The 143,384-nt window shown below is 43.0% G+C and overlaps 4 protein-coding genes and 1 long non-coding RNA gene across 13 annotated transcripts in view; 1 reads left to right on the forward strand and 4 right to left on the reverse strand.

The window, feature by feature from the left end:
- Positions 1 to 6,788: 6,788 nt before the first annotated feature.
- On the reverse strand, positions 6,789 to 11,086 carry LOC148042525 (uncharacterized). Its single transcript, XR_015695135.1, has 2 exons — positions 10,440 to 11,086; positions 6,789 to 8,082 (listed from the first exon to the last, which is right to left on the reverse strand). It is a non-coding gene; the product is annotated as an uncharacterized LOC148042525 (long non-coding RNA).
- A 10,846-nt stretch (positions 11,087 to 21,932) lies between these two features.
- On the reverse strand, positions 21,933 to 56,489 carry LOC106546023 (dual specificity protein phosphatase 13B). 6 transcript variants are annotated; one of them, XM_087702160.1, is made up of 6 exons: positions 56,184 to 56,471; positions 45,782 to 45,941; positions 44,221 to 44,323; positions 35,519 to 35,720; positions 31,253 to 31,518; positions 21,933 to 22,297 (listed from the first exon to the last, which is right to left on the reverse strand). In XM_087702160.1, the coding sequence occupies exons 4-6, from the start codon at positions 35,707 to 35,709 to the stop codon at positions 22,083 to 22,085; spliced, it is 672 nt and encodes a 223-aa protein (XP_087558286.1). In that variant the 5' UTR covers positions 35,710 to 35,720; positions 44,221 to 44,323; positions 45,782 to 45,941; positions 56,184 to 56,471; the 3' UTR covers positions 21,933 to 22,082. The 6 variants fall into 6 exon arrangements, with proteins under 6 accessions (XP_087558286.1, XP_087558285.1, XP_087558289.1 ...); XM_087702164.1 differs by lacking the exon at positions 45,782 to 45,941 and adding an exon at positions 29,995 to 30,083 and having other exon boundaries at positions 22,160 to 22,297; positions 56,184 to 56,489; XM_087702159.1 differs by lacking the exon at positions 45,782 to 45,941.
- Positions 56,490 to 61,131: 4,642 nt separating this feature from the next.
- LOC106546017 (dual specificity protein phosphatase 13B) lies at positions 61,132 to 82,991 on the reverse strand. 2 transcript variants are annotated; one of them, XM_087702165.1, is made up of 5 exons: positions 82,746 to 82,991; positions 79,349 to 79,555; positions 74,104 to 74,324; positions 65,163 to 65,704; positions 61,132 to 62,208 (listed from the first exon to the last, which is right to left on the reverse strand). In XM_087702165.1, exons 2-4 carry the CDS (start codon positions 79,507 to 79,509, stop codon positions 65,481 to 65,483), a joined length of 606 nt encoding a protein of 201 aa, XP_087558291.1. In that variant the 5' UTR covers positions 79,510 to 79,555; positions 82,746 to 82,991; the 3' UTR covers positions 61,132 to 62,208; positions 65,163 to 65,480. The 2 variants fall into 2 exon arrangements, with proteins under 2 accessions (XP_087558291.1, XP_087558292.1); XM_087702166.1 differs by lacking the exon at positions 82,746 to 82,991 and adding an exon at positions 81,613 to 81,749.
- A 9,693-nt stretch (positions 82,992 to 92,684) lies between these two features.
- Positions 92,685 to 102,907, reverse strand: DUSP13A (dual specificity phosphatase 13A). 3 transcript variants are annotated; one of them, XM_087702316.1, is made up of 3 exons: positions 102,465 to 102,907; positions 96,520 to 96,737; positions 92,685 to 93,573 (listed from the first exon to the last, which is right to left on the reverse strand). In XM_087702316.1, exons 1-3 carry the CDS (start codon positions 102,623 to 102,625, stop codon positions 93,362 to 93,364), a joined length of 591 nt encoding a protein of 196 aa, XP_087558442.1. In that variant the 5' UTR covers positions 102,626 to 102,907; the 3' UTR covers positions 92,685 to 93,361. The 3 variants fall into 3 exon arrangements, with proteins under 3 accessions (XP_087558442.1, XP_087558443.1, XP_013918251.2); XM_087702317.1 differs by lacking the exon at positions 102,465 to 102,907 and adding an exon at positions 98,617 to 99,023; XM_014062776.2 differs by lacking the exons at positions 92,685 to 93,573; positions 96,520 to 96,737 and adding exons at positions 99,144 to 99,361; positions 101,084 to 101,301 and having other exon boundaries at positions 102,465 to 102,688.
- Positions 102,908 to 107,717: 4,810 nt separating this feature from the next.
- The window catches only part of SAMD8 (sterile alpha motif domain containing 8), a 38,927-nt gene continuing 3,260 nt past the window's right edge, over positions 107,718 to 143,384 (forward strand). The window contains exons 1-6 of the mRNA XM_087702315.1: positions 107,718 to 107,854; positions 119,914 to 120,506; positions 133,771 to 133,866; positions 136,799 to 136,916; positions 138,587 to 138,737; positions 141,626 to 143,384. The exon at positions 141,626 to 143,384 is cut by the window's right edge and continues 3,260 nt beyond it. Of these exons, the coding sequence (XP_087558441.1) occupies positions 119,923 to 120,506; positions 133,771 to 133,866; positions 136,799 to 136,916; positions 138,587 to 138,737; positions 141,626 to 141,930 (1,254 nt within the window). The 5' untranslated portion in view covers positions 107,718 to 107,854; positions 119,914 to 119,922 and the 3' untranslated portion in view covers positions 141,931 to 143,384. The remainder of the gene's footprint in view (positions 107,855 to 119,913; positions 120,507 to 133,770; positions 133,867 to 136,798; positions 136,917 to 138,586; positions 138,738 to 141,625) is intronic.

Below are 143,384 nucleotides of genomic sequence, written 5' to 3' on the forward strand. Positions count from 1 at the left end.
AGGGAAGGGAGTGCGAGACAAGACTTAAAAAGAAAAGAATCGTGATTAAAAGAAAATTAATCGTAAAAACACAACATTCACTCAACATTCGGGCGGGGTTAGTGTAATCCTATCCCCAGGCCTGACGGGATAGCCAGTTCTTGAGGGCTGTGCGGAAGGCCTGGACTGTGGTGAGGGTACGGATCTCCACGGGGAGGTTGTTCCATAATGTCGGAGCTGCAACTGAGAAGGCTCTCCTCCACGTAGTCGCCAGTCGGCACTGGCTGGCGGATGGAATTCGGAGGAGGCCTACTCTGTGCGATCTGATGGGACGCAGGGAGGTAATTGGCAGGAGGCGGTCTCTCAAATAGTCAGATCCACTACCATGGAGTGCTTTATAGGTGGTAAGTAAGACCTTGAAGTGCACCCGACGATCAACAGGTAGCCAGCGCAGCTCACGGAGGATTGGTGTTATATGGGCGAACCGTGGTGCGCCCATGATCACTCGCGCGGCCGCGTTCTGGACTAGCTGAAGTCGCCGGATGCTCTTCAAGGGCAGCCCCATGTAGAGCACATTGCAGTATTCCAGCCTAGAGATCACAAGGGCTCGAGTGACTGTTGTGAGAGCCTCCCGGTTCAGGTAGGGCCGCAACTGGCGCACCAGGCGAACCTGGGCAAATGCCCCCCTGGTCACGGCCGACAAGTGGTGGTCAAAACTCAGCTGTGGATCCAGGAGGACTCCCAAGTTGCGGACCCTATCTGAGGGGGATAAATTTTGCCCCCCCAGCCTGATTGATGGAACGTTAGCCAAATTTTTGGGAGGAAAACACAACAGCCATTCGGTCTTTTCCGGGTTGAGTACCAGTTTGTTAGCTCTCATCCAGTCTTTAACAGCCTCAAGGCCCCGGTTCATCACGTCCACCGCTTCATTGAGTTGGCACGGGGCGGACAGATACAACTGCGTATCGTCCGCATATTGATGGTACTTAATCCCGTGCCTCCGAATGATCTCGCCCAGCGGTTTCATGTATATGTTAAATAGCAGGGGGGAAAGAACCGAGCCCTGCGGCACCCCATAGGTTAGGGGCCTCGGGGACGATCTCTCCCTCCCCACCAACACCGACTGCGACCTGTCCGAGAGGTAGGAGGAGAACCACTGTAAAACAGTGCCGCCCACCCCCACCTCCCGCAGTCGTCGCAGAAGGATACCATGGTCGATGGTATCGAAAGCCGCTGAGAGGTCGAGGAGAACCAGGATGGACGCATAGCCTCCATCTCTGGCTCTCCAGAGATCATCGGTCAATGCGACCAAAGCGGTTTCAGTGCTGTAACCGGGCCTGAAGCCAGACTGGAAGGGGTCAAGGTAGTTAGCTTCCTCCAAGGTACGCTGAAGCTGTAAGGCCACCACCTTCTCAACAACCTTCCCCAGAAAGGGGAGGTTGGAGACTGGACGATAGTTGTTAAGAACTGCTGGATCCAAGGACGGTTTCTTCAGGAGGGGCCTCACCGCCGCCGCCTTAATAATCCAGAATCTTTCATATTGCAGTTCAAATCAATATAAAAGTTTATTGGAAGCTTAAGCTTTCTACAGGAATCTGAATTACTAACCATCTAAGCAAATTGGCAACAGATAAGAGTAGAAGGAATTCATGGTGGGCTTGACTGAGATCTCTTGTGGGTACAAAGGGACTCAAGACTAATGATGCATTTAACTCCCCCTCCCTCAGGCTCAGCCTGGTCATCTCCTACAAATATCTCTGTCAGGTGGTCTAGATTAAATGTGAGTGTATTAATCCTTAACCAGTTTTGCCTCCAAATAGTGATCCCCAACAGATGCTGGAGCACAAAGCAGAAAAAATGCAAAAAGGGAATACTGAAAAAAGATAAAAACTCCCTGCTCTCTATTTCAGTGAGACATTCTCTCAGCACCATGGCAAGGCTGCCTTCACATTTAACACACCGATGGTTTTTAAAATTGTATTTATAACAGTGTTATTTGTATGCATATCCAACTAAAAGAATGCTGGTTTGTTGGTAAACTGTCAGCTAGGCTGGAAGGGTGGGGGTCAAGTGAGGACTCAACTTGGAATTGTTACACAACTGCAAAGAACATAACCTGATCTCCCTAAGATCCATCAAGCCTTATCAGGTCATCCCAGGGGGTGACAAATAGTCTGAGGAGATTCTTGTAACTCAGGTAGTAAACAAAAACAGTTACTTACTGAGGGGCTATGGAGATTCTCAGCCATTCAGGTCATGGTTGTTCCAAAGGTGCTTTTTCAAGAGGCAACTGGACTTTCTGGTTTTCTTTGATGATGTTTTGCTTCTCATACAAGAAACTTCTTCACCTCTGACTGGATGGTGGGCAACGGAAGGATTTATACCCCTTGCAGACAGCTGGTTATTTGCATCCTTTTAGAGAATTGTTGAGGCCACCTTGGAGTGGTGCAAATGGGTGTGGAGCCTTCTTGGAACTGCTGAAAGGACTGTTGTAGGCTGGAGATAGATGATGTTGAATTCCCTCTCCCTCTCTGTTGAAAGAGGGCTGTTCAGTTTTGACATAGATGGCCTCTTTGACCCCTGTTCTAAACCAGCGGTCGTCTGTCCAAAATGTGGACTTTGCTGTTTTCAAAAGAGTGGCCTTTGTCTTTTCACACAGTCTTTTCAGCAGTTCCAAAAAGGTCCACACTCATTTGCACTACTTAGGTGACCTTGAAATCACAAATAAACCTCCAGGTGGCCTCAAGGACTCTCTAAAAGAATGCAAATGACCAGCTCTCTGCAAGGAGTATAAATCCTTCCATTTCCCACCATCAAATCAGAGCTGAAAAAGAGGAGATTCCTCCAAAGTACCTGCAGGCAGGACAAGAAGCAATGGATGGAGGACCAACCAAGAACTAAGAAGAAATGTCCTGACAGTTAGAACATCTAATCATTGGAATGGTGTGTCTCTGGAATAGTGGGTGCTCCATCCCTGGAAGTTTTCAAGAAGAGATTGGACAGCTATTTGTCTGGAATGGTATATGGTCTCCTGCTTGAGCAAGGGGTTGGACTAGAGGACTTCAAAGGTCCCTTCCAACTCTGTTATTCTTGTCATTTTCTGGCAGAACATGTGAGCAGGTTAATTAAGGTTACAGAGCTGAGCTTATGAACTTGCCCTTAGCAGTTTGTAGGGACCCACTCAGCTCGGGAAGAGGTAGTCTATTTAAGCATTCTCTCTGCCTTATGAGAGGGAAGAAAGTGTGTGCAAAGGGAGATGGGTCAGGAACAGGACAGGCATACTGAATGTAATGGTGAACAGATGTGTGTGTGCGAGAGAGAGAGAGAGAGAGAGAGAGACAGACAGACAGACACACACACACACACACAGACACAGAGAGAGAGACAGAGAGAGACAGAGAAACCGACAGATACACACAGAGAGACAGAAAGACACACACACACAGAGAGAGAGAGAGACAGAAAGACAGATAGAGAGAGACAGACAGAGACAGAGAGAGAGAGAGACAGACAGAGAGAGAGAGACAGACAGATATATATATAGAGAAAGATGGAGAGACAGAGAGAGTGAGAGAGAGGCAGAGAGAGAGAGAGAGAGAGAGATGGAGCGAGACAGAGAGAGAGTCAGAGACAGAGAGAGAGAGAGAGAGAGAGAGAGAGAGAGATGCAAAGACAGAGTGACCCATGAAATCATAAATTTGGTTGCAAAATTATTTTAGCACCGTTGTAAATGCAAACAGCTGCTGCTTCAGGCAGTCAGTAAACAGGGACTACCAAAAGTACAAAGCAACATCGCAACAATCATACATAATTGAGGGAGGGAGGGAAATAAGTACAAATTGAGAAAATAGTATTATGTACATTGATACATAAAAGAATATTATAATTATACCGAGCATATTAAGGTTGGAAGTTGGGAGATAAAAAACACTATCTGTACGTAATTGCATTATTATTGTTGTTAGCACTGTGTAAAAAATGTATTGACCCAGTCATTACACTGTCCACAAAATATGTTGGTTGTTAAAGGAAAACTACAAATAAAACATACTAAAAAAGGGGGGGTGACATTTGATCAAAGAAATGAGTCCATTATTAAGAAAAAAACTTAGCAATTGGACTGAATATTTGTCCTTGCAAAATACAGAACAAACTGTGACTATTGTTTAAAAACAAAAGAAAGAAGAAACATTTTCCCTGGGCTTGAATTCATGCTAGCCAAGCACAAGGACTTATTTTTTCAGATGTTTGTGATCCCATGCCAAGCAAAACAAAGAAGGAGGAGAACTATTTTGTAATGTTCGTAGATTCAAAGCATCTCTCTCTTAAGCAGTAGGACTGAAGTGTTTTGAGAAATTCAACTGAAACACTGAACAATGAAAGAGTGAAGAATGAAACTTTAATATATATAGACATGCAGAGTTATAGTAAATAAGGGAAATATGAATAATAAAGCAGATGAAAGATGGAAGACAGAAAAGAAATGTCTTTGAATACAATTGTGACATGAATAAAAGTTAGAATAGAATTACATACATACATACATACATACATACATACATACATACATGCATACATAAATACATACATACATACAAACCTTGGTGGGGGGTGTAGAGTGCTGGCCCCATTTCATCAAGTGGATTGATTGGATCTGTGGCTGCATCATGATTGGTAGATTGGTGCTGATTGGTGCTGGCTGTGTGTCCGTTGTTGTTTTGTGTTGTAATGGCCTGAGTGGTAGGTGAGGCTCGTTTGTTGACTAGGCCTGGTTTCCAGATGTCTGGTAGGCAGGAGGTATCATCACGTTTATTCATGTTGTGTGATGTTTCTCTATTTTGACAGCTTCCATAATTATTCTCTTGTTGAAGTGCTCAGTTTTGGAGATTAACCTGGTTTCTTCAAAATTAATTTCATATCCTGTAGCTTTAAGGTACTGGAAAAGGGAGGAAGTTTTTTCTTTTTTTCTTACTGCGTTCTTGTGTTCTGCGATGCGTGCATTTATTCTCCTGTTTGTTTGTCCTATGTATGTTGCAAGGCAGATTTTGCATGGTATTTCGTAAACTCTTGGTTTTCTAGCTGGATTTTGTCTTTGGGGTTTCTTAAGATGTTGGTTATTTTTTGGACAGTGCTGAAGGCTCTCTTGATATTGTCTTTGTGGAGAATTTTGCTGATTTTATCTGTGGTGATATGTATGTATGTATGTATGTATGTATGTATGTATGTATGTTGTATTTCTGCTGATAAATAAATAAAGGGAGACTAGTATAGATCTATTTCAAGCTATTTAGCTCTCATCAGCTAGCCATACCATTACTGGGATTCGAACCTGGGCTGTATTACATATTAGGCAGATGTATTAATCACTTAGCCACAGGCTGTCCTCCGTTATCAGCTGAGCCAGGGAGAAAGGTATATATTTAAAGTCACAACCCCTGGTATGCCCAAATATGGGAGGAAGTTCACTACTTCCATTCTCTGTCCATCGGCTCGTCATAAGAGTCCATCCAGACAGAAACGCAATATTTTTACTGTTGCTTTTGTTATATTTGTGTTGTATTTGTGCTGATAAATAAATAAAGGGAGACTAGTATAGATCTATTTCAAGCTATTTAGCTCTCATCAGCTAGCCATACCCTTACTGGGATTCGAACCTGGGCTGTATTACATATTAGGCAGATGTATTAACCACTTAGCCACAGGCTGTCCTCCGTTATCAGCTGAGCCAGGGAGAAAGGTATATATTTGACAGCCCAGGTTCGAATCCCAGTAAAGGTATGGCTCTTATGACGAGCCGATGGACGGAGAATGGAAGTAGTGAACTTCCTCCCATATTTGGGTATACCAGGGGTTGTGACTTTAAATATATATATATGTGTGTGTGTGTGTGTGTGTGTGTGTGTGTGTGTGTGTGTAGATATAGACATATAGATAGATAGATATAGATATAGATATAGATATAGATATAGATATAGATATAGATATAGATATAGATATAGATATAGATATAGATATAGATATAGATATAGATATAGATATAGATATAGATATAGATATAGATATAGATATAGATATAGATATAGACATAGACATAGACATAGACATAGATATAGATATATAGATACACACACACACACACACACACACACTAAATATAAATATATAAATACACTAAATACATACCTATTTCCCTGGCTCAGCTGATAAAGGAGGAGAACCTTGTGGCTTAGTGGTTAACACAACTGCATAATATGTAATACAGCCCAGGTTCGAATCCCAGTAAGGGTATGGCTAGCTGATGAGAGCTAAATAGCTTGAAATAGATCTATACTAGTCTCCCTTTATTTATTTATCAGCACAAATACAACACACACACACACACACAAACACACACACACATATATATATATACACACACAAGCACATTCCCCTCTTATTTCTAACTTTATAAGAGGGAGGTTTAGAAATTAAATGGTGGTAGTATTACGGTAGGTATATTTAAACAATATGAAATGAAATGTAATAACTATGAGTAATAATATTATGTTTATATGTACTAAAATATATGATACCCAGGTATCACGCTGTTCACGCATTGATATGTATAAGCAATATAAAATAAAAAACTTGACAAAAAAGAAAAGAAATTCAGATAGAAAGCAAATTCAATAACAACCAAAACACATCAATGAATAAGCAAGAAGCTTAAGGTCTGATAACAAAGACGAAACAGGAATTTGAACAATATTTGAATCATACACATAAAACATGAAAAAAGAAGAATAATATCTGCCCTGAACAAAACGTGATAACAGAGAAGAAGTGAAGTTTATTAAGCACCAGAAGAGGTCTTCTTCTGCATGCAAGCTTTCTGAATGATTTCCAGAGAGAAGCACTTTAACACAGTTGCTTAACTGCAAAACCATTTAGCAATAAAAATGTACATTAAAAACCCCAGTTGAGTGATGTTGTGGGAGAAAACCCACATTGTCAAAAGGAAAGGTTCTTGGATGCAGAGTTGATACATATCTGTCATAAAGAAAAAGAAAATAAATTAAACCTAAACCCAGTTAGAATGAATGCTGGGCTATCAAATAGGGACAAAAAGGCTACAGGGTTTTGGACTTCAACAAGAAATTAATTGCCCGTTTTAATGAAAAATGAAGGATTGTTGTTGTTGTTAGTTGCAAAGTTGTGTTTGACACATCGCAACAGCATGGACAACATTCTTCTAGGACTTCCTGTCCTCTACCATCCTCTGGAGTCCATTTAAGCTCATGCCGACTGCTTCAGTGACTCCATCCAGCCACCTCATTCTCTGCCGTTCCCTTCTTCTTTTGCCCTCCATCTTTCCCAGCATGAGGCTCTTCTCCGGCGAGTCCTTCTTTCTCATTAGGTGGCCAAGTATTTGAATTTCCTCTTCAGGATCTGACCTTCTAAAGAACAGTCAGGGTTGATCTCCTCTAGGACTGACCAGTTGGATTGCCTTGCAGTCCAAGGGATTCACAGGAGTCTTCTCCAGCACCAGATCTATACTAGTTTCCCTTTATTTCTTTGTTGGCAAAATATAAATTCAGCACAAAAATAGTTTGTTGGAAAGCGACTGCCTGCGAAGGTTCCTGGATTGGGGCTGAAAGGCGAAAGCGGAAGCAGTAAGCGCTGTCCCATATTTGAATAGACCAGGTTGCCCCAATAGACTGGTCTCACTGGAATAAACACTTTGCTTCCTATAAAAACAGGAGGGGGGGGAAGAGACTCCACAATTATTTACTTATGATTTACATAGTTGGAAACATCTGCAAGAAAACAACAATGCTCAGAGAGTACCAAGGAGCCCACAGTTCCACTTTGAACTACAATTAGTCTCTTCTATTGGTGCTTAAAGCACAGTTTGAAACTTCCATAAGTTCTGAAAACAGTAGCAATACAGCACAGAGACAGCTGTGTGTAAATAATGGTTCTGGTTTTTTTTAATATTTTTTTTATTTTTTTTGAAAAACAGAAATAGGATTCTTATGCATGGTTCTTTCTTTTTGATAGGCTGGCATCTGTGAGACTATGTAGTTGATGTTCTGAGGTGGCCCAAGAAATGATAATAGGAATCTAAAAATAAATAGGACACGCAACGATTAAATGATGGCCAGAACGTTGGCTGCAATAATAACATTACAATTATAAAATAACTGACAATGGAGGAGGGAGAAGATGCAATGAAAAGACATTCTGTTATTCCTGAATGAAGCAGATGTTTGATGAACATGTATTAGAATTAGCAAAACACAGCCAGCTGCTTGGGCAAGTCTTTTCTAGCTAGCGGGGATAGAAAAACATTAAATCAAAGAAAAATATTTGAAAAAAAAAGCACTTAAAGAAATACTGTGCATCATATGTCTATGGAGATCAATCATCCATGTCACGGTTGTCCCAAATATGCTTCTTTTCAAAAGGCAACTGGACTTTCTGGTTTTTTCTCTGAAGATATTTCGCTTCTCATCCAAGAAGCTTCTTCAGCTCTGCTTGGACGGTGGGGAATGAAAGGATTTATATTCCTTGCAGACAGCTGGTCATTTGCATCCTTTTAGAGGGTCCTTGAAACACTTGGAGGTTTACTTTTATGCTCAGGGTCACTTGAGTTGTGCAAATTGTTCCTGTAATCTGCAATTTTTTCCTTTGGAAAAAATATAAGTCTTATTGCTATACAAATAAGTCAGTGTAATCTAGTGGTTAAGGCATCAGACTAGAAAGTGGGAGACCATGAGTTCAAGTCCCACCTTGAGCATGAAAGTCAGCTGGGTGAGTTTGGGCCAGTTCCTCTCTGTCAGCTCACCTCACCTCACAGAGTTGTTGTTGTGGGGAAAATAGATGGAGGAAGGTGTGTTGGATATGTTCGCCATCTTGAGTTATTTGTACAAATAATAAAGGCAGAATACAAATAAATAAAAATAAATAGAGAAATGATCCGATTTTTTCCAGCTTTGGACATTTTTTTTCTTTTTCACTTTTGTACCACACGGTGTGATTAAAAAACAAATAAATTAAAATGATGACCACGATGGGGGTGATCAAAGGTCCTATGTCCAGTTCTGTTTTGCAATGCACATAAAACTGGTAGAGCTATGAACAGAGCATCATGGTAGCTATTCTGAATTTTTTGACCATATCCCATGGATAGCCATGTTGTTAGCCCTTCGTCCTATCCTTTGAGTTTCAGTCTTGTTCACTGTGGAAATGGGAGAGGTTGAATTTCTTGGGGCTAGGTGTCAGTCAGGGGTGGGTTGCCAATATTTTTATTACCAGTTTGGACAGACTCCCATGTGTGCAACACTTCAGCACATGTGCAGAAGCGTCCAGGTGGCTGGGCGGAGCCTCCTGCCACTGCTACTATCGCTTCGCCCAATCCAGCCCAAACCTGGAGCCACTGTCAGTGTGTCCCCAGAGAGGGTCAAAAATCAAGATGGTGGCTAAAACTACATAACCAAAGCCTGCACCCTTTTTAATGAGTTGCTTGCCTTTTTTTGTCCTTTCCCCAACAGATCTTCCTGGGCATGTCTCTTTTGATTACATTACTTGATGTTATCCTAGAGTCCAGATCTCCAAACCTGGCAACTTTAAGACTTGTGGACTTCAACTCCCAGAATTCTTCAGCCAGCCAGGTCGACAACTCTGAAAGTTGCCAAATTTGGAGACCCCTCTCCTAGACTGAGGAAATGATTGGGGGAAAAATGTGAGACAGGAAAGCTAAACAAATGTAGGGATCTCAGACCCATAGAAAGTTAAAGATTTTTCGGTTCTCCAAATCTATATATAAAATGTGTGTGTTTGTGTGTGTTTGTGTGTGTGTGTGTGTGTGTGTGTTCCAGCATAACTCTGGAACCCCTCAAGCAATTTCCACCAAACTTGGTACACAGATGACCAGAGAAAAATACTTGGGGGGGGGGGTAAGACTTGGGGGAGGTGTGTTCTGTTAAGATACGGCCTGTTGTGCCTTCAAAGGGCTTCTACTGTGTAGCGCATGGTAACAGCTTCACAGTAATCCACAAGGGGCTCCTTCTGGTAAGGGGGAGAATCCAACATTAGAAATTACATTTGATCCGGACATTTCCCCCCTATAAATAAATACCCAGGCAATGCCGGGTTATGGCTAGTAAGAAAAAAACAACATGATTACAGTTGCTTAAGTGAGATGCTTTTAAATTTTGAAAGGGATGTTTTTATTGAAGGTGTTGAGATTCAGAGGGCCAGGAGAGGCATAGTCTTACTCATGCAAATAAAAATAAAAAAACACCATGATTCTTTTTATTCTGTTGCTTGCTAGGCAGCCCTTGAAAACACACTCATGTTCTACACCACCAAGAAGTAGTTTACCAGGACCTTGGAAAGAACAAACCTTTCGCTACTTTGCTAAACTGCATAACTTGATGGCCTAAAATGGTGAAACTGCAAGCAAGAAGTGTTTGTACCATATAATCGCTTCTGAATGCAGTTGGAAGGCTTGTAAACCATATGTCTGCCTCTGACAGCCTGCGCTGATGAATTTATAGGATTTGACAGCTTCGCAGAGAATGAGTGAGCAAATGCCTTGGCATCTGGACAAGCTTTCCTTGTTCAGATGCAGAATCCCAGATGGCGATGGTCATCCCAACACACACCCTGCTCGAGAATCCAATCTGGCCTCTTTGCATTCTTCTCTTCAGAATCTTGGTAGAACAGCGCAACTGCAAAATTTCAAAATTTCAGTTTTTTAAAACTTATATCTTGAAAGAATATTTTTTTTAAAAAAAATGTGTTTAGGTGCAAGTGACAAACAACACAAAGGCCACCAAAATCCAAAATTTGGGGGAGTTTCCCAGGGCCCAATACTCCAGCTATAAGTTTGAACCAGCTTCAGTTGTAATTGTTCTACCATCCTCTGGTATCCTCATATCAAAACAACTTATTTTATGTGCAGCCAGAACCTGAAAATAACATTTAACACAGCACAGCACTTAAACAAAATGGTTCGGTTGAGATCTGCATACATGGGACTGATTGGGGTAGATTGTAAGGGTGACACTGAAATCTAATTTTATGTCATTTTATTCTATTTTACATAGCAATAGCAATAGCAATAGCAGTTAGACTTATATACCGCTTCATAGGGCTTCATAGGAGCAGCCCCATTTTTAAACTGTTTCCTCTCTTTCTAAATATTTACTTTCAATTACGCATCACCACAGTTCCTAGGTGGTCTATGAATGCCAAAAAGCAAATAATAATAGAAAAGAAAAGACTGAAAGGGTTAGAAAAATCGAAACACCCATGTAGGCTAAGAAAGATATGTTTTAAAACCTTCTTAAAAGTCGTGGTCTACCATTATCAACTTTTCTGCCGTTTCTGTTGTTTATCCCTGGCCTTGGAAAAGCTGTTGAATGAAATTCTTCAGGCAGCAGAACCTGAGGAAGCAAAAATAGATCATCAGTATATCTCAGGCAGGAGCCAGGAAGGGTAATGGTTAAAGCACCAGGGTGGAAACCAGGAAACTATAAGATAAAATACTACATGAAGAATAAGGGGCGGGGGGCGTGACAATCTATTGTCCAAAACACCTGAAGGCAGGAGAAGTTGTGAATGCTCCAACACTGGAGGTTTTTAAGAAGATGTTGGATAACCATATGTCTGAAGTGATGTAGGGTTTCCTGCCTAAGCAGGGGGTTGAACTAGAAGACCTCCAAGGTCCCTTCCAACTCTGTTATTGTATTCTATTCTAAAATATTCTATTCTAGGAAGCAATGGATGGAAACTAATCAAGGAGAGAAGTAACGTAGAACTAAGGAGAACTTTCCTGACAATGAAAACAATCAACCAGTGGAACAGAAGTTGCCTTCAGAAGTTGTGGGTGCTCCAACACTGGAAGTTTTTAAGAAGCAATTGGACAACTATTCATCTGAAATGTATAGGGTTCTCTGTTTGAGCAGGGGGTTGGACTAGAAGACCTCCAAGATCCCTTCCAACTTATTCTGTCATGAGGCACAAATCCAGCTGGATGACCTTGGGCCAATCGTTTTCTCTCAGCCTTAGAAGGCCAAGGGCAACCCACTTGTGTGGGGGGTGGGGGGTGGGGGGAGGGAACACAACCTTGCCAAGAAGACTGCAAAGGTCTTGCCTAGGAAGTCACAGGAATCAACACTGACTCAAATGTACACACAAACACACCCACACACCTATACAAAAACCTCAGGTAATTTGGATTAAGAAGGCTTTTCTGGAGGGATGATTGTCCCTTCAGAATTAGTAAACTCTTAAGCAGCTCTCCAGAGCATTCCGAGCACTTCCCTGACAGAATCTCAGTAATCCATGCGTAATCCATGTAAGACGCCCAGGAATCTCAATGAGCGTTGAGGAAGATGCTTGACCTGCTGGTGTGTTGAGTGTCAATCAGACTTTACAGCTGGCATTTCTGAAGTCCATCAAAAGATTCCTCGGCCTCTGCTTCTCACTGTGACACAAAGATGCCTATTTTAAAGTACCATATTTGTCCGTATATAGGATGCACTCCCCCCCTCTGGAAACGTGGGTGGAAATGTCTGTGCGGCTTATAGAGTGAATGTTGTTGAAGCCCCATTACCTGCCAGTTCCCATCCACCAGCCTCTGCCTCCCAGCAATTTGCCTCTTTGAAGCAAACAGCAAACAGTTTGGTCAGTTTCAGCACAGCCTGATTTAGCATGAGCAGCTGATTGGCAGTTGGCTTGGCCTCCCGGAATACCGCCGATCAGCTGCTCCAGGCTGAGGGGATTGTCACTGCCCATTGCCACCACCACCTATCGCCGCCTCCGCGTGCTCCATTTTCAGCCTCTGCGCATCCCGTTTCTAGCATGTTCCAGGTAGGGAGAGATGGCTGCCTGAAACAGGCTGAAAATGGAATGCGTAGAGGCCAAAAATGGGACATGTGAGGGCAAAAATGGGGTGTGTGGAGGCAGCAATAGGTGGTGGTGGAGATGGGCGGCAACGGTGGTGATGGATGGTGGCAATCTCCGCAGCCTGGAACAGCTGATAGGTGGAGGCCAATCCAACTGCCAATCAGATGCTTGTGCTAAATCAGGCTGTGCTGAAGCTGATCAGGCTGTTTGCTGCAAAGAGGGAGCAATTGTTGGGAGGCATATTCCCCCCCCCCCGCCCTTGTTTTTCTTCCCAAAAGCTAGGTACGTCTTATAGTTCGGAAAGTTTTATAGTCTGAAAAATACGGTACGTTGCTGTTGCCTCATCTCTGACCCATTAAAAAAACATTTTAAAGTTGTGAATAGTTTAGTTGGGTTCAGTTGTTTAAATGCTTCTGGGACAATACAATCTGCCCAGCTTAGTTACAGAATAGAGTTGAAAGGGACCTTGGAGGTTCATCTAGTCCAACCCCCAACTCAAGCCATCGCAGACCATTTCCAACTGCTGCAGGCACCTTCTAATTGCTGTCTCGGACCTCGGTGGCCCTTTTGATTTGAGCCACAGGAGAGAAGAATGGACACCTGGCCTTGGAAGAGGTAGCGATGCTGGCTTTATGTGAGCTACTTCTGTGCACAGGTTTAATAGCACTAGCACTTACACTTATATACCACTTCACAGTGCTTTACAGCCCTCCCTAAGCTATTTACAGAGTCAGCCTCTTGCCCCCAACAATCTGGCTCCTCATTTTACCAAACTCGGAAGGATGGAAGGCTGGGTCAACCTTAATGCTACTTTTAGACCTGCAATCAAAATACACACTGCTGTACTCTGGTTGGGTCACTATTAGTTCGCTGGTGCATGGTGGCCAGTTTAAATTAAATTAGAAAAGAAAGTTGGCTTCTCCAATCCACTTCTGTCTGCTCTCTCGCTCTTGGCTAATGAGAGAACTGCAGGTTTTCTGCTGCTTTGCCAAGAAGGGGCTTCATATACCATATTTTTTGGGAGGGAAAGATGCTCTGGACTATAAGACACACCTACATTTTTGGGGGAGGAAAACAAGAAAAAAAATCTGCCTTTGTCTCCCAGCATCCACCCAGTATTTATTTGACCACTGCAGCCCATTCAGTGCTGCCACTGTCCATTTGCCACCATCAACATTTGCCATGGCCTGTTTGTTGTTGCTGCCAGCTGTTTGCTGCTGCCGAGGCCCATTTGCCACAGCCCATTTGCCACAGCCTGTTCTCTGCCACCTGGAACCGACCGAAAATGTGGCACATGGAGGCCAAAAATGGTCGAAGGGTGTGGGACGGCGGGTGGCCAGTGCTTTGGCAACATTCAGTGTATAAGACGCACCACAATTTTCACCCACTTTTAGGGGTGGGAAAAGTGCATCTTATACTATGAAAAGTACAGTAATCCTTACCAGTCCTATTCTCTTTAATCCTGGAAGGGCAGCACCATTTTGTAAGTAATATTTCCAGGTGCTACCATTTGTGGCCAGTCCTTGACCATGGCTTATTTGAATTGGGATAGATACATTGCACCATTCTCCAGCGGTCTAGGACCTTGAGGTTCCCATGTGGGGTGGAGGCCTATTTGCCAAGGAGAATGACTGGGGGAGGGCCAGTGGAGGAGGAAAGCTGGAGGGAAATGGGTGGAGGTGGGAGCCTGGAGGAGAAGGAGATGTGGCCAAGAGTGGGAGCCTGAAAGTCCCATTCCATTCTGCAGTGTTATTGTCTGCTTGCAACTGAAATCTCAGACACGTCCTTCGGCCCACCTTTCCACATTATATTCTTTGCAGATCAGGGCACATAGGAGCAGGATGGGATTCAGCCAGTTTGGCTTGGTTTGGGCAAACCTGTAGTTTTGGCCTGGTTTGGGCGGTTCTGGTCAACCGGTCAGTTGACCCCACCCACCCGTTCCTGCCCTAATCTGTCCTATATTTCTGTGTTTTGCAGCTCAGCCACTGCATAGGAACCTGGCTGAAGGATAGTGAGCTGAAACTAACAAGTGTTTCTCTAATCCTAATGTCTTGGAAGAGCTCCTTCCAGCTTCACCTTGTACACCTCCTTTCCCCATCAGCTCAACATTTTGGCACATGGTGGCTTTGGAAAGTTTGCTTCAAAAGAGCTGGATTGACAGGCTACCAGCCTATCATACAGACAATGGGGGAAGGAGGCTAAACCCTTCTCTTAAGCACCTATCAACACTCATTCCACCCACTTTGCTACACACTACAGAGATAAGAATATAGAATAACAGAGTTGGAAGGAAACTTGGAGGTTTTCTAGTACAACCTCCATTGCTCAAGCAAGCAACCCTATGCCATTTTCAGACAAATGGTTATCCAAAAAAGCTGCACTGCTTTTTTTCACAAGATTGCATGCAATGCACATAGAAAAGGATCAGTTAAGCCATTGCAGCCACCAATTTGACTTTTTTATTCCTGTATCCTATAGATTCACATTAGCCGTGGACAAGCTTTGATCTGCTCTGCAGTTTTAAAGGGCTCCTCAGATATTCAGGGTGTGTCACTGGAAGCAGCCCACTGGCAGGTAAGGGCAGTGCTTCTTCAAGTGGACTTTAACTCCCAACATCTTAAAGTTGCTGAGGGTGAGAACCATTGAACTAAGGAATAACACAGTTTCCCATTGTTAGAAATTCTGTTTATATAAAGCACCACATAGAGCAAACAAAGAGTACAGTCACCATGTGCTTTACAGCTCAACTGTATAACTGTAACAGGAAACTCTACTCTGAACAAAAGAGCATTGAGTATATACCATAGATCCAAACTTATAAATACTGCCTTCTACTAGCTGAATACTGCTGTAGTTGTTGCACAGAAACACATTCCAACAATAAATTCCAGCACCCATTCAGCCGGACTTCCCAAGGCGTGCCGTTTCATTCCATACAAAGTTGTTTCACAAACCAGGTTTAACATTCTTGGTCTGTCTGTAACAGCACACAAGCCAGCTTTCCTAACAGCTGGAAAGTTGTGCCATTGCAATTAGTAGGCAACGAGCAACACTGTGCTGGATAAAATTGCCAGCCAATTTGCAATGACGCACTCATTACCCGATGATTATTGGAGTGATTTCACACAGCTGGTTTTCTCCAGGCCTGGCAGGGCAGTAGGAGAAGACTATTTAAATCAGCTCCAGTTGCAAAAACCATCCGAGCCTCACAGAAGAGTTATTGCAAAAGTCTAGGCAGCCAGTGGGACATTAGTGGGGTGCAAAGTCACACTGACCTTATCCAGAAGTGTGTAAGTTTTAAGAGAAATGTTGGTAGGCCCAGTATGTGGGTTATCTGTGCTATTTTATGGCAGTTTTTTCTTGACTGCAAACACAATTTCTTAATAAGTACAAAGTTAATTCGGACTTGTTGCCAAACCAGGCGGGAGCTGCCTGCCACTTGTGTGATTTCTGAGGTCTGCAGTATAAATTTTGCTTATTGCAGCCCACTGCTGGTTGTGGTGTGAATATTAAGTGATGCCCTCCAGTATTGGCTGTGATTATAACACAATCAAGGTCTGTGCACCAATTACTAGCTTAATCACTGGGAGACAAATGGAGTTTGAAAGATCACACGTGTCCTGTCATTTTGGCTTACAGCTGGGTTGCGTTCTCCAACTTTGGAAACACTGAAATGACAGCTCTGCAGTCATTTCACATCGCACATCTCCAATTAAGTTGTGGCTTGTTTTTTTGTGGCTTGATTCTTTGTCACGCCTTCTCTAACACAGGGCCTGCCCTCCAGCACAGCTTCTGTTGTGGCCCAGCAATGGAGCTGGCAGCAGAGTGAGGAGTTCAGGGAGGAAGATGGGACAGTCCTGGAGTCTGGGGAAGGCTCTGATGAGGGCTGTGCATTGGAGGCAGAGATGGGGCCATAACCGTATGCCAGTTATCAGCTGCCTTCGGAGTCAGACATCAGTGAGGCAGACAAACAGCTGGAGCCTGATCCCAATGTGCGCATGTGCAGAGCTGCCAGATGAAGAGAACAGCTAAAGGACAGGGGATGACTTGAGAGTAAGGTGACAGGTGGACAATGAATGGCCCCTCCCAGAGGAAACAAAAGAGGAGCGAAAAGGGAGGGGAGTTTTCAGGAGACAATTAGTTCCCTTTAATTGGTTTGTGACCCTCCGAGACTCCTTGCCAACTTTTGCAGATAACGGCCTGGCAACTCTCCAAGCCAGATATGGTCTATGACTGTAAATCCTCCCTTGAAAGACTTTGCTGGCTGTGAATGAGCAGAATTCACAGCAAATTAATAAAAGGGTTTTTTGTCGGGATCAGGAGTTTGCTTCATGCTCTTGGGAAGCCTCGGTCAGAACAGCTTCCATCCAAAGATTGGAATGGCTGCTACCCTGATGCCTTAAGAAACCTGCCCGTGTGTGTTGTGTCTGTGTTTTTCCTGGAAGTAGCCAATCTTTTTCGTATCGAATGCAGGTTATCTTCAACTTATGACCACAATTGATCCAAAAACTTCCATTGCTAAGCAAGACAGTTGTTAAATTAGTCTTGCTCCATTTTACGACCTTTTTTGCCATACATGTTAAGTGAATTATTGCGGTTGTTAAGTGAAACTGACTTCCTCCATTCTTAAATACATTCCAGTTGCCAAGCAGAAGAATGTTCATCATAAGACTGTAGGGATGTAGTCAAGGACTACATGTATGCTAAAAAAAAATATAATGGACAAATTGACCAGACTAAACTGTAAGGTAGTTTAATTTACTCTGATGTCCAGTTCAAGGGCTTTTTTACTTTTCTTTCCTTCCTTCCTTCTTTCTTTCTTTCTTTCTTTCTTTCTTTCTTTCTTTCTTTCTTTCTTTCTTTCTTTCTTTCTTTCTTTCTTCTTTCTTTCTTTTTCCTTCCTTCCTTCCCTCCTTTCTTTCTCTTTCTTTCCTTCCTTCCTTCCTTCCTTTCTTCTTTCTTTCTTTCTTTCTTTGTTTTTCTTCTTCCTTTTCCCCTCCCTCCCTCCCCTTTCTTTCTTTCTTTTTCTTTCTTTCTTTTTCCTCCCTCCCTCCCTTTTGTTTCTTTCTTTCTCTCTCTCTCTTTTTCCTTCCTTCCTTCCTTCCTTCCTTCCTTCCTTCCTTCCCCCCCAATATCCACAAATAGATGATAATTCCTGTTGATGTACAGATTGCCCTTTCTCTAAAATTTTAGGACAGTTTTTTCATGCTCATCAAGTAAGCCCAACAAGATTAGAAATTCATGGCTAGAGGCTGAACAGTTAAAAATTTAAAACTAACTAGCATAGGGGTAACTTTTGTTATGGATATCTAGAGATCAAAACTAAAAAAAAAAACCTTCATAAGCCTGTGAGGAGGAAATGTTGCCTTTGCTGCCTCTCTGTTTTTGTGTTTAGTGTTGTGATGGGAGCCACGTGGTCTTAAGAGGATGAAAAATTCCTGCCTCCCTTCCTTCTGTGCTAGAGATAATCGAGCACATCTGGACCTGAGAAGGTTAGGGAAGCTTGATCCAGGGTGCATTTGTCGTGTTGAATTATTTATGTTTTTGGCTTGGCTCAGGAGGTTTTGTCTGCAGAAGGAAAGTGGGGCCATAAATCAGTCAAACAAAGAGCCAAGTAAGGGGACAGCAGTGCACAAGTTGTTATTTACTGTAAGTTGCAGAACCCAGATGGGAAAGAAAGAGCTCAGCCAGACAGGGAAGATGGAATACGAAGACACCGACAGCCACAGGTCTGAAATTGGGATTCAAATAATTTAACAACCAGTTCTTTGCCCTTGTGACTGGCTGGCTGGGCGTGGCCATGGTGGGTGTGGCCAAGGGGTGTGACAGGCAGCACTCAGCCTCCTGTACCGCCCTGGGAGCAAACATATTGGGGGGGGGGGCTGCATCCCTGCATCACTTGTTTTGGGCCTAGTAGGCCTCCCTGCAGCCTCCTGGGAGCAAAAACAGGCCACAGGGCAGAGGCACCATACCCCCCATGCCCCATTTTGGGCCTAGTAGGCCTCCCTGCACTTACCTGGGAGCCAAAACAGGACATGTGGGACTCCTGGAAGGAGTGGGGCAGGAAGGGGCAGGGCCAGCCAGCAATTTAACAACCGGTTCGCCTGGACTGACCCAAACTGTCTGAATCCCACCACTGGCTGGGCCATTCTGGTTCTGGAGCAACAGAGGAAAGCATGGGGTCTCCAAACATTGAATGGATGGAGCTCACACTAAAACCCCAATTCAGTCAGTGGTGGAAGGCATTACAGTGGTGGAAGGAGCCATGGTGGTGCAGTGGCGCAGTGGTTAGAATGCAGTACTGCAGGCTACTTCTGCTGACTGCCGGCTGCCTGTAATTTGCCAGTTCAAATCTCACGAGGCTCAAGGTTGACTCAGCCTTCCAGCTTTCCAAGATCGGTAAAATGAGGACTCAGATTGTTGGGGGCAAGAGGCTGACTCTGTAAACTGTTTAAAGAGAGCTGTAAAAGCACTATAAAGTGGTATATAAGTCTAAGTGCTAGGGGTATTGCTATCTCTTCCCTTGTCCCAATTTCGACAGGCTCAGATATGCAGAGTAATAGGATAACAAAACCCCAGAAAGGAGTTTGGGGGTGCATTTTCCATCAGCGCAGAAGCTTTCAGAAGCTGCAATTTGCTTCATCATCTGTAGTTGCATCACTTTATGAGATGTGCCATGAGGCGTGGTTCCTCTCAGTAATTTTGAATTATTTTGATGCAATTTTGACCCTGAAATGGTATCTTGGAAACAGGAGCCAATTAATACTCAGTACTTAATTCTCCTTTGTTGGTGACCCAATTCTAGTAAAATTTTATTTCTGAGGCTTTCTCCTTATAGGCCAATGTAATTGCGGTGCTCCAGTGATTATCCCCCATTCTGATTGGTCATGGTGTTCATGGCATGTCCCTAGATATTAGACACGCTTGCTGGTGAATTCTGGGAGTTGAAGTCCACACATCTTAAAGTCCTCAAAATTGAAGAACAATGCCCGAGACTCATCTGCTTTACAAATACAGTATGAAGATAACAAAGCAGGGAAATTATGATACCTTTCCCTTCTTGGAAGAAGAGTAAAAATAATGATCAACAAGTTCTCTATGTTTGTTGTGGCCTGCTAGCAGCCAGTGGATCTGGCAGCAGATTCAGACAGTGAGGAGGTTGGGGAAGAACATGGGACAGTCCTGGAGTCTGGGGAAGGCTCTGATGAGGGCTCTGAGTCCGAGGCAGAGATGGGGCCAGGGCTGTCTTGACAGTTATCAGCTGCCTTCTGAGTTGGACATCAGTGGGGCAGAAGAACAGCTGGAGCCTGTTCCCAGTGTGCGCATGCGCAGAACTGCTAGGAGAAGGGAACAGCTAAGGAACAAGGGTCAACTCATGAGTAAAGCCACAGGAGGATGAATGGCCCCTCCCATAGGGAATAAAGAGGAGTGAGAGCGGAGTTTGCAGGAGACAATTACTGTATTTTTCGGAGTATAAGACTCACCAAGATTTTGAGGCAAATTTTTAAAAAAGTTTAAAAACAGGCCTGTTTTTTTTCTCAACAAAGGGCATGCATAGCCTTTAGGAGGCTTATAGAGTGCTCCTGGGGTCGGGGGGTGGGATGAGCAAAAACCAACCCAGTTTTTGCTCATTTTAGCCCTTCCCAGCCCCCAGGAGCAGTCTGGAAGCCTCCTAAAGGCTACGCACAGCCATTTTTGCAAAGGGGGTGGGGTTTCTGGAGGCCAAAAATGCTTTATTTAGTGTATAAGACACACCCAGATTTTCACCCTCTTTTTTGAGGGAAAAAGGTGCATCTTATACTCTGAAAAATATGGTAATTCAATTCATTAGGGTGAAGATCTGTTCCTGACTTCTTGCCAATTATTGTCTATTACAGAGTGGTGTTTGGAAGATATCGGCCTGGCAGCTCTCCAAGCCTGATAAAAGTCTGTAGTTGTGATATCTCTTGAAAGACTGTTTGCCAGGACTTTGCTGGAGAGAAATTCACTTTAAACTAAATAAAAGGGGTTTTATCGGGTGGAGGAGTCAGCTTTGTGCTTTTGGGAAGCCTCGGTCAGAACAACACTGATGATAGATTTGTGGGAGAAAAGAAAGGTGAACAGATGCGGCATCACTTCTAAATATGGTTTTGCTGGCAGTTCATTGGATTAAGAAATCATTACTCATTCCTGTGGCTGGATCCACCCCCATGAAGACCAAACCAAACAAATCCATTTCTTCCAGCAGCTTTGCACAGGAATTCTTGTCCAAACTCTTTTATATATCAAGTTTCTTTTAAAAAAAAACCAACTTACCAGAGTCTTTAGGGAATTGTCACCAGGTTTGGGACAAGCCAATCCAGTGTTATCTTGCTTTCTGCATCTCAGGTCAAATTCTTTCTAGGGTTTCACCTGGGAATCACTTGATTAAGGGTGGGATTCAAAAAAATTTACTACTGTTTCTGTGGCCGTGGCTTTGTGGACATGGTGTCGCTTTGTGGGCGTGGCAAGGGAAGGATACTGTAAAATCCCCATTCCCTCTCCACCCTACTAACCTGCTTTCCAGCTCCATTCTCCTGTTCAGGGCAACAAAAGAAGATCAGCTGGGAGGCTGGGAGGCAGCGGCGGGCGGGGCCAGCCTATTGGCCGATTCTCCGAAGTACTCAAAATTTCCGCTACCGGTTCTCCAGAACCTGTGAGAACTGGATGAATACCACTTCTGCACTGGATCCTTCCCTGAACAATTCAAGCAGAGGCTGAACAGGGTATGAATTCCTTTAGAGAGCGGGAAGTTAGATTCAGTGCTTCCAAGGACTCCTTCCAGCAATACATTCCTGGGAATCCATTATCAAACATGGAACAGATCAGGGGTAGGTTCCGGCTACTGCTACTGCCGGTTCACTTCAGGGATGTGGGCATTCGCAGTAGTAAAAAAAATGTTTCTGCTCATGCACAGGAACAAAAAACAAGATGGTGGCACCTACTGCACCGTGGAGAGAACCAGTTTGGGGGCATGGCAGGCTGAGTTAATACCTACTCAGCTGAACCGGTCCGAACCAGTAGGAACAGATACCAAGTTTCCTGCACACCTTTAATCTTGAACAAGATGCCAACAAGATAGTTTTCATGACATTGCCTGTAAACATCACAGGTATGTAAGTATTTCTGAGGTGATACAATTGTTCTTCTTGGACTTCCCAACGTCCAAGTATTTTATATCTAAAGTTTCAAGGGATTCCCATTGCTTTCCCTTTTTCACTCATCAACCGGAGGTCGAGCTCTCGAAGTTGGCTGAGGAAACCCGTGTTTGGGCAGACCCCTCTATGTTCTCGCACCGTCTTTAAGGCCTCCACGAGGTTCTTGTTTTCGTAGATCATCAAGAAAGCCAGCACCAGAGTGGCTGAGCGGCTTATCCCCATGGCACAGTGGACCAAAACTTTCCCTGCAAATAAGAAAGTTGTAATATTATGATTGTCAAGGCCTGCAGTCATTTTTTTCTTGTGGATATGAAGTGGTGTGAACTGGCTGAATCCCACCACTGTATTTAGTCCTAGAAATGTTTACAACTAGGGGAAACTGCATGTCAGGCCTGCAGCCATCTTTTATTTTGGGTCTTTGGCCTGCCACACTTTCTATTATTCTACTAGGCATTTTCTATTGTGGGAAAATGAGAGGGGGGATTGTATGGAGTTAAATGCTATGTAGCCATAACAAAATTCTTTCTAGAAAGCCAAAGTCATCCTTTGTCTTGCACCTGACCGGAACTGGATGGGTGGAACTGCCGGCATGGCAGTGGGAGATTGGACCATGTAATGGACTTGTGGGTGTGAGGGCAAGATTTTGAACTTTCAACTGGGTGGGGAAAATTGGGAAGCTTTCAGATTTGTTTTCCTAGATGTGCCAAAATGGCTCTCTTAATAAATTGGAACTTTGTGAGCAATACTTTGTCTTGGACCCTGATTTACTTTTGGATGTTATTTGGAACCCTGAAAATGATATATATTCATACAAAGAGGCAACACAAGGTCTTCCTAGAATTGTGGAAAATGTTACACCATCTGCGTCACAATCCTTTTATTGGTTTTTTAACATGTCACCTCTGACAAAGCACATATATGCTAGTCATTCCTGACTCTAGGGGGCGATGCTCATCTCTGTTTCAAAGCCAAAGAGCCAGCGCTGTCCAAAGATGTCTCTGTGGTCATGTGGCCGGCATGACTAAACGCCAAAGACTCATGGAATGCTTTTACCTTCCCACTAAAGTGGTCCCTATTTTTTCTACCTGCATTTTTACATGCTTTCGAACTTCTAGGCTGGCAGCTGAGACAAGTAACAGGAGTTCACTCTGTTGCGCGGTGCTAGGGATTTGAATCGCTGAACTGCCGAACTTTCTGATCGACAAGCTCAGTGTCTTAGCCACTGAGCCAACATGCCCCTTCGTATAAGATATACATTGGAATAATTATCTTCTGTCCAACTTTTTATAGAGAAATACAGGCCTTGGAGCTCTGTAGACTCACTTTATAGCCTACCATACAAGGCAAGGTCCAGTGCAACAAGACTTTAAATGATTTAAAAGTGGTTCTCAACATTACTGACATTTATTGGTTAACAGGTTCTATTTTGCAGATGTAGAACAGAGGAGAACCCGATGCAAGGTAGAAATTGGAACTTACTAAATATAGAGGAAACAAAAAATGAATACTGAAATAATGTAATAAAAACACAAACAATATTAGTGGAACAATTTTCCTCCAGCAGAATGACTTCCCTCCAGAAGTTGTGGATGCTCCAACACTGGAAGTTTTTAAGAAGAGATTGGACAACCATTTGTCTGAAATGATAGAGGGCTTCCTACTTGAGCATAGGGTTGGATTAGAAGACCTCCAAGGTCCCTCCCAACTCTGTTTGTTATTCTGTTTGTTCTGGACCATGCTGATAAGCAAAAGCATCACACAGTCAATTTCTACAAACAATTGAGGGCGGGGGGAAGAGGATAAAGATAAGGCCTGACAATAGCTTACTATTGGAACATTAAACATAAAAAAAAAAGTCAAGGGTTGATTTTGGCCGCACAAGAACAAACTATTTGAACTAATGCAATCAAGGCCACGAAGACTATCAAACAGTTCAAAGTAAAGATTGTGCAAAGAAGCAGAAGAAATAGTAGATCACAGACTCAACTCCTGCAATAACATCAAACAAATGCAGAATCTGATTGTAAACACCAGTATAAACAAAGTCACCAAACGATTCACTGGAACATCAGTAAAAATGATTATGGACCAGTAATGAAAAATTGGTGGGAGCATGTAGTTGGAACAAGTAGTCAAAAATGAGCAGGCTAAAATATTATGGGATTTTCAAATATAGACTGGATAAAGTCTTGGCCACGTTTAACTATGGTTGAAAAGAAGAAAGGGCGGCTAATTTATGTGGCAATACCAGAAGATTGTAGAACAGAAGAAGAAAAGTTGCAGAACTATACAACACATCAAAATCTGAAAATTGAAATTGAAAGACTATGGCAGAAACCAGCCTTTGTGGTCCCAGTGACTATAGGCACTTAGAAAATCTGCACCTTGACAAATGTCTACCTGTTAATTGCAAAAGTCCCATATCTACTGTATATTATGCCAATACTTGCAACATCCTTGGTTCTTGGGAATAATTCAAAGGATGTGTGTTGTAGCCCGCCAGAGGCCAGCGGAGCTGGCAGCAGATTCGGACAGTGAAGGGAGGAACATGGACCAGTCCTGGAGTCTGGGGAAGGCTCTGATGAGGGTTCTGCATTGGAGGCAGAGATGGGGCCAGGACTGTCTGACAGTTATCAGCTACCTTCGGAGCCAGACAGCAGTAGGACAGAAGAATAGCTGGAGCCTGTTCCCAGTGTTCCTGGAAAAATTGGCTTTGAGGTCAGATGCCTGCCTAGGCCTGGGGAAGGAGTCAGAGTGAAGGCAATGAACAACACAGCAAAGAAACCCCTTTACAAGAGTAAACAAGGCCAGTATAAACTGAATTATTCAGGTCAAGTTCCTGGGAAACGAATTGCTGTCTTCAGAGTCTGTCCTGGAGACAGAAATGATTGATAGACAAGAAATTTATGTTTTTAAAAGCTACGTTGAACATGCAGGAATAATGATAGAAGCTCGTGCACAAGCAGATAATTAATTTTTAATATTTGAGCTTCTTTCTGTGCAAATATGCAAGCTTCCAGGCAATAAATTAAAGCAAGCAAACAACCATAGCAGAAATTGGACCTGCGACTTCAAGGCTATTAATTGTAAAACTGCACGTCTTTTTTAACTCTTCTGGGTCCTTTGGGTACTTCTGGTGTTGCGGTAAGTATTAGTGTATATTGTAAACCCAGTGGGGTTGTGTGTTGTATTCATTGCACCACAATCACAGCGTTGTGGTCCCATTGGTGCCCAGTTTGGAGGAGGAGGAACCAGGACCATCTAATAGGGATGGCACACCTCCCTTGGCATGTTTGGGGAGGCCAGGGTCTGAGGACAGTGCTGTCCCAGACCCCTCAGGCATTGGGGGAGGAGGTCAATTGGATGGAGAGCTGCCTGTCTGCACAGACACAGGGGAGGATCGGCTGCTGACATATGTAGATGTTCTTTATGTATATGTGTCTATTTGTCTATGTGTTGTGGATCTAGTGTAGCAATGATCATGGGAACAGCTAAGATACCAGTGGTAAAAAAAAACACCTTACAGTACCTCAATTGATTGAGATAACTCTGATAAATAGTATTTGGCAATAACATTTAGATTTATGTATCACCCCACAGTGCTTTAGAAAATTCTCTGGGATGTTTAGAATGTCACCATATTTCCCCCAACAATCTAGGTCCTCATTTTACCAACCTCGGAAGGATAGAAAGTTGAGTCGACCTTGAGCCCCATCAGGATTGAACTCCAGGCTAACCTGCAGTACTGCATTCTAACCACTGTGCTACCGGGACTCCTGATAGAAGTGATATAGGTGATAAGGATGATAAAGGTAATATGGGTGATAATAGTAATGATGGTAAAGGTGAAGAAATCCAGCATCGTCTCGAAATTGTTTCTGTACAAATTAAACAGCGGCGCCATGCCAAAGCTACTAATATTGTGTTTGTAATAAGTGGGGTCCTTGGTGCTTAGTTGTTTTCTTGCAAACATTTCATTGCCCAACTTGGTAACACCATCAGAGCTAGCAGAGGTGGGGTTTGCATCCTTTTTGCTCCCTGCAAACACTATACAAGGGGCTGGTCCTGTTAGTGTTATATTTGTTATACTGTATGTATTTAGACGTTGCACTACAGATTTGGACTGGGGATTATCCTGAACTGTAAAGACGTGAGATAGGATATCTGTGCATGTTTTAGAATTTCTGTATTTAAAAACGTTTGTGGGCTCTCTCTTTCTTAGCCCTTTTTGGGGGATTTATCTTCAGGAGCTGGAGGCATAGGTAAAGGTTGCCTGCCTATGCGTGCTAGTCATTCCTGACTCTAGGTGGCGGTGCTCATCGCCGTTTCAAAGCCAATGAGCCCGCACTCTCTGAAGATGTCTCCGTGGTCATGTGGCCGGCATGGCTAAATGCTAAAGAGACACGGAACACTGTTACTTTCTCACCAAAATGGTCCCTATTTTTCCACTTGCATTTTTTATGTGCTTTCAAACTGCTAGGTTGGCAGAAGCTGAGGCAAAGAACGGGAGCTCACTCCATTATGCGGCACTAGGGATTCAAACCACTGAACTGCCAACCTTCTGATCGACAAGCTCAGCATCTTAGCCACTGAGCCACCGTGTCCCTTTTTAGCTGGAGGCATATTTAAGTGCGAACAATCAACAAGAACAAGATGCTCACTTGGGCTTACGCGAGGCAGTGGAAGAATGTAAGGGAAGCATGGAGAGGGTTCTTCTGTAACTCCTCAGGGTAAAATCTGTGACCCCAGGAACTGAGACTGTAGGTTCAGTGTCATCCTTGGCGATCCCAGCAAAGCGTGAATTATTCCTTGATGCCTGGTTTCCAGTCCTATCTCATTTTCCTTGCAAGGCAAATTTTATTTCCCAAAAAGATGAGGAGGAGCACGGACACCTGAACTCCTCCCCATCTCTTGGGCATTCCTGTTTTGTTGGATCAACAGAGAATAAATTTCTCTGGAGTGTCTGTACCACCCTCAGCAGCAGGAGAAGAAACTTGAGTCCTATCTATCTAAATATAGCCAGAACCAGCAGCAAAGGAAGAGATTTAGCAAGGGACAATCCCTAACTGGGGGTGGTGGTGTAGGAAGACTTTTCAACTTAGTGTAAGTTTTGGGTTTGATCATCCTGAATTAGATTGTTCCCATGTACTGAATCTAGCATTTTGGTTTTTAAATAGGATCTGTGCACTTTTATGTCCTTCTTAAACTATGAAGGTTGACACTCAGAATGTGTTGTGGCTCACCAGCTGCCAGCGGAGCTGGTGGCAGACTCGGACGATGAAGAGGTTGGGAAGAACCTGGGCCCATTCTGGAGTCTGGGGAGGGCTCTGAGGTATGCTCTGCGTCAGACCCAGAGATAGATCCAGGGCCGTCCGACATTTCCCAGCCACCGGAGAGGCAGCTGCCTTTGGAGGAAAAGATGAGTGGGGAAGAAGAACAGCTGGGACCTATTGCAGATGCACATATGTGCAGAGCAGTTAGGAGAGGTGAACAACGGAGGACAAGGAGTTGATTTGGGAAGCAAATCAAATGTGGATGCTGAAGGGCCCATCCCTGGCTGTGGAATAAATAGAAGGAAAGAGGAGTGTTGGTTGTAGGAGACAACAGTTCATATTTCTGAAGATTTTGTTCATTGTGTTTTGTGTCACAAAGACTGCTTGCCAAAACTTAATTTGCAGCCTTTAGGCTGGGAGCTCATGGCATTGCAATTATGGTAATGAACTGATAAGGTCTGTTGCTGAAGTTAACTCCTTGCAGGACTCTTGCCTGGACTTTCTCTGGGTAAATGTCATTAATTCACAAGAGGTAAATAAAGAGGGGCTTTTCTTTGGGAGGAGTCTGTTTCTTGCTTCTGCGAAGGTTGGGTCAGAACAGAATATTGGCATTGTAAATCTATGTGTTACTCAATGGCAGTGAGACTCAGACTCCAAAAAATATTACAATCCAACTTGGAAAGTCTTAACTTTGATGCTCTAATATAAAAGAGGAACCCTCCAGCTTTGACCAAAATGCTCAGTCCCACTTCTCTACCCTAAAGGAGTAGTCCTTTAGGACTAGTCCCCTAGTCCTTAGTTGAGCCTCTCTTCACCCTCCCTGCATTTTTTCATCTCTTAAATTTCCACTGGTTCCTCCTGTCCCCCCAGAAAAACATAGGTTGTAGGTGAGCATTCAACTGAAAAAGAAAAGTTTGTCTGTCCTGGAAGTCCCAAAAGTGTTTTTTCAGGGTGTCAGAATATTCATGAACTGGAATAGGACATAGCAACAGGTCAGCTATTGGGGACTGGCTGGAATAGGACATGATAACAAGGTCAGCCAATGTATAGGCATGACAAGTAGGTCAGCCAATGGGAACTATTTGGTGACTGAGAACCATGCCAGATGGCTTGGAGCCTGGGCGTGGCTTACCTATGTAGCTCTGAGTCTGTGCAAGAGAACTAATTTAGCCTGCCTGTGTTTGAACCTGCTTACAATCTCTCCTCTCTACCACATTGGAAGAATCTGCTGTAGGTATTGTACATTTATTCATGTGTTGTTATGTATATAAAGAAGTTAATGAATCCTGCTGGATCAGTTTCTGGATGTGATTTCTGCAACAGACTCTGACACAGGAGGCACCTGGACTTTCTTGTTTTTTTTTCTTTGAAGATGTTTTGCTTCTCATCCAAGAAGCTTCTTCAGCTCTGACTTAATGGTGGTTCCATTCCCCGCCATCCTCTCAGAGCTGAAAAAGCTTCTTGGTTGGGAAGCGAAATGCCTTCAAAGAAAAAAAAAACAAGAAAGTCCAATTGCCTCCTGAAAAAGGACCATTGGGAGAACCATGATCTGGATGACTGAGAATCTTTACAGACTTCTATCCTGGAAGATTTCTTTGGGAGGAAATAGAATCATCAATATCATAATTTCTGGGAGCTGAAATCCACTTCTCTTAAAGGTTGAGACATCCTAAAGATAAAGGTAAAGATTCCCCTCGCACATACATGCTAGTCTTTCCCAACTCTAGGGGGCGGTACTCATTTCTGTTTCAAAGCAGAAGAGCCAGCACTATCTGAAGATGTCTCTGTGGTCATGTGGCCAGTATGGCTAAATGCTGAAGATGCATGGAATGCTGTTAACTTCCCGCCAAAGGTGGTCCTATTTTTCTACTTGCATTTTTACATGCTTTCGAACTGCTAGGTTAGCAGAAACTGGGACAAGTAACAGGAGCTCACTCCATTATGCGGCGCTAGGGATACGAACCGCCAAACTGCCAATCTTTTGATCAACAAGCTCAGCATCTTAGCCACTGAGCCATTGCATCCCTTAGACATCCTACTCTAGCTAATTAAAAAGGAATCAGCTAATGGCTGTCCTCATCCTCCTGTTCCACCACAGCAGTTGGTCTGGAAAAAAAAATTCCATTGGTGTCAAGTGAAAAGATCTTCCAAACTTATCTGTAATATACATGGACATGTCAAGGAGCCTTATTGTAATCCTAATGATTGCACTAATTACTGGCAATTCTTGACTTTCGTACAGGTAATCAACCCTGACTGATCTTTGGAAGGACAGATCCTGAAGCTGAAGCTCAAAATACTTTGGCCACCAAAGAAAAAGAAGATGACTCCTTGGAAAAGACCCTGATGTTGGGAATGATGGAAGGCAAAAGGAGAAGAGGATGCAGGCAATGGGTAGAGAGTGTCATTTACTCAATGAACATGAATTTGGGTAAATTCCAGGAAGATGGTTAGATAGTGTCATCAACACAATGAACATGAATTCAGGCAAACACCAGGAGACAGTGGGAGACAGGGGCAGCCTAGGGTGCTGTGGTCCATGGGATCGCAAAGAGTCAGACACAATTTAGTGACTGAACAACAAAAGTTTTGACTGACGGCCACAATTGGAACCAGAATGTCTGTTAAGCAAGGTGGTGGTTAAATGAACCATGCCCAATTTTACATACCTGAATGTTGATCATGTGACTCTGTTGATGCTGCAATGGTTGTAAGTGGAAGGACCAGTTGTAGGTCATTTTTTTCAGTCCTGCTATAACTTTCAATGGTTATAAATGAATGAATGGTTGTAAGTGCAGGACTACCTGTATTTGAGCACACCTTACTGCAGTCCTCATCCTCCTGCTCCCCTCAACTCGACTATTTTACCCCACCCTTGAAACAGAAATAAGGAAAGGATAAAAACACCAACTCCTCCACCAATAGGAATGAAACAACTCGCCACAGCCAACTAGCTGTGGCCAAATCACAGCCAACTTGCTGCAAGACAACTCATCATGGCCAACTTGCTGCAGGACAACTCTCCATGGCTCACTGGCCACGGGACAAAGTTGCGGGACAATTTAACAATTCTATTTAACTATTTAAATAAATTAAACATTATTTTAACTTTTGCTATTCACATTGCATTCTGTCCCTCCTTTTGCATCCTTTATTTAATGATTCTCTTCCACCATTTCTTTGATATTAGTGTAATGTTTCCTGCAACAAATTGTCCTGCAGTGAGTTGGCCATGGTAAATTTCTGTGGCAAGTTGGCCATGGCAAGTAAGCCATAGTTGGCCATCACAAATTGGCTGTGGCAAATTTCAATAGACCTACCACCAGGAACCATTTTTAATCCTCATTTTACCATCCCACTAAGGCTTGGAGAAGCATTCTGCTTGTAACAAGAACATCTAGACATCTGTCGAGGAAATATGCCAGGAATATGCACATACTAAGAAAAGCCAATATATAAGAATGGGTGGCTACACAGATGAAAGGTTAACAAGAGAACGTGTATATAGGCTGTGTGCATTTGGATGGATGGATGTAGGCTTGTGTGAGGTGTAAGGTCCATCCACCAACATGATAAGGCAATACTAGCTAGATGTTGGATGGAAAATGGTTACCAATGGTGGGATTCAGCCAGTTCGGGTTGGTTCAGGTGAACAGGCTGTTAAATTGCTGACTGGCCATGCCCATTCCTGCCCCGCCCATTCCAGGGATCATTACACGCCCTGTTTTGGCTCCCAGGTAAGTGTAGGGAGGCCTACTAGACCCAAAATGGGGCACGGAGGATGTGGTGTGCCCCCCCAGCCTGTTTTTGTTCCCGGGTATGTGTGCAGGAGGCCGAGTGCTGCCTATTACACCCCCTGGCCATGCCCATGCCCACCCAGCTGATCACTAGGACAGAGAACTGGTTATTAAAGTATTTGAATCCCACCTCTGGTACCAGGACAACTGAGGAGATGCAGTCCACTCTGTTTACCTCTGGGTGAGTTCAACGCTGCCCTAATGTATTTAGCAGTTGGGTAGAAGTAAATGCTGAGATCAAACTTTGGATCATCATCTGCTTCCACCCCATAGTAGTCAACCGGCAGGTCTCGGTAGAACTTGGCTCCCGTATCAATGTGGAATCTTCCTGCGGCAGCATTCACAATGTGAGTGATGCCCATCCGGCGCAGCTGGTCTATGTTCCGGGCTATGTAGCTGCGAACAAGGATGCCTGGGTTAATTTTATAACTTTTATATATATAAAAGGGAACACTAAGGAATATATATATATAGTCCTTTACCCAACTAGGTAACATCCTACCCATCTAGCACTGATGATGATACTGAGCTGGATAATGAAATGTCTGCAATAAAATAATTGAGCTCAGAGGCCACCAAGGATGCCACGGTTAAATCCTGAGCCACAAATATTCTCTTCTAGTGGAACACACATTCACATACACATACATAAGGTAAAGGTAAAGATTCCCCTGGCACATATGTACTAGTTGTTCCCAACTCTAGGGGGCGGTGCTCATCTCTGTTTCAAAGCCAAAGAGCAAGCGCTGTCAGAAGATGTCTCTGTGGTCATGTGGCTGGCATGACTAAACGCCAAAAGCGCACAGAACACTGTGACCTTCCCACCAAAGGTGGTTCCTATTTTTCTACTTGCATTTTTTACATGCTTTCGAACTGCTAGGTTGGCAGAAGCTGGGACAAGTCAAAGGATCTCACTCTGTTATGCGGCACTAGGGGTTTAAACCACCAAACTGCCGACCTTTCTGATTGACAAGTTCAGCATCTTAGCCACTGAGCCACTGTGGCCCTATACACATAGATGGTAGCACGTAAAAACTGACCCTTTGATCGTACAATTGCAGTTCACCTCTTTACTTTTTTAAATCCCTCTGTTAAGCCCCTTGTTTCTAAGTAGTGCAATTAAAACCTGCCAAGTCTGTTTTACAAGAGAAAATGATAATGTAAAAGAATTATATATGCAAATAAAACACTTTTTAAAAGACAAAAGCATTATTCCAAGTATTATATAGAAATGTATCTGACAAAACCTTTCTTTCTTTCTTTCTTTCTTTCTCTCTCTCTCTCTCTCTCTCTCTCTCTCCTTTCTTCCTTCCTTCTGTCCCCCTCCTCTTTCTCCTTTCCTCTCCTCTCCTCTTCCACCATCAAGCAGGATTTAGGAATAGTGTTCGATGATGTGAGATTTTATCTGATTTCATTGTTCCATTTTCAAGAGCTAAATAGGTTGTGCTTTAAGCACCAGGCTTTTAAACAACCACTCAGCATGGTGCCAGAAAGTCTCTGGTGTTTGTATTGCTTTATTTATTGATCCATTTGCTTAAAAGCTATAATCTGGTTTTCAGCTGAATGGAGTACAATAAAATCACAATAGGATCATGGGCACAATGCATAAAAGTACTAATCAAGACCTGCCTAAAAGCAATCAAAGGGTTCCTTCCCTTTTATCTGTCTGGGCTGCAATAATCCAGATGGGGGAAGGAAAGAGTTAAGCCTTTTCTGCATCTCCTTTGTTGCTAATTAATGATTGTTTGAAGTAGAGGTGATATTCAGCAGGTTCTGACCAGTTCTGGAGATCTGGTAGCGGAAATTTTGAGTAGTTCGGGAATGGCAAATACCACCTCTGGCTGGCCCTGCCGCCATCTATTCTCTGCCTCCCGAGTCCCAGATGATCGGGAGGAAATGAGGATTCCCCATTAATATAAGACCTGGTCTTATTTTTGGGGAAACATGAGTATCACTAAAAATAAACAATTACTAGTGCAATATAATTTGTATCTCTGCTGGCAACCAAAGTTTTGGTGCTAGATGTCAGCCAGTACGAAATTACAGAGGAGATAAATAAGAAAGAAGGTTTTGGGTTGCAGAAACAGCTTTTTCATGCTTATTCAAACCTTATTGTTGGGTATATGGATCATGGAAATGTAAGAAGTTGAGGAGGATGAAGCTTTCTCCCTAGAGCCCGGATCGCCAACTTTGGCAACTTTAAGACTTGTAGACTTCAACTCCCAGAATTCCTCAGGCATGCTGGGTGAGGAATTCTGGGAGTTGAAGTCCACAAGTCTTAAAGATGCGAAGGTTGGAGATCCCTGCCCTAGAGAATCATTGATGCAGGTTCAACCTGTGGGGCAGGGGACCACGCTGAGACAAGTCTTCAGCTGTTGACCTGAAAAAAAGTCTCAAGATGATCCTCTATGATTCCAATTACATCCTTGAATACTTCTCTCTCTATTGCCCAAATTTTACTCTTTGCTTTGGTAGAAGGAACTCTTAGCTTTTGTTCTGTGGTCCGTGGCATCTAATTTGACCTTCTAAATGAGCTCCAAACTCTGGCACAGCCCATTTCTCTTTCCTCCAGGAACTCTCATTCTCCACGTGTTTCCTAATTTTTATCATCTGTGGTGCTAAACTGGACCAGAAGAAAGGAGGACCTGAAGATGTGAGATGGACCTCACTTCCTTGCTGTCTTTAAAAACCTGGACCAAACATACAAGTAGCCTCTGTGATCATCGTTACTTATTTAATGAACAGGGCAATAGAACACTAATTTTGATATCTTTGTGTTTAGGTGAACACATACTCTGAGCCAGGGATAATTTCGACAACAAATATTATTGTAGTAATGAATTTATAATGGAGACTTTAAAAAGAAACGTGTTACAAAGCAAAGGTTGTGTTATTTTTCCAGCTTTTGGACAAGAATTTGGGAACTTGTTCCCACTGGTCTCGTTCAGTTTAACCCATCTTTTACAAGCAGTCCTGCTTACAAAAATAACGGGGAGCAAAATTTTAGTTGCGAAAAGTGTGTTAAGTGTGTTGCACCCAGTTTCATGACCTTTTTTTTGCAACCATTGTAAATATACATGCATACTGGTTGCCAAGAGTCCAAATTTTGGATCGTGTTACTGCGGGGATACTGCGATGGTCATAAGTATGACATTTTTTTCAGCACCGTTGTAAGTTTGAACGGCTGTTAAATGAACCGCCGTAAGTCACAGATTACCTGTATAATGATTGGCCAATTAAGATCCAATAATAGTTATATGATACAGTACAGGTAGTCCTTGACCTACAAGAGTTCATTTAGTGACCGTTCAATATTATAGAGCAGTGATGGCTAACCTTTTTGTCGTCATGTGCGGAAAGTGCATACAATGTGCACACAACACCCCCCGGTGTGCCCTGCCCCCTGCACATGCATGCACAAACCCCCTGCACTCCTCAGCTCCTGTGCATGCACACGTGACCCCCCGAGGTGGGTGCAGGCCACTTCAGCTGACTGTTATCTGCAGTTCAGCGGTTCTAATCTCACCGGCTCAAGGTTGACTCAGCCTTCCATCCTTCCGAGGTGGGTGAAATGAGGACCCAGACTGTGGGGGCGATATGCTGACTCTGTAAATCGCTTAGAGAGGGCTGAAAGCCCTATGAAGCGGTATATAAGTCTAACTGCTATTGCTATTGCTCTCCACCCGCCCTCCTGCACATGCGTGCGTGACCCCCTCATGCCCCGTTTTGGGCCTAATATGCCTCCCTGCAGCCTCCTGGGAGCAAAAATAGGCCGTAAGGGTCCTTCCCCACCCCCACGCATGCCCCCACCCCCACGCATGGAGAGACCCAAAAATCAGCTTGCTGGTGGGAGGCACGTGTGTATGTGTGGTGGAGCTGAACTGGAGCGGTGGCTCACATGCCTGCACAGAGGGACTGGAAAAAGTGATCTAGGGGCATTTTTCACAGTTACAACCTTTGAAGCATCCCCACGGTTACATGATCAAAATTCAGATGCATGTCAACTGGTTCACAGTTATGACCGTTGCTGTCTCCCAAGGTCACATGATCCCCTTTTGCGACCTTCTGACCAGCAAAGTCAATGCGGAAGCCAGATTCCCTTAATAACCAGTTTACTACCTATCGACAACTTTTATTCACTTAACAGCTGTGACAAGAAAAGTGGTGAAATGGGGCAAAACTCACTTAACAAATGTTTCACTTAGCAACAGAAATTTGGGGCCCCTTTGTTTAAGTCAAGGACTATCTGTAAAATAGTAGTCAAAAGTAAACCTGATTAAGGAGGATAGGGCTTAATTCCAAGTAGGAATGCTTTTCCATCTTCCCTTTTCTTCCCTTCTCTAATAGGAGAAATTCAATACTTTTCAAGATAAGGCATAAAAACTCATTTGCTTACAGATCTCCAATATAAAGGTTAGGCCAGACTTCGTTGACATTTCCCCGGCAAGGAACTGGGGTCCATAACATGCGTTGCAACTCCCCCAATTCTGGAGTTTGATAGCTGTGCTGACTGCTTAAGGAGCGACTGGATGTTCTTTGCAGCCTGGGGCGTCTCAAGTCATCTGTGTTTAGTGAATACCAGGACATTCTGAAAGAGACTGGAAAGAATAATTCTGACATGGATTTATGGAGATCAAGGTGGAACAAAGTGAGTTAATGCGAGACATAAAAGGTAGGAGACAAGAGAGGGAATTGGCTTTGGAGACAGATGTACACACTTTCTTGGTTGCAAGACTTCAGCAGAAGACCCAGAAGTCCTGATTCTTCAGGATTTTGTAAACTACCACCCACGAAGGACACAAGGGACACGATGTTAGGGACATATTCTATATCCCTTCTTTGCAGCTCTATGCTCTTTTGCTCTAAGTAGAGTTTCCTGTTACAGTTATATTGTTGAGCAGTAAAGCACATGGTGACTGTGCTCTTTGTTTGCTCTGTGGTGCTTTACATGAAACAGAATATCAAACATGAGGAAATTTCTCCTTAGTTCTAACCTTCCACCTGTTACTCCTTGTCTCGATCCAGACCTTCCGCGCAGCCCTCAAGATCTGGCTCTCCCAGCAGGCCTGGGGATAGGCTTCTAATTACCCGCCCGAGTGTTTGATTGCTGAATGAAAGTTGTGTTTTATTATTTTTCTTTTGTTCACAAAGTGTTTGTTTTGACCTTGCACTTCCCCTCCCCTGTGGTTGTAAGCCGCCCTGAGTCCCCTCAGGGAAAAGGGCGGCATATAAATCCCAATAAACCATTTAAACCATCTCACCCTCAAACAGCTGAAAAAAAGCCCCTTTGCCTCCCAAAAGTTTTTTATAAAAGCTGGAAAAGCTTCAGAAGATGATAACCATCAGGGACTAGATAGCGATTCGTGTGGAGAAATCTTAAAGGAGCTGGGGACATTCGCCTGGAGAAGACTGAGGCGGGCTCTTCAAAAGTGCTAGAAGAAATTCTCACGAAAGAGACTTCAGTCCTGTCTTCTCTCCTTCCAGAAGATAGGACAGGAAACAATGGATTTAAGTAACAGGACGGCAGATTTTGATTGAATGTTAGATAAAACTTCCTTACAGGAAGAATAGTTTCAGTGTGGAATCAGCAATGCAGAGAGACAGGAGAAGTCGTGGATTCAGGAGGAGGCTATCAGGCTTGAAATACATGCCTACATGAGGTGGGACTCCATAGACCTGAAGAGCTCCTTCCAATTCTATATTACATTATTATTTTGCATAATATACATAGTACATGTGATAATAAAGCCTTATCATTCCATCCTGGCCAAGAGACACTCATTAAAAGCTATTGGAAAAAAGAGGAGAAAAGGAGTTTAACTTTGATCAAATAAGTCAACTTCATAAACTTGTTTATTCTTTTTATGTAATGTCCCAAAAGCTGATTTTTTGGGGTCTCTTTTTAGAACACATCTGCTTTGTCAATCCAAAAATAAGGAAATTGTCTGTCACTTTTGTGAGTTAAAGTCCACACATCCAAGACACCCTTCTAATTTATTGGTTGTGTGTTGCTTTCAGTTATTAAAACCTCAATCAGTTTCATTTCTAGGTCCTACATAACATCTTTGTCAATATGATTCTTGTATTCTGTCAATATTAAATCCATATCTAAAATAGCCTGATTTTCAGCTATATTCTTTATATTGTTTCCTTTAAGTCCTTATTTATTTATCAGCTAGTCTAGAGAGTATGTTCTAGGTACATTGTTATCAAAGATCTTTAAATGCTTTCAGAGTTTAAATATTTTACTCCAGATGTGGTATTCAGTAGATTCTGACCAGTTCTGGAAAACCAATAGTGGAAATTTTGAGTAGTTCATAGAACCAGTAAATACCACCTCTTACTGGCCTCACCCCCATCTATTCTCTACCTCCCGAGTCACAGTTGATCAGGAAAAAATGGAGATTTTTGCAGTAACCTTCTACTGGAGTGGAGAGGGAATGAAGATTTTACAGTATCCTTCCCCTGGCACGCCCACCAAGCCATGCCCACCAAGCCATGCCATGCCCACCAAGCCATGCCTACTGAATCAGTAGTAAAAAAAATTGAATCCCACCACTGTTTTACTTTATTCCATTGTGCGTTACTAGGAATTCTCTTTTAATTATAATCTTTAATTCTATCTGGCTGCCTCTAGTAACCAGCCTTCAAGGTTTCCCCTTATCATGTTTTTCTGTCATCTAGAACATTTTCCCAAGAAGATACTGGATTGTTGTTTTTTTACATTTAAACTCAAGTCTTTATAGATTTCAATAAGATTTTAAACCACAGGGAATATTCTTATAACTTGCCAAATTTTTGTTTCCAGTTCATCTGGCTTCTTACACCATTTAAAACTTTCCAAAATCAACATTCTAATCACCCTTTTCCTGTTTAATTGCAAATAAAAAAGTTTTAAACTTACATAACTCTGCTTTGGAGGAAAATCAGTCACTGTAATAAAACTTACTTTTCTGACCCTCTTCAAACTAAATGTGTAGTATGAGCCCTTTAAATGACCATTATATTAATCAAAGCTTTACTATAATGTGTGGAAGGGATGTAATTAAATTAGTACATGTTACAAACCTCAGTTGAAATTTCCTCAGTAAATTAGAAAAATTGCATAATTACGGTATCTCCGGACAATTGATAAAAATGGTGCAGCATCAAAAATTAATTCCACTTTTTTTACTTTGTTAGTGTTAGGGTTACTATAGCAAAATGCTGGAAATATATTTCTTTAGGATAATTAACTAACTAATTAACAAATAATCTTGAGTAATCCTTTGAAGTGGATGAAATTAAATGCATTTCCAAACTGTGCATTTTTAATGCCTGCTCCCTGTGTTTTTATTGTTTTATTTTCAATGTTTTGTTCAGTGGTGGGATTCAAATTTTTTACTACTGGTTCTGTGGGCGTGTCTTGTTGGGTGTGATGTGGCTTAGTGGGTGTGGCAGGGGAAGGATATTGTAAAATCGTCATTCCCTCCAGATCAACTGGGACTCGGGAGGCAGAGAATAGATGGGGGCATTGTTAGTCAGAGGTGGTATTTACCAGTTCTCCAGAACTACTTAAAATTTCCGCTGTTGGTTCTCCAGAACTGGTCAGAACCTACTAAATACCACTCTGTTTTTTTGTTGATGCACTATGTTAAACCAACATTATTAATAATAATAAATTATACCTTTTTAATAGACTGTTTCTCTTTGCTGTTTGATTCACCTGCCGTGAAACTAAATTTCAGTTTAAAACTCTCAAAATTCTTAACTGAATACTCTTTGGAAATTCTTTAAAACCTTTTTGGAGGCATGAAGGTTAAGAGAGCTCATACAATAGTCTATTTCAGGGGTGTCAAACTCAAGGCCCAGGGGCCGGATCTGGCCTGCAGGGAGCTTAAATTAGGTCCATGGGGCCGCCCTGAAAACAGCAAAGGAGCAGCCCGCAGTGCCCCTGGCAGTGAAAATGGAACTCTTGAGCTCCATTTTCACTGGCGGAGGGTTGAAGGAGGCCATCGCAGCCAAAAATGGAGTTCAGGAGCCTGTTTTCACTGGCAGAGCATTCAGACTCCCACAGGTGCCCCTGACATGAGTGATATCAAGCTGGCCATGCCTGACCTGGCCACACCCACCCTGGATCCCTGAGGTCAAACACAACCTTGATGTGGCCCTCAATGAAATCAAGTTTGACATCCCTGATCTATTGTGTGCACAAAAGTGGAAAGGCACTTCAATTCCTACCATGGACGAAAGGTAGCAGAAGTTGACAGAGTTGGCTAAAATGGCAAAATTGACAATTTTGATTAAAGAAAAGAACGTAAGTACTTTTGTTTCCACATGGGAACTGCTTCTGAAGTTTGTGCTTGAAGTGGAAAAGAGTGAAACTTTGATTTTGGGTTTTACAGATTAGACCGACAACCTGATCCTTATCGAAATGGCTATTGTATACTAGTATGAAAAAACAAAAAGTTATCATTTGGTGTTAATGCCTTATTTTACTGCAACAGAGAGAGTCGGAAGTCAAATGCTTCTTTTACTTTTTTCCCCTACCCTTCCTCACTTCTCTTCCCTCTCTTCACCCCTCTATTTCCCTATTTACTTTTGTATTTTGTGTCTTGTTTTATCTTACCGTGTTTCCCCAAAAATAAGACATGGTCTTATTTTCTTTTGACCCCTGAAATAAGTGCTTGCCCTTATTTTGGGGGAGGTCTTATTATTTTTGAGGTCCAAGAGGCCTCTTAACCTCGGCCTGTGGTTCAGCTGATCCAGAGAGGGCCAGAAGTTCTGTCTCTGTTTTAGCAAACTCCTGCCAGCCCTAGTGTTGCTGGACCTTTGTGACCGCCACTAAGAGTAGGGGTGCGGTAGCCAGGGTTTGCGGGAGCGGCCTACATGAGGCCATTCCACATGAATGGCAGGTGCATGTGGGGTGCACGGAGCATGTCTCCCCCCAGGAAATGGGGTTGACTGGCTGTGCATGTGCTTAAATATTTTAGGGGCGGGCTTATTTTGAGGGGAGGGTTTATTTTAGCACATGTGCTCAAAAGCCCGATTGGGCTTATTATCTGGGGAGGTCTTATTTTCCAGGAAACAGGGTATAACTCAATAAAAATGTTAAATTAAGAACTGGCCAGTTTTCCTTCTGATCAGATTATAATTGTTATTAATACTAGGAATAGGACATTTCGATCTGAGGAGGAAGAAAGTCCGGACGCCCCTCCCTCCCCCCAGCCTTGTCCCATTTACCACCGCAGCTGCCTTAATATTAGTCCTTTGTTACTGTTGATTAGGAATATTGGGAACAACAGATGATGGCAGCAGTAGGGACAAGGTTTGGGTATCAAGAAAACCATCGCTTTCCCCCCCTTTGCCTTTGCCTTGAGCAGCTGGGGCCAGCTTTAGATCTTGGCCCACCAGACTATGGACATTATATAACCCTAGGGAAGAGACTTTCTCCTATGTGGTCCGCTGATTCTCTCTGGGACTTTAAGGGGAATAAGACTGAACAATTCTTGCTTATAAACATCAGGCATTTTTGCCTCCCCTTTATTACACACGACTGCCTTGTATACTATCGAACTTTGACCTTCCGGTTGTGGACTTTTCTTTGGGGCATAGCAGAAGGAGAAGAGTGGAGCCCCCCATTAGGGTGTGACCCCCCCCCTCAGGAGAGGGTGGATTATTACGTTGGACTATTACGAACTTAATACTATCTTGAACCTGCGCAACCCTATCATTTTCTAATTTTAACTGGTATGTTGAGTGCATGGGATTGTCTGGTTGTATGAATGATCTCACTTTTATTTTTATTTAGCTGTATTTGTGTTTTAATTCTATCAGTGAGGACTGCTTGTGTGAGAGTTTGAGTATGAATGATTCGGAGGACCTGGCGGGGCAAGCGGGGGCCATTGGGGTGGTTGGGGGAATTATGCCCACGGGAGAGAGTCGGAGCATTGCGGTCATAACAGGGAGAGGCAGATATGGCGGGGACTTTAGGGCTGGCCATTATAGGGGAAGGAGGGTTCGCTATATTGCAGAGATCCCTCCTTCCGGCCCTATGAGTCCCACTCCAAGGTCAGATGGCGTGAGCGATCAGGACCCTGGTCTCAGGCTGCTGTCGCTAAATGCCAGGTCTGTTATCCATAAGGCTCCCCTCGTCCGGGACTTGATTGTAGACGAGGGGGCAGACCTGGCATGTATTACTGAAACATGGCTGGGCACGGAGGGAGGAGTCCCCCTCGTAGAGCTGTGCCCAGACGGGTTTCAGGTGCTTCATCAGCCGAGAGCCCAGGGAAGGGGTGGCGGTGTGGCTATTGTAGTCCGGGAGTCTTTAGTTCCTCGTAGGATCCCTGCTCCGGAGCTTGTCGGGTGTGAGTCCCTGCTAGTGAAGTTGGACCTCAAGGGTCAAGCGGGTTTGCTGCTAATGTACCTGCCTCCCAACTGCGTTGCAGCGGCCCTCCCTGCGCTCCTCGAGTCAATAGCCGAGCTAGCAATTGAGTTCCCTAGACTAATGGTTCTGGGGGACTTCAATTTGCCTTCGCTCGGTGAACACTCTGATGGAGCGCAGGAGTTCATGGCCTCCATGACAGCCATGGGCCTGACCCAGGTAATTCGAGGCCCTACCCACTTGGCAGGACATACACTCGACCTCGTATTCCTCTCGGAGCAGTGGAGTTATGATCTTGGTCTGAGGGGAAATGAGATCATTCCCCTGTCGTGGTCAGACCACTACCTACTGAGGCTAGACTTCCGGAGGCCAAACCCCCACCGTAGGGAGGAGGAACCGACCAGGTGGTTCCGCCCCAGGCGACTGATGGACCCTGTTAGGTTCCAGACGGAGCTTGGGGTCATTCCAGATGCTCTCGCCCACAGTTCGGCGGAGACTATTGCTGCGGCCTGGCACTCGGCGGCATCTGAGTCTCTAGACCGAATTGCGCCACTACGGCCCCTCCGGGTCAGCGGCTCGCGGAGACCCCCTTGGTTCACCGAGGAGCTCCGCGAGATAAAGCGCCGGAGGAGACGCCTAGAGCACCGGTGGAGATCCGACAGGTCCGTATCGAACCGAGCATTGTTGACAGCTTGCACCAAGGAGTATATTTGGGCATTGAGAACCGCCAAAAGATCACACATTGCCTCCTTGGTAGCGTCCGCCGAGTCTCGCCCAGCCGCCCTGTTCAGGATAACCCGCTCCCTCCTAAATAGGAGGGAGACGGGGAACCCCCTGCAGGGTAAGGCTGAGGAATATAGTCAGTTCTTGGCGGACAAAATTGCTCGGTTTCGATCGGAACTGGACTCCACCCCTGCAGATCCAGCCGGGACACAGGGGAATAACTTGGTAGACCATCTCTGGGTTGAGTTTCAGGATGTTGCCTCCGGGGATGTGGACAAGGCTATGCGAGCTGTGAGTTCCTCCACCTGCATACTGGACCCGTGTCCCTCTTGGCTGACTGCCAACAGCAGAGAGGTGACACGAGGCTGGATCCAGGCGGTTGTTACCGCCTCTCTTCGGGAGGGACACCTCCCCACCGCGCTTAAGGCGGCGGTGGTGAGGCCCCTCCTGAAGAAACCGTCCTTGGATCCAGCAGTTCTTAACAACTATCGTCCAGTCTCCAACCTCCCCTTTCTGGGGAAGGTTGTTGAGAAGGTGGTGGCCTTACAGCTTCAGCGTACCTTGGAGGAAGCTAACTACCTTGACCCCTTCCAGTCTGGCTTCAGGCCCGGTTACAGCACTGAAACCGCTTTGGTCGCATTGACCGATGATCTCTGGAGAGCCAGAGACGGAGGCTATGCGTCCATCCTGGTTCTCCTCGACCTCTCAGCGGCTTTCGATACCATCGACCATGGTATCCTTCTGCGACGACTGCGGGAGGTGGGGGTGGGCGGCACTGTTTTACAGTGGTTCTCCTCCTACCTCTCGGACAGGTCGCAGTCGGTGTTGGTGGGGAGGGAGAGATCGTCCCCGAGGCCCCTAACCTATGGGGTGCCGCAGGGTTCGGCTCTGTCCCCCCTGCTATTTAACATATACATGAAACCGCTGGGCGAGATCATTCGAAGGCACGGGATAAAATACCACCAGTATGCGGACGATACTCAGTTGTATCTGTCCGCCCCGTGCCAACTCAATGAAGCGGTGGACGTGATGAACCGGGGCCTTGAGGCTGTTAAAGACTGGATGAGAGCTAACAAACTGGTACTCAACCCGGAAAAGACCGAGTGGCTGTTGTGTTTTCCTCCCAAAAATTTGGCTAACGTTCCACCAATCAGGCTGGGGGGGCAAAATTTATTCCCCTCAGATAGGGTCCGCAACTTGGGAGTCCTCCTGGATCCACAGCTGAGTTTTGACCACCACTTGTCGGCTGTGACCAGGGGGGCATTTGCCCAGGTTCGCCTGGTGCGCCAGTTGCGGCCCTACCTGAACCGGGAGGCTCTCACAACAGTCACTCGAGCCCTTGTGATCTCTAGGCTGGAATACTGCAATGTGCTCTACATGGGGCTGCCCTTGAAGAGCATCCGGCGACTTCAGCTAGTCCAGAACGCGGCCGCGCGAGTGATCATGGGCGCACCACGGTTCGCCCATATAACACCAATCCTCCGTGAGCTGCGCTGGCTACCTGTTGATCGTCGGGTGCACTTCAAGGTCTTACTTACCACCTATAAAGCGCTCCATGGTAGTGGATCTGACTATTTGAGAGACCGCCTCCTGCCAATCACCTCCCTGCGTCCCATCAGATCGCACAGAGTAGGCCTCCTCCGAATTCCATCCGCCAGTCAGTGCCGACTGGTGACTACGCGGAGGAGAGCCTTCTCAGTTGCTGCTCCGACATTATGGAACAACCTCCCCGTGGAGATCCGTACCCTCACCACAGTCCAGGCCTTCCGCACAGCCCTTAAGAACTGGCTATCCCGTCAGGCCTGGGGATAGGATTACTCTCACCCCGCCCGAATGTTGAGTGAATGTTGTGTTTTTATGATCAATTTTCTTTTAATCACGATTCTTTTCTTTTTAAGTCTTGTCTTGCACTCCCTTCCCTTCACTGTTGTAAGCCGCCCTGAGTCCCCTCAGGGAAAAGGGCGGCATATAAATTTCCAATAAAATCAAATCAAATCAAAATTAATACTTACGTAAAATGAAGTAGGCTATGGATAATCCAAACACACAGTAAATAATTCCAGTTTAATATTCTATGGAAGCCGCACTCAGCTGCGAACAACATCAAGGAGAGCCCTGGGAAATTGGAACAGATGTTTCAGAAAGGTATTTCAACTAGCTTTGATCAACTCCATTAACATATTCCTGGCTTTTCTTTTCTTTTTCTTTTTAGTGAAGAGAGAAATGTTGGGGTGACTTGAAGGGCAGCTTACTTTTTAAAAAAATCATTTTTATGCAACGCTTATAGGAACATGCTGGGGCCAATTGTAACACAAATGTTGGAGAAATTATAAACTGAATTATTAGCTTGGGAAAAATCTCTTATCTCTGAAATAGAATTTTCCCCCAATCCTGCCATAACCCGTCCTATCAAATATCCAGTGAGGTTTGATAACCATCATGTTTCCTGTAGAAATGTTGAATGTGTTTGTCAAATAGATCACTCAGATTGATTTTTGTTACGAGTCTCTGAAGTGGTTTCACTTATCATAAAACAGATGAGGGAGCCTTAGCCTTTTTATGGCTGGAGGCTACATATAACATTGAAAGAGAGAGCTGGTAGCTGAAGTAACTAAGATTCTGGGATAGCTTTTGAACTTTAAAAAATACATTAAGCCTGTTCTATCATTTATTTATCCATGAAAAAGAAAGATATATGTCCCACTTATTAGCAAATATGGCCAAAGTGACTTTTAAAAAGAGGGGAAAAGGTACAAACCATCCATTCTTATTATAGATGCAATCTTTCATTTTCTGGCATATATTCATAGACTTGTTTAATGCTTTAGTCCAGAATATATCTAAAGATGGCTCTTGAACTGAGCTATCCTGATGATTAATTAATATGTTGCTCATACATTAAGAGGCAGTTTAGTGTAATGGTTGAAGGCAGCAGGCTAGAAATTGGGAGACTGGGAATTCTAGTCCTATATAAAAAATGGTTGCAGGAACTGGGAATGTGTAGTCTCATGCAGAGAAAATGTAGGGAGTAACATGATAGCAGTCTTCCAATATTTAAGGGCAGTGATGGGATTCAAATTTGTTTACACTTGTTCTATGGGCATGGCTTGGTGGGCATGGTGTGGATTGGTGGGTGTGGATTGGTGAGTGTGGCAGGGGAAGGATACTGCAAAATCAATGTTCCCTCCCCACTCTTTGGCAAGGTTACTGCAAAATCCTCATTCCCTCCTTACCCCACCAACCTGCTTTCCATTTTCCTGTGCAGGGTAACAAAAGAAGACCCAACTGATCAGGTGGGACTTTGGAGACAGTGAATCAATGGAGGCGGGGCCAGCCAGAGGTGGTATTTGCTGGTTCTCCGAACTACTCAAAATTTTCACTGTTGAGGACTCGGAAAGTCCTCGACTTACGACCTAGTGGCTAGCAACCAGCCAAGCCGTGCCCTAATTGGCTAAGGCGTGGCTTGGCTGAGCGTGGGCCGCTAGGAGCGCGCTCATTGGCTTTTCCTGCTTGACAGCTCTGTATAAATAGCTATCAAGCAGGGAAGGCACTGAATCGCCTGTAAATAGTTACCTGAATAAAGTGTTCCTGTTCTGGCACTTCTGGCTCCAGTCTCGTCCTCCCGCCAATCCACTAAATTCGCTACTGGTTCTCTAGAACCAGTCAGAATCTGCTGAATACCACCTCTGTTTAAGGGGTGTTCACAAAGAAGTGAGGTTATTCTCCAAAGCACCTGAGACAGGACAAGAAGTAAGGGATGGAACTTATCAGAGAGAGGGATCCAATCAAGAATTAGGGAAAAAAATTCAGACAGTGAGAACAATAAACCAGTCAAATGACTTGCCTCCAGAAGTTGTGGGTGCTCCATCACTGGAGGCTTTTAAAAGGAGGTTGAACAGCCATTTGTCAGAAATGGAATAGGGTCTCCTCCTTGAGCAGGGAGTTGGATTATAAAACCTCCTAAGTCCCTTCCAACTCTGTAGTTCTGGGCAGTCACTTTCTCTCAGCAATGGGAAGGAGGCAGGGGTGGGGTGGGCTCAGTGGTGGGATTCAAATAATTTAACAACCGGTTCTCTGCCCTAATGACCATCTGGGTAGGTGCGGCTCAGTGGTCATGTGACTGGGTGGGCATGGCCAACTCAAGGTCACTCGGGTCGATGGGCGCTTCGCCTTAGCTGTTACAATGTAATAAGGGTTAACCGGAGAGGCAGTTTCTGTAAGCAGGTCAATAAAGATTAGGCTAGAAACACCAGAATAGTTTCCCTCCTGCCTTCCTTACAGGATTAGCCCTGTAAAGTGGAAAAAAACAAAAGGAGATTTCTTCCAACAATCAGTTCTCTGAACTACTTAGAAAGTTACCAACCAGTTCTCCCGAATAGGTACGAACTGGCTGAATCCCACCACTGGGTGGGCTGCTACATGTTTGCCCAGGTTCAGGAGAACCCATAGTTAATTATAGCCAGTTCGGAGAACCTCCAAATCCTACTCTTGTCTGGCCCCACCCACCCACCCTGACCCTCCCAAAAGTCTCCTCGTGGCTTGTTTTGGATGCTAGGTAAGTGCAGGACCCATATGGAGGCTCGGTGAGGGAGAAAAACAGGCCTCCTGGAAGTTCCGGAAAGCGGGAAATGGGCCTGTTTCCGGCCTCTGGAGGGGCTCCGGAGCCTGGGGGAGGAAGTTTTCACCCTCCCAGAGTCTCAAAGAAAGCCTCCAGAGCCTGGAGAAGGTGAAAACGCTCCCCCCCCACCGCTGTAGTGCAGGAGGCTGACTAGGCCACATCCACCCAGCAGAGAACCCATTGCTGAATTTTTTGAAGCCCATCATTGGAAGGAGGCAATGGCAAACTACCTCTGAAAAACTTGCCCCAGAAACCTCAGGGGCTTCTCCAGGCAGTCTCCAAGAATCAAACATAATTGAATGGAATTTTTTAAAAAAAATCTGTGCATAGGTTCCCCCCCCCCCCCAAAAAAAACAGGAACATAAGTGGAACATATTTTTAAGGCATATATTTTTCTCCTCTGGCATTCTAGTCAGCTCCATGGATCCTGGAGAAATATTTTTGGGCGATGAGATACCTGCAGCTTGTCTTCAGAACTAGTTTCTGTTCTCTTGCTCTGTTTATCTCCATCTCAGCACCCTTGGGCAGTGGGGAATGGGAACCATCTTTTCAAGTTCTTTTTATTTTATTTTAATGAATACCGTATTTTTCAGAGTATAAGATGCACCAAGAATTTGAAGAGGCAAATTAAAAAAAAAAGTTTTTGCACTCTGCAGACCTCCCCAAAATGGCCTGTTTTTCGCAAACGTGGGGCTGTTTTTTGTTCAAAAAAGGGCATGCATGCCCTTTAGGAGGCTTGTAGAGTGCTCCTGGAGGCTGGGGCGGGGGGGGCAAAAATGAGCAAAAAATGGCCCATTTTCACCCATTTTTGCCCTCCCCTGCCCCCAGGAACACTCTGGAAGCCTCCTAAATGCAATGCACGGCCATTTTTGCAAAGGGGCGGACTTTCAGGAGGCCAAAAATGCTGTATTCAGTTTATAAGACACACCCAGATTTTCAGTGTTTTTTTTTTTGAGGGGAAAAGATCTGTCTTATACTCCAAAAAATACGGTATATCAAATCAATACGTGAACAGTGTGGCACCTGGATGTCATACATTCTAATACAAATAAAACTAATCATAATTATTACATTCATTCAACTTATGTATTTCGGGCTTCCTGGGGGCGTGGCCTGTTGCCGAGGAGGGCTCCACCGAGCTCCTCAGAGATCTGGTCTGTATATCTAAATAAGATCATAGATAGCACCCCTTTTTGGCTAAGAAAGGGGCAGGGAGGATAGCTCCGTAGACTAGGGTCTATTCGTAAGCCACAGCCTTTTTCTTTTTTTGGCTGTGGAAGAGATTAGATCCAGCCGAAGCGGAGCTTTTATCTCCGGCCAGTTCTTCTCAGCTGCCTTTTTTTTTTTGGCAGCCCCAGACAGGCTAGCCCCCCCAGGACAAAACAAAGTTTTTTCAAGCTAGATTTGATACGGGAGGGTACCACCCCTGTGAGATTTATGCTTTTATTACTATCTTAAATACCAGCACCATTCGTCTTAAAGACTTCTTTGTTTAAATAGACTTCAAAATGGCGATTTCTCTCCGTGGATGATTACTGGATGTACTTAGCCGGGTTTATCTTCCTGCAGACCGCTCCTTAACAAAATAAACTTTTTTTTCCTTTGGAAATAGAGGGGAGCGAAGCGCTGCTTACTTGTTTATTTATTATGGCACCCAGATCAAAGAAGCGTCTTGCTACAAATGTGTCTAAAGAATTTAAAGAATCTTTTTTGGAAACACAGCCTTTGTCTCCTACGCCCTCTACTGGAGAAGTTTTAACACAGGAATATCTCTTTAAAATATTTAATGCCTTTAAGCAAGAAATTGAGGAATTTGTATTGCAACTTTATGATGACCTAAAATCTAAAGTTAATCAAATGAAGGTGAATACGTTTGCAGCCGTGTCTGCCCTGTCAGATTACTCTGCTGAAATAGAGAACAAATTGGAAAGTCTGGAGAAGGCTAATTTTAATTTGACTACCAATATTCAAATTTTACAAGAAAAAATTAGAAATAACGAAGAACAGCTTATGATGCTAAATTTTGATAGGAAGGCATTTTCAATAAGAGTCAGAGGATTCCGTGAAAAGGAGCAAGAGAATTTGAAACAGACCTTTGCTGAAGCCTTCAGCCATGCGCTGGGAAGCCCGGGACTTAACTTTGATTGGCAGATTCGGAAAATCTATCGCCAGAACTCATTGATAGCGGAACAGCGACAGCTTCCGAGGGACATAATTATACATTTCTCTACAAAAGAATCTAGAAATGCGATTGTGCAAAAGTTTCATAATAACAGTCTCCGAGTTGATGACCAGGACGTGATTGTCTTCAAAGATATACCTTTCCAGATGTTGAGAGAAAGAAGGGACTACACTTTTTTAACCAAAGAGCTTAGGAGTCAACAGATTCGATACAGATGGGAGGCCCCTGCCGGCATCACGGTTACATTTGAGAATCAAAGATTTCGTCTTAACTCTGTTTCGGAGGCTCAAGATTTCTATTGTAGGATTCTGAAGGCGGGACCTCCTGACGCGCTTGGAAGAGAGGAGAGACAAGCGGAAGGAGAAAGCAAACGGCTGGCCATGCGGCTGCAAGATGGAGGGGGCAGCCCCTCCTCCCTCGGAGAAGCAGAAGAACGCAGATCGAGAATTTAGATACTTCAAAAGACTTCCTAAAGTTGAGGACTGAATGGGGGTTTGAGACCTCTCTCCGGTAGAAAAAGTGGACTAATTTTTATCAGAAGGGAAAGCTGGGTGAAACTACTTTGAGCTAGATTCTAAAGTAACGTTAGCATAAATTTGATAGTGGTTAAAAGAATGCGGAATGATTTATGTTGTTTAAACTTTGCTAGATGGGACTATTTTAAAACAGAAGGTCAACTGACTCTTGCTGAAAGTATTATTTGAATATGATCCATGCTATTTAACTTTTATTTGAAGGGAAAGTTGGTTGTAATAGTTCTGAGTTACTTTTCAAATAAACGCTAGTATAAATTTGATAGTGGTAAATATTAGACAAGCAAGAGATGAGGGTAAAATGCATGTGGAATGAACTACGTTATTTGTGGTAAATATCAGACAAGCAAGGGAAGAGGGCAAAATTTACGTTGTTTAAAGCTTATTAGAACAGGAAGCCGCTTGGGATTATCTTAAGATAACTGTAAAAAGAATGCGGAATGATTTATGTTGTTTAAACTTTGTTAGAAGCAACTACCTTAAAATAGAAGGTTAACTGACTCTTGCTGAAAGTATTATTGGAATATGTGGAATGATTCATGCTACAAATCGCTCTGAGTTATATTTTAAACAAATGGTAGTATAAATTTGATAGTGGTAAATATTAGACAAGTGGGGGATGAGGGTAAAATACATGTGGTATGAACTAAGTTATTTAAATCCTATTAGAAGGGGAAGTCGGTTGGAATTATCTTAAGATAGAAATTGATTCCTGTGTAAAGTAATATCTGATCTACGCTGCTTAACTTTACTAAGAAGGGGAAAACTGGTTAGATTATTTTGAATTACTGTTTGAAAAAGGGGTAAAGAAAGATCATTTACGTTGTTTAAATTTTACTAGAAGGGAAAGTTTGATTACTTGTCTGTAAAGTTATATTTGAATATATGGCATGAACCACGCTGCTTAAATCTTATTGGAAGGGATTATGAGGTTTAGGAAGGGAACGGGAGAGCCTACAGAAGGTCGGGGTAAATAGCAAAGAAGTAAGAGATGAGAATAAAACATAGATAGAATGATTTATACTATTTAAGCATAGATAAAGATGGGGGGCTGAGATCAACACAAAGAGTGGTTTCTTTTTTTCTTTTCTCTCTTTTCTCTTTTCTTTTTTTCCTTTTTTTTTCTTTCTCTGCTTTTCTTTTTTTTAATATATATTACTTTTATTTTTTAATCCATATGTATACAAGATATTTTAGATAGAAGGTAGTGCCAGGTGTGGGCCCTGGGAAGTCGGGAGGATTAGGGATGGGGATTGTGGGGGGTGGGGTGGGGGGGTGTTAACATAGTCTTAATAAGAACAAGAATGTATTTATATACGGTGGTTCTTTTTTTTTATTATTATTATTATTATTTTTTCCCTTGGTTCACTTTACTTTTATCAGATCAAACAACACTCGAATAAAGGCATACACCAAGGAGGGAGGTAGAGGGAAGGAAGAGGGAGGAGTAAGGAAGGAGTAAGGGGAATGTAAGGAGTAAGGGGAATGTAAGGAGGGTGTCTGGGGAGTAAGGTTTGAGGGGAAAGGGAAGTAGGAGGGGAGTGTTAGAGGGAGAAAGGAAAGTTGGAGGGGGTAGATGGGGTGTATGGAGGATGCAAGGGTTAGGTGGGGTTGTGAATGATGAGTTGTGTTTTCTTTTTACTTGTTCGTTTTATTCCCTTTTTCTTTTCTTTCTTTTTTTTTCTTTTTTTATAGTAAATACCCTGTATATAAATGATTGCAAATGGAATGTGAAAAAAAAATTGAATAAAATATTTTATAAAAAAAAAACAAAACTTATGTATTTCTAATAATAATACACATTTATAATAGGTTGCAATCTATCATTGTTCAATTATTCCATGTTTTCTCGTCATTTTATTATATAAAAGTATATGCACCAGTATTCCCCCTTCTCTTATTTCCATCACTTATTCTAGCTTTTAATCATGTCACCCTTTATTAAAAGACTTTATTCTTTCTATCTTATCTAACTTCTAATCATGTCATCTATCTGAGAGAGAGAGATGGGGGGGGGGGAGAGAGAGAGAGAGGGATAAGCAAAAGCAAACCAGAACAACAAAAGAGATAATCTATCCATTGTCTCTTGCCTGCTTCAATACTTTAATTGCTGTGCTTTTTGTCCCCCGAGATGGAATGGGAACCATCTTGAAGGGAGACTTTCGGTTCAGGAACCGCTACAGACACCTGTCCGATTATGAGTTGAGCACTGAAGCTGATTAGAATTTGACACTCCTACTACTTTGCTGCATGAAGAGGGAATGAGTGGACGCTTCTCAAATAGCAGTGACCTAATCTACAGGCTAACCTCCTAAGATCCCAGGTGTCTTCTATAAATCATCGCCATGCAGCCTCGCAGCAGACAAGGAGGTAGAGGGTAACGTAATAAAGCAAAACTAATAAATCAAATTAGCACAAAGGACATCACACCAGAGACTGGAGGGTTGAGGGTCAGCCTGGCAATGCAAAATAAATATGGCGGGAAAGGGATGGAATCCCAGCCTGCTTCTTCTCCTGGTCCTACATGAACCTGAAGTGTGAGAGAAGAAATGTGGCTACAGAATCATAGATTCACAGGGCTGGAAGGGACTTTAGAGGTCTTCTAGTCCAACTCTCTCTCCAACGCAGGAGGACTTATATCACTCTGGATAAATGGCTATCCAATTCTTTTTTCTTGAAGCCTTCCCACAACTTCTGGAGGCCAGCTGTTACATTGATTAATCATTTTACCAGTGAGGAAACTTCTTTTGATTTCCAGATTTGATTTCCCTCCAAGGAGCTTCCATCCATGGCTTCTTATCCTGCCCTCAGGTGCTTTGGAGGATAAGTGAATTCATCTTGTTCCTTAGATTTATCTGGCATTGTTCACAATGTATGGGATGGGAGTTTACTTTTACCCACCAAAAGAAGCATTCTAGAAACATTCTAAGGTAAAGATTCCCCTTGCACATATGTGCTAGTTGTTCCTGACTCTAGGGGGCGGTGCTCATCTCCGTTTCAAAGCCGAAGAGCCAGCACTGCCTGAAGATGTCTCCGTGGTCATGTAGCTGGCATGACTAAACACTGAAGGCGCACGGAACACTATTACCTTCCCACCAAAGGTGGTCCCTATTTTTCTACTTGCATTTTTACATGCTTTTGAACTACTAGGTTGGCAGAATCTGGGACAAGTCACAGGAGCTCACTCCATTACGCAGCACAAGGGATTCGAATTGCTGAACTGCGACCATTCTGATCGATAAGCTCAGCGTCTTAGCCACTGAGCCACCGTGTCCCAGTCAGAAACATTCTAGGTAGATGCATTCTTGGTAGAAGCATTTTTGGACAACTTTTTGCCATAGGGGAGAAACCCATCCCCACTCTTCCCACCCTAGCATTCAGGCCCAACCTTTTGCTCCTGGGTCCAGAAGATAGTGGTACTCTGGAAATAGTAGGAGAAATCACTCCAGTAGAAGGACAGGACAGCTTCAAAGGAAGCGTGAAGTGAATTGCATAGATGGAGGAGGGGAAGACTATCTTGTTAAGCAACAGCGAGAGACACAAGAGGAGGGTGGGGCGTACAGTCTGTCCCAAAGGAAAGAGTCAGACAGAGCATCAAAACAAGTTGTTCCATCCCCTTGCACCTCTTTTGTTTCCTCCCAAGAGAACCTGTGGGGTTACTCGGGAAGACCTCAACACGTCCACCATATGACGACTGTCCCCAGCAACTGGTGCATTGGAAGTCTTGCAATGCAAATTGGTGGATTCTACAGCCTTCAGGAACTCGAGGAACAACTGCCCCTAAATTATAAAGTGCTAGCTTGAAAGACTATATGTAATTTAGCGGTGAATTCCATGAATCAAGCAGCCAAATGTCAAACTCTTGGCCTTCTGCTATCTGGACCAGGAACATGGATAGGAACCATAGCCAGAAACTATCCCATTTCCCAGATCCTTCTAACTGTGCCCATTCAGCCATTCTCAGTTACTTTTTACAGTGTCTATAAGAGGTATCTTGGAGTCTTAGTGGACAACCAGCTAAATATGAGCTAGCAGCATGCAGCGGCAGGCAAAAAATCCAATGCAATCCTAAATTGCATTAACAGAGGGACACAATCAAGATCAAGTGAGGTCCTAATACCACTCCATGAAGCCCTAGTAAGATCACACCTAGAGTACTGCATCCAGTTTTGGTTCCCACACTATAAAAAAGATGTTGAGAAAGAATGCAGAGAAGAGCAACCAGGATGTTTAGGGGACTGGAGACTAATATATATGAAGAACGGTTACAGGAACTGGGCATGGCTAGTCTAGTGAAGAGAAAGACGAGGGGAGACATGATAGCAGTGTCCCAATATTAGAGGGGCTGTCACAGAGAGGAGGGGATCTAGCTGTTTTCCAAAGCACCTGAAGGCCAGACAAAGAATAACAGATGGAAACTGACCAAGGAGAGATTCAACCTGGAAATAAGAAGGAACCTTCTGACAGTGAGAACAATCAACGCATGGAATAGAAGTTGCCTTCAGAAGTTGTGGGAGCTTCATCACTTGAGACATTCAAGAAGAGATTGACTGCCATTTGTCAGAAATGGTGTAGGGTCTCCTGCTTCAAGGGGGGCAGGGGGTTGGACTAGATGACCTATAACCGGGATGGTGAACCTATGGCACGCATGCCACAAGTGGCATGTGGAGCCATTTGTCAGGGCACGCGAGGCGTTGCCCTGTCATTTTTCATCCTCCGGAGCCTTCAGGGAAGCCTCTGGAAGGCCCCTGAAGGCTCCAGACGGCTTAAACCAGCCCTACGAGCAAACTGGAAGTCTGTTCCCGAACTTCTGGTTTGCCCATAGGGCCGTTTTTTCTGCTCTCAGGAGGCTTCAGGGAAGCTCCTGAAGCCTCCAGAGGGCCTCTGAAAGGGCAGGGGAGGCTGTTTTCGCCCTTCCCAGTCTCCTATAAAGTCTTTGGAGCCTTGGGAGGGCAAAAAAAGCATACAAAAAATGGAGGGGAGTGCCTGTCATGCACACGTGCAAGCGGGGGGGGGGTGTTTCGTGCATTGCAGCACACATGCGCATGACCCCCCTGCGCTTTCCCCACTCATGGCATGCGAGCCAAAAAAGGTTCACCAACACTGACCTATAAAGTCCCTTCCAACTCTGTTAATCTGTAAGAACTGTAGTCCCAGTACCACCACTCCTTCAGCTCTTTATTCTTAAAAATTATCAAAACGTATGGCCTTTCTCCTTAATATGGAGATTGCACAATATGAATAAATGTTCTTGTCATTTGTTAGCTTATATACCATGCTACGCCAGCCCTAGAAGTCTGCCTGTGTAAGACAAAGATGGAGGGTTCTTCTCTCAGCTTCCCTTGTCCTTCAAAGCATATTGAAGATGACTCACAATCACCTTCAAGCCTGATCATCTTGAATTGCAAGAACAAGAAACAAGAGAACCTTGTTTAAGCAATGGAGTCATTTAACCCTTGGCCCATCGTGAGCTGCCAAAGATCCCAGAGTAACAAAAGTCCCTTCATTCTGTACTCCATGCAAGTAGAGGGAAATAGTGTAAACTGCTTGCATAGGCAGCTCTCCCATATGTAGACTGATTTCATATTCTACACATTTGTCTGGTTGTGTATAAAATCCAGGCAATCCCAATAATGTGGGGGGAGATTAAAAACACCCTCATGCCACCTTTCTCCTTAAAAGACCTGCCTACGTAGCCTCTCCCCCCAGGCTCTTCCCAGGTAGCCAGCAAATGGTCAGCATGCTCCACTGGTTTTTCAGAGAAAACACTCATGTACCACTAGTCTCAAATACATCACTGCTGAGCCCGGAAAATATCGACCCAGCTGTCGAACGCTGACAATGTCATAAGAGAGTCAGGAACTGATTATGGCAAGGTATGAAGACCTCCCGTGGATGGCCCTAATATGATACTCCCCTCTCCTGTTCCTGTAAAGGTTGTGATCCCACAACATTAATGATGGGAATACTTCTGCCTGGACTGCCAGAGCTATCAGACTAGTTTAGAGAAGGAAAGACATTCAACTTTTTTTCCCTAGATGGACTTGGAGATACAAAATTATCATTCCGTTCCTGGCACTGTATAAGGTGATCCATCCTTAAATATGTATCCTCTTGATCTTCCTCCATACTTAGGTGGCACTTTTCAGACATTCTGCCTGGATCCTCTCCCCCACCTACTCAGAGGGACCTACAGTATATCAGCCCCATCACTAAGGACAGCATGAAATGGGTTGCTACTAGTTTGCACCGGTTCAGGCAAACTGGTAGTAGTATTTTGGCCTTGGTCGCAGAACCGGCAGTGATCCAGGCTGGCCACACCCCTGAACTAGTTCCTTGGTTAGGGAATGCCGGCATGTTTTGGGGTAATTTTTTCATGTTCTACGCATGCGCAGAACAATTGACAGTCAACTGTGCACGCATGCACAGCGTGCGTCTGGCGCACGCAAAGCGAACCAGCAGCAACCCACCCCTGGTGAGAAGGAACCGAGCCAGCTCTTTCGGCGTGCCCCTAATAAGCAGAAAAACACAGCATGCAATTGCAGTTGTCGTTCAGCTGTTGGGGAAAAGATACCGCTCTACCCCATTCATGCACCCACCTTAGGCAAATATCAGTTTGTCAACAAGCTCGAAAGTACTTGCCTTTTGAGGGTCCAGCTTCTCCGGCTGCTTGGGACCGTTTTAGATCACGACATTCTTCTGCTGTTTCCTTCTGGGTTGCTAGTTACACAACAGCTTCCTTGCCCTGTTAGCTGCCTGTGGTTGAGTCAATGGCTATTTTTAATGGCAATTATAAACCATGGTGTGTGTGTCCCGTCCCACCCTGATAACAAACTTCCAAATATTTCAGGGCGAGAGGCAGCTGGGTCCGGCTTGGAAAGGAGCCCATCATCTGAAATAGTCTCAGCTCTGAATGACCTTCCAGAGAGCTTTGGGTCTCACGTTCCCACGTGAGGGTGTGGAAGGGACCGTTCCAGGAACTGCGAGTTCTCCCAGCAGGGAGAATGCAAAACAGGAGTCTGTCATGCGTTCCCTGCTGAACAAAGGCGAGAGTGTTTGAAAAGAAGGTGGTTTTGTCTCGCTGCAAGACTTTGGATTCCTTTGTCTGCCACATGTTAGCCTAAGCCTGTAATCATATTTATTAATCAAATTTACATTGAGCATCCACCCATCTGCCACCTCCCCATGGGGCTCTGGGCTGTATGGCACACAACAATCCAATTTTACAAATGGGCAAAGCCTTAGTAAGCCTTAGTAAGACCACATGTAGAATACTGCATCCAATTTTGGTCACCACACTATAAAAAAGTTGTTGAGACACTAGAAAAGTTGCAGAGAAGAGCAACCAAGATGATTAGGGGACGGGAAGATAAAAACATAGAATGAATGGTTGCAGGAGCTGGACATGGCTAGTCTAGTGAAGAGAAGGACCAAGAGAGACATGATAGCAATAGCAATAGCACTTAGACTTATATACCACTTAATAATGCTTTTACAACCTCTTTAAGTGGTTTACAGAGTCCGCCTATTGCCCCCAACAATCTGGGTCTTCATTTTACCCACCTCGGAAGGATGGAAGGCTGAGTCAACCTTGAGCTTGGTGGGATTTGAACTGCTGAACTGCAGCTAGCAGTCAGCTCAAATAGCCTGCAGTACTGCACTCTAACACTGCCGCCTTAGCTCTTATTAGCAGTGTTGTAGCAGTCTTCCAATATTTGAGGGGCTGCCACAGAGAGGAGGTGGTCAAGCTGTTTTCCAAAGCACCTTTGAAGGCCAGACAAGGAACAATGGATGGAAACTGACAAGGAGAGATTCAACCTAGAAATAAGGAGGAACTTTCTGATAGTGAGAACAATCAACCCATGGAACAGAAGTTGCCTTCAGAAGTTGTGGGAGCTTCATCACTTGAGACTTTCAAGAAGAGACTGGACTGCCATTTGTCAGAAAGGTTGTAGGGTCTCCTGCTTGGGCAGAAGAGTTGGACTAGATGATCTACAAAGCCCTTTCTGACTCTGTTAATCTGTTAATTGTAGAAGTCCAATGCAGGTGATTGATTAGGGTCTCAAGCTGAAAATAGTATGGGTTGAAATATTAATTTCCACAGGAATAGCCATAACTTGCAGCAATTCCCATATAATTACTGTAATAAGCTCCTTCACAAAGTCTGGGTTGGTCCAGTCCATAAAAATGTTGGAAGAAATGTCCATCTGGTTACAGTTCCAAGTGGGGAGAAAGACACTGGAAACATGGTGGCTGATTAGAAAGATGGTTTTAACGTTGGGCAGGATCACATGGTTTGAGGTCCTGGGCAAAAAGGAAAGAGATGCCGACAGTGCCTTGGTTTTATGCCCTCTCTGGGCTTTTGAATTTGAGCTTGCATTCTATTTGGTTTTCAGACTCCCATGGGGCAATGCAGGGGCAACTTTGTAGGCTGTCTGTGTCCCAGGCTTGGTTGAGCCTTGCTGGGTAATGATGTAATAAAGGGGCTTTGGGCAATTCCTCCTATGGCTCTGCCTGAAGGAGGTAGATCTTTCTTATGTAGATGTCAGGCCTGCAGCCACCTTTTCTTTTGGATCTTTGGCCTGCCACACTTTTTTTATTCTACTATGCATTTTCTATTGTGGGAAAATGGGAGGGGGGAATTGTATGGAGTTAGATGCTTTGTAACCATAACTAAATTCTTTCTAGAAAGCAAAGGTCATCCTTTGTCTTTGCACCTCTGCACCTGACTGGAATTGGATGGGTGGAACTGCCAGCATGGCAGTAAAAGATTGGACCATGTGATGGACTTGTGGGTATGGGGGGAAGATCTTGAACTTTCAACTGGATGGGGAAAACCGGGAAGCTTTCAGATTCAGGTTTTCCCAGATGTGCCAACATGGCTCTCTTAATGAATTGGAACTTTGAGCAATACTTTGCCTTGAACTCTGATTTAATTTTGGATGCTATTTGAAACCCTGACAGTAGAATAGACTGGCCTTAATGGCCTATTGACAAAGGTGGGTGGGGGGAATGAGTTTCTGCCTCCCTTTTAGGGGAAATATTCTGTCCTTTTAATATTTCCTAAAATATTTCAATTTTGTAGGAGACGAGTGGGTGCTAACTTCCCACAAGAACAACATGGACATGTAAGGATAACATTAAATATGCATCAAACTGCAGGGATAATTTGAGAAGTTCAGAACTATTTATTAAGGAAGTGTCCCAAATAACAGCTGGGTTGGGCAGGGTAGAGACAGAGATAATATCTTCCTCGAGTGGGACTCTTGGTGATTCTGCTATGGAGTTTTCTTGACCACCATTGACAAATATTTGGCCCTGCCATTTTCTGAGATGTTTTTCAGTTCCCTACCAGAGGTGGGTTCCTACCTGTTCGGACTGGTTCAGACAAATAGGTAGTAACTTGGCCGGACACATGACCGTACCAGTTCTATCCTGGGCACCACCATCTTTATTTTGTGTTCTGCACATGCGCAGAACAATCTTCATTGAAAACATGTAATTTCCCCCCATTTTTAATAGTGTGCACATGCCAGTCCCAGAGAGGTCCCTGAGATTGGCCATTTTCCGCAAAAACAGAGGCGTTTTTGCCTTCCTCCAGCCTCCAGAAGCACTCTGCAGGCTTCAGCAGGGCTGGGAGAAGGGGAAAATGCCTCAGTTTTTGCAAAAAAGGGCCCGTTTCCTGCCAATTTGTCACAAAAACTGGGATGTTTTTGCCTTCCCCCAGCCCTGCTGAAGCCTGCAGAGTGCTTCTGGGGGCCAGGGAGGACAAAAACTTTTTTTCTTACTGGGTAGTTTGCAGGTGCTCCCTTAGCTCCGGCGAGGCTGGGGGGCCCCCACCCCACCCGTCAAAACTTTTCGCCATGGTTTTGGTGGGCATGGCTTGGTGAGGGGGTCATGTGACTGAGTGTGCATGAATGACGTCAAGTTGGCCACACCCACTCTGTCACATGCCCCCGCCCATCTAGCCATGCCCACTGAGTCGGTAATAACAATTTTTGAAACCTACCTCTGTTCCTCACGTTGTGTCTGTCACAGCCTTGGAAGTTTCTGGGATTCTCCATCAAAGCATCAATCAGGCCTGTTCCTACTTCACTTTTTGCGGGGTTTGGGGCTGCGAGTGAGACCTCGCCGAAACATTGCCAAGACAATCTCAATCTTACATGGGAAAAGACCTGAATACAACAAGACCAGCATATATTATGTATGTATTTATGTGTATATTTATTTATTTGCTACAGTCTATTTCGTATTTCTATCTTTTAACCATTTTCCGGTTTTGTGGCTGTTTTTTAATTTGTTGATCTTTCTTCCATTCTTTTTTGCTTTCCTACTTCCCCCCCTTTCCTCTAGCAACCCTACTTCATTTTTTTGTAAGCAGCATTCTTGATGAAAATGAAAGAGGGGATGAAAAAGAAGAGATGAGTTACTAACACCTCCAATGCCAATTTGTTGGGTGGAACTCAAGAAGACCAGTAAGTTTATGCACTGCATTCCACTTAATTGCAGGCACATTTCAGGATATATACTTAGTACTGTTCAGGGGGAAAAAACCTCACAGGAATTAATTGCCCAGTTTTTATAAACACCTTTTTAAAAAAAATAATAATCCAATTTTTACTTAATATTTCAACCTCAAGCAAAGATACAGACATAGTTTCATAAACTGGATTTATACTTCCATCTGCTGGTGAAGGGAATCATTACACCTCCTCTTTTTTGCCAACAAAATATATTCCTTGGTAGATTTTTTTAAAAATAATTTTGTTTACAATTGATAAATCAAGTACATTTTCTCAAAATAATACATAAGCAGAGGCCGATGTCAGTACACTTTTAAATCCATCTTATTTGTTGTTAGAATGAAATTCACACCAAATTCTCAGCTGAAGTTATGGGTTAAGATTTTTTTTCTTACTTTTTTCTGTCTATTGCTGTTTTATTCTCTACAGGTCCATGTTTGCCTATATTGTCACTTCTATGGGAACATTTAAATTTTCAAGACATGCTGATAAATTTTATTTGCATTATCTGTTAACCAAAATAAATTTATTTCTCTAAAAGTAACAAATTATGTTACATTACGTGTATGTGTAAGTTTCATCCACAAATAGTTGCCTATAGTTATTCGTGTTAGAGCTTAAGTTTGTTTTATTTGTTCTTTTGAATGGATTTTTATTGGTCAACCAATATGACCAATAAACCAATGGCTGAAATAAAGTTTCTTTCTGTCTAAACAGTTGAATATAGAGTTTTGGATTTTCATTTTCTTTTACTGTATAATTTTTTATAAAGTAGGTTAGGTTTTAGTTGATAGATGATAGATAGATAGATAGATAGATAGATAGATAGATAGATAGATAGATAGATAGATAGATAGATAGATAGATAGATAGATAGATAGATAAATAGATAAATAGATAAATAGATAAATAGATAGATAGTAATAGATAGATAGATAGATAGATAGATAGATAGATAGATAGATAGATAGTAATAGATAGATAGATAGATAGATAGATAGATAGATAGATGGATGGATGGATGGATGGATGGATGGATGGATGATAGGTAGGTAGGTAGGTAGGTAGGTAGGTAGGTAGGTAGGCAGGCAGATGATAGATAGATAGATAGATAGATAGATAGATAGATAGATAGATAGATACGTACGTACGTACGTACGTACGTGGGTGGGTTGATGGATGGATGGATGGATGGATGGATGGATGGATGGATGGATAGATAGATAGATGATAGATAGATAGATAGATAGATAGATAGATAGATAGATAGATAGATAGATAGATAGATACTGTGTTTCCCCGAAATTACGATATGTCCTGATAATAAGGCCATGCCACATTTTTCTGGTAGGCAAAAATATAAGCCCTCCCCCGCAAATAAGCCTACAGAACAACAACCCCCTACCTCCGGCCAGGCAGTATTTCTTTTAGACTCAGAGTGGAAACGTCTAATTAAAACAGCGTTGGAAAACAAGTAACACATGAACAAATACAGGACAGAATTGGCTGTTTTTTTCCCCTATTTCTTTTTTTGTATGTACCATACAAAATTGATACAATTGATACAATTAGTAATAAATGACCAGGATGGAAATGAGCTAGACCCTCTGGGGTTTTTATGAGGACGGGTCAAAAAGATCAAGATAGCATCCATAGCCATATAATCGAGGTGCCACTCTCTTTTTTACATGCATTACAGAGACAACACATGCAATCTGTGGGCCTTCAATCACAGAGCTGTAGCTGTCGTCTTTCCAGCCCCCTGTTTCTGTGTGGGCACCATCCACAGGGCTGGGCCGAACCAGCAGTGGAACCAGGCCAAACCGGCCTGGGCGCAGAACCAGTAGTGACCCAGGCCTGCTGTGACCCCGAATTGTTCCCTCGCTGCCGCTTGGTTGCTGCCATTTTGGATTTTAGTTACTGCGCACGCGCAGTTCACTGTAAATTGTTCTGCGCATGCATGCAGAACAATTTACATGGAAGAGCACATGTGCACACAGCGTGCATCTGGCACGCACACACATTCTGCTTGTGCAGAAGCGTCCTGGCAAGTGGGCGGGGCCTCCTGTTGCCGCTACCACTGATTTGGCTGAATCAGGCCGAACCGGGAGCAATCCACCACTGCCGCTGGGGGCAAGGAGCTGCTCTTTATCTTTTTTTTTTTTTTCTTAAAGTACATTTTATTTATTTCATTTTCATTTTCATTTTATACAATCACTTATATACTGTGCGTAACAAAAAACAAAGAGAAAAAAATCCACCATGAAAAAAAAAAAACCCAACATGACACTTCAATCCTTCATACACCCTCTCTTCTCCCCCTCCAACTTTCATTTCTCCCCTCCAGCATTCCCCTCTTCTACTTCCCTTCCCCCTCAGACATCTCCCCCTCCCTCCATCTCACCCTCCTTACATTCCCTCTCGCTCCCTCTTTACTTCTCCCTCCTCTTTCCCTCTTCTCCTCACTTTGGTGTATCCCTACAATTAATCTATTCAGTTTGTTTTTTTAAAAAATAAAAGAGAAAAAGAAAAAAAAAAGGGAAAACGAGCCGCAGTATACAAGTGAATTCTTATTGTTCTAAGAATTGAAACTGTAATTCCACCCTCCACCCTCCCCCCTATAATCCCCCCTCCCTAACCCCCTTACGGCTTCGCAGGTCCCATACCCGGCATAATTCTTTAACAAGCACTTGAGTATAATAAAGCCAGCTAACTTTAAAGTTAAAAAATAAATAAAAGAAAAGCCAAAAAAAAGAGAATAGTAAAAAAATAGAAAAGAAAAAAAAACACACACACACACAAAAAGAAAAGAAAAACAAGAAGGGTCAATAAACCCACTACGTTAACACAGCTTCCCATCATCTGTAAATCTTAAACAATGTAGCTCATTCCAAATTTCGGTTATTTTACTACTTGCAGGGTTTCAAACTGTATTAGAGCCAGGTAAGTTAATCAATTAGGGTTCCCCAACTAAAAGTCTCATTGCTTTGTCTATCTATTCAGACCTTTAATTTATCTCTTTTTTATCCGAATATCCAAACCTTTCTATAAAACCATTAAACTCAAGTACTTCTTTCATTTTTCATTTCCAACATCTCCCTTTCTATCCTTACCCACCTCCACATGTAAATTTTTTACCTTCCACCCTGCCTTTATCCATATCCACATATATATTTTATCCGCGTCCATTGCTCCTCACATATTTACTCCACCTTCCTGGAGACTCTCCGACCAATCTTTCTTGACCTTATATTGAAATAGCAACTCAAACAAACATCAGCTTGCATTCTAGCCCCAAGTAGTCTAATTAAGCTTTCGCTACCCTTCCCTCTCCCACGCGCCTCCCAACTCCGTTCGTCCCTGACCACAACTCAAAAAGATCGCAATCTCCGCTCTCCTCGCCTAGGAAAATAATTCATGCGCAGTTTGAGTTAGAGTTCAAACAAATCTTATATACAATATGTGTCCACAATCAGCAACGCTTCTTTCAGTCTCCATGTCTCATCATCGATATACAACTTTTCCATTTTATCCCAGACAGAAATCATAAAGTTTTAAGAACATCGCTAAGTCTTTATTCTTTAGTCTTCTGCCCTTCCGGAAGAGGAAAGCAACACCCTCCGCCTTGTAGCCACGTGTCTCGCTGCTTGTCTTCTCCTTCTCCTTGTCTCTCTCCAGGTCCGGATGAGTCAGGAAGTCCCGCCTTCAGGGTCTCATAGTAAAATTCTCGGGCTTCACAGACAGAATTAATGCGGTGTTTTTGGTTGCCAAATGTAACTGTAATGCCAGCTGGGACTTCCCATTTGTATGGAATCTGAGAATTTCTAAGTTCTTCGGTTAAGAAAGTGTACTCTCTCCTTGTTCTTAATATTTGAGATGGTATCTCTTTAAAAACAATCAAGTCCTGTCCATCAATTCTCAACCTCTTGCTGTAAAGCCTCTGTATTATCTCATTTCTGGATTCCCTTGTGGTAAAGTATATAATTATGTCCCTCGGAAGCTGTCGCTGTTTTGCTACCCACGAATTCTGGCGGTAAATTCTTTGAATCTGCCAATCAAAGTTAAGTCCCGGACTTCCCACCAAGCGGCTAAGAGCCTCAAAGAAAATCTGTTTCAAATTCTCCTGTTGGTTTTCACGCAGTCCTCTAACTCTTATTGCGAAGGCAGTCTTATTATAATTTATCATGACAAGTTGTTTTTGAGCATTTTCAATTTCCTGTTGTAACGTTTGAATTTTGGATATCAAATTAAGGTTAGTTTCTTCCAAAAGTTCCAATTTGTCCTCCGTTTCAGCAATATAATCTGTCATGACTGTCATTACTCCGATCATATCCTCCTTTGCCTGAGCAATTTTAGCATCAAATTGATCATATAAATCCAATATCAGTTGATTAATTTCCTGTCTGAAATCATTAAGCGTTTTGAGAAGAAATTCTTGTGTTAACAAATCTCCCGTGGAGGGTGTAGGAGGCAAGGGTAGCGGTTTCATAGCAGTTTTTTGAGATATGTTATTAAGGAAGCGCTTCTGTTTAGATTTGGGAGCCATTCCAGAGTAAAAATAAAAGACAAGCAATCAAGCGAGCCAAGAATCAAAGTCTCTGCTCCCCTCAGTTAATCTTTTAGCAATTAGTACGGAGAAGCCTTCAGGAGGGTAGGGCTGACTAAGTACGTCACATCAAACACAAAAGCTACAAGATCGCCATCTTGTGACGCAGCTAAAAAAAAAAGGGAGCCTTTTGCGAAGTTGAAGCTGGTATTTTAGATAGTAATGGAAGAAATTCCTCAGGAATGGTCCCCGCCCGGATTGATTTTTAAATAGCTTAGCTTTGTCCTGGGGGGGGGGGGCAATCTGCCTAGGGCTGCAAAAAAGGCAGCGCGGAAAACTGGCCGGAGTAAAAGCTCAGCTAATGTTGAACCTCTTCTCCATTCACAGCAAAAAAAAGCTATGAATTACAAAGAGATCCTAACGACTGACCTTCTCCCTGCCCCTTTCTGCCAGAAAGGGGAGATATCTATAGATCTTATAAGATATACGAACCAGAATCCTGACAGGAGCTTCGTTGAGCTCCGGACGGCGGCAGGCTCCTCCCCCCGAAGCCTCTTTATCTTTAAAAACATGTTTCTCCTTTTCTCATCCATGACAATATAATATTCTGCCTTTTTAATATTTCCTAGGATATTTCATTCTTCCAAGAAAGGGGTGGGTGCTAACTTTCTACATTAGCCATCCCTTCAGTATCCTGTTAATTCTAAGTTTTATATTTAATATTATTCCCATTTTTCACTCTGCTCAATGAGTTTTATGTCATAAAAGGAAGCATTTCTTTCCTCCCAGTCTCAGAAAAAAGGTTTTGCTGAGTGAATCATTCCAAATGAAAGCATCAATGCTGCAGAATTCCTGTATTTGCAGAGTTATTCAGTCCCCTTTAGCCATAGTGTTAGCTCTCTTCTTTTCATTGTTTAATTTGATGTCGAAGGCTCGGAGCTGGCTGAGGAATCCAGTGTTTGGACAGATACCTCTGTGAGAGTCCACTGATTTTAAGGCTTCCACAAGTGTCAAGTTTTCGTGGATCATCAAGTACGCCAACACTAAAGTGGCTGAACGGCTTAGTCCCATAGCACAGTGGACAAAGACCTTGCCTGGGAAGACATAACAAAAGCAACTTTGAATGCACATAGTTCATGTACCACTCATAGTCCACCAGGGGTGTCCACAAGGAATGGTCAAAAGAGTCAAGATGAAGGTTGTGATGGTGCCGTCAAAGTTTGCTTTATTTTTATGCGCTGTGACACACATGCAGAGTTTCGACTGAACTATCACAAGCATCATCTTGATTTTTTTCACCCAATCCTTCAGACACGCTTTTTGATTTCTCTAAACTGTTTTATGTGGTAAACAATCTTAGCCTGCATTTACGCAAAATTGAGGTTACATTATTATTGAAATTTGAGCTTTGGTTCTTCATAGTTGTGCTGTCCCACTCACCCGCGTGCACACACCTTACTTGGTTTAGTGAGTTTATTAATATTCCCCAACAATTCCCTCCACCAAAAACCCAGAACTGTCCCAATGAAGTCCAGCCACCAGCAGACCAATGCTGGTCCATAGAGCAATGGCCAAGCAGTCCACAAGGTACTTGAAAGTTTCTCATTCAAAATAAACTCAGGCAAACTAAAATCCACAATGCAACAGAGTTCACGAGGCAAGAAAAGTCCAAAGTTCACACGGCACAATCCAAGCCAATAACAACAACAACAACAACAACAACAACAATTGCATGAAGGCAAAAATTCAACATGTTACCACCAACAGCAAATGTCGCCTCTGTAATGAGAAAGACGAGACAGTCAGCCACTTGATCAGTGGGTGCAGCAAAATTTCACAAACTGACTACCTACAACGCCATGACCACGTTGCTAAGATCATTCACTGGAAATTGTGCCAAAAGTTTGGATTTGAGTACAGCAAAAACCACTGGGACCATCAGGTTAAGAAGGTTTTAGAGAATGGGAAAGTCAAGATCTTGTGGGACTTCAGAATCCAGACTGACAGGCACTTGGCCCACAACACACCTGACATAACAATAGTTGAAAAGAAAAAAGTATGGTTCATTGACATTGCAATACCTGGAGATGCACGAATTGAAGATAAACAGCAAGAAAAAATCACAAAGTACTGGGACTTGCAAATTGAAGTTGCGCCACTATGGAAAAAGAAATCATATGTTGTTCCGATTGTAATTGGAGCCCTTGGAGGGACACCCAAAGGGCTACCTCTCTATTTGGAAATTTTAAATTTATCAGACATGAACATTCTGATTCTACAAAAAACCACCCAACTTGGAACAGCTTATATCCTCCGATGTTACCTTAACGGTTCCTAGGTCCTTGGTTAGGACTCGAGCTGTTGAGCTACCAACCAGCCCCAAAGGCTGTGAATCTCACCAAAGATTAACCACATCATCATCATCATCATGACGATGGTGGTGGTAGTGGTGGTGGTGGTGATGATGATGATAATGTTTTGGGTGAAAAAAATATATTCTGAATGAATGCAATCCAGGGAAAACATTATTCTGCTGTGGGACATGAAAGAATGGATGGGAATCTTAAGATCAGAAATGATTTAAACTGTTAAAAGTCAGTTCAGTAAGAAGAAGCTAAGGTCAATCTAGAATGTCATTAATTTCTTTATTTCTTTTTTCTCAATAGATTTTAGACTGTGTTAGTTAAAAATCCATACCGTGTACGGGTTCTGGGAAGTCGGGGGGGGGGGGAAGGAGGAGGGGGGTGGGGGGGTGGAGGGAGGGAGGGGCACACACAACAAAAAAAATGTACTTCAATGTCTTAATGATTGACAAATGACATATTTGTGTTTTTTTTAAAAATAAAATAAAAAAGTTCTGTTTAAAAAAAAAAAGAAAGAAAGAATGGATGGGAATGAGATGAGGGAAAACAGAAAAAAGTGATTGGTTTATTTAGAAGTCCAAAATTAAATAGACTAATGATTTGTTTAGAAAATGTCTGTTTTGAAGACATGAGTCTATATGCATACACATGTCTAGGAATAGATAGGAAGATGATTGATTTTATTCAGTGGTGAAATGTAAAAATTTTGCCACCGGTTCTCTGGGAGTGGATTGGTGGGTGTGGCTTGGTGAGGGGGGCTCATGTGACTGGATGGGCGTGGCCAACTTTTTAAAACTTTTAAGGCATTTTTAACTACCTATTCACCCAAACTGATAGTAAAAAATGCTTTAAGAAGTGGGGGGGGGGGAGTTCAGTTGTGCTGTGTAATCGTGGGAACCATTTTTTTCACTTTTTAAAGCATTTCAGTTTTTTATTATCAGTTCGGGCGAATAAGTAGTAAAAACATTCTTTAAAAAGTGGATAAAAACGTTCCCACGATCGCAGGGCACAGCTGATTGTCATGGAACCCCTTTTTTCACTTTTAAAAGCATTTTTTTCCTGCCAGTTTGGGCATTAGGCAGGAAAGAAATGCTTTAAAAAGTGAGGGGGGGGGAGCTTCCGACAATCGCACAGCTCACAGCTGATCCACGCGATCATCAGAAACTTTCCCCCCACTTTTTAAAACATTTTTTTCCTGCGGGTTTGGGTGAATAGGCAAGAAAGAAATGCTTTAAAAAGCAGGGGGAAAGCTTCCGGCAATCCCACGACTCACAGCTGAGTTACCAAAAAGCCCGAAAGGCTGTGAATCTCACCAAAGATTAACCACATAATAATAATAATAATAATAATAATAATAACAATAACAATAATAATAATAATAACAACAACAACAACAACAACAACAACAACACCTCTTCTACCGATCCCTTGATGAAAATTGAATCCAAACTAATATTCACCTATGCAAAGAAAAAACTTGGAACTTTTGGAAAGAACTGTGGGAAAACCCAGTGGAACACAACAAAACTGTCTCCTGAATCAAAGATATTCACAACAAACAACACAAAACAAGATGGAAAATATTGTAATAAAAACTGACTTGGTGGCAAAACAAGCAAAGAAGGTCAAGAACTGGAGTGCACTTGCCCTGGATGAACGGCATGGATACTGGCTAAGACACCCGACAAGCCTCCATCATTGCATGGCCATTCAATCAAATGCTTCAAAATGCAACAAGTGAAGAATGGTTAACAGCTGGCCGAAAATATTGATAATGAAAGATCCAGAAAAAGCCACAGAACCAAGCAACTATAGCCCAATTACTTGTCTGCCAACAACGTTCAAACTTTTACAAGGATACTTGCAAATTCAGTATTCAATCATCTGATGGAAAACAGTTTGTATTCAGTAGAACAAAAAGGAAATTATAAAAAATCAAGAGGAACAAAAGATCAGCTGCTCATAGACAAAATGGTACTAAAAAATGCAAAACAAAGAAAAACAAATGTAAATATGGCGTGGATTGATTACAAGAAGGCATTTGACTCATTATCCCACAGCTGGATTAACACCTGTCTGGAAAACTTTGGAATCAGCAAAAATATCTGTACATTTTTGAAAGCAAATATGCAAAAATGGAAAACAGTTCTAACAACAAATGAGGAGAACATTGGTGAAGTCAACATCAGATGAGGAATCTTCCAAGGGGATTCACTTTTACCACTACTGTTCAACATTTGTAATTTGTACTTGTAATCATCATCCTTTGCTAATGCTTTCACTATATTTCCATTTCCCAGTTCTATTCCTTCTGTTTTTTCCATTTTTCCTTGCTGCATGGATAATATAGCACATTTTTCAAGTCCAAAGTTCTTTTTTTTTTTTTTTTAAATATATTTTATTCAATTTTCACATTCCATTTGCAATCATTTATATACAGGGTATTCACTATAAGAAAAGAGGAAAAAAAAAAGAAAAAGGGAATAAAACGAACAGATAAAAAGGAAACACAACTCATCATTCACAACCCCACCTAACCCTTCCATCCTCCATACACCCCATCTACCCCCTCCAACTTTCCTTTCTCCCTCTAACACTCCCCTCCTACTTCCCTTTCCCCTCAAACCTTCCTTCTCCCCTTACTCCCCAGACACCCTCCTTACATTCCCCTTACTCCTTACATTCCCCCTACTCCTTCCTTACTCCTCCCTCTTCCTTCCCTCTACCTCCCTCCTTGGTGTATGCCTTTATTCGAGTGTTGTTTGATCTGATAAAGGTAAAATGAACCAAGGAAAAAAAAAGAAATAAAAAAAACAAAAAAAAACAAAAACAAAAAAAAACCACCGTATATAAATACATTCTTGTTCTTTTTAAGGCTATGTTAACACCCCCCCACCCCACCCCCCACAAATCCCCATCCCTAATCCTCCCGACTTCCCAGGGCCCACACCTGGCGCTACCTTCTGTCTAAAATATCTTGTGTACATATGGATTAAAAAATAAAAGTAATATATCAAAAGAAAAAAAAAACAGAGAAAAAACAAAGAAAAAAGAAAAAAAAGGGGAAAAAAGAAAAAAGAAAAGGAAAAAAAAAAAAAGGAAACCACTCTTTGTGTTGATCTCAGCCCCCCATCTTTATCTATGTTTAAATAGTATAAATCCTTCTATCTATATTTTATTCTCGTCTCTTACTTCTTTGCTATTTACCCCAACCTTCTGTAGGTTCTCCCGTTCCTCTTCCTTAACCTCATGATCCCTTCCGATAAAATTTAAGCAGCGTGGTTCATACCATATATTCAAATATAACTTTACAGACAAGTAATCAAACTTTCCCTTCTAGTAAAATTTACACAGCATGAATCATCTTTCTTTAAAGCAGCGTAAATCAAATATTACTTTACACAGAAATCAATTTCTATCTTAAGATAATTCCAACCAACTTCCTCTTCAAATAGGATTTAAATAACGTAATTCATTCCACATGCATTTTACCCTTTTCCCTTACTTGTCTGATATTTTTCCCTTCAAGTAAAAGTTAAATAGCATGGGTCATTCCACATATTCGAATAATACTTTCAGCAAAAGTCAGTTAACCTTCTATTTTAAAATAGTCCCTTCTAACAAGGTTTAAACAACATAAATCATTCAGCATTCTTTTTACACATTATCTTAAAATAATCCCAACCGACTTTCTGTTCTAATAAGCTTTAAACAACATAAGTTTTACCCTCATCCCTTGCTTGTCTGATGTTTACCACAAATAACGTAGTTCATTCCACATGCATTTTACCCTCATCCCTTACTTGTCTGATATTTACCACTATCAAATTTATACTAGCATTTGTTTAAAATGTAATTCAGAGCAATTTATAAAATAATACTTTCAGCAAGAATCAGTTATCCTTCTATTTTAAAGTAGTCCCTTCTAACAAAATTTAAACACCCTAAATCATTCTGCATTCTTTTTACACTTATCTTAAGATGATCCCAACCGGCTTTCTGTTCTGATAAGCTTTAAACAACGTCAATTTTACCCTCATCCCTTGCTTATCTGATGTTTACCACTATCAAATTTATGCTAACGTTAATTTAAAATCTAGCTCAAAGTAGTTTCACCCAGCTTTCCCTTCTGATAAAAATTAGTCCGCTTTTTCTACCGGGGAGAGGTCTCAAGCCCCCATTCAGTCCTCAAGCATTTTGAAATGTCTAAATTCTCGATCTCCGTTTTTCTACTTCTCCGAGGGAGGAGGGGCTACCCCCTCCATCTTGCAACCACATGGCCAACCGCTCGGCTTCTCCTTCCGCTTGTCTCTCCACTCTTCCAAACGCGTCAGGAAGTCCCGCCTTCAGAATCCTACAATAGAAATCTTGAGCCTCCGAAACAGAGTTAAGACGAAATCTTTGATTCTCAAATGTAACTGTGATACCGGCAGGGGCCTCCCATCTGTATCGAATCTGTTGGCTCCTAAGCTCCTTAGTTAAAAAGGCGTAATCCCTTCTTGCTTTCAGCATCTGAGAAGGAATATCTTTAAAAACAATCAGGTCTTGGCCTTCAACTCGGAGCCTGTTATTATGAAATTTTTGCACGATCGCATTTCTAGATTCTTTTGTAGAGAAATGTATAATTATGTCCCTCGGGAGCTGTCGCTGTTCCGCTATCAATGAGTTCTGGCGATAGATTTTCCGAATCTGCCAATCAAAGTTAAGTCCCGGGCTTCCCAGCGCATGGCTGAAGGCTTCAGCAAAGGTCTGTTTCAAATTCTCTTGCTCCTTTTCACGGAATCCCCTGACCCTTATCGCAGATGCCTTCCTATTAAAATTTATCACCATAAGCTGTTTCTCATTGTCTCTAATTTTCTGTTGTAAAATTTCAATATTGGTAGTCAAATTTAAGTTAGCCTTCTCCAGACTTTCCAATTTGTTCTCTATTTCAGCAGAATAATCTGACAGGGCAGACACAGCTGCAAACGTATTCGCCTTCATTTGATTAACTTTAGATTTTAAATCATCATATAATTCCAGTACAAATTCCCTGATTTCTGTCTTAAAAGCGTTAAGCATTTTAAGGAGATATTCCTGTGTTAAAAGTTCCCCAGCAGAAGGCACAGGAGACAAAGGCTGTGTTTCTTTAAATTCTTTTGTAGCAAGACGCTTCCTTGACTTGGGTGGCATAATAAATAAGCAAGTAAGCAGAGCTTCGCTCCCCTCTATTTCCAAAAAAGAAAAATTTATTTTGTTAAGGAGCAGTCTGCAGGGAGATAACACCGGCTAAGTACATCAATCATCCACGGAGAGAAATCGCCATTTTGAGGTCTATTTAGACAAAGAAGTCTCTAAGACGAATGGTGCTGGTATTTACGATAGTAATAAAAACATAAATCTCACAGGGGTGGGACCCGCCCGTATCAATTCTAGCTTGAAAAAACTTTGTCTTGTCCTGGGGGGGGGCTAGCCTGTCTGGGGCTGCCAAAAAAAAAAGGCAGCTGAGAAGAAATGGCTGGAGATAAAAGCTCCGCTTCGGCCGGATCTAATCTCTTTCCACAGCCATAAAAGAAAAAAGGCTGTGGCTTACGATTAGATCCTAACCTACGGGGCTATCCTCCCTGCCCCTTTCTTAGCCAAAAAGGGGTGCTATCTATGATCTTATTTAGATATACAGACCAGATCTCTGAGGAGCTCGGTGGAGCCCTCCTCGGCAACAGGCCACGCCCCCCTGGGAAGTCCAAAGTTCATTTTGATGTCACTGCTGAACAGTTGAACTGTGTTGAGTATTGATTTAAGTTCAGTGGGGCTTTTCGGATACATTTTAAAGTCATGGTTTATCTTGCCATTTTGGCTTGAGATTTGGTATCCCAGTTTTGTGTTTCGTAGGATTATTGTCAGTGGAATTAATGCAATATTGCATTAATTAATTAATTAAATTAATTAATTAAAACATCTGGCTCCCCAAGTGCCTGTCAGTCTGGATTCTGAAGTCCCACAAGATCTTGACTTTCTCATTCTCTAAAACCTTCTCAACCTGATGGTCCCAGTGGTTTTTGCTGTATTCAAATGCAAACTTTTGGCACAATTTCCAGTGAATGGTCTTAGCAACGTGGTCATGGCGTTGTAGGTAGTCAGTTTGTGAAATTTTGCTGCACCCACTGATCAAGTGGTCGACTGTTTCGTGTTTCTCATTACAGAGGCGACATTTGCTGTTGGTAGTAACATGTTGAATTTTTGCCTTCATGCAGTTTGTGGCTAAGGCTTGTCCTTGAGCTGCCAAAATAAAGTCTTCTGGTTTTTTTTTCCAGTGCTCCTGATCTTAACCAGTTCCAAGTTAGTTTTTGGTCAACTTTGCCTTCAATACTTTTCAAGTATTGGCTATGCATAGCTTTGTTTTTCCAATTTTCAGCTTGCTTCTCAATTACTTCTTTCTTATATTCAGCTATAAGAAAGAAGTAATTGAGAAGCAAGCTGAAAATTGGAAAAACAAAGCTATGCTTGTTGTTGTTGTTGTTGTTGAACAGTCTGGGCTCTTGGGAAGATTTGGAATATTATTTTGAACCAATTCTGCATTGCTCCCAAGAGTTAGCATGGTTGTCTCTATGAAGTTCTCAGAACCTGAACTCAACTTTAGATCAGGTTGCTTTTCCAAGTTTCCAAGACACTCTCTTTTTTTAACTTACTTGGTGTAGAAAAATCCCCACTCTAAGCATGAAGAATTAAACAAATCTCCTTTCACATTATAACCTTTGGTAATTATGGGCCAGAAGCAGTGGTGGGATTCAACCAATGTAACAGCTGGTTTGCTGAGCATAGTCCATTTAAAAACATCTCTAAAACTTACCTTCTACTGCAGCCCTGGTGAGTAAAACAGCTGAGGCATGGCAATCCGCTCTGCCACGCCTATCAGCTGGGCTTCAAACAAAGGAAATATAGGACAGACTAGCACAGAGGTGGGTGGGCAGGCCAATTGATTGCTGGAACTACTGGTTTGCATGAACCATTCCGAACTGACTGAATCCTATCCCTGTCCAGAGAAGCTTTCCTGAACCATAATAAGCAATAGCTTCCAGCTTCCATAACCAGCACTGAAAGCACAACCTTTTTTGGGGTGCCATTCCTCATTTTTAAAAGTCTCCTCTTACCTCCTACAGTATTTAAGGCCTTGTGTATGAAATCGGCAGCCTCGTGGAAGAAGACACTTATGTCAAACGAATTGTCATCGAAAGCTTGCACTCCATAGTACTGAATCGGCAGGTCTCGGTAATAACGAGCTCCAGTGTTGATGTTGTAGGGCCCGTCGGCTGCATTAAGGATATGAGTGATGCCAATGCTCTGAAGAATGGATTTACTTCTTGCTGCCCATCTATCAAAAGACAATCAAGGCTTGTCAAAAGACAATCAAAAAAGAGGAAAACTGGAGAGCCATCTTCGCCCCATTACATCGGCCCACCCCGCCTGGTCAAGCAGAGAAGGTATGCTACAAAAGCCATCAATTAAAGAACTTTGACTGGCAGGATTCAAGAAGAGACCCTTCTCTATTAATTGCTTCCATCCTTTGGAACAGCTTCCCTCCCCTCCCCCCAGGGAGTGTGGTGCCCCCCACATTCTCCTGGCCTTTTGCAAACACCTGAAGACCTGGCTCTGCCGACTCATTTGGGCCCCACAGAAAAGCATGCTGCCACAGATTTAGTTATTCTGAATGTTAAATGTTACTTTACCTCGTACTCAGAGATTCATACAGTTTTTTATGTCTTAGCGCTGCACTGGCACAGTGGTTAGAATGCAGTACTGCAGGGTACTTCTGCTGACTGCTGGCTGTCTGCCTGAAATTTGGCAGTTTGAATCTCACCAGGCTCAAGGCTGACTCAGCCTTCCATCTTTCTGTAGTTGGTAAAATGAGGACCCAGATTGTTGGGGGCAAGTAAACTGCTTAGAGAGAGCTGTAAAGTGCTGTGAAGCAGTATATAAGTCTACATGCTATTGCTATTATTTGGACACCAGAATCACTTTGTGAGGGATGTGGCTTTTAAGTCTAATATATAAATATAAAATAAACAAATCACTTCTTGGATACTGTTGAATATCATGCCGAAGCCCACAGGGGCTCCTATCAAATGAATTTCAGCTACCTGTAACCTGTGTAGTGGCCTGCCAGTGGCCAGTGAAGCTGGAAGCAGAGTCAGACAGTGAAGAGATCGGGGAGGAGTATAGGCCAGTCCTGGAGGCTGGGGAAGGCTCAGACGAGAGCTCTGCATCAGAAGCAGAGAGGGGGCCAAGGCCATCTGGCAGTTCTCAGCTGTCTTCAGAGCTAGACAGCAGTGAGGCAGAGGAACAACTGGAACCTGTTCCCAGCATGTGCATGCACAGAGCTTCCAGAAGAGAAGAACAGCTAAGAAATCAGGGTCGACTTGGGAGTAAAGCCACAGGTGAACAGCAGTGGTAGGTTGCACTTACCTTCACTACCAGTTTGCTGATTAGGCGTGTGAGGGTTCCGTTTGTGTGCACACCTGACTCACGCTGTGTGTGCGTGTGCAATCCACCACCCCTGCAACAACCAGCTGATTGTTGGAGCTCACACAGGCACCGCATGCTGTCTGTGTGCACAATTTGTCATGAAAACAGGTATAGAGCACAGGCCGGCAGGCAGGCCAAAAGAGCCACCGTATCAGTTTGCTTTCAGCTGCTCCGTCCCACTACCGGTTCAACTGAACCGGGCCGAACTGACAGTAACCCACCTCTGGTGGAAGGTGATTGGCCCCTCCATTAGGAAATAAAAGAGGAGCGATAGGGGAGTGGGATTTTGCAGGAAACAATTCATTTGTTCATTTGTTAGTTTGTTTCAGGAGTGTGAAGATCTGTCCGTGAATCTCAGAGACTCTGTGCCAAGTCTTTCCTTGCACTGCACTGCGTTTGGAAAATATTTACATGGCAGATTTCCAAGCTAGATAAGGTCTGTGGTCATAACTTCACCTTTGAAAGACTTTACCAGGTCTTTGCTGAATGTGAATGAGAGGAATTCACATTTGTTTAATAAAAGGGTTTTTTCCGGGACCAGGAATCTGCTTTGTGCTTTTTGGGGAAGCCTGGGTCTGAACAACCCACTCAGTCCAGGAGTAATAGATCCATCACTGCCCACTTCGTTGCCTCCTTCCTGGTTAGCTATTGAAGCGAAAAAGAAACAAGCATAATTTGTTTTTCTTCCTCTCAATGCTGGGACAAGGGCCTCCAGGAATTCTCCTAGCTTGTTCAGGGGCTGTGATGTTTGTAAGCCCTGGGCAACTCGCTTGATCAAAGTGAAAAATGTTCAGCTTTGATCAGGAAATATGGGTTGATTGACAGTGTTCCCTCACTAGCCCCTGGGCCTGGAATTCTCCTCCATCACTGGTTTACAGACCAGATGTTCTAGAATCATCGCTAGCGTTTCGATTGGAATGGTTTGACAGAGTCATGATGGCTCTGATTTTTAATTATCCTCCAGTGAACGTCTGTCTAATGATTCTTCGGTGTGGATGATGAAAACAATTAGCAGGGTATACAGAATCCAGGAGACTGGTAATGTGTTTTCAGACTAACGAACATAATTAAATGGAGAAGCTTTCAGGAGCTCACAAGGACTTACCTCTATGCATTTATTAAAATGTGCTAGTGAGAAAACGTACTACCAGGCTTCCTCTGATCTTTGGCCACCAAATATTTAGCACGTTTTCCTATGATATGTGGTTCTTTACACTCCACCCATTCTAGGTCTGTGCAGTTTCATTGCACACAGATGGCGACTCAGCCATTCATTTATTTAACATGGAATTGAAGACTTCCAAGATTTTGCTGGAATTTGGGGATCCTGAGGGCAACTAACCACATCCTTTTAAAAAAAACTTATATCTGCATTATATCTTAGATTAGTATATTTCAACCTTGGACACCCAGAATTTTGGGAGTTGAAATCCATACAGGTCCAAGTAGCCAAGGTAATTTTAAAAAGGTGAAAAATAACATGCTGATTATGATGACATCATCCATTCAACCATGTCCAACTCTTGGCAATTCTCCACATTTTTATATAACAGATTAAAAGAGATGGAACGGACTTGATAGGTCATCTAGTCCAATACCCCCTCCCCCTCCTGCTCAAGCAGTAGACCGTACACCATTTCTGAAAGATGGCAGTCCAGACTCTTCTTGAAAATCTCAAGTGCTGAAACCCCCACAAGTTCTGAAGGCAATTTCTGTTCCATGGGTTGATTGTTCTCACTGTCAGAAAAGTTATTCTTATTTCAAGGTTGAACCTCTCCTTGATCAATTTCCATCCATTATTCCTTGTCTGCTCTTCAGGTGCTTTGGAAAATAGGTTGACGCCCCCCTCCTCTCTGTGCAGCCCCTCAAATATTGGAAGACTGCTATCATGTCTCCCCTGGTCCTTCTCTTCACTAGACTAGCCATGCCCAGTTCCTGCAACCGTTCATCATATGTTTTAGTCTCCAGTCCCCTAATCATCCTGGTTGCTCTTCTGTGCACTTTTTCTAGAGTCTCAACATCTTTTTTATAATGTGGTGACCAAAACTGGATGCAGTACTCTAGGTGTGGTCTTATTAGGGTTTTATAGAGTGATATTAATACCTCATTTGATTTTGATTGTATTCCTCTGTTTGTTATTCCAATTTAGGATTGCATTGGCTTTTTTGGCTGCTATCACACACTGCTGGCTCATGTTTAGCTGGTTGTCCACTAAGACTCCAAGATCCCTCTCACAGTAACTGCTATTTAGCCTGGTTTCACCCAGTTTATATGTGTACTTTTGGTTTTTCTTACCTAAGTGTAGGACTTTACTTTTCTGTACATTGAATTTCATTTTGTTAGATAGGGCCCAGTGTTCAAGTCTGTCAAGATCCAACTGGATCTTGAGCCTATCTTCTAGGGTGTTAGTTATTGTTGTCAGCTTAGTATCATCTGCAAATTTGGCAAGTTCTCCTTCTATTCCCTCATCTAAGTCATTTATGAAGATATTGAAGAATAGTGGGCCTAAGATGGAACCTTATGGTACCCATTGTTTACTTCTCTCCATGTAGACTTAGACCCATTAAGGACTACTGGTTGACTATGGTTTGTCAGCCAGTTGTGAATTCATCTGGTGGTGAAGCTATCTATTCCACTTTTTTCTAGCTTATGAAGAAGTAGGTTGTGGTCTACTTTGTCAAATGCCTTGCTGAAATATAACTATATTATGTCCACATTTCACTGGTCTACTAATTTAGTCTGATCTTGCACTGCTTCTCTGTGATGTTCTATGCACTGCCTGGTGTCAGCTTTGATGATGAATAAGATGCCCAAGACTTATTAAAATCACCCTCCTTTGACTATTTCACAGAAAGTTTCAATAATCCCTAGCTATCAGAAACATGAAATGAGTGGAGTTCCTTGGTCTTTTAATTAACCAAGTTGGTCACATTGGGGTAGTTTATAAATGTTGCTAAATAAATACAGTCCCAAAAATAAGACCCAACTGGAAAATAAACCCTAGCATGATTTTTCAGGATGCTAGTAATATAAGCCCAAAATAAGCCCCAGTTAAAATCATTAGCCAGACGGATGCATTTAATACCATATTTTCCCCAAAATAAATACTTAACCTGAAAATAAGCCCTAATGCATCTTTTGGAGCAAAGATTAATATAAGCCCCAATCTTATTTTCAGGGAAACACTGGACAAGTGAATAAATAAATCAAAATTGAGTGGGCAAAGCTGCTGACTCCAGTTCATTTTATTGGGCTCTCTACAATGGGTCGTTCCAAGACTTCCAACAATGGGTCTCCTCCCTTCTCAGGACTCTAAGTGGTAAGAATGGGTTGACTTCCCATCTCCTTCTCAAGAAGATAAATACATTATGGCAGAAATCTTCAGAGGGGTATCTAAGGTTATGGTCCCAAAAGGTCAAGATGTGATGCAGAGAAAAACCAGCCTTGATTGCATTATCCCCACCACCATCCTGGCTTTTTATAATTGTGCCTTGTGGACTCTCCTATTAGAGGGGAAAATGTACCAATGAGTCAGGAGTGAAATCCAGCAGGTTCTGACAGGTTCTGGAGAACTGGTAGCAGAAATTTTGAGTAGTTCGGAGAATCGACAAATACCATCTCTGGCTGGCCCCACCCCATCTATTCTCTGCCTCCTGAGTCCCAGCTGATCAGGAGAGAATGGAGATTTTACAGTATCCTTCCCCTGCCACGCTTACCAAGCCACGCTCACAGAACCAGTAGTAAAAAAAATGAAATTTCACCACAGCAATGAGCCCTATTTTCCTTACCTCTGTTGAATCTCTGGAGGTGAAGGGACACTTTTGAAAAAGAGAGTTATCATAGATAATGCCTCTAAGCAACCATCCTACTTACGCATCTCCAAGGTAGAGGTTTGGCCACACTTGGTCCACATGGTTGTCAGATCCTCCTCTGGCCCATACCATTCTCTGCAATTCGGACAGTGCTGGGGTCTCATAAAGGTTTTTCCTCTCTGGACTGGGATTGTGGGAAGAATGGGTGCTCAGATTGGTCATGGCTGCTCTATACTTCTGTTCACACGGTGATTCCCCGCTGACCTTTCTGGAAACAAAAGAGTTCGGTTTTCCATTAATAATTATATTTTGCATTGTTAGAAGGAATATCCTTCTGGGTTTAGTTCCAAGTGGGAAGAAAGACGCCGGAACATGGAGACTGCTTGGAAAGATGGTTTTATTGATGAACAGGACCACATGGGTTTGAAGTCCTGGGCAAAAAGGCAGATGGGTGAGAAATAGAGATAGATTTGTACCCTCTGTTCTGCTTTGAATTTGAGCTTGTATTCTGATTGGTTGTCAGACTCCCATGGGGCCATGCAGGAATAACTTTGTAGGTTGTCTTTGAGTTCTAGGCTTGGTTGATTCTGGCTGGGTGATGATGTAATGAAAGGGATTTGGGCAATTCCTACTATCACTCTGCCTAAAGGAGATAGATCTTTGTTATGTAGAATAGACTGGCTCAGGCCTTAATGGCCCATTGACAAAGATGTGGGGGATGAGTTTCTGCCTCCCTTTTAGGAGAAACATTCTGTCCTTTTAATATTTCCTAAAATATCTTATTTTCCTTAGGAGGGGGTTGTGTGCTAACTTCCTACAGCATATAACTAGTGTTCTAAATTGCTCCTCTCTCTTTCTATTGCTATTTGATATATAGAAATAAGTATGTATGTGTGTGCGCACATACAGACACATTCATACATACCCACAGCTGGTTCGGGCGAAGCGGTAGCTCCAAAGATCATCTGGCCACGCCCACCCACCCCTGCTCTATCCTGTCCTTTATTTCCTGCTTTCCAGCTCATCTCAATTGCGCAACAAAGCTGATCCCCCCCCCCAATGTTTTACTTACCATTGCTGACTTGGAGTGTAAGCAGCTGAGCTTCTAAATGCTCCATTTTCAGCACTGCACGCATACACAAAACACACATACATGCAAAGCGCATGCTCACCAAACCAGTTGTTAAACTGGCAGCATCCCACCACTGCACACATACATATTGCTTTTTAAACCACCCAGGGTCACCTTGTGATGAGATGGGACACAAATAAATTTAACAAACAAACAAACAAACAAACAAACAAACACAAGTGCACAACATTGCTTACGTCTTTCTTGCTGAAAAGCATGATGTAGCCCCCCTTTGGAGCACATTGCAATAATCAAGAGAGGATGTAACTGAGGCAGGGGTGATCATTCTCAAATGCAACCACCTCAGGAAGCAATGCAGCTGGTGCATCAGTGTGACTATGTGAAATTCTTTGTCCCTGCAACCTCTGCATGACCCAGCGATCCAGGGAATCCAGGTGAGGTTGAAGGAGCATATCCACGTTGCAGGCCTGCTCTCCGTTCCCCAGATCCGGTTTCTGCTCAGACTGTGCTAGTTGGCTAAGAGTTCAGTTTGCTTGCCTTCACCCAACCTGTTACTGATTTCAGGCAATGTTCAGGGATGCTTCCTTGGCCCTGAGTGGTACATAAGGAGGAATAGCTGACATGGTGCTGATAAAACTGCTTCCCAGGCAGTAGTGGGATTCAAAAAATGTTACCACCGGAAGGATACTGTAAAATCTCCATTCTCACCCCACTCCAGGGGAAGGATATTGCAAAACTATTCAAAATTTCCACTACCAGTTCTCCAGAACTGGTCAGAACCTGCTGAATACCACTTCTGTTCCTAGGACATTTTTAGCTTAACAAGCATCACATTGACCTCTTAGAACTCAGTGATGTCTTCTTTTCCCCCCTTCTTTTTATAGAAAATTGGAAAAATCACAGTATCGAACATCTTCACAGTGAAGATGGGCATATATGTCTGGATGGCTTCAGTCTATCCGAGATAACTCTCTGCAGTGGCAAAACAGCTAGTTTTGCCTGAGGCCATTATCCCTGCTTTAAATAAATCTGTGTGTTCTGAAAGAAGAGAAGACATCCATATTTTTATCCCCAGTCTACTATTTATTTGTTTGTTTGTTTGTTTGTTTGTTTGTTTATTAAATTTTGTATGCCGCCCACTCTCAAATGAGACTCAGGGCGGCTTACAGTAAAAGGGAGGGGGGATATATAAAAAATAAACAACAGTTTAAAATTACACAACAGTCACAAACCTGAAGTGGGGCTGGACAACTCAACAGCCCCAGGCCTGCCGGAACAGCCAGGTCTTAGTCGCTTTGCGGAAGGCCGGAAGGGTAGTGAGGTAGTGAGTCTCTGGATTTGATTCATGCAGCTGAATTTTCTCCCTGCATGAAGTCCTTCAAGCTCACCAAAAACCAGGTTTTGGGGAGCTGTTTTTCATTGCCTGGGAGGAAAACATTGGGACGTGTAAACTTCCTTTCAGCCATACCTGGGTGCCCCAGCAGATATCCAGGTTCCTAGATAGCTCCAAAGATTTCTTTTTAGCCATGAGCCATGAGATCTCGAATTTTGACCACTATTGAGCTCTGAACATTTCTGTTGCTAAGCAACATTTATGTTATGTGAGTCACTAAACAAATGGTTGTGTTGAGAGCTACCTGTATTTTAGTAGAACGAAGACCTGAGGAAGCTACATAACAAGAGTTCATTCTTCTTACACTTATTATTAGGGGAGACATGGTAGCATCCTTCCAATATTTGAGGGGCTGCCAGAGAGAGGAAGGAGTCAAGCTATTTTCCAAGGCACTCAAAGGCCAGACAAGGAACAATGGGTGGAAACTGAACAAGAAGAGATTCAACCTACAAGTAAGGAGAAATTTCCTGACAGTGAGAACAATCCACCCATGGAACAGAAGTTGCCTTCGGAAGTTGTGGGAGCTTCATCACTGGAGGCTTTCAAGAAGAGACTGGACTGCTAGCTGTCAGAAATGGTGTAGGCCAGAGTAATATTTAGCACATTCTGACCAGTTCTGGAGAATCAGTGGTGGACATTTTAAGTAGTTCGGAGAACCGGTAAATACCAACTCTGACTGGCCACGCCCCCATCTATTCTCTGCCTCCCGAGTCCCAGCTGATTGGGAGGGAATGGGGATTTTACAGTATCCGTTCCCCTGCCACACCTACAAAGTCACACCCAGCAAGCCATGCCATGGCCACCAAGCCACACCCACAGAACCGATAGTAAAAAAATTTGAATCCCACCACTGGTATAGGCTGTATGGTCTCCTCCTTGGGCAGGGGGTTGGACTAGATGACCTACAAGATCCCTTCCAACTCTGTTAATCTGTTAATTAAATCTGTTAATTATAAACAGAACGATTGGTACCTGTTTGCAGTTGGTTCTTTTTCTTGTTATCTTCTGCAAAATTCTTGCAGGCTCTTGCCTCTTTCATCCAGAAGTAATAAAGCATATTGCATAATCCTTCTGGCTGGTTTCTTTTTTTAGTCGCTGATAGCCAACCCTCTGCTGGTGTTGGATAAACACTGTTTCTACATAGTGTGTTTATAGATTAGGTTTCTGATACTTTTGGCATACGCCTGGCATTCAGCCTGCTTCTTGGGCCCTGCATCCTGTAATCAGAGTAGAAACATGAGAAAACCACTTTACAAATGACTGCAGAAGTAGCTCAGGATTCTTAAAAAATATAACCTGGGAAAGGACTGACAATTGAGAGAGGATTGCAGATTTATACTTTCAGTGGGATTGGCTAACCTTAGAATATATTTTCCTTGTGATAGTAAAAGGGCTAGTCTAAAACTTGTATTCCATTCTGGGGCTGCATAAAATTTAAATCCAGCTCTTGCAAAAATTATTTACATTTGGCTACTATTAAAAATGCAGACTGCGGTGGTGGGATTCAAAACTTTTTACCACTGGTTCTGTGGGCATGGTGTGGCTTGGTGGGCGTGGCTTTGTGGGCATGGCAGGGGAAGGATACTGCAAAATCCCCATTCCATCCCCACCCCACTCCAGGCCACAGATACTGTAAAATTCCCATTTAGGTTTAGGTTTAGGTTTATTAGATTTATATTTCCACCCCACTCCAGGGCAAGGATACTGCAAAATCCCTGTTCCCTCCCCACCCCACTAACATGCTTTCCAGCTCCGTTCTCCTGTGCAGGGCAACAGAAAAAGACCCAGCTGATCAGCTGGGACTCAGGAGACGTGAATTGATGGGGGGGCAGGAATTAAGTTTCTGAATGAGGAACAGCATTTTCCGAATATATCAAAAAATCTTGATTGACGTCTCCATTATGCTGCCATCAGGTACATACAATAATCCCCTCTTTAGGTCAATAAAATCCCTCTTCAGGTTTTATTGCAAATGGAGCTGCTAAGATTTCAGATAAGCATTGCTGGCTGAGATCCATTGGTTCATCTAGGAGCCAAGAAGACTTCTGGTTAGCTGTCAGTTTTTTAGGAGAGCAACAAAATGCTGAGGGACCCAGGAACATCCTAACTCTAATAGACGGAGCAACCTATTAGAATATAGAATAACAGAGTTATTCAGAGTTGGAGGGGATCTTGGAGGTCTTATAGTCCACGGACGAGACAATCCGATTTCTTAATGCAAAACTTTATTGAGTACATCATTTTGGCACAGATGAGGGTAAAACCAGATCTAGCTAATTCCCATGCAAACCCACATAATAAAAGTATGGATTCTCCCTCCCCCCATTAGAACAGGTCACGTTGTCAATTGAGTCTCATTGTATTGTTATGAGAAAAAGGCTTTGGCTTTGGCAAACACCTGCTGGAGTGTCCTTGGCTCTCACAGCTGTCTTCTTGATGTCTGGAGTCTACATTCAATTACCCCCTTTCCCCCTGCCCCCCCCCCAGTTCATTGGCAAGCTGAGAAGCAACAATGGCTCCAACTGCAAAAGCACACTTTGAAACTTGATACAAGCATTGTAGGCTGCCCACTTTGAACACTAGGTGTTGCTCTGGAACAACACACAAAATCTGAAGACATAATACTTGCCTCTGCTCCAAGTTATTTTCCAAATTAGTTGGAAAATAGTTGACTTATTTTCCAAAGCACCAGAATGCAAGACAAGAAGCACTGCATGGAAAATAACCAAGGAGGCAAGCAACCTAGAAGTAGGGAGAAATTTCCTAACAGTGAGAACAATTAACTGGTGGAATGGCTTGCCTTCAGAAGTTGTGCGTGCTTCATAACTGGAGGCTTTTAGGAAGAGACTTAGACAGCCATTTGTCTGTAATTGTGTAGGGTCTCCTGCCTAAGTAGTGGGTTGGACTAGGAGACCTCCAAGGTCCCTCCCAATTCTAATGATGTTCTATGTTCTGTTCTATAATCCTGACCTTAGTTAAGTCTCTAGCTGTAATGCCTCTGGTTGCCATATGTAAATAAGATAGGGTGACCTGTAAACATTCACATTATGGAACAGGAGAATCAGAGGTGGTATTCTGCTGATTCATACCAGTTCACCTGAACCGGTAGTGGAAATTGTGGGTAGCCATGCCCACCCACCCCGGCTCTATGGCATCCCATTTAGGCCCTTTTTTTAGCCACAGCGCATGCACAAAAGGCTGTGCGTATGGACAGACATGGCATGTGCGAGCGAAGCTAGTACATGCGTGCGCTCACATTTGTGAACCAGTAGGGAAGGTACGTGAATATCACCCCTGGGGAGAATGGCCAGATAAGATGCTTAACCTTTGACAGGAAAGCTTTTAACATGTTTGCTTTGGTTCCCATTTACAAGTTTAACTGAAACATGTTTGAAATATGACCGGATCTGATTTAGGAAAACCCAGATAATTACTAGATTGTGGCGAAAGATTAGCATCTCATGATGATCTGGATTTTTGCAGCCCCTGAATAATATTACTATGATAATTATCCATTGATTGATTACCAAGCTATCTGAACACATAGACCAGGGGTGTCAAACTCGATTTCATTGAGGGCCACATCAGGGTTGTGTTTGACCTTGGGGTGTGTGTGGGTGGGGGGGGGCATGGCCAGGTTGACATCACTCATGTTGAGGGTACCTGTGGTGGCCTGAGTGCTCTGCCAGAGAAACAGGCACCCGAGCTCCGTTTTCAGCTGCGATGGCCTCCTGCAGCCCTCTGCCAATGAAAACAGCAATCAGTCCTTCGCTATTTCCAGGGTGGCCCCGTGGGCCAGATTTAAGCATCCTGTGGACTGGATCTAGCCCCTGGGCTTTGAGTTTGACACCCATGACATAGACTGAATAGAACGAAGGGTAAGTTTATTTCTTGCATTCCCGGTGTGTCAATCCAAATACCACCTCTAAACACTCTCTGTGGGTGCTCTTAGAATTGGCACATTTTATTTCTCCTTGGAGAGTATTTTTATATTTCCTGCTGCTTGCTCAAGCCCTAATACCCTGCCAGAATGTGAAGGCACCACGGCAAATATTATCTAAGTTACTCCCATCTCTGTGGCTTTTGACCCGCTGGTTCCAGGACCTTTGTTTCCCGTTGTTGCGCTCTGTGTCAAATGCTGCCTACTGAATCATCCCCACCCAAATTTTCTGTTTCAAGTGAGTCAGACTTTGAACCGCATGGAAAATATGTTTGCTTCTGAGGTCATTGCAGAGCTGGTGCCACATGGGTGTGGCAGGCGGAGAACATGGCAGCAGAAAAAGTACAGAAACCATGTAGCCCACACCTATAACAGGCAAGGGAAAAACTTAGTAATAGCTAATCTTCAAAATGGCTTGAAGGTTTGCTTACTATTTTATTTGACGGGCAATTTAGATGCAATCAGTTTTAATCAAGGAGAAAATTGCCCCCAATTTGAGCAGACTGGCAGGAAAATCAATGCATTAAACAATGCATGGATTACAGTTCTTATAACAGATCAGCTAAGGTACTTTCTGATGGACAGCTGCAATTTTTTACCCATTAAAATAAGTGTTCAAATAATGGGGAAACTTTTGTTAAAGTTCATAGAAGAGGGTCTCCTCTTTAAGCTTCTATCACCACCTCCCAACTCTGGAATGGTGTGGAAAAAGAGAGATTGAGCAGAATCAGACCATGGTTAATCTATGGAAGAAGAGAGGGACATGAGTTTCCCATTCCCATTACTGCTAGTTTTTAAATCCGTATACACAAAGGGTGTCAAACTTGATTTCATTGAGGGCCGCTTCAGGGTTGTGTTTGATCTTTTGCGGGGGAAGCGGGGGAATGGCCAGGGTGGACATGGCTAGCTTGATGTCACTCATGTAGGGGGACTGTTCGTAGCCCTCCTGAGTTCCGTTTTCGCTGGCACAGCAGAGGTGGGTTGCTGTCAGTTCGACCCAGATCGGCTGAACCAGTAGTAGCGGCAGCAGGAGGCTCCACTCACCAGCCTGGATGCTTCTGTGCATGCACAGAAGCATCACACCTGCGTGAGAGCATGCTCAAACCAGTAGTAAAGAAATTGGCAACAACCCCTCCCCCGTGGCAGAGGGTTGCAGGAGGCCATCACAGCTGAAAATGGAACTCGGGAAGGCCATGAGCAGTCCTCCCAAGCTCCATTTTTGCTGGCAGAGGCACTGCGGGCCAGGCCTTCACTGTTTCCATGGTAGCCCCTCAGGCCAGATCTAAGCACCTTAAGGGTCTGATCCATCCCCTGGGCCTTGAATTTGACACCCCTGATGTACACTATATTTTACAACTTACCTGTTAACTCTGAGATGTTCTTATCTCACCTCTCTGAGCTAAAGACTTTTAGGACAATGTGGGGCACCTGAGGAGTGACCACAAGCCTCATGCTATGACCTTGCTCCAAGACCAAAGGCAAATTTAGGAAGGCCTCATCCAGTGGTGGGATTCCAAATCTTTTCCTACTGGTTCTATGAGCGAGGCTAATGCATGCTTTGTGCATGCACACAGCACTCAAAGACCACCCTTGGTGTCAGCCCTGGTGAGCTCAGCTATTTTTCAGCCACTGTGACATCCACTGATCTAGCTGGAACTTAACATGTTACTTCTTTAGCGAGAGGATAATTTCCAGCAAATTCTGTCAGCAGACATTGGATATCTTGGGTTATCAGAGACTTTTGTCCCCCATCCTTTGCCCTTGGACTACTTAAGTTAGCCTCAGGGTTATCTGTTTTTCATGATTTCTGCTCCCATGAATTAAATGCAGGCCGACATGTGGAATTTGTGCATTCCTGCCAAAATGGTCTGCTGTGGAAGAGGGGCAGCCAGCAAAGGACACTCAATGTTTTAGTTGGTGCTTAGTAGGGAAAAAAGCAACTGGATGGCTGGGTTATGGCAGCGGATTCTGTTGGATCCTACAGGAAACCCAATTCTTCAGAAACAGTGTATGGGGATTTTTTAAATGGCAAAACAATATACTTACTGGGTCTCCTCCTCCTCCTCCTCCTCCTCCTCCTCCTCCTCCTCCTCCTCCTCCTCCTCCTCCTCTTCCTCCTCCATCTCCTTCTTCCTCTCCTCCTTCTCCTTTCTGTCTCCTCCTCTCTTTCTCCTCCTCCTTCTCTTTCTCCTTCTGGTTTTTAAGTACTGTCGTAACTTTGAACCATCCCTCAACAAGCAGTCGCTCAGTGAGGACTACCTATAATGAGAGGCTTAGACAGTTTAAAACACATGGATCAGCTCTTCCTTCCTGGTGCTGCAACCAGGAGCCGAGGTGGCACAGTGGTTAGGGTGCAGTACTGCAGGCCACTTCAGCTGACTGTTATCTGCAGTTCAGCGGTTCTAATCTCACCAGCTCAAGGTTGACTCAGCCTTTCATCCTTCCGAGGTGCGTGAAATGAGGACCCAGACTGTGGGGGCGATATGCTGACTCTGTAAACCGCTTAGAGAGGGCTGAAAGCTCTATGAAGCGGTATATAAGTCTAACTGCTATTGCTATTGCTATTGCTACCCTTCTGGAACAATGATCCCTTCAGTGTGTGTGTGTGTGTGTGTGTGTGTGTGTGTGTGTGTGTGTGTACGTGCAATTTAAATCAAACCTGGTACACATATGACTTACTCTCTGGAGAAAAATATTATGGGGTTAAGAAGACACCCCTAACACCCATTGGGGTGTGTGTTCTGTTAAGATACAGCCTGTTGTGCCTTAAAATGGCTTCGACTGTACTGCCATAAAATGGATTCTACCGTACAGTGCAGTGGAGTTGCCATGGTAAAGGGGAAAAATCCAACATTAGAAATTAGGTTTGGTCTACACATTTTCTGCCTATAAATAAATATCCGGGCAATCAGCTAGTTTACAATAAGACTCTGTGTGTGTGTGTGTCTGTGTGTGTTTGTATGCATGCTTGGAGTGATGCTGGGCCTCTGCCCATTTTGGGCTGTGAGATCACCAATTGCTGGTACAAATGACCCAATGGTTTTATTATCAGGTGAAAATATTACGAATCCACAGGTCTATGGAGATTCTCGGTCATCCAGCTCATGGTTGTCCCAAAGGTGCTTTTTTCAAAAGGCAACTGGAAACTTGAAAACATTTTGCTTGGAAACATTTTGCTTCTCATCTAAGGAGCTTCTTCAGTTCTCAACTGTTCAGAATTGAAGAAGCTTCTTGGACGAGAAGCGAAATGTCTTCAAGGGGGGGGGGGGGAACTATCCAAGAAAGTCCAGTTGCCTTTTGAAAATAAAGCCCCATTGAGATAGGAATCCAGATGATTGCAGTTCTTGATGCTGGCAAAACCCAAGAATACTGTGTCTTAAGGGGAGGGTAAAAAAATGTTGTTGAGATCATTCCTTTGTAGGAAGTTCCTCTCCTAGAAAAATGAAATACTTTAGGAAATATTTTTTATGAAACAAAGTTTTTTTATTACATGTTTTAACTTCTTTTATAAGCAAGGTATTGTCCAAGTTTCCCCCTTTTACATCTTCTGTTATGCATAATTCATTTTACACCATATTTTCATTTCACATTTCAATCATCTTATTTTCTTTCCATATTCTCCAGCTTGATTTTAATTACTTCTGAACATATAAACAATATCCTTATTGCCTATCCAAGTTAATCAGGTTTAACATCTCATTTTCATCTTATTCTTTTTTACCCTCAATAACATATATCCTCAGTATGGGCAATTACAGGCCAGATGGAAAAAAGATCAAGAAATTGGTTTTATGCAAAATGAGGATAATTTACTAAAACAAATTAGGGATCAAAGTCAAATGCATATAAAAAGATTATATAATGTATTAATAGAAATGGATTCGGAAACAGAATTAGTCAAAGACTGTATGATAAAATGGGCACAAAATTTTGAAGAACCAATAATGTTGGATACATGGGAAAAGATATGGGTAAGAAATGTAAAATTCACACAAGCCCAGAATTTGAGAGAAAACTTTTATAAGAAGTTTTATAGATGGCATTTAGATCCTAAAAAACTGGCCTATATGTATCCGAATTTACAACCTATAAATGCTGGAGATGTGATTGTCTCGATGCAACATATTACCATATATGGTGGACTTGTAAAAAGGTAAAAACATTTTGGATAAAAATATGGTGGATTATGCAAAATGTTCTTTAAAAAAGGATAAAGTTTACCCCTCAGTTATTCTTGTTAGGTATAACAACTGATTGTACTGTTATAGAGAATAACTTGATTTTGTATTTAATAACGGCAGCAAGACTGTTGGTGGCACAATACTGGAAAAAGGAAGATTTGCCTACTATTCAAGAATGGACATTAAAAGTAACAAACCTAGCAGAGATGGCTAAAATATCAGCATATCTCAAGGATCACTCAAATGAGAGATATAAACTGGAGTGGAGAAGATGGATTGACTATATTCAAAATAAATATGGGACTAAGAAATTCCAGATAGTTTATGACTGAAGAAACAAGGAATGATATAATCTGTTTAGAGTTAGCCTAGCAAAGAGGAGTTAAAGCTCAAATGAAAGATGATACTAACTTTCTTTAAGTTTATTTTAGAACATCTTTGTTAAAGATTTATACCCTGTATTTGTTCTGGGAAGTCGGGGAGAAGGTTGGGGGGGTTCGGGTGGGGAGGGCAGAGGGGAGGAGGTAAATATTTGCAAAAGTTTTTTTTTCTAAAAATTTTCAATAAAAAAAATAACATATATCCTCAAATTCAATTTTATATAAGAAATGTTTCATTTAGTTAATTATGCACAATTAATAGTATTAATCTATTTCCCTCACATCATATTAGCTGTATACCATTGGCTATGTATACCAAATTTCATTCTATTCTACTAGTAAATCCTTTTCCTTTTTTCCTCCTTTCAACCATTTTCTCTTAGTCTCTCAGGAATTTCACTTCTCTTACGTTCCCTTCTCTGCACTCATTCGCCTAATTTTTGCTTGTTCTTGTCCTTGTAATCTCTCTATTTTTTTGTTCCATTCTTTCTTCTCTTTTTTAATTCTTTTAAATTTCTCCAATTTCCCTCCCCCATCTTTCCCCATTCTTTATTACACCTGTAGGAAGGCACCTGTAGGAAGTGAGCCCCACTCCTCTCCTAGAAAATGAGATATTTTAGGAAATATTAAAAATGCAGAATATTTCCCCTAAAAGGGAGGCAGAAACTCATCCCCCCACCCCCGTTTGCCAATGGGCCATTAAGGCCTGAGCCAGTCTATTCTACATAACAAAGATCTACCTCCTTCGGGCACAGCCATAATAGGAATCCCAAAGCCCCTTTGTTATATCATCACCCAACAAGGCTCCACCAAGCTTGGGACTCAAAAGACAACCTACAAAGTTACCCTTGTATGGCCCCATGGGAGTCTGACAACCAATCAGAATATAAATTCAAATTAAAAAGCTCAGAGAGGGCATAAAACCCAGGTACTCTCAGCATCTCTTCCCTTTTCCCTCCAGGACCTCAAACCATGTGGTCCTGCCTATCATCAATAAACCTTCTTTCCAAGCAACTTCCATGAATCCAGTGTCTTTTTCCCCACTTGGAACTGAACCCAGAAGGAAATTTCTTCCAACACCTGCTCATCTGAATACCTTTCCCCCAAAAGGAGATGCCTACAGTTTGACAGGTTGAAGCAGGCACAAATCACATTTTTTTTGGCTAAGAATCAAGGATCTGGTCACACCTTTTCCAACTAGCAAATGTAATCAGAAGGCATGAGCTGCAGCTCGCTGGATCAGTCAAGCTGCTGTAAGAAGTTCACACCCACACCTCACCTAGAATAATGAAATATTCTAGGAAATATTAAAAAGGCAGAATATTATATTTCCCTGTATGAGAAATGGAGAAACATGTTTATTTTAGGCAGGAAGCAGACATACCAGTGGTGGAATTCCAAATATTTTACTACCCATTCTGTGGGTGTGGCTTCATGTGTGTTGGTCGCTTTGTAGGTGTGGCTTGTGGGCGTGGCAGGGGAAGGATATTGCAAAATCTCCATTCCTCCCCACTCCAGGGGAAGGATATTGCAAAATCTCCATTCCCTCCCCACTCCAGAGGAAGGATACTGCAAAATCTCCATTCCTCCCCACTCCAGGGGAAGGATATTGCAAAATCTCCATTCCCTCCCCACTCCAGAGGAAGGATACTGCAAAATCTCCATTCCTCCCCACTCCAGGGGAAGGATATTGCAAAATCTCCATTCCCACCCCACTCCAGGAGAAGGATATTGTAAAATCTTTATCATAATTTTCTGGTATTATACCTATAAAATACCTATTTTTGTTAAATGACTGTCCAATCTTCAAGACCTCCAGTGATGGAGCACCCACAATTCCTGTAGGCAAGTTGTTCCATTCAGAGGTAGTATTCAGCCGGTTTAGACTGGTTCAGGTGAACTGGTAGCAGAAATTTTGAGTAGTTCGGAGAACCGGCAAATACCACTCTTGGTTAGCTGCATCCTCCCACCTCCGTTGTTCCCTGTCCCCTAGTCCCTTGTTTTTTAGCTCAGCAGATCTGCGCAGTAAAAACAGCTCAGCTCTCACCAGCACTAACACTGAGGGTGGTCTTTGAGTGCTGCAGGCTCTCATAGAACTGGTAGGAAAAGATTTGGAACCCCACCAATTGATTAATTGTTGTCACCTTCTCCTTAGTTCCAAGCTGGATCTCCCTCTGATGAACTTCCACCTATCGCTTCTTCTCCTGCCCTGAGGTGCTTTGGAGAATAAGTTGACCCCAAGTTGACTTGTAGAGCAAAGCAATTGAGAAGGCATTGATCTTCCTCCTCTCCTGACTGGATGCTCTTCAGAGATACCTGAGGAGCTGTGCAGATAGACAGGTGGGTCAGAGAAAAGCATTGTCCAGAGTCTTTATTTTTATTTATTTTATTTTTATTTGTTTGTCAAACATGTACAAGATTGCAGGTATAGGTAAAAACATAAACATAAACAAAGAAAGTAAGTTCAGATAAATGGGGACAGTAAGACAGGAACGGTAGGCATGCTGGTGCGCTTATGCACGCCTCCTTTACGGACCTCTTAGGAATGGGGTGAGGTCCACGGTAGATAGCTTGAGATTGAAGCTGTGAGGATTTGAGGTTGTAACAACAGAGTCAGGTAAAGCATTCCAGGCATTGACCACTCTGTTGCTGAAGTCGTATTTTCTGCGGTCGAGTTCAGAGCGCTTTGCCTTGATTTTGTATCAATTATTTGCCTGTGTATTATTGAGGTTAAAGCTGAAGAAGTCATTGACAGGTAAGACGTTGTAGCAGACAATTTTGTGTACTATGCTTAGGTCTGACCACAGGCGTTGCAGTTCCAGATTGTCCAAGCCAGAATTTCAAGCCTGGTGGCATAGGGAATTCTACTGTGAGTAGAGAAGTGGAGTACTCTTCTCGTGAAATACCTCTGGACCCGCTCGATCGTGTTAATGTCCGATACACAGTCTTCTTGGGCTCTTCAATTTCTTGAAATAGAAGCTTTGTAAATTCTGCTCGTGGGGAAAAAATGAAATGGTGATAAGATTGTAAGGATCTTTTTTTAAAAAAAATCTGATCCAAAGTCCTCATTTCTTGCTTTTCTTCACATCATAAAAGTCGACACAGGGTTTTCTTGCAACGCAGTTCTAGGTCCAGATCTTGAAGCTGTTTTAGAAATCCTCGGTTTGGGGAAACTGCTCGATGCTGCAGAAGCCTTTCAAGAGCGTCAGCCAGAGACAAGTTCTGGTAAATTATCAAGTAAGCTAGAACCAGGGCTGGGGATCTGCTTTTGCCTAGAATGCAATGAACCAAGATTTTTCCTGCACAGGGGGAGAAGGACGAGAGAAGACAATATTAAAAAGAGGTATTTCGGTTTTGCTTTAAAATAGCCTTTCCTTGTTATAAAATATAGATATACTAGCTGGATACTCGTGCTTCACGATGAAACTATGTGATCAGGCAATGCAGGAGAAAACCGGTTCACTCCAGTTCAATGTTGGCTCAGTGGTGGTCGGTATTGAAACACATAAGGGAATATGGCTCCCGCCACCTTGAGTCCAGAAGCAGTTTCATAGGTGGAAGGCACAGACATTTTGGTAAGGTACCAATGTTAGTCCTGTAAGGAGCCCCAAACTGCTCCTGAGTGAAGCAGTGGGGCATCTGCTAGTTTGAATTGAGGTAACGGAATGTGAGGCAACTGGCAGTTGGAACAGAGTTCTTTTCAGGTGGGGAGGGGGAGTAGAACTCCTTAGCATCAGAGCATGTTAATTACTGTAAAAGTAATACTAATGATCTGATGGTCATTTTGAAAAATCCTTTCTTAGCGAGCGAGCACCTAGAAGCCAAGAGGAACATACATGCCAAATTTCAAATTTGTAGGCTTTACGGTTCTAGAGATTTCATGATGAGGGGGTGGTATTTGGCTTAGATAGATAGATAGATAGATAGATAGATAGATAGATAGATAGATAGATAGATAGATAGATAGATAGATAGATTCCATGATTGAGGCTCCATGTTGAGGCTCTAGAAAAAGTGCAAAGAAGAGCAACAAAAATGATTAGGGGACTGGAGGCTGAAACATACGATGAACAGTTGCAGGAACCAGGTATGCCTTCTTTAATGAAAAGTAGGACTAGGGTGACATGATAGCACTCTTCCAATATTTGAGGGGTTTCCCTAGAGAAGAACTCAACCTATTCTCTAAAGCACCAGAAAGCAAGACAAAAAACAAGAATGGAAACTAATCAAGGAGAGAAGCAACCTAGAAATAAGGAGAAATTTCCAGACAGTGAAGAAAATTAATAACAGGAATGGCTTGCCTTCAGAAGTTGTGGGTGCTTCATCAATGGAGGCTTTTAAGAAAACACTGGACAGCACTTGATTGAAATGGTATAAGGCAGCAATGGGGAACCTTTTTTGGCTTGCGGGCCATAAGGGGGAGAGCGCATGGGGGTTGTGCGCGGGCGTGCTGCACCCATAATGCAATGTGCAATCCCCCAGTGTGCATGCGCGCATGAGAGGCACGCCCCCCATTTTTGCATGCTTTTTCCGCCCTCCCCAGGCTCTACTTCCATTTTGCTCGTAGGGTCGGTTTAAGCCCTCCGGAGGCTTCAGGGACCTTCAGGAGGCTTCCCTGAAGCCTCCAGAGGACTAAAAAGGGCTGTTTTTTGCACTCCGGAGGCTTCAGGGAAGCTCCTGAAGCCTTTGGAGGACCTTCGAGGGGGGCAGGGAGGCTCTTTTCGCCCTCCCCAGGCTCCTATAAAGCCTCTGGAGCCTGGGGAATGTGAAAAATGGCTTTAAAAAGGATGAACTCAGCAATGCCTCGCATGCCCTGACAAACGGCTCTGCATGCCATAGGTTCGCCATCCCGAGTATAAGATCTCCTGCTTGAGCAGGGGGTTCAACTGGAAGACCTCCAAGGTCTCCTCTATTATTTTGTTAGGTTATGTTGTGTTAGACTTCATTGGATATCAACATTTGCATCTGACAAAGCTAATAACACCATCTCTAAAACCATTTTTTTGTTTTGTTTTGATGCAGAATCTCAGTCTGCTAATGAAGAATTTTAGTGCTGAGATGGAACTTTATGTGGACAATAGGTTTCTGCACTTACAGAGACATGGTACAATTTATTATTGCTTCAAATTCTGGGTATGGCCTAAGATTTCTGGTTCCACCACAAAAGCGCGTAGGACAAAATCGCGCTCGACAAAAGCGCGCTGTGACGTCATCACAGCGCGACGAAAAAGATCGAAAAAATGTAAAAATAAAGCTAAAACCTTCCCCTAACCCCCCCAAACCTAACCCTAAACCTAACCCTAACCCTAACTCTTAACCTAACCCTAAACCTAACCCTAAACCTAACCGTTAAAGTAACGAAAAACGTAACGCTAACCCTTATCCTAACCCTAACGCTAACGCTAACGCTCTAAAGCTAACCCTAACCCTTAACCTAACCCTAACCCTAACCCTAACCCTAACCCTTACCTTTATGTGAATCGGCTTGCTTTAATTTAATTTTTATTAATTTTTATTTGAATTTTTCGATCTTTTTCGTCGCGCTGTGATGACGTCAAAGGCGCGATTTTGTCGATCGCGCTTTTGCCGTCCGCGCTTTTGACGGGTCACGAAGATTTCTACATGAAATAATGACTTCAGTCTTAGCTGTTTCTGGAAAGCACCATTTCTCAACCTTGCTTGGTTCACAGCTTCCCACAGTCACATTATCACCACTCGTGATCTTCACTTCCAGCTTCCAATAAGTCAAGTCAATGAGGAAACCAGCCACCACCTGATGTTGTGCTTAAGGACTGCACGATTCCTTAACAACCACAACCTGAACTGTCATTGTACACTGAAGATTGTATTTAATTTCATTGCACAAGGTGCAATGACAATAAACTAAACTAAACTAAGCTAAACTAAGCTAAACTAAGCTAAACTAAGCTAAACTAAGCTAAACTAAGCTAAACTAAGCTAAACTAAGCTAAACTAAGCTAAACTAAGCTAAACTAAGCTAAACTAGGCTGGCTGGGGAATTCTGGGAGTTCAAGTCCACACTTCACATCACACCTAACTAGATCGCTAAGACACTGAGCTTGTTGATCAGAAAGATCAGCAGTTTGGCAGTTCGAAACCCTAGTACAGTTCTCCTGCGTGAGCAGGGGGTTGGACTAGATGACCTCCAAGGTGCCTCCCAAATCTTTTACTGTTAATATAAGCTGCCAACCTTGAGAATCATTGCTGTAAAGACTGAGACTCACCTTTTGGGGCTCTGAGTGCTTGGTGGATGTATTTTGAGGCCGGATGAAAATAGACACTTAGGTCAAAATCAATGGAGTCTTCTGCTGCTATGCCATAATAAGAGATTTCTGATCCATAAAAGGTCTGGTTTCCTTTGCTCCCCCAAACACCGTGTGCTGCATTCATTATATGGGTGATGCCATGTTGACTCAGCTCCTCCTTGTTGTGTGCTGTGACCCTGCACAGACATAGGTGTGCAAATTGGGAAGATAACGTGAGAGAGGATTAGGGTGTGATTCATGCATCTCCAGGTATTGCAATGTCAATGAACCATACGTTTTTCTTATTTCTTCTTCCTCTTCTTCTTCTTCTTCTTCCTCCAGCGTTCTCATGGACGCGCGCAGTGTGCGCATGCTTCTTAGTGCCTCCACAACGCTCCGTGATGCTCCAGCTGCTTCACGGAGCGTTGCGCAGGCGCTGTATGCACCATGCACCTGTGTGGAAGCGCAGAAGTCTTTAAACACTGGTAAGGAGCTAGGGTGGGTGGGTGAGCCCTCTGGAGCACCGTACTGGAACGGTATCCGGTGCTCCGGATTGCTCCGGTATGCACATTGTGGGGCGTATTGCCTGCAACCCACCACAGCCTCCAACACAAGACAATTCACAGTGAAGACAATATTAACAAACACCCAATCCTATTGCACCAGTGTGAACATGTTATACGTTGCGCCGGCTCTGAAAGTCCATCGTACTATGTAGTTATGATGTTCTTTCGCATTCAGGAGTCTAACAGCCCAAGGATAGAAACTGTTCTTCAGCCTATTTGTGCAGCTGGCTATGCTTCTATATCTCCTTCCCAATGGTAGGAGGGTAAAGAAGTGCTGTCCAGGGTGTAAGTCATCCCTGAGGATTTCCCTCACTCTTCTAAGGCAGCGAGCCCTAGCGATCTCATCTAGTGGTGTCAGGGGGCAGCCCACAATGTTTTGTGCTGTGCTCACTACTACCATCACCGTTCCTTCTATTAGTTACCCGAAGTGAAATGCAAGTGTCACCAGCCATTAAATCCCTTTTTTCGTATGTATCCACAATATTAGTGATGGCTCCATTCATATTTTCTGACAGCCGTTTGGTAATTAAGAGTACAGCTTCTCTTTCCTGCATTCGTGAACCCTTCGTGGAGATCTATTCCCTTTTTTGAGTTTTCCAAGGAAACAAGATACACATTTTTCTTTTGTCATTCTTAATATTTTTTACAATTTAATCTTCTCACATTTCGGGTTGCAATCGTCCACACTTCCAGATGGACTCAGTTATTGAGTCCTGTAATGGGAAGGAGGAAGAACCTTGAGGAACAGACGGAAGAGGTACAACAAGACAAGGTCACATAAAAAGAAACGTGAGTCCAAAGCAGAAATTCAATTTGAGAACACATCTCAGACAAGTATAACATACAGAACATGCAACAGAAGGTATAAATTCAATAGTCCTATGACATATTTTAGAGACAGTTGCAGCTGATGGAACGTTATTGTCTCTGCTGATTTCCTGTCTATCTATTAGTAAAAGATAAAGGTTCCCCTTGCACATATGAGCTAGTCATTCCCGACTCTAGGGGATGATGCTAATCTCCATTTCAAAGCCAAAGAGCCAGCACTATCCAAAGAAGTCTCCGTGGTCATGTGGTCAGCATGACAAAATGCCAAAGGTGCAGGGAACGCTATTAAGGTGGTCCCTATTTTTCTACTTGCATTTTTACATGCTTTCGAACTGCTAGGTTGGCAGAAGCTGGGACAAGTAACAGGAGCTCGCTCCATTACACGGCACTAGGGATTTGAACAGCCAAACTGCCAATCTTTCTGATCAACAAGCTCAGCGTCTTAGCCACGTGTCTATTAGTACTAGTAATCTAAACAGACAGATTTTTTTTTTTTATTGAAAGCTAATTCCAACTTCCCAACCTTCTGAAAGAGAGCTAAGCAATGGTGTGTATTTATCCTTCAACAACAGGTTTTCTTCAGGTTTTCCTCACTTTATATTTTTTGCATTGCCAAAACAGTTTCCTCTGTAAATACTATTTAGCCCAGTTAATCAATACTTACCTTCAAAATAATACTTACATGTTACCTATATAAATTTTGGGCCACACTTCGTCTAGCCCATTTGACTCCAATCTACAGTTGTCTATGAGACATTCCAGTTCTTTCACGGAGGGTTTGTTGGAACTGATGGTGTCCATTTGCAAAGGGTGACGGTTGACCTCAGAAGCAAGTAAGTTTGCTATCAAGTTATTGTTGCAGTTTGTTCATATCCTAGCACTGCAGGACCTTGCTGTGTTGTGTGCCAGTTACTTTTTGACATCTGACAATGTGAAGCAGGTGCACATCTTAAAATGTATCCATTATCTCCCTGCCCACATTCTGTATTTCTTGTTTTCTTTTTCCTGCACAAGGCTCTTTCCCCCCACTCTTTTTATTAAGTTTCCCATTAGTCCGCATCAGTTCCCTGTGAACACAAACATACAAAATACAACAATCTGCAAACATTGCGAATTTTACCAGGCAAAAAGCGATTATCTGCAACAGAGCTAAAAGAATAATTAGGTTTGCATTGCACCAATTGACAGAACACCTGCAAGGCACGCGTCTCCTTTTAAAAATTATCTTTATTTGTTCGTATTTTTTCTTAGTTGAAGATCCAAATTTCTTAATTGTTTCAGGAAACCTCGATTAGGGAAGATCCACCGATGTTCTTTTACTGTCTGTATCGCTTTAACCAACGAGAAACGATGGTAGATCATAAGGTAGGCCAGCACCAAAGAGGAGGATCTGCTTATCCCAAAGGCACAGTGGACGAAGATTTTGCCTGGAAATAAAAGCAATAAATTATATTAACAGAATTGGGACCTTGTAGGTCATCTAGTCCAACCCCAAACCCAAGCAGGAGACCCTACACCATTTCTGAAAAATGGCAGTCCAATCACTTCTTGAAAGTCTCAAGTGATGAAGCTCCCACAACTTCCGAAGGCAACTTGTGTTCCATTAGTTGATTGTTCTCACTGTCATAAAATTTTAGTCCTCATTTCTAGGTTGAATCTCTCCTTGGTCAGTTTTCATCTGTTATTCCTTGTCTGGCCTTCAGGTGCTTTGGAGAATAGCTTGACCCCCTTCCTCTCTGTGTCAGCAAGTATTGGAAGGCTGCTATCATGTCTCCCCTGTTCCTTTTCTTCTCTAGACTAGCCATGCCCAGTTCCTGTAACCGTTCTTCATATGTTTTAGCCTCCAGTCCCCTCATCATCCTGGTTGTTCTTCTTTGAACTCAGGGTTGGGTTCCAGAAATTTCGACTGATGCAAAATACAGTGGTGCAAGCAGTTATCTGTGTTTCTGGTAGAGCAGCCATAAAGTTCTTAAGCCCAATTCAAGATGTTAGTATTCACCTTTAAAGCCTTACAATGCACAGGATCAGTTATTTGAGGGACTTCCCTCCTTCATCTGCCCACCTCACCAGATCTAACAGAATTTCTTGTAGGTTCCATTGCCTACAGAGCTACATATTAATGGTCCCTAAGGGGGCCCTTTTCTTCAATGGCACTTATATTGTGGAGCCTTCCACCCTCCCCGAGATAATGTTGGCCTCATCACTCATCAGGAGACAGGTGAATTCATGAGGTGGCTCCCTTATTATTAACATCTCTGAGTTATTATTTCTCTCCTTTCTCTGCTTTTATAATTTAACAGAATCATAGAGTTGGAAGTCACCTTGTAGGTCAGCAATGGTGAACCGTTTTTGGCTCGCATGCCATAAGTGGGGGGAGCGCGGGGGGGGGGCGTGTGCGGGCATGCCACATCCATAATGCAATGCACAACCCCCCCCCCCATGTGCATGCATGCACTACAGGCGCTCCCCTCCATTTTTTGCATGCTTTTTTCGCCCTCCCAGGCTCCAGAGGCTTTATAGGAGCCTGGGGAGGTGAAAACAGCCCCCTGCCCTCCCGGATGCCCTCCGTAGGCTTCAGGCACCCTCAGAAGGCTTCCCTGAAGCCTTTGGAGCAGTCAAAACGACCCTCTGAGCAAACCAGAAGTCCATTCCTAAACTTCCGGTTTGCCTGTAGGGCTGGTTTTTTGGGCTCTGGAGGCTTCAGGGAAGCTCATGAAGCCTCTGGAGGGCCTCCTGGGGGCGGGGGTGTGTGTTTTCACCCTCCCCAGGCTCCTATCTAGCCTCTGGAGCCTGGGGACGGCGAAAAATAGCTTTAAAAAAGGGTGAACTCAGTTGGCCAACGTGCGCAGTAGCCTTCCCCTGCCATGTCCACCAAGCCACGTCCACAGAACCAGTAGTAAAAAAAAAATTGAATCCCATCACTGATTTGAACTGCTTGAATTGTCTGATTTCTCCAGTGCTTGACCAAAACAGGGAAAATTCATAAAAACTCAACCTGATGTTCTTTCTTCCTTAACTTCAGATATTCATATATGTATGTATGTATGTATGTATGTATGTATGTATGTATGTATGTATATAAAATCATGAACAAATGTGCAAGGGAAAGCCCAGTCACAGGTTAATAACGGCTGCCATGATTTCCATACCTCCAGGTGTAGTCAAAGCTTTGTGTATAAACTCCGCAGAAGAGTAAAAATATAGGCTTATATCAAAACTGGGAAGATCGTGAGCTGGTACGCCACAGTATTCAATCGTTGTACCATAAAAATCATGTGACTCTTGACAATATAGAGTGCCGTGGGCTGCATTTAAAATGTGGTTAATCCCCATTTTCCATAAGTCAAATCTGCTATGCGCTGCTACACTGGAGAAAAGACACAGAGATAGATATTGTCAGGAAAAAGTACAGGTGATCTTCCACTTACAACAGTTCACTTAGTGACCGTTCTAAGTTACCATGGCAATGAAACAAATGACTTATGACCATTTTCCATAGTTATGACCTTTGCAGCATCCCCATATTCACGTGATCAGAATTTAGATGCTTGGCAACTGTTTCATACTTATGACTATTGCTGTGTCCCAAGGTCATGGGATCCCCTTTTGTGATTCACAACTGAGGCAAGAAAGATCATAAAATGGGACAAAACTCACTTAACAAATGTCTCAACTACAGAAATTTTTGGGCTCAATTGTGGTTGCTATTTATTTAGGTCTTGTACCACCTGTATTTAGGTCTTTCTCCTCCTCTAAAATTTAAATCAATTCATCTTTCACAAGGGAAATGTCTCACAGGGAGTAAAAGCCGATTTCATATCATAGAAAGGTGTTGACAAAACTTGGTCAAAAATCAAGGTGGCAGGATGAGGGTGCAAGTGAGGCTTTGCTTGACTCAAAGGAGACTTATTGTGTATACTGGAAGAAGTTAGTGTCTTTTAGCAATTACTAATCTAACTTAAGAGGGACACGGTGGCTCAGTGGTTAAGATGCTGAGCTTGTCGATTGAAAGATCAGCAGTTTGGTGGTTCGAATCCCTAGTGCCGTGTAACAGAGTGAGCTCCTGTTACTTGTCCCAGCTTGTGCCAACCTAGCAGTTCAAAAACACATAAAAAATGCAAGTAGAAAAATAGGAACCACATTTGGTGGGAAGGTAACAGCGTTCTATGCATGTTTGGCGTTTAGTCATGCTGGCCACATGACCATGGAGAGGTCTTCAGACAGTGCTGGCTTTTCAGCTTTGAAATGGAGATGAGCACCGCCCCCTAGAATCAGGAATGACTAGCACATATGTGCAAGGGGAACCTTTACCTTTACCTAATCTAACTTACCTGCTCAAAACATGATTTCATAAAACATTAGACTCCAGTAACACCCACAGTCATGGCTTTTCAGACAGGGATATAACTATGCATAGCTACTACAGCAGTTAATCACATGTCCACATTAAGTAATCCATTGACGCATTTTGTTTGGTTGCCATAATTATGTAGGAAAGGGGTTGAAATGCTTTCCTAGAAATATACTTACTGATCTCCTAAGAAAAGATTAGGCCAAACTTCGTCAGTGTGGTGGCAGGAAGGGCTCCCAGTATTCAGGAGCTGCTCTAAATCTTGAACACTGAGGCTGTCTTCAGTCGGGGGTCCGAGATCTTTAGGGCCCAGTGAAACACACTGGCCAGCCATGACCATTTAAAGTAGCGGCTGGACAATCTGACACCCGAGGATGCAACCCAGGCTCGCTTGTTTACTCTGCTCCAGAGCAGATCACTGGTTATTTTGAAAATGGAGCAATGCCAAGAGCTGGACATCAACAAAGCATGTGTCTAGTTGAGCCGAAGGTCTGCAGTCGAATAGCACGCTCCCTAAAACTGCCATTCAATGACAGCTGTGGCAGAAGCATAACGTGTAACAACTGGAAGAATAATAGTAGAGTCACATTCTTTCTGATAGGAAAAACAAGCCCATGACCTGCATTTTCTTCCCATTCAGCCATCTCCACTGATCCATTACAATGCCCCTCCAGCAATGGTGGGATTCAAATTTAATAACCAGTTCTCTGCCCTAATGACCAGCTGGGTAGGCATGGCTCGGTGGTCATGTGACTGGATGGGTGTGGCCAACTTAATGTCACTCAGGTCGATGGGCGCTTCGTCTTAGCTGTTACAATGTAACAAGGGTTAACTGGAGAGGCAGTTTCTGTAAGCAGGGCAAGAAAGATTAGGCTAGAAACAACACTAGAATCTTTCCTTCCTGCCTTCCTTACAGGATTAGCCCTGTAAAGTGGAAAGAAACAAAAGGAGATTTCTTCCAACAACAGGTTCTCCAAACTGCTTAGGAAATTAACAGCCGGTTCTCCTGAATAGGTGCGAACTGGCTGAATCCCACCACTACCTTCCAGCTTTGATCTTCCAAGGAAAAACTGTTCAGTGCTCAGCCAGATCTGAAGCAACCATGGCAGGTGCCAATATTGGAAATATAACTAGGGGCTGGTTGTTAATACTGTGACTATGGGAATGTCCCGCAAACTTTATATCATATTGCAACAGAATGGCCTCTCAGGAGAATCTCTGGATCCTTGCAAGAAGAGCAGTGCTGTCCAATGGCTAAATCATGGGTCGTCAACCTGGTCCCTACCGCCCACTAGTGGCCGTTTTGGGATTCCAGGTGGGCGGTAGGGACTTCGGAGATTAAAACCTCCTTTTGAGCAAGTGGCCAGGCGCGAGCGCACACTTCAATAAACCAACGTGCGCAGTTGCAAAATAGGAGAAGCAAACACGTGTGAAGGGGAAAGGGAGGAGGGGATAGCAGGGTCAGGCAGAAGCCAAACAGGGCAGTTGCAAAATAGGAGAAAGAAAAGTTATAGGTAGGAAAGAATTGTTGTTGGCTAATAATAATAAGTGGGCTAACTAGCTCAGCTAGTTACATTGCCCCAAGGAAGGTAAAAAAAAGGAGATAAAAAGGAAAAGAGCAAAAAAAAATTAACAAGGGAAGAAAAATAGAGAAAAGGGGATAAAATAAAGGTGGAGAGTAAGCAGTGTTTAGTGTGGCTCATAAATTAAGTTTTGTTATCTTATAAAATAAAAGAAAGAAATAAGTAAAGGAAGGAGAAGGAGAAAATAAAAAAGGAAGGGAAAAAGAGATCCTTGATATAGTGAAATACTATAAGAAAGGTAAAGAAGAAGAAGGCAGGAAAAGGATTTTTTTTTTGATGGTGACACTTAATAAAAATTGGCACCTAATACAGTGCTCCTTACGAAAATCGAACCAGATATCAAATATTTAGTCTCACAGCATCAGCCTCAGAGATCTCATTAATCACTAGTAAAGCTAATTTCAATTTACTTTGTTTTCTAATTAAACTTTATAAAGTTAAAAACATTATACACATGCATAAAGTAAATATAAAAAGATAAATGTACGTACATTTCTTTCTTTTTTTTAAACACCCTCCTTTCTAAAAAATATTCCGCACTTGCGCAAAAACTGGTGGGCGGTAAGGAAATTTTTCATCAAGTAAGATCCATTAGTGGGCGGTAGGTAGAAAAAGGTTGACTACCACTGGGCTAAATGATCTAGATATATGGCGACAGGCTTAGCAATTCTAGTAACTGTTCATACATAATTTAATTGTATTCATCATTCATATTGTGCATTTTAAAACTAATTCACTATTCTGATGTTTTATCTATTTTTACATATTTTATAGGTTGTTTGTTTTGTGAATTTTATGCATTAATGCTGCATTTTGTTTTGCCATATGAAATACATAAATGAATAAATAAAAGCCTTCACCACCTTGGGGCCCTCCAAGAGTTGCAACATTTGCAGTCTTGGAGCATTGGGAGATTGGAAAAAGCTACTTTATTTGATTAAGACCGCTATGGAATGGCTGCAATCTGGAACCAAAGCACCCTTTGGCAGAATGGAGTCCCCATGGTGTAACAAGTATATTAATGATATCTTTACAAACAGTAAGTTTGAGTCTAGAGCAGCGTTTCTCAATCTCAGCAAATTTTAAGATATATGGGATAAATATGAATCAGGAATTGGGTCTTATATTGAGCTCAAGCCTAAGCTGACCATCCTGAAAAATCTGTTGAAATAGTTTGAGTTTGTTGACTTTGGCAGAATAAAGCGTCAGATTGCCTCAAAACTCAAAGATTTTAAATGCCATCATTTCTTCCCCATCTTTTCCTTCTACCTTCAAGTTCACCACACTATAAAAAAGGTGTTGAAACTCTAGAAAAAGTGCAGAGATCAACCAGGATGATTAGGGGACTGGAGGCTAAAATATATGAAGAACAGCTACAGGAACTGGGCATGGCTAGTCCAGTAAAGAGAAGGACCACAGGAGACATGATAGCAGTCTTCCAATATTGTTTTTACATATAAAGTTTTTTTTTTCATTTTCATAACATATAATCCACCTGTATACTATTACATAGCCAACATCGTATTGTATTATTAAATGTTTACATCAATTCATCTTACCATCAACTCCCAAAAACAATTATTGGCTCTTCTGCTCTCCATACATCATATTTGTGCCTTATCCATCACTTTCTTCTCCCTCTCTCCTTTCCCTCCCTACCTTTCTTCCCTCTGTCATCCTTCTCTTCTCTACTTCCCCTTCCCCTCTCTCCCCTTTCTACTCCAACTTTCTCTCCTCTTCCCCCACTGCATTCTCTCCTATCCCTCTCTTCTTCCCTTAACTCTCTCCTCTACTTCCCACTCTTCATCTCATTTACTTGGTGTCTTTCAGCTTCTGAGCAGGCTCCATTTTATGTTGATGGTATTTATAATTACTTTTCAATATACATATTTAATTTTAACATATATCTTCCTCCTTTTTTTAAAAAAAGAGAGAACAAAAAAGTATACAGTGATTATACTTTTAAACCCACGCACCCCTGCCCAATTTTGGTTGGGATGTAGACCTGGTTACAATTCCCAGCTATACTCATCATTATGTTTATATAATTATACATCCTTACCTGCCCCCACTTTGTAATGCTGCCTTTAAATCTCAATAGTTTCCTCTTTTAAGTATATTTCATGTTTCCTCTCCATTTTTCCATATCTTGGTTTAGGTTACCCTTAATTGTCTATAAATGGCAATCCTTACTGTTCAATGTTCATTACAATTCCCTTAATCTACTATATAGAATAACAAGCGGTACACATCTCACTTTCATCATTTTAGAAGTTCTATATAAGTCCATATTTTGTACATTTTAACCCATGCTAAATTGTCCTTCCATTGTCATATTCAATCAATTAGCAACTCAGTTTAATTATCATGTATAAAAGTGAATTTCAAACCTCTGCTTTACAATCTCCCCATATCAGTTTCATATTTGTCCATATTCCATGTTTTAACCTTTATTTAATTATCTTTTCATTATCATATTCAGTCAGTTAGCAACTCCTTTTTATTGTCATATTCAGGAATAAACCCCTTATTTTAGCTTTATATTTTCCCATATAACAATTTCTAGTTGTCTGATTTTTTCCTAGTAAGTCTTTTGTAAGTCTTCAAATATTTGAGGGGCTGCCACAGAGAGGAGGGGCTCAAACTATTTTCCAAGGCACCAGAAGGTCAGTCAAGGGAGAAATTTCCTGACAGTGAGAACAATTATGCCATGGAATAGAAGTTGTCTTCAGAAGTTGTGGGAGCTTCATCACTTGAGACTTTCAAGAAGAGACTGGACATTTGTCAGAAATGGTGTAGGGTCTCCTGCTTGAGGGTGGGAGGGGGTTGGACTAGATCAGTGTTTTTCAACCACTGTGCCGCGGCACACTAGTGTGCCGTGACATAGTGTAAGGTGTGCCGTGGGAGAATTACTTTATATATAGTCAATATAGGCATAGAGTTAAATTTTTTTAACATTTTCTAATGGTGGTGTGCCTCGTGATTTTTTTTCATGAAAAAAGTGTGCCTTTGCACAAAAAAGGTTGAAAAACACTGGACTAGATGACCTACAAGGTCCCTTCCAACTCGGTTAATCTATTAAGCTCAGAGCTCCCACAACTATGCGCGTGCCGAGTGGTGCTTCTGGTCCTATCATTGAAACGAGATATGGATACAGATTTAGGAGGAGGCAGCCAACTGGGTTTGGAGTACTATTTTGGAAGCAAAAGGTTTATGGAAAATTATGAACTAGTTAGTAAAACACAGGCAACAGCCGTGTGTATTCAATTCTTAAGGAAATCAATCACGGCAAATTCTATCAGAGCTGGCTGGAGAATTCTGGGAGTTGAAGTCCACAAGTCTTAAAGTCGCTCAAGTTTGGGGACCCCTGCGACTAGGCGGAGGACGACGAATGGCGGCGCCCCAACCCCTTTGCCGTCGCCGGACACCATCCCCTCTCCGTCGTAGCTGCAGGCGACGAGAGGGAGGGAATCTCCGGAGGCAGCCACCGCTCGACTCGGGGGTCCCTCATGGGCTGAACGGCCCGTTTGGCTCCGGGATGGGGGGGAGGAGCGCGAGGCAGCGCTGCGGGGAGGGGTCGCTTGGCCCCCTCCCTTTTTTCCTGTCTTCCCCCACCTCCGGACGGCCCGTTGCGCCGGCTTTGGGACTTCCTCCTCGGCGCCTCACTCCCCGAAGGCCGCTGACACGGAATGGAGCCTAAACCTTCCCCCCCCTCCCCGGCCTACTCCGCGGCCGAAGCCTGGCGTCGCTTAGCGACCGCGGGCCGCCCGGGATAAGAACGCCCCGCCCCTTCCGCCCCCCGCCCCTTCCGCCCCATTGAGGGGCGGGGTGGATTGCCTTGCCTCGCCCCTCACGCCTGCCCTACCGGCTGGCCGAAGGGAACCGCCGCTGTTGCCGCCGGTCTGTCTGCGTGGTATGGGGCTGGCTAGCTGCGGAGGGAGAGCAGGCCCCTCGGCGCGGGCTCCGTCCGCCCGGGCGTAAGCGCGGTAAGCGGGGCAGGGCTGGCGGGGGAGGCTCCATGATCAGGGGGACTCTACCTGAGGGTGGCGGTGGGGGTGTCTTGCCCGGGATGGGCGCCGTTAACCCGGTTTGGGGGGGAGAGGCCGGGCTTGGGATGTGGAGGTGCGGCTCCTCATCTCCCCCCTTTCCCTCCTCCCCGGTGACTTTTGAGGGCGGGGCTGCCGTTGCTGGGGCACCTTCCCCTCCCCAAAAGAGCAGAGATGACCCCGTTCCTTTTTCACAGAGGGGAGGGGTGGGGGGGGGCCTGGGGGAGCCGATCAGATGCCCTCCAGATGGTCCAGAGGCAGCTCCCTAAGCCAAGCGGAGGAGCATCTGAAGACCTCGGGGTGCCCCACTGGCAGAAGCTGAGCAGGGCGTGGGGTGCAGGATGCGGTGCAATATGGGTCAGGGAGCCTTTTTTCCACATCCAGTGGGATCAGAGTAACAGAGTTGGAAGGGATCTTGTAGATCATCTAGTCCAACCCGTCCTCCCCCTCAAGCAGGAGACCCTGCACCAGTGGTTCCCAACCTTTTTTGGCCATGCCCTCTCTAAAATCCTGATGCCTCCCCCCCCCCATATAATTCTTTTTTTACTCAAAAAGTGAACTCTACTCACTTGGAGGAAGCCTAAAAGGCCATTCACTTGGCTTTAACAAGGTTCAAATGGCCCCCATTAAAAATCAAACTGCCCCCCTGTGGGATGTGGCTCCATGCTGGGAACCACTGGCCTATACCGTTTCTGACAGATGGCATCCCTGTCTCTTCTTGAAAGTCTCATGTGATGAAGCCCCCACAAATTCCGACTGCAACTTCATGGGTTGATTGCTCTCACTGTCAGAAAGTTCCTCCTTGTTTCCAGATTGAATCTCTCCTTAGTCGCTTTCCATCCATCAGGATCAGGTGAACCTCTTCCTTGCCCCTGCCCTGTGGGCATTCTCCCATTTCTCTCCCCACAAATGGAGGTGACCCCAATTTCCTTCCATGCCACCTTAGAGAAATCATACTTTAATTTTGACTTGTTATCTTTTTTCCACTCTGAAGGTCCTACATTTTGCCCTTTTTGGAATTGGCTGTAAGCTGCCTTTTTATCAATGAGAAGGCAAAGCATAACATTCATGAACTCACTGATGTTGACTAACTCCTGGTGAGATCAGCTTCCCAAAATGTACAGCTATGAATCCAAAGGGATCTGGACGTTGTGAAAGTATTGGACAATTCACACGTTTAAAGGGTGTGTGTGTGAAGCTTACGAAACAGTGTTCCTGTACATAGCGGAAATCAGTGCAAACAGAGTGTTTCTGTACATAGGGGACAGCGGGACAAAATTAACCCAGCTAAACTTGATGATAAGCTTATTGTTCCACACAGGTTGCCACTTTATAAACATGACAAAAGGAATCGGATTGAACTTGTTGGGCCTTTTGAGTAGCAACAGGTTGCAAACTTGATAACCTTAAAGAATATTTGTTGTTTCCACTCATCCTTCCTGCTCTCTTAAGTGAATAGCTGCTGTAACTTGGTAGTGTGTTTCTCTAATCCAAATCAGAATCTTTATTCTGATTTGGTTTATTATTATTATGTGGTTAATCTTTGGTGAGATTCACAGCCTTTGGGGCTGGTTAGTAGCTCAACAGCTCGAGTCCTAACCAAGGACCTAGGAACTGTTAAGGTAACGTCAGAGGATATAAGCTGTCCCACGTAGGGTGGTTTTTGTAGAGTCAGAATGTTCAAGTCCGGTAAATTTAGAATTTCCAAATAGCGAGGTAGCCCTTTAGGTGGTATTATTATTATTATTATTATAAAAAATAGAGGTCTTGTGGGTTCGTGCAAGGTTAGAAAATTTCACCTTTTTTTTTCTTGATGGAGTAGTTTGTTCCGTGATTCTAGCGATGGGTTTCAAAATGCTAATTTTATTTAAATAGTAGTTAGAAGATTGACTCAAGTACCAGGTAAGAGAAGTCAGTTTGCCCTGAGGAACTTTTGGTGGGTTCAGAAAGGAAATTATTAAAGGAAGTTTTGCAACATACACCTTTTTATCATCATGTCATGACTGTGGCTTCTCTAATAATCTAGACTAGAGAGATGCAGTAGTAATGCTATTTTTGTTCAATCACAGAGTTTCAATTTGGATCTAAGTGTTTTGTGGCAGAATAATTGCCTAAGAAAATATTGTTTTAAATGCTACTAAAAACAATTGTGTGTAAGACCTCTCTTTACACTAGGAGAAAGATAAAAGCCTTTATTTTTTTTTAATTTCCTCTGGGTTTTTATCTACTTTTCTTGGCCTTCACATCTCTCTTTTTATAATCTAATTTGAGATTTTGGCTAATATCACACAGTTGGTGATTCCTATCTTCTACCATGGCTTAATGAGCTCTGTAGATCCTATATCACATTGATATACTGTACTTAATGTTGCTCAATAAATATTTAGTGGTGATAACCGTTTTGGAATTGGCCAGGTAGTAAACCTGTGATTACTTGAAAAATCAATACATATTTTAGAGGAATTATCTAATCAATTACCTGTTCAGTTTACTCTGAATTATTTGTTGTTTGTTCTCCAGGTTTGCTAAGTTGCAGATTTTCTTGCCAGTACTGTTAACAGCTGGGGGAGGAAAGGGGCAGCTCACTTACTATGGGTTTTATAAGCTGCATGGATGAAAGTCCCCCGTATTTGTTCTTACCCTGCTGTTTGAAATCAAGGGATGCTTCCCCAACTCAGCTTTAGAGGTAGCGTTTCAGGTGCATAGGTCCGTGATGGCGAACCTATGGCATACATGTCGGAAGTGGCATGCCAAGCCATCTCTCCGGGCACGCCAGCCATTGCTCTTCCGGGTTCTGCACTGGCCAGCTGGTCTTCGCACAAGTGGGAGCACAGGAAACCGGAAGAGCAGCACTCTGCCCCAGGAAGCTGTTTCTGGTTTCCAGCATGCACATGCGCATCAACCAGTTGGTCTTCATGCACATGCATGCCCAAAAACCAGGATAGTAGGTGACCAGTGCACATGTGCACACTGGAAATTGGAAGCTCAGCTTCCCAGCATCCGCATGCGTGCCAGTGAACTGCTCCCCCAGTTTCTGGTGCTCCCGCACATAAGCGCCAGGGAGCTGCTCTTCTGGTTTCCAGCACTCCCCCGCACATACTCCCATTTTGGCATTTGGTGCCGAAAAGGTTCGAGAACACTGGTAAAGGTGTGAATCTCTGCTCCCTGCTCCTACTAAATAGCTTTGGAGGATTATCATTTATGTATATGGCTTCATAAGACTTATACTATTTCTTTTGCTTTGACTGTTGTATGAATTCTGATTATTTCCATATGGCATCGCGTGGTACAGTCAGAAGAGAAGGTGGATGGTGAAGGTAACGCTTAAACTGTCTATGGAGATTCTCAGTCATCCAGGTCACGGTTGTCCCAAAGGTGCTTTTTCCAAAAGGCAACTGGACTTTCTTGGTTTTTTTTTTTCCTTTCAGAACATTTCGCTTCTCATCGAAGAAGCTTCTTCCATTCAATTCAGGAACTGAAGAAGTTTCTTGGATGAGAAACGAAACATTTTGAAAGAAAAAAAAACCCAAGAAAGTCTACTTGCCTTTTGGAAAAAGCACCTTTGGGACAATCAAGGTGCATGTTTTTAATAGATAGTCTGTTTTCAGTAGTTCTGGAAAACATTGGGCCACTTTTAGTGGTTCATCAGTTTGAGAGAGGAAAACTCTGTCCTGCATTTTAAAGACAAAATTAGGAACGTAACTTGTTCTTAATCCAGGGTTTCCTACTATTAACTTCTATTCTTATCTTGGACAATACAATCCTTAGTAGCTTAAATTTAGATTAATATTACAAGACTAATCCTATGAGCCCTGTGCATGTATTCCATACTTTACAACTATAAGATTACATGATGTAACTTCCACTGCAAGGAATAACTTTGCTTTCCTTGCTTTAAGATGAACACTTAAGCCATAGAAACGTTTCTATACATGTAACATTCAGTCAGAAAAAAACCCTTTCTGATTTCATTGCTAATTTTAAAGGTGGAATGTGTACAAAGTACAGTTAGTCATCGACTTAACAATAGCTTGTTTAGTGACTGTTCAAAGTTACGACAGCATTGAAAAAAGTGACTTATGACTGGTTTTCACACAACCATTGCAACATGTCCATGGTTACACGATCAAAATTCAGACACTTGCCAACTGACTTATAATTATGAAGGTTGGTATGTCTCTGTGGTCATGCGATCATTGTTTATAACCTTCTGACAAGCAAAGTCACCCCCTGGAATTGGCCGAAAACGGGACATGCATACCTCAGGAGCAAATTTCCCTCAGCCAGGGGGCCGTCCAACATCCGGAGCCCCAGTGGCTGCAGCTGGCCGTCTGGCACTTGAAGGGGACCTCCTGAGGCTTCATCGCTATTCCGACAGAGTCATCCAGACGATTCAGGCCTCTAGACGACCTTCCACCGTCAGAATCTACGAGGCAACTTGGTCGGCCTTCTCCTGTTGGTGCCTCACCCATCACCTTGAGGCATCCTCCGCAACTATTCCGCAAGTCCTTGAATTCCTACAGGACGGTTTGGACAAGGGACTGGCGGCAAACACTCTCCGCAGACAGGTGGCGGCTCTGAGCACCATTCTGTCTTCTGACACTCAGTTACCGATTTCCTGGCATCCTTAGGTAAAAGGGTTCCTGAAGGGGGCATCCAACTTGTGTCCGCCTCCCATCCATAGGTACCCTACCTGGGACTTGACTGTCGTTCTGCAGGCGCTTGCCGCGCCACCATTCGAACCTTTGCGGACGGTGGGCCTACGCCACCTGACTCTAAAGACTGCGTTTCTGGTCGCCATCACCTCAGCCCGCAGGATATCGGAGTTGGCCACTTTAGCAGTTAGAGGCGATCTTTGCATTCTCCACCCCGATAGGGTCGTCTTAAGATTGGATCCGGCCTTTGTCCTGAAGATTAACACCATCTTCCATAGGGCGCAGGAGGTGATACTCCCGGACTTTTGTCCTCAACCCAGGCACCAGAGAGAAGTGACATGGCACAAACTTGATGTGCGGAGGGCGGTGCGCATCTACATCAAACGGACTGCTCCCTTCCGTAAGTCGGAAGCCTTATTTGTGTCTTTCCAGCCGGCTTCCATGGGGAAGAAAGTCACGTCCTCTACCATCAGACACTGGCTCAGAACGAGCATCAAGTTGTCTTATGTGACTCAGGCCAGACCGGTTCCTTCGCGTATCACAGCACACTCTACGAGGAACGCAGCGACCTCGGCCGCCTGGGCTACTCAAGCACCGATTGAAGAAATCTGCCGTGCTGTGACGTGGTCTGGCCCGTCTCCGTTCATCCGTCACTACAGACTTGACACTTTCGCCTCCGCTGAGGCGTCCTTTGGGAGGAGAGTTCTACAGAGGTCGTGGCAAGCACCACGGCCCTGGACATTTCTTCTTCCCTCCTGACTTCGACATAGCTTTGGCATGTCCCGTGCTTGGACACTCCAAGCAGTGCCTAGGAGAAAGACCATTGGCTTACCTGAATGGTCGTTCTCGGCGCTGCGGAGTGTCCAAACCCACCCTTAAGGTGGGGCCGCGAGGTGTGTTGTTAGCACCTTCATGTCTTCGACTTGGACTCTGACTAGTTCGGTCATGGACTATTGATCTCCTTCATTTTTTGAAACTGGGCCTCTGAGGCAACCAAGAGGCGGAGCTACAATCAAATTTAAACTCAGTTCCTTGGGCAGCAAGCTGATGTTAACCCGTGCTTGGACACTCCGCAGCGCCGAGAGAACGACCATTCAAGTAAGCCAATGGTCTTTTTCTTCAGAAGTACTGTGATACCATGACTGGAAGATCCAGCTTTTTGCAACACTGAGAAAAGCTGACTTGGACATTTCTGAAATGTCTGTTAATATTTCTTTCCAAAAGTCTTCAGTGGTTTTTTGGGAGAGTTGAGTAGAAGTTATTTTGTTGGCCCTGGAGAAAACCCTGTTCCTTGACTTTACTGAGTGTTGATTACAGAGAAAGACGCCTCAAGTGGATCGCCATTGGGGCATATTTCTGAATTATGAGCAGCTGCAAAGTACCTTCAGCTGCTCCAAAGGTAGGAAGGGACTAGGATGGTTGTCTATGACTGAAACTTCAGTAGAAGTTTCAGCCATCAGGAGCACATTTTGAAGAGTAAGAAACTCTTATTCAGCTTCCCATAACTTCACCTCTGTGCAAGAGAGAGAGAGAGGGAGGGAGGGAGGGAGGGAGGGAGAGAGAGAGAGTGAGAGTGTGTGTGTGTGTGTGTTGGGGGGAAAAGAAGCAATGCCAAGCACTTTCGTAAAGCTACCAAGGAAACTGCATGGAACCCATTATTAAAATTCAAACTGGACCTGAGATTATATCTACATTTAAAATAATTACACAGTGGATAATATAATGTGGTTTGTTTGCTTGATGATTTTTTTCTTTACTGAATGTGAATGTCCAAACCTATCTTTAAGAATCTTGATGGCTTGCATCATGCCAAATCAAAGTCAACCCAACCCAACCATATTATGGCTTAACATGGAAACCCAACATAATAGTATCCCTTTGCTGTATTTATGTTCTTTATGAACCTCTCCAAGGCAGGCGAGATGCCATTACCTTTCCTTGCTCTGTCTTTTATATGCGCTACCCCATACAGTACACAAATGAGTGACTCATCTGCCCTTTGCTATTATCTCACAGATTTCTGGTTGCAGAACTTGATTTATTAAAACAGGATTGCAAGGATGGCACAAATACTAGGGAGTTTTGGGGAAGGAAACATCCTTGTGGGTTGAACTGGTAGACAATTTATTTAAATTAAAAAAAAAAACAGCTGAGGTTGCTTACTGAAGAATTTTGTTCCCGGACTCGCAATCCTCATAATTAAAAAAAAACAAAAAACCTCCCAGCTAGAAAAGCTTCAGAAGAAGAAAAAACACGCTACATACAATTTAAATAAGGAACCAACTTGTATCATTATGGGAGTCGACATTTGGGCTTGTACCGTGTTTTCCCAAAAATAAGACAGGGTCCCCAGTTGGCCTTATTTTCAGGGAGGTCTTATTATTTTTGATGTGCAGGAGGCCCCTTAAATTCAACCTGCGGCCCGCAGGACAGCAAATCCAGAGAGGGCTGGATGTTCTGTCTCTTGTTTCTGGCACACTCTTGGCAGCCCTAGCGTTACTGAGCCTGCTGCTCTTTTTCCGGCTGCCACTAAGAGAAGGGGCGTGGTAGCTAGGGTTTGTGGGAGTGGCCTCCGCAAGGCCATTCTGCGTGGATGGCAGGTGCATGCAGGCTGCGTGAGGCATGTCTTCCCCCCCCCCCAGGAAATGGCAGGAACCAGCTGCACATGTGGTTAAATATTTTCGGGGAAGGACTTATTTTAGTGCATGTGCTCAAAAGTCCAATTGGGCTTTTTCTCCGGGGAGGTCTTATTTTGGGGAAAACAGGGTATGTGTGATAAAAAGCAAATTTAGAACTTTTTCAGGGGAGGCTGCTGCTGATTGTATACCAGGTAAAATTTTAATTGCTGTCAGATGACAGGCACCAGGTACTGAGTAAGCATGTTTTCAGTACTGTCACGTTGAGAAGGGATGATTTTATTGCAATGCAAGGCATTCTTGGAAATCTTACATTGGTTCTGAATACATGGAAAATTCACATTGTAGAGAATGGAGAATCCAGTCAGGCTCTTTAAAATGGCAAGCATTTCGCATTTGTGAGTACAGCTAGTCCTCGACATAACAACAATTCATTTAACGACCGTTCAGAGTTACAACGGCACTGAAAAAAGTAACCTGGGGCCATTTCTCACACTTGCGCAGCATCCCCACGGCTACACGATTTACTTACAAATGCTTGACCATTGGTTCATAGTTATGACAGTCGCAGAATTACTGAGGGTCACGTGTCACCTTTTGCAACCTTCTGTCAAGCAAAGTCCATCTGGGGAAGCCAGATTCACCTAAGCAACCATGTAACTTATTTAACAAATGCAATGATTCACTTAACAACCAGGCCAAAAAAAGGTTGTAAAATGGAGCAAAACTCAACTGTCTTGCTGAGCAGCAGAAATTTTGGACTCAGTTGTGGTGATAAGCTGAGGACCAGCTGTACAGTATTTAGAGAGTATGTTTAACGTTTATAAATTATCCCAATAAAAGGATAAACCTGGCACAGTCTAGGGGGGGTAAAACTTGATTTCATTAGGGCCGCATGAGGGTTGTTTTTGATCTGGGGGGGCAGCTTGATGTCACTCAGGTCACCCCCATGGTGCCTGTGGTGGCCTGAGCACTCTGCCACAAAAACAGGCTCCTGAATGCGTTTTTGGTTAAGACGGCCTCCTGCAACCATCTGCCAGTGAAAACAGACCCCTCCCAAGCTCTGTTTTCGCTGGCGTAGGCACCGTGGGCTGGTCCTTCACTGTTTCCAAGGAGGCCCCATGGACCAGATCTAAGCACCCCGTGGGCCGAATCCGGCCCACGGTCCTTGAGTTTGACACCCCTGGCCTAGGCTCTGCAGTGCTTCGGTTCTAACTGAGGAGTGAAATTAGCACCTATTTGTAACTCCTTAAGGCAACCTGACGTTAAGGAATCCCACTGAAAGATATGGATGCTTTAAAGAGTTGAGACACCGTGATTTGCTTCATAGCACGGTGGCCTCCCCTTTCTCGTGTTTCAATTAAATTAATATGAATGAAGTCAGGTAGGCAGGGAGTCTGATAGGGATCAAGGGGTTTTTGTGCTAGGCTGTGACCCAGGGTTCTCTGGAGCAAAAGGAGAGGGAGGGGGGATTGAATAGCTTAGATCGGGGTCACCAATCTTTTAGACCTCAGGGACCACTAAATTCATAATTTTAAATTCTGCGGACTAATATGATCTAATGACTGGCTGGGTAGGCGTGGCTAGGTGGTCATGTAACTGGGTGGGTGTGGCCAGCTCGATGTCACTCGCGTCAAGGGGCGCCTCACTAGCCTCTACTCGCCCCTTCCCTCCCAGCCACTCCTTGTCTCCCAGGCTCCTTAGGGTCCCAACAGGAAGCAGTTGTTGGAGCTAAGCAGCCACCACGAGAAAGAGTTGGCAAAACAGCTCAGTTCAAATTGGATCTGACCAAGAAGGAGGCTCAGTAGAAGCACCTCACTGAGGACTACGAGCATAGGCTTTCCAAGCAGAGGGAAGACCTGCGGGAGTGCAAGGCCAGGTACTAGCACCTGGAGGCTCAATGGGCTAAGATGGTCAGCCAGTTCTAGGCCATGATGCAGTCCCACTGGAACGAGGCCCTCCGGCTCTTTGCCACCAGTGGTGTTTCCCTCCAGCCTTCACCCAAAGCCCCACACCAGGAGGCTGAAGCAGACCCCATGTCAGAATTTCTGTCCCCCTTTGATTCACACAAAAAGAGCCCAAAGGGGGAGACTCTCCGCAGCAGCACAAACGTTCATTGCACATATCCATCCCAGGGAGTATAGTTTGAGGATTCCTGATTTAGTGTGATATAAAAAATGCTAAAAATTTTCTGTGGACCACCAAACTTTCTCGCGGACCACCAGTTGGTGACCTGGTTGGCGACCACCAGTTGGTCACTGGCATAGATCAGCACGCTTGCTTGATCCCAGAAAACTAGGATTCCAAGGAATCTGTTAACTAGCCTATTAACAGCCTGGATAAAATCAAGAAATTGAACTCTCTTCCACATCTTGTTGTATATTAATGCCATTGTATATTAAAGCGTCTTTCCTACAGAAAATTATGAAATTTTATTTGTTCTTTGGGGCACTTAATAATTTACCCGAAGTAGGAATTCCTACAGAAATGAGGAACAAATTAAAGAAATACACTTCTATCTATCTATCTATCTATCTATCTATCTATCTATCTATCTATCTATCTATCTATCTATCTATCTATCTATCTTAAAAATCCATTGGACAAATCCACAAAACTTTCTTCCTCCCTCTCTTTCTTCTTTGATCCTTCCACCTCTCCATTCTTTGATAACTACTGTGGACTTTTTCCTAGTACGGAGAGCCACAATGACCTTTGATGTCTTCGTGGATGCTTGATTAGCAATATTGCCACCTTATTAACGTGTTACATATTCTTCTAATATTTCTTTCCTCCTTTTCTGGCAGCATCTGTTGCACTGCCATTCCTTTGGAGAATTTCTAATTGAAGTTTTAATTGAATTTTCTGGGAATCAAGGACAGTTGGCGAATTAACCCTTCAGCAAACTATTTATGAAGACATCTGGAGGAGAATAATTTCTTGGTGTGTCTCTGTTTTCTTGTTTATCATTCTTTTGGCTGCAAATAGGTTGAGGCATTCAAATGTTAGTGGTTGCTGCTTTGTTTTGATGTAAATGAGGGATGTTGATTCGGCCATCTAGAGATGTTACATGGGCATTGCTTAGAACAGCGGTCTCCTTTTTTGTTTGATTTACAAAAAAAAAGGAATTGATTGTAAATTTGATAATGGCAGCTAGATTAGTGATGGCTAAATATTGGCGAAAGTGGGATATTCAAAGAAATGGGTGGTATAATGAAATTTGAAGTATGGCAACGAATCATAAATTAACAACAGAAATTAAATTTAAAAAAGGAATTATTAAAGTAAACAGTTATAATGACATATGGGGGGATTTTATAAAACCAGTGTTGGTGGAAGGCAAAGGGAATAATCCTACTCAAGAATATATGTTGTTTTGGAGAGGATAAAGGCACAATTGAAATGTATATTTTTTAGTTGTTATTGAAGAAGAAATATAAGGGGGAAAATGGTCTAGGGGTGGAGTGTGCACTGTAATATTTGTTTTTCCCCTTTTTTGTATTTAGATTTATATATATAATATGTTTGTATTATTTGTATTTTAAATAAAAAAATGTGTGTGTGTGTGAGTGTGTGCTGGTCTTGTTATATTCGGGTCCTTTCCTCTGTAAGATTGAGATTGTCTTGGCAACGTTTCGGCAAGGTCTCACTCGCCATCTTCAGGCTGATGTTTTCGGCTTAAAGCGTGGTCGGAGCTGCCGTCTTTCTATAAATCTTGGTGGGGGTGTGTGGAGTGCTGGCTTTGTTTCAGTAAATCTATGAAAACATATCTACGAAACAAATCTACAAAAAATCTACAAATATATATATGTCTGTGTGTCTTTGTAGATTTTCATGGGTGTAAGCATGCTGGTCTTGTTGTATTCGGGTCTTTTCCTGTGTAAGATTGAGATTGTATTGGCAATGTTTCGGCGAGGTCTCACTCGCCCTCTTCAGGCTGTTGTTTTCAGCTTAAAGCGTGGTTGGAGCTGCCGTCTTTCTATAAATCTTGGGGTGTGTGGAGTGCTGGCTTTGTTTCAGTAAGTGGATTGATAGGCTGTGTGGCTGTATCATGATTGGTAGATTGGTGCTGGTTGGTGCTGGCTGTGTGTCCGTTGTTGTTTTGTGTTGTAACGGCCTGGGTGGTGGGTGGGGCTCGTTTGTTGACTAGGGCTGGTTTCCAGATGTCTGGTAGGTGGGAGATATTGTCACATTTATTCATGTTGCGGGGGTGTTTCTCTATTTTGACAGCTTCCATAATTATTCTATTGTTGAAATGTTCTGTTTTGGAGATTGACCTGGTTCCTTCAAAATTAATTTCATGTCCTGTAGCTTTAAGGTGCTGGAAAAGGGAGGAAGTTTTTTCTTTTTTTCTTACTGCGTTCTTGTGTTCTGCAAGCATCCCAAAGCTACATTTGAAAATGATTATCTAGATTGGCTTCTTTAAGTAGACATGATTAGGAAGTTTAGGAAGGAGGAACAGATTCACAATTTTATAGAAAAGTGGGGTTTTAGAAATTCCAGGTGTATTTAAATACATCCGTGGACTGGAGGGGGCATGGTTTCGTGTGCTCCCTGCATCCCGTGGCTGGGGCTTCGCTTGCATGTGTGGCCCAGTTGCTGGCCTCCTGCGACCCAGTGTCTATCCATAGACTGGCAGTTGAGAACTCCTGGACTACCTTATGCGTGTTCTTGTTATAATATTTTTCGCATTACTCTTTCCTGGCAGGAAGAGAAAATGGAAGGCAACGGCTCCCTTTGCATCCAGCGTTGGTCTACCAGACACGTAGCCAAGTGGCTGAAGCAAGAAGGATTTTGTGAGTATGTGGACATTCTGTGTGATAAGCACCGGCTGGATGGCATCACACTGTTGACTCTGACAGAATATGACTTGCGGTCCCCTCCCTTGGAGATCAAGGTTTTGGGGGACATCAAGCGGCTGATGCTGTCCATACGGAAGCTGCAGAAGCATCATGTGGACATTTTAGAGGAGCTGGGCTACAGCAGCGAGACCCCAATTGGGTCCCTGTCCCCCGTGATCGGCTGCGCCCAAGGCAGGGAATGGTTTTGCAATGGCGAAGTGCAGCGGGACTGCGATGACTTTGAATCCGTGTCCGAGTTGAACGCTGAGCAGTACCAGTACACCAACGGGAAAGGCAAGCATTCTCCGAGGAGGCTGAACCCCGAATATTGGAAGACGGCTCTGAGCTGCATCTATGTCTTCATTGTGTTTGGCTTCACCTCTTTCGTCATGGTCATTGTGCACGAGCGGGTACCCGATATGCAGACCTACCCACCGCTACCAGACATATTCCTGGACAGGTAAGGATGCTGCTGACGGTTGAAGGAGCCCTTTTTGAGTAGAATTGAATGGTGGCATTATTTGTCGACACTGCTGATTTGTCCCCTTTTTCCAGGAAGCTGATTGTATGCACAGACTTTTCTGTAAGTGTTGAAATTACAGGGGATGAGTTACTTATGTTCTCTTAAATGCAGGGTCTTGTAATTGAGAAGTCCATCTGGGAAGGTCTAGGTCAATGATGGCGAACTTTTTCTTATGCCGTGCCAAAATTGACCATGTGCATGCTATCACATCAATTCAATCTTTCCCGGCTACCTGCGCATGTGTGTGCAAACACCACCCCCCCTCCCCAAGCTCTGGAGGCTTTCCTGAAGCCTTGGGAAGGCAAAAACGGCCTCCCCCAGCCCCCTGGAGGCCCTCTGGAAGCCGGAAACGGATCATTTCCAAATTTCCAGTTGTATTTTGGGGCTTTTTTTCACCCTCCGAAGGTGTTCCTAAAGCCCGAGAAGAGCAAAAACGGCCTCCCCCAGCCCTCTGGAAGGCCAAAAATAAGCTTGCCAGTGCACACATGTGCGCTGGAGCTGACAGCTAGCGTGCTAGCAAATATGGCTCTGCGTGTCACCTGTGGCATGCATGCCATAGGTTCACCATCACGGTTCTAGGTCCTTGTATCTAGGTGAAAAGGCTGCTAAATCATTTTATTTATTTATTTATGCACGCATGCATGAATGAAAGTGCAGCTATTCTTTTTGGAATTTTGGAATCAGGAATTCTGGGAACAGAAAGCCACACATCTTAAACTAAGATGATGAAGGACCTGGCGACTAAAACATATGAAGAACAGTGGCAGGATTTGGGTTTGCCTAGTTTAGAAAAAGAAGGACTAGGGGAGACATGATAGCAGTATTCCAGTATTTGATAAGTGGCCACAAAGAAGAGGAGAGACAACTTATTTTCCAAAACGCCAGAAGGCAGGACAAGTAACAATGGTTGGAAACTAATCAAGGAGAGAAACAACCTGGAATTAAATAGAATTTTCCTAACAGTAAGGACAATTAACCAGTGGAACAACTTGCCTTCAGAAATTGTGGGTGCTCCATCACCTGCAGGTTTTTAAGAAAAGACTGGACAGTCACCAGCCTGAAATGGGTTCTGAAATGGCAGTGGTTGGACTAGAAGACCTCCAGGGTCCCTTCCAGCCCTATTCTAATTGATTGATTAAAGTGGTGAAGATTGAGAAACAACTGGCTTAGCCCCACCATATATGTGGAATTGCCTATGTAATTTCTATAACAACTTGTATCATATCTTGGTTGTGGGATCCTTGATGCTCCCTGAGCTGGCTTGTTGTCCAGCAGCCATTTCATTACCCAACTAGGTAACATCATCAGGGCTAGGATGTCTTGATTACCATTGACATTGAATCAGAAGTCTAACTGCTGGATGCTGTTTGCTGAAGTCAGTTTGGGACTGACTTCAGCACAAAATTGTCAAGATAACAATTGACTGAATATTCGAGGGCGGGGATCTCCAAATCTGGCTTGTGGCAAACTTTAAGGCTTGTGGCAACTTTAAAGCTCTCTATGACCCAGGTAAGGGAAGCAGTGGCCCAGTGGCTAAGATGCTGAGCTTGTCGATCAGAAAAGTTGGTAGTTCAATCGTTCGAATCCCTAGCACTGCATAACAGAGTGAGCTCTTGTTATTTGTCCCAGCTTCTGCCAACCTAGCAGTTCGAAAGCACATAAATGCAAGTAGAAAAATAGGGACCACCTTTGGTGGGAAGGTAATAGCGTTCTGTGCGCCTTCAGCGTTTAGTCATGCTGGCCACATGACCATGGAGACATCTTCAAACACTGCTGCCTCTTCGGTTTTGAAACGGAGATGAGCACCACCCCCTAGAGTTGGGAATGACTAGCATGCATGTGCGGGAGAATCTTTACCTTTATCATAAAAATTGATGCTGCATCTTAATATTTAATGCATCCTGGGGAAGCTGAAATAAACTCCAAATTTATCAAATCATTCCGCCACAAAACAATTCAATTAATTCTGTTTATTTTTTAAAAACATGAATAGCCACGAAAATAAAAGTTGTAAAGTTGGGATGATGCCTGTCAAACCTACTCATCACAATTGCATTTTACTGCTTACATTTTTAAAAAACAAAAATATAATTTTCCGGTTTGGTTTCATCTGAGAACCAATCGTTCTATAGCTCCATGAAGAAAGAGCTGTTTCTTAGCGTGTCCTTATTGCAAATGATCAGGGCAACTTGGGAGTTGGCGCTGGCCAGATCCTTTCCCCTGCCTTTCTCTGCTTTCATTTAATGTCACCAGACACAATGGATTCATTCATGCAGAAGCCATAACTGAGTTATTTGTCAGTCTGAGCTAAAAGCAAACAAAGCATTTGCACTGTGCCTGAATGTTATCTGTGACCAGGGTTGTTGAATTTAGGTATTGTTTTAATTCCTGCTTTGCATTTAAGAATAAGAGAAAGATGACTTTTTGAATGCCAGATGTTATTCTAGGTTAAATGTGTGACCTTCAAGCACTGGGGACCTCTGGGAGATCCCTACCAGCAAACAAGGCAGGAAATTGCAGCAACTGGCTGTCTGATTGCCCCAACTCTTATGCTCTTTAGTAACCAAAAGACATGTGATTGATTCTTTGTTTGAATTGTTTCTCATCCACGGTCTCCGCCCCATGAGTGGTTTCCAGAGATTGCAAAAGACTTAGAAGATAAGGCTGAATATCTGTTGACTGCCAAAGAATCTGTGGTCATGATAATGTTTGAATAGATGAAATCGGATAATTATCTTGGTTTAAGCCTTAGATCAAAAGGATTTATTCAATTCTCTACAAGATGTTCCTTCTTGGGAAGAGTCAACTTTTCTAAGAGAAGACTAAATGTTCTGGGTTTTTTCCCCTTCAAAGGAATTAAGAAACCTTAAGAAATGAATATTTTGGAATGCTTATAGCTATCCAGTAACAGATGTTTGGGAAATCGTTTTATATACCGTGTTTCCCCGAAAATAAGACAGGGTCTTATTTTCTTTTGACCCCCGAAATAAGCACTTGGCCTTATTTTTGGTCAGGACTTATTATTTTTGAGGGTGCAGGAGGCAGCGAGCATGGTCACCTCATGGCTGCTGCTGTGATGCAATATTTTCAGGGAAAGCTTATTTTAGCACATGCGCTCAAAAGCCCAATTGGGCTTATTATCTGGAGAGGACTTATTTTGGGGGAAACAGGGTAATTTTATTAAAAGTTTTTAAAAGGAAGATAAATGCTAATACAAACCAATGTAAAATAAAAAAAGAAGAAAGGATTAAAAAAGAAAGCTAAAACTACAAGAAAGGAAACAAAGTAAAAGAATAGAAAAGAAAGAAAAAAGATTTTAAAAAGTGACTTCCCATCTTCTTTACAGTAGTTATAAATACAATTATAATTTTTCCTTTCCCTAAAGTTATAAAATGTCCCTCTTGTTTCTATAATTTATCCTCTTTAATTATCAATACCAAAAATCATAAGTTCATTTTTTTCTGTTTTATGCAAAAAAAGTCCATAAGAGGTTTTCAACAAAGTTCCATGATCCCCCCCCCCAATTGTTTGTCCGTCAATCCCAAAAGAAGGACCTCACTTCTCAACTACATATTAATCTTTAAAATCCTCTGAATTGTGTACATATTTCAATTCTAAATTTTCTAACTTTTTTACACATCCACCAAACATGACAAAGAATCCCTTCTTGTTATACAAATTTGAAGCATCTTCATATATTCTAGACATTTTCTCCGGGGGCATACAGTACACCAAACAATCCATCATTTTATAAAAATTCTCTTTCATATTATAACACGGTGTAAATATCAATTTTTTTCAAGCATACGTTTCCCATTGTTCCATTTGTATCATTATAGCCAAGATTATAAGCCCATTTTATCATACTTTATTTCATTTTGTTTCATTTTCATTTGTTCTGCTTCAAATGTTAATAAAGATTTATGCATTTTAGCAATTACATGTTGTTCATTTGTACAGAATTCTATGACAAACACATTCCTACAATGTTCAGAACTGGAAAGTCTTTCATCTACTTTAAATCTTTCTAATATTGTAAGAAAACCACTGGGAACTATATTCCTCTGCAACCAGTTCTTTTCTTGATTTGATTTTGCATTTCCTGTGAAAAAAATCTAGTATCTCATCATAAGTTAGTCATTTATATTTGCCTATTATTTCTCGTCCAGAAAACGCTTCTTGTGCCGAGGACAACAAAGGTATTTTCAGGCACACCCTGGATTTATATCTGTTCCATATTCTTGTCCAACATAGCAATTTTCAAATTCCACATTAACCTTGACTTTGTTGTACCACAAGTACCCATGCCACCCAAATTTCTTCCACAAGTCTTTTGTTTCTCAGCAACACCCACTCTTTTATCCAAAGACAACAGCAAGCTGCAAATACAACGTCAGGTCATGTTAAACTCAACCATCCTCTTTCCTTTGCACCCTTTAATGCAGTGATCACCAACCGGTGGTCCGTGGACCACTGGTGGTCCGCGATAAAACTTTGGTGGTCTGCAGAAAATTATTTGCATTGTTTATATTGTTCTAAATCAGGAGTCCTCAGACTACGGCCCCTGGGACGGATACGTGCAATCAATGTTTGTGTTGCTGCAGAGAGTCTCCCCCTTCAGGATCTTTTTTGTGGGGGTCGGAGGGGGGCAGAAATTCTCCATCAACCACAATGTGTGAAATATAAATTCATCCTACCCATTTTATAAAGTTCCACGGTCCACATTTTCCAAAATAGTGCTTTATCATTCTCCCCCTTAAAAAAAAAGTAAAATGGGGAAGTATTCATTGCATATAGTCTGCACATCACCACGTGTAGATTCTTCTAGAATTTACTAAGGAGGAAGGCAGACACAGCACTGCTATAATCATCCCTAAAATAGGCTTAGAAATCTTTTTTTTATAGAGCAAAAGGAAGAATGAGGAATGAAAAACTTTCATTCCATAAGCTGTTTCTCAACTGATTCACTTTCTGTATTAACACATCAAGGAGCAAGACACATCTGGAGATATTGTAGGAAGGGAGGCGTTGTTGCAGGGGTGGGCTGCTATGGGTTCTCCCGGGTTCGGGAGAACCCGTAGCTAACATTATGGCTGGTTCAGAGAACCTCCAAATCTCACCCCTGGTTGGCCCCGCCCCTCCACACAGCCTGTTTTGGATGTGAGATAAGTGCAGGGCCCGTGCGGAGGCTTGGGGAGGAGGGAAAATGGGCCTTCTGGAAGGCCATAAATGGGCCCGTTTCCAGTCTCTGGAACCTGGGGGAGGCAGTTTTCACCTTCCTAGAGGCTCGGGGAAAGCCTCCGGAGCCGGGGGAAGGCGAAAACGGGGGCCCCCGCCATGGTGCAGGAGGCCGACTAGGCCACGCCCACCATGGCCAGGTCCACCCAGCACCCGGGCAGAGAACCCCTTGCTGAAATTTTTGAAGCCCATCCCTGCATTGTTGCATTTAAAAACGTGGCACTTTTTTGCCGCATTTAAAAATCTGAGCTTTCTGAATTTAAGTCAAGATCTTCTCCGGATTCCCACCCTTCTCACACTTAAGTTTTGTTGCCTCAAGTTTTAGGCTTGGTTAGTAGTATTTTTAAAAGGTGACATTTAGCCTTTTAAGATGGTAGTTCAGGTCACTCTGCTGTATTTCTAAGAAAACATGTTTTTCTTTTAACCAAGGTCATTCTTGGTATTGCCATAACTGGCCTTTTCAGCGAACACAATAGAAAGAGTGTTCTTAAGGTTCTTGGATACATTTGCAACTTTCAAGAAAGATACAAACCCAGCTGAGAAAACCAGTTATGTAACCCAACAATTTGTTGCTTGTGGAATGTTATCTTGAATCAGTGTTTTCCATTGTCCTAACTTCACCCACAATCAACATTTATTTTATTGTATGGCCAACTTGCTTACTGATCTATTTACATATACTGAATGTATATGTATCCTGTAATGTAAAATCCTGCCCCTTAAAAAGACTTGCCCTCCTCCCCTTAATAAATACTTGATGCTTTGCCTGAATAACTTGGTGATTCATCTTTTCAGGAAGAAAATATATCATATTTTTGCAAAGAAGCCCCTTTGCAAAGGTAAAAACATCTCTTAAATTCAGCAATTAAGTTCTTATCTGCTCCAGGTCAAACTTGGATTGCCAGAATTTGGAGGCAACCATTTGATAATTTTTAAGCTTTTTAAAAATATATGTTTTACCAGAAAAACAGAGGTCCAAATTTTGGTTCAGTAGTGTGATTTTAAGATTATTCAAGAGTTAAGATTTTCCTTTCCTTGGAAAATTATTTCACAGGAGGCATTCGCTTTCAGTTTAGGCAATGTTAAAAGGATATAATTATATTAATATCATATTAAGTCTTCAGCTGGATTCCAAGAATATAGTTATATTAGCATCATATTAATTAAGCCTTCAGCTGGATTCCAGCAACTGTCATGATCTGTCATTAGTTTGATTTAATCTTTAGTTCTTAAAAAATATATTATTATTTGGTATCTTTGATCCCTCCCAGGTGATGCATTTTTCCAAGTTTGCTTATTAGGTACAGACTTAATCATACTTCATTTTTGCTAATGCCTGATTCTTGGTAAGTGAAAGGGAAGCTGACAGGAAGAAGGATCTGACTAAGGCGGGCTTAAATCTTCTTCATATTTTGTGGATAAGTCTTTTCCTTACATCTTTTGCTTTCTAGAAGAAACAATGACTTTTGTCTGAACTCAGCCTTTTTTCCCCATGTTTTATTTATATTACTTTCCATTTCCAGCGAACAGTGTGGTATCAGGATTTTAAACAATCAAAATCCACATATTTGTTATAATATTCATCACAATACTACTAATAATATAACTGTATGTCCATACAGTTACAATAATACATATCTTCATCATGAAATTCCCTCCACATTATCATTCCCTCTTTTTTGTATCTCCTCTTTTCTAACTTCTATTTCTATTATCTAACCGTTCGTAAAATACATCCCACATTAAGAAATAGTCCGTTTCTTCTTTATCTTTAATAATAAGCGTTAGTCTATCAATTTCTGCACAGTGTAATATTTTCTTAATGACACTCTCATCTGATGGTGTTTCATCATTTTTCTATTGTTGCGTAAATACAATCCCAGCTACAGTTAATATACGTAATACCAGATAGATAGTCTTTTTATCATATTTTTTTCGGTAGAAAGCCCACCAAAATATTTCAGGTTTCAAATCAATATTTTTTCCAACCAAATATGTATTTTCGTCCATTTTTAAAAAACTTTTGGCACGCCCACTACATATAATACAATGAACCTATTGATTTATTGCATTTCCAACATTTAGCAGATCTATTTTTATACATCTTAGCCAATCTTGCTGGTGCAAAGTGCCATCTATAAAACATTTTATACAAGGTTTCTTTTTATGCAGTTGACATAGTCAGTTTAACATATCTATAGTTTCTTCCACTTATCTAGTTCTATTGCATATCCAAAATTTTTGTCCCAGGCAATCATTGTCTCCTTTACCTGCTCACTTTCAAGTTGAATACTTAGTATATAACAGTATAATTTCTTTATCATTTTTTCATCTGTTCCATTTAGTATCTGTTCTAATTCTGTTAACTCTTGATTAAAACCACACATTTTAACATCTTTCTGATAGTGTGATTGTATCTGCATTTGTGGCCACCCTTGACTACTAAGTTCTTATTTAGTTTTTAAATCCTTCATTGTTCAAAATGTCTTTATATCTTAAATTTTTTCCCCCATATTTATAACATTAGGATGTACAAATGCCTCCATCATAAAAAGCCAGATTCATATTTTCAATTAGTCTTGTTCTTTTATTTTAAGCCAAGTTGATAACAATGCATTTCTAACATAGTTTCTCTGGAAATAGCTACTGTATTTTTGGAGTATAAGATGCACCTTTCCCCCCCGCCAAAAGAGCATGGAAATGTTGGTGCGTCTTATACACTGAACACAACCATTTTTGGCCTCCCAAAGCCCCGCCCTCACATCCCATTTTTGCAAAAAACGGACCACTTTTCACAAAAACGGAGGCTTTTTTCCCCCTCCCTCAGCCCCCAGCAGCCCTCTGCAGGCTTCAGCAGGGCTGGAGCAAGGCAGAAACAGGGGCACTTGTTTAAGATTTAACATTCATTGGCAGTGCAAACTGTGCATGATCGAGTGGGGTGACTTCGGCAATCACCAGCCCAGTGAAGATATCTAGCCAGAGCAGGAGAACTTATGCATGGACCTCTTAACTACATGACTTTTGAGGAGACATGACAAGACCTAAGCTCTGGGAGTTGAACAAAAATGGAGAGCCCACCTCATGGCCAAGAAAGAAATAATTTGGGTTGACTTTAATAAAGGAATCCTTGCTTGAAAAAAAGAGAAAAAGCAAGTACAGGAGAAGACCGTCTTCGTCCTCCTGAACTTCTTTTGACCCCAGGTGGATGAATGACTACCGTATTTTTTGGAGTATAAGATACACCTTTCCCCCCCCAAAAAAGAGGGTGAAAATCTGGCTGCGTCTTATACACTGAATACAGCATTTTTGGCCTCCTGACCCCCACCCCCTCATAAAAATGGATATGCCGAGGGTTTGGGAGGTCTGCAAAGTGCTCCTGGGGGCTGGGGAAGGGAAAAAACTAGCAAAAAATTGAGTGTTTTTTGCTTGTTTTTACCCCCAGGCCCCAGGAGCATTCTACAAGCCTCCTAAAGGCTATGCATGCCCCCTTTTTTGGAAAGAAACGGGCCCATTTTTGCAAAAGGACATTTTTTGCTCGTTTTTGCCCAACCCCCAGTCCCCAGGAGCACTTTGCAGGTCTCTCAAACTCTCTGCAAACATCCCCCCCCTTTTTTTTTTTACCAAAAATGAGGTGTGCAGAGGGTTTGGGAGGCCTGCAGAGTGCAAAACCTTTTTTTAAAAAATTTGCCTGATCAAAATCTTGGTGCGTCTTATACTCCGAAAAATATGGTATATAACATGGAGACACTTGGACGCATACTTGTAAAAAGGGATAGTGAATATGTGCTGAGGAATTTACAGGAACATAAGAGATAGGTTCATCCATCCCACATCTCCAAAAACAAAGATGATGGGGGGAAAAAACCCCATCCCTTTCTTGGTGTTGTCATGATGGCTCATGTTCCTACCCAAAAGATTTTCTCCAGCATATTTTTCAGTCAACCTCGTGATGATGATGATGAAGTAAAATGGGACGTGGGAACCCATCCTGGATCTCAGGCGTTAAACCTTGAAGATGACCATAATAAAATCAATTACGGTGGTTGCTGTGCTCAGTAATTTTCTAATTTCACTGTAGGAGGGCTACTTACAACTCAATTGCACCTTTTCATTATATATGCTAATTGGAATAACCAGTTCAAAGCATTTATTCTTCAACGTAATCTCAGCATCACGTGTAATAGTAGATGGAATTGACCTTAGAAAGCTAGGCAAAGAGATGCTGATAAGAACAGTCAAATAAGAGACAACCCCATCCAAAGCTGGATAGAAGAGACTCTCCCTAGTTTCTCAGGGCAGGGAGAAAAATTTATTTACACACTTGGAAGATTATGTCAATGTAGCTTTATAATAAAATAGAATTAGTGCATCTGGTCATGCTTCCGATCAGGTCTGCGCTGCAAGGCCAACATCAAATGATGATCCCTCGGTGAGAACTCAGGCAGACATAGTTATGCTTCTCTGGACAATGTCCTTCTCAAAGCGCCCTGAATGGAGAAACCCAGTGAGTAGCTTCAAGGTGATACTTAAGAGCCTCCTGAAGTAGTTCCATCATGAACTTTGCCAAAGAGCACACTTAGGTGCTCAAAGCAAATCCTGCACCTGGAGGTCCCTGTTGACACGGAAGAAAGGAAACTCTTCATGTCCCAGACATGTACCTTAGGCTTGGAAGGATTTTATTTATTTATATTTATTTATTATTACATTCATATTGCCGCCTATTCGCCCATGGCGACTCAAGATGGCTTACGGAAAATAAAAACCACTTCTAAAAAGAGTAAAACTAATTAAAAAATCAAATAAATTCATGTAATAAAATCACCGTCCCCACCTCCCGCCCCAGCAACAGCCAATCACATGAGCCATTTAATGGGTTCCATCCTGCTCTGGGTTCCGCATGCCCGCTGGCAGAACCAGGTCTTCAGCACCTTTCGGAAGAGTATTTGAGTGGGGGCCGTTCTAACATCTGAGGGAATAATGTTCCATTGAGATGGAGCCACTACAGAGAAGTCCCTTCTTCTGGGTCCCACCAGGTATATCTCCCTAGGAGATGGGACTCACAGCATTTCCTGCCTCCCTGCTCTGATGCCTCAGGTAGATGTGACAGGCAAGAGACAGTCCCTCAAATAACCTGGTCCCAAGTCATGAAGGGCTTTAAAGGTGACAACCAGCACCTTGAATTGTGCCTGGAAGCAAATCAGCAGCCAATGCAGCTCCCGCAGGAGAGGTGATATATGTGCACCCGGGGGTCTGCACAGAACCGTGCGGTCTGCTGCCTTTTGCACCCACTGGAGCTTCTGGATGGCCTTTGAGGGCAGCCTCCTGTAGAGCGCGTTGCAGTAGTCAGGACGGGAAGTGACTAAGGCACGAGTGACTGTGATTAAGGTTCGCTCGATTGAGAGAGAGAGACTCTCGTGTCTAGGAGGGTTGCTTTCATGATGCTGGCAGGATTAGAAAGGATTAAGTTCAGGGTTCTAGAGTACCATGGCCCTACTTCCACTCTAGACCAATCCACCAGCTCTTCCTCCCACTCCAAGATTAGATGGCCAGCAGTTCCCATCTGTGCCTCCTGATGCCAAACAAGGAGTCCAGCCATTGCATTAGTGGCTAATGCCAATCAAAAGGGAGTCTGGAATCAGGCCACCACAACTATCAGTTTATCAGAGTAGGAAACCTAAAAATAGGCACACGGGGAACATGAGTCAATACTGATTGTCCTTCAGCTGGTACATTACAGCTGGTTCTCCTAGAGCAGGTATGTCAAAACTCTGTTTCATTGACGGTTGAATTAATGAAAGGTTGACAATGAGGGTTGTGCTTGACCAGGGTGGACATGGCCAGGATGGGCATGGCCAGCTCAACATCACTCCTGTCGGGGGTGCTTGTGGCAGCCGAGCACTCTGCCAGAGAAAATGGGCTCCCAAGCTCCTTTTTTGGCTGCAACGGCATTCTGCAACCCTCTGCCAGCAAAAATGGAGCTTAGGAGGGCGCCTGCAGCCCCCCCCCCCCCGAGCTGGTTCTTTGCTGTTTCCAGGGTGGCCCCCATGGGCCACATCTAAGCACTCCGAGGGCCAAAGACTCACAGGTCTTGAGTTTGACACTCCTGTCCTAGAGAAATACAGGGTATTACTCTCTTTGCTTGCTGTTACCCCTGATCACATAGATTTAATTCATGAATTCTTCCTGTAGCTCTTCAAACTGATCCAATGGATCCCATTAGCTTCTCACTTGGAATCCACACAACTGGATCGATCCCCTGCTTTACATATTATGGCTGTGTTAGTTTAAGCAGAAAGTAATCTTGTATGGCTTCCTGCTGTAATTGTTTTTAGACTAGTAAGTGACACTCTTTGCAAGCTACAAGCTGTGCTTTGTTTGAACACCAACCATAATATTCTACCAGCCTGTCTCACAAGAAACTGCAACACAATTGGATACATACATGGTTTTTGAGCAGTTCTGTATCTTCCATTTATGCTTCGACACGGTTCATATTGTTTGTTTATTTATTAAATTTATCGTATTTTCCGGAGTATAAGATGCTCAGGACAATAAGACGCACCTACCCGTTTTGGGGAGGAAAACAGAAAAAAAATCTGCCTTTGCCTCCCAGCATTCATCTGGGATCAGCACGGCCGTTCAGCACGGCCCATTTTCCAAAGCCCATTTGTGGCCGCCACAGCCTGTTTGCTACGGCCCATTTGGCACTGCCTGTTTGCTGCGGCCTGTTTGCAGCAACCCATTTTCCGCCAGCGCAGCCCATTGGGCACTACCTGTGTGCCACCACCACAGCCCATTTGGTGCAGCCCATTCGCTGCCACCATTTGCTGTGGCTTGTTTGTTGCCAGTGCACGTAGTCTTCTAGTCCAACCCTCTGCTCAAGCAGGGGACCCTATTTCATTTCAAACAAATGCCTGTCCAGTCTCTTCTTGAAAGCCTCTCTCGAGTCCCCAGGCCAATCAGCAGTCCCAGGTTTTGAGGCTGCTTTCGAAGGCCAGATCTTTCCTTGAGGGACATAGTATCCCAGAGGGTAGAAGCCATGGTAGAAAAGGCCCTTCTCCTGTTTTCGGCTTCGCGGATTCTGCGACTGAGGTCCAAGATCCGCAGCGTGCCCCTTCTGCCAAAACGATTGGGGCGGGCCAAATAACATTGTCAGCCCTGGAAGCCATCTTTTTCTTTGGAGCTTCAGGGCTGCCAAATTTAGTGCCCTGAGAAAACAGGAGGGGGGAACTCCAAGGAGTCCGTGGAGATATATAGTCATGACAACATTCTCAGGGAGTCAAGGACATTCAGCCTGCACCTGGATGGGAGTGACTGGGGATTGTCTCCAATTGGGACGATGAATTGATTGGACCAAGTGACGGACTTGTGGGTGCAGGGGATGGGTCTTTGATATCAGAGTTTGTTGCATAAATTCAAATCCAGAAGCACACACAGAAAACTGACGCAGCAGGATTCATTAACTTCTTTATATACGTAAGAATAGATGAATAAATGTACAATACCAACAGGTGGTTCTTCTAAGTAAACACAAGGCAGGAAAGTTACAGGCAAACACAAGCAGTTAGTTTCATATCAGCAGACAAGCCCACACAGTTTACTTCTCAGAGCAGCAGACTGCTTACTTAAGTTTCTGTTTCAATTCTTTGCACAGGCTCAGATCTGTTTAAGCTCCCCTTGGCTGACTTAGTTGCTATGCCTATTCATTGGCTGACTTTGTTCCCATGTCTCTCCCAGTCATGAATATTTTAACATTTGACTTTTTGGGGGGTGGGGAAAGCCCGAACTCTCCGATTCGGGTTTTCCCAGATGTGCCAATATGACGTCTCTAATAAAATGGAGCTTTGAGGAACTGCCTGCCTTGGAGTCTTGGGGTGTTACACCCATTGGGGTGGGGGTTCCTCAGGCAGCCTAGACTCATGCCAAACAATAATGCTGTTTTTTTTCTCTTCCTTTCTCACAGTGTCCCTAGAATCCCGTGGGCTTTTGCCATGACCGAAGTATGTGGAGTGATTCTCTGCTACATCTGGTTGCTGGTTCTTCTCCTTCACAGGCACAGGTAGAGCTCTAAAATAGCCTGCTGCTTCAACATGAAAGACTTTATATGGTTTTCTGCTCTCCATCATAATCTCAGAAAAACAGGGAACAGAACCTATTTTACTAGATTACTATTAGAAGCCTTGCTAGGTGGCTCAGTGACTAAGACGCTGAGCTTGTTAATCACAAAGGTTGGCAGTTTGGTGGTTCGAATCCCTAATATAGGTCTCCTGCGTGAGCAGGGGGTTGGACTAGATGACCTCCAAGGTCACTTCCAACTCTGTTACAGTTAACTGTTAAGGGTGATTGCTAACAGTTGTTTGCCACGAAGAAATCATCCAAAGAATGAGCATTTGCAGATGCCTTAAGTGTCCTCACAAAATTGACCTTGTGAGAGTTCAAACATGATGGATTGCTTGTCATGCCGCTCAAATCCAGGTAATCCTTGACTTACAGTTGCAACAGAGCCAACATTTCTGTGGTTAAGGGAGAGCTTTGTAAAGTGAGTTTTGCCCCGTTTTTATGATCTCTCCTTGCCACATTCATTAAGTGAATCACTGCACTTTTTAAGTTAGTAAGATGGTGCTTAAGTGAACCTGGCCTCCCAGTTGACTTTGTTTGTCAACATGACCCCGGGACACTGCAACAGTCATAAATATGAATCAGTTGCCAAGCATCTGAATTTGACGCATCACACGACCACGGGGATGCTGCAACGGTTGTTAAAGTGTGAAAACAGTTGTAAGTTGTTTTTTCAGTGCTGTTATAGCAACAGCACTTAGACTTATATACCAGTTCACAGTGCTTTACATCCCCTTCTAAGGAGTTTACATAGTCAGCCTCTTACCCCCCCAACAATCTGGGTCCTCATTTAGCAACCTAAATGATGGAAGGCTAAGTCAACCTTGAGCCGGTAAGAATTGAACCGACGAACTGTTGGCCGCTGGCAATCAACAGAAGTATTCCGCAGTACCGCATTTTAACCACTGCGCCACCACGGCTTGAACCTCACTAATTGAATTGTTGTAAGTCGAGGACTACCTGTAGAAATTTTATTTTGGTATGAAAGAAACACTGCTTGCCTCTGGCACATTGAGACAGTTGAAATCTTAGTAAAGTTACCATGGGTTTTTCTGCCAGAAGGAGACATTCGTGTCATGGAAGAATCAAATGCAATTGATGTTGTAGACATTCCAAAATGTTGTACTTGGATGGTTAAGAGGGCAAGACATCATTTTTTTTTGGGGGGGGGGGTGTATTGATAGTATGTTTAAGCCCTGTAGTAGATGTCTTAAAGGTGGCACTTACACTAAGAGATTGCATTTCTTGAAGGATTGGATGAAATTCAGATACAGCTCATATTAAATTTCATAAAAATAAAGTTAAATCTAATAGAGATCCACAGTTTTTGGTAACCAAATCTGATTGCAATCAACTGCCTCTTGCTATGTCCATATCCTTGTTCTCTATCTGCCTGTGAGATCAAGGATAATCTCTGCTGTTCTTCTAAATTTGGACCTGGACAATGGTAGAGATTTGTTGCTGGGACCAATCCTGATTGCAAACTTAGTTTGTAGAATCACTGTTTCCTGATTTACATATAATTTGTAGGTTGTGGCTTAACAAATTCAAAAATTTAAGCTAAGTGTGTGTAAAAAAAAGTCCAATAGATTGTCATATTTTTTGTCTCAAGAAACAGGTGAAGTTTCAAAAAATATAATAGCAATAGCATTTCTTAGACTTATATACAGCTTCATAGTGTTTTTACAGCTCCCTCTAAGCAGTTTACAGAGTCAGCCTCTTGCCCCCAACAATCTGGGTTCTCATTTGACCCACCTCGGAAGGATGGAAGGCTGAGTCAACCTTAAGCCTGGTTAGATTTGAACTGCCAAATTGCGGGCAGCCGGCAGACAGCAGAAGCAGCCTGCAGTACTGCATTCTAACTACTGCACCACTATGGCTCATAAGAGGGATTTTTTTCATGTTTGTAAATCACATAAGAGTCCTTAAACCAAATATTTATTTTCATGGGATCCCTTTGCAAGGATAGTTGCAGAGTTCTGAGGGAAGATGCGGCTGCTTTAAAGAGCTGCTAGGCAGGGGCTATGTGAGTGTGCATTTACAATTGCCCTAGCAGCCAATTCAGAGAAATTGTGCACCCAAATCCAAAGGCTTGAATCCAAAGATGCGTTAAGTTAAATATGTTTCTAGAAGAGACTTTTCAGATCCCCGATAACCAGTGGAGGAGGAATTCTGGGAGTTGAAGTCCACAAGTCTTAAAGCTGTCAGGTTTGAAGACCCCTGGGATTTTTTTTTCTAAAGGGTTAGGGGTGCAAGGATCTTGTAACAACAGCTTTAAGACTTGCGTGCTTCAAATGCCAGACTTTCTGAGCCAACATTTTGGTTGCTAAGCAGGAGCGTTGTTAAGTGATACTGATATTATATAACACTTTTAATTAAGTGGGTACCTTGAATAAACATAACTTTGAGTTTCAAATAATACTGATTTCGTTGTTGTCTTAGGTGACATCTGTGAAAAAAATTCAGGTGCTCAGGCATGAATATATGCCGCTCAAACACTATACTTTTCTGCTCACATTGAAAAAAAATTAGAGGTAACATTGGTGGGCTGCTGCTGGTTCGGACCGGTTTGCCTGAACCAGTAGTTCCAAAGACTGCCCACCCACCTACCCTGACACTATCCAGTCCTAGATATCTCACTTTCTGGCTCACTCCCCCCGCCCCGGGAAGCCCAGCTGATTTGATATGTGCACTCACATTTTCGGCAAACCGGTTGTGCAGCCCACCTCTGCCCAATACCCCTACACAGCCACTGCATTCTTCAAAAAGCAGATCTAGAGCGGATCCCTCCAGAACAAGAGATGAGGAAGTCAGGGAGGAAAAATTGTCATTTCTGAAGCTTCGTAATTGTTGAAAGCAACTCTTGTTCCTAGATCTATCCTTTTGCGACGACTATGCAGCCTGATGGGAACTGTGTTCTTGTTACGTTGTGTAACAATGTTTGTGACCTCACTGTCAGTGCCGGGACAACATTTGCAGTGTTCTGGAAAGGTAAGTCAATGAGTCTCCAAGATCTTGGACAAAGACCTTTGAGGTCACTAGCTTAGAATTTTTTGTAGATATATCAGATTCGAGTTAGCCACAGATTCAGTCCTAGTATCTTGAAGAAAGATAACGATGAACTATTACGTTTAATAACATAATAATAACCAGTGGCTCAGTGGCTATGACGCTGAGTTTGTCAATCAGAAAGGTCGTCAGTTTGGCAGTTTGAATCCCTAGCCCCGCATAACAAAGTGAGTTCCTGTTATTTGTCCCAGCTTCTGCCAACCTAGCAGTTCGAAAGCATGTAAAAATGCAAGTAGAAAAATAGGGACCACCTTTGGTGGGAAGGTAACAGGTTTCCATGCGCCTTTGGTGTTTAGTCATGCTGGCCACATGACCTCAGAGACGACTTTGGACAGTGCTGGCTCTTCGGCTTCAAAACGGAGATGAGCACCACCCCCTAGAGTTGGGAACAAGTAGCACATATGTGTGAGGGGAACCTTTACCTTTATTTTGAAGAGAGATAATGATGAACTATTATGTTTAGTGGCACAGAAAGGAAGCTTTTGCGTATTGGCAAAGTATTGTAAAACATCAGAATGATAATTGAAATATTGACAGGTGTATCGTGCCCGTGTAATGTTCATTTGGGGACTTTGAACTCTTTTAAAATGGGACATACCAGTAAAGTATAAAATTCATTTCTGCAAATGAGGAAGGGCAATTGAAATTATGGAAATTATGGAAGTGTCATTGTAGCTTATGCCAATAGTTGAACCAGTGGTGGGTGCCTGCCAGTTTGGACAGGTTCAGCTGAACTGGTAGTGGTTTGGTGGCATGGGTCGCTGGAACCGGCAATGAGCTACGTCTGCCATGCCACTGAACCGGTTCTCCGTAGGCAACACCATCTTGTTCTTTGCTTCTGTGCATGTGCAGAACAATTTTTATTGCACTGTGCAGGTGCACATCAAGCGCATGCGCATAGCACCCACAAACAAACCGGCAGTAGCGCCTGCCAGAACCCACCCCTGACCTGAACCCCAAACACAGGTAGTCCTCGACCTACGACAGCAATTGAGCCCAAAATTTCTGTTGCTATGCAAGACAGCTGTTACGTGAGTTTTGCCCCATTTTATGAACTTCCTTGCCACCATTGGTAAGTGAATCCCTGCAGCTGTTAATTTAATAACACGGATGTAAACTGGTTCTCGCTTCCCGATAGACTTTGCTTGTCAGAAAGTCACTAAAAATGATCACGTCACACACACACACACACACACACACACACACACACACACACACACGCAGAGGGACACTGCAACTGTCATAAATTAGTCAGTTGCCAAGTGTCTGAATTTTGATCAGGGTTGTGGGGAAAAACAGTCATAAGTCATTTTTTTTCAGCGTCATCATAACTTCAAATGGTTACTAAATGAACTGCTGTAAGTCGAGGACTACCTGTACATAAAGTATGGTTTGGCATGATAGAGCGTTCATTCAGGAAGGAAGCCTGCCAATGATTTTTAAGAGGTAAATGCTTGGTTGCGTCTCCTGTGGAAGAGAAGATACCGTATTTACTCCATAGTGGGGGGGGGGGGGTGATGGCCTCCTTTATCTAAAGTCTCACGTGTTCTCAATGTGTTCCTTTTCAATGTTGTGCATGCTTCTAATTCTAGTTATATGGCAATGTGTGGGCAAAACTTCAGCGAGCCTTTGCTATTTGGACTGGATTTGGCATGACGTTAACAGGAGTACACACCTGTGGAGACTATATGTTCAGTGGCCATACTGTTGTCCTGACTATGCTGAACTTTTTTGTTACTGAATGTAAGTAGAGATCTGGGGGGAGGGGGGGAATAGAGAAAAAATATTGTCCATCTAGCTTGTCACAACTTCTGTTCCTCCTTTCTGGTGTGGTGCAACATTGCTTGCTCAGCTGATCACACAGAGACACTAAAAATGTTGCTCAACTTCAACTCCCACCGAGAAATCCTGTTGGACGGAGCTGCTGGGAGTTGTAGCGTGGCAGCTTCTGGAACCCAGCCCTCTTGGTTGCCTAATTGTGACATAAATCTTTTGGTCCATGGGGCAAGGAAAACAAGAGGTTTCCATTGGAGGAACCAGAAAATCCAGGAAGGAACTTTCGTATTTGTGGTTAACCCCCCATTTGGGATGAACGTAATTGGAGAAGAACTATTGATTAGATTAGCTTTGTTGATTAGCCTATAGGCCAGTGTTGGAGAACCTTTTGGCAATGAGTGCCGAAACTGGAGCATGTGTGCGTATCTGCGCACACACATGCTGGAAACCAGAAGAGCAGCCGCCCAGTGCACATGCACAAGCTGTGAAGATGATCTTCCGGTATGTGATGTGTGCATGCACACCGGCCAGCTGGTCGTCTGGTTTCTGGTGCACATGAGTGCATGAAGACTAGCTGGCCAGTGCGCATGTGCATGCCAGAAATCGGAAGATCATTTTCCCGGCCCACACATGCACACCGGGGCAGCTGCTCTTCCGGTGCTCCCGCACGGAAGAACAACGGGCAACAGCTCGCGTGCCTGGAGAGAAGGCTCTGTGTGCCACTTCCAGCAAGAATGCCATAGGTTCACCATCACAACTATAGGCCATATCAAAATGTTCAAACATGCATTACCAATAAAATCCTATAAAAACAATTTAAAATAAGAATAGGGTAAAATACAACAATTATGGATAAAATGCAATTTAATACACAATTACAACATAAAATTATATTTCTGTATCATCCCTACAATCTACCCCATCAGGCCCACATATGCTGATGTCAGTCGGTAAATGTCTTTTTCAAATTCTGGCCACACATGAAGTGTGTTGTTTTAATATGGGCCTCCCTCTGGGCCAGAACTATTGAATGCTGCCAGGGTAAAATTAATGATTGTTTTTTTTTTAAAATATCAGATTTTTTAATTTAAATCAGATGTTTAAAATTTAAATCAGATTTTTTAAATCAAATTTATTTTAATAAAATTCTTTTGGAGTAAAAATCTATCTAAAGATATGAGGCTATATATTCTGCAATATTTACATTTTTGCTAAACCCAAGCTCTACAAGCTGAGAGAACATTCACTGCATTGATGCATTCACACAATTTCCCATAACCATGAGATAAATGATAAAACAAAATTCAGGAATATTCCTTCATCCCCTTGTTTTGCAAATCTATGTAGACTGCAAACTATATGATGGTTTGAAGAGAAATGCATCTGTACCACCAGACTCTACGTGTGAGGAGGAAGGGCAAGCAGTAAAAATGAAAGTGAAACCACCTAAGCAGCTTATAAATATAATATTAAAGAGCACCTATCATTTCAGATCCATCATGGCAGCGCCTGTTAAGAGGACATCTACTCACCTGCTGCCTGCCACCTGCCACATCCCTCACCTTGTGTGTCACTGCTGCATCACCACCCATCCCATTAAAGTGAATGGGATGGTCGGTGAGTCAACAGCGGGTCAGAGGAGGAGCTGCTGCAGGATAGAGATGACAGTTGCTCTTTAAAAACTATGATTTAAATCGAGTTGATTTAAATCAAGCCTTTCTACCAGTGATTTAAATCATGATTGAAATGCTGCATGTTCCTGTAATGTGTGTCATTGTGTTTTAGATTTAATTATAATTTTGAAACATTTTAGTGACCCCAGCATTCCTGATCTGCATACTAATTCGGTGTTTAACCAGTCCCTTGCTTATAAGACATTAATACACAAATCATGAAAAAGGAGTTAGGCCTGTGTAGAGCTAACTATTTTGATGTTTTTGAAATTAAATTATAAACTACAGGCAAGCAGATTTTCAGTCCTCAGACTTAACAGTCTAAAGGGCAAAATGAGAGAATGGAAGATAAATATAGTGCAGAACTAGTTATTTTCAGGAGACAAATTGTTACAAGGCCAGAGTCCATGACCGTTGGGCAGCATATTATTATTATTAGGCATTTCAAACCACTGGGATCTCTGTTGCTCTTCCCCTTGCTGTTATTTCTGCTAAGATAAGTTCCAGTAATTTAAAATATATATATACACGCCATATTTTTCAGAGTATAAGATGCACCAGAATATAAGACGCACCAAGATTTTGAAGTGATAAATTTTTTTAAAAGAATGTTTTTGCTCTCTGCAGACCTCCCAAGCCCTCTGCATGCCTCATTTTTGGTGAAAAACATGGCATGCAGAGAGTTTGAGAGGCCTGCAAAGTGCTCCTGGGGGCTGGGGAGAGCAAAAACAAGCAAAAAACGACCCATTTCTCATGAAACCCGGCCCTTTTTGCCAAAAAAGGGCATGTATAGCCTTTAGGAAGCTTGTAGAATGCTGCTGGGTGGGGAGCAAAAACGATAAAAAAAATCACCAGTTTTGCCCTCCCCAGCCCCCAGGAGCACTTTGCAGGCTTCCCAAACCCTCTGCATCTCCATTTTTGTGAATGGGCTGGGGTTTCGGGAGACCAAAAATACTATATTCAGTGTATAAGACGCACCTAGATTTTCACTCTCTTTTTTTGGAGGAAAGGTGCATCTTATATCCGAAAAATACACTAATCTTTTATGACAGAAGAGTTTCTGGTACTTGCCCCAAGCCTCCCTGCTTGCTTTTAGTTCACTGTCTTGTCCAGAACATGTCTAGAACCCAATTTATGAAAAGTTCCCAAGTTACAGGTGGTTGACTACTGTGTTCCTTTCAGATACCCCAAGAAGCTGGAACTTTTTGCATACGTTGTCTTGGGTGCTGAATCTGTTTGGGATCTTCTTCATTTTGGCTGCTCACGAACACTACTCCATCGATGTCTTCATTGCCTTTTACATCACTACAAGACTCTTCCTGTACTATCACACACTGGCAAATACAAGAGCCTATCAACAAAGCCGGAGAGCCAGAATCTGGTTTCCCATGTTCTCCTTTTTTGAATGCAATGTCAACGGTACAGTCCCAAATGAATATTGCTGGCCCTTTTCAAAGCCAACCCTATTGAAAAGGTTAATCGGCTAAAGAACATCCAGCTTAATTCACATCTGTATGAAGCACTTACAATTAAACCTCCTTCAAGAAACGCTGGGCAGGAAGGGTTGTTTTCACCCATAGCCTCTCCTCTGGCCTTGTTCATCCTCTCCTGGCTTACAAGGTTCAGAGGAGACATATTTTTCTTTAAAACATCAACAATGTTCAGGCAAAGTTGTTAAGCTATAACAAAGTTCTGCATGGATGTGGTGAGGTGAAACGGCCGGTTCAGCAAAACTTACAGCTTTCTTGTGGGGAGGATCTTAAATTGATCTTGGCTGCAGGAATAACTTCAGATCCAGGTACTACCTGAGCATGCTCTGGGGTCTGTTTGCACATCATGGATAACCATAAGTAGTTTTGAGTATTGAGTTTCTGGTTTGCACCCTCTAGATGGCCTTTGACTTCGGTGTGGATTCTGCTCATGACTTATTAAAGCCATTTTGAATGGTAGGCACATGGTTCGAAGGCAAGATTTACAGTCTGGATGGAAATAATAGTAGCAATTTTAAAAGCCGCGTAACAACCTGCAGTTGAACAGTATGTTTCAACATGAAAAATGGCAAGCGAGTGAGCAATGGAACTGTCTTGCTCAGATTGCTTGTGGAAAGCAATAATGCGTGCAGGTAGGGCTCTGGTAGAGTGCATTCGTGCTGAACTATGTAATGCTTAAATGTGATGTGCAAGCACGTACATCGTATCTCGGACAGATACTAATACTGACAAAAAGGTCACAACCGTTCAGTAATTGGCTCTCAATATTTATTTTAGCAAATAAAAAAGTTGGGGAACATTCACCCAGGGACATAAGTTTTCCAAAGCCTTAAAAGTATGAAAAATATATACGCTGTATTAATCAAAAGGGGCAAACTTAGCATTTCTGGTGAACGATGCTAAAACTCTGAACAGGCTTGACTGACTTAAGATAAACAAATTAATGTCCTCCGGAGGTCCTGAGTGTTTACATTTCATCAAACTGGTAAGAAATATATGAAAAATGAGGTGGGTTGAGATTTTGTGCCACAACTCTTTCAAAAGTGCAGTATTAAAACACTTATTTAAATCCATGCATGCTTTTTACACATTGATGTTAGGGGAATAGTAATCCTGTTAAATTGGGAGGCGAGTAATAAGATCACGTCGAATAAAGGCAGGAAGTTTTGCTTGAGGGACATGGGTGATGCACCAAACTCTGGTTTTGGATAGAAGCCCATTTCCCTTCCCTTCACTAATAGCCTTCAAAAATACGCGACACTGAAGAAGTTCAAATTTAATCAGCTACTTAAGAAACTTTTGAAATGCTTCTTGGTTAGAGGTTAAGCAATGGAAGTTTGGTGGTTTCAGTCACTGACACTTTTTGATGAATGGACCAATGGCCGAAAGTAAGAAAACAAGCGAAACACTTCGCACTTGGGGCTCCTGGAAAACCTCCTTATTTTTCTCTC

This window comes from Thamnophis sirtalis, unplaced genomic scaffold (genome assembly GCF_051295495.1).
Source record: "Thamnophis sirtalis isolate CommonGarterSnake01/CBP01778 unplaced genomic scaffold, rThaSir2_p1.2 scaffold_15, whole genome shotgun sequence".
Taxonomy (NCBI): domain Eukaryota; kingdom Metazoa; phylum Chordata; class Lepidosauria; order Squamata; family Natricidae; genus Thamnophis; species Thamnophis sirtalis.

What these genes read in the sequence shown, in the direction of transcription:
- LOC106546023 (XM_087702162.1), bottom strand. Translation starts at nt 35,709, where the DNA reads ATGTCCTGGTATTCACTAAACACAGATGACTTGAGACGCCCCAGGCTG. An exon ending in AACCTTTATATTGGAGATCT is followed by an intron (nt 31,519 to 35,518) that starts GTAAGCAAATGA and finishes CCTTGTTCGCAG; the next exon opens with CTACATAGCCCGGAACATAG. An exon ending in CAGTTGTCCTGGTACCAGAG is followed by an intron (nt 22,298 to 31,252) that starts GTGGGATTCAAA and finishes TCTTATTTGCAG; the next exon opens with GGAAAGTTTTGGTCCACTGT.
- LOC106546017 (XM_087702165.1), bottom strand. Translation starts at nt 79,509, where the DNA reads ATGACCAATCTGAGCACCCATTCTTCCCACAATCCCAGTCCAGAGAGG. An exon ending in AACCTCTACCTTGGAGATGC is followed by an intron (nt 74,325 to 79,348) that starts GTAAGTAGGATG and finishes GTCTTTTGATAG; the next exon opens with ATGGGCAGCAAGAAGTAAAT. An exon ending in GGCCTTAAATACTGTAGGAG is followed by an intron (nt 65,705 to 74,103) that starts GTAAGAGGAGAC and finishes ATGTCTTCCCAG; the next exon opens with GCAAGGTCTTTGTCCACTGT.
- DUSP13A (XM_087702316.1), bottom strand. Translation starts at nt 102,625, where the DNA reads ATGGTCATGGCTGGCCAGTGTGTTTCACTGGGCCCTAAAGATCTCGGA. An exon ending in AATCTTTTCTTAGGAGATCA is followed by an intron (nt 96,738 to 102,464) that starts GTAAGTATATTT and finishes ATGTCTGTGCAG; the next exon opens with GGTCACAGCACACAACAAGG. An exon ending in AGCACTCAGAGCCCCAAAAG is followed by an intron (nt 93,574 to 96,519) that starts GTGAGTCTCAGT and finishes CCCCCTGTGCAG; the next exon opens with GAAAAATCTTGGTTCATTGC.